Genomic DNA, 112,121 nt, shown 5'->3' on the forward strand with positions numbered 1-112,121 from the left:
GGTGTGCCTTGAGGGCAGCAGGAAGACGGAGACGGACGCAGGCGGGGTTGATGATTTCTTTCGATGGTGTAGGGACCAATGAAGCGTGGAGCGAATTTGCGAGAAGTGGCTTGGATAGGGATGTTCCGGGATGAGAGCCAAACCCTCTGACCAGGCTGGTAGGAGTGTCCCAGCACCCTGTAACGGTTGGCTGTACGGCAGTTGCTCTCCTTGGTGCGGAGGAGAGCAGCCCTGACCATTGCTCCCAAGGCAGAACAGAAGGATTTCTCGACTTGAGAGATGAATTGAGGACCTCGATCAGAAACAATATCGGACGGTATGCCATGATGACGGAAGATGTGGTGAACCAGGATGTCAGCAGTTTCAGTGGCGGTGGGTAGCTGTGGAAGTGGAATAAAGTGAGCAAACTTGGAAAAACAGACAATGACAGTGAGAATGACTGAGTTGCCTTGGGAAGGAGGTAGTCCATTACCAAAAATCGACTGCAATGTGGGACCATGGACGGCTGGGCTTAGGCAGAGGATGAAGATAATCAGATGGGGGTGAGTGAGAGGACTTAGAACAAGCACACGTGAGGCAAGCAGCTACTTACTCCCTAACATCTTTGCTCATGGACCGCCAGAAAAAATGTCTGCGGATGAGGTTCAGAGTTCGGTGGACACCTCCATGGCAAGTGATGCGAGAGCAGTGGGCCCAGGTGATGACGTTGGATCTGAGAGAGTTTGTACCATTAGGAGGAGGCAAATGATTAAGTTCCTCACCTTGAGCTTCGATAACTCTGGTTTCGATGTCCCAGGTTAGATTCCCCGCAATACAGGTAGGAGGAAGTATATTGGTGGTGGCAGATGATTCAGAAGAGCAGAATTCAGGGAGAGTGCGTCAGGCTTTATATTGCGGCTTCAAGGCCTGTAGGTTATGGTAAATTTACAACGGTCAAAAAACAGACACCAACGTGCTTGGCGGGAGTTGAGACATTTAGCAGAGCAAAGATAAGACGGGTTTTTATGGTCAGTCCAGACTATAAAAGGATCAACCGCTCCCTCCAGCCAATGACGCCACTCTTCTAATGCGAGTTTTATAGCGAGTAATTCCCTGTTGCCCACATCCTAGTTGCGTTCAGGGGGAGTTAGTTTCCTGGAGAAGAAAGCGCAGGGCTTCAGCTTGCCAGAGGATTCTTCTCTTTGGGATAGGACGGCTCCAACCCCAGAGTCAGAGGCGTCGACTTCAAAAACGAATTGTCTGGTGGTGTCAGGTTGAATTAGGATGAGAGCCGAAACAAAAAGTCCTTTTAGGGTGTCAAAAGCAGCTTGGGCTGCAGGATTCCATTGACAGGCTTTGGTGGTAGAAGTGAGTTGGGTAAGAGGAGCGGCAATGATAAGATAAGATAAGATTAGATTAGATAAGATAAGATAAGATAAGATAAGATAAGATAAGATAAGATAAGATAAGATAAGATAAGATAAGATAAGATAAGATAAGATAAGATAAGATATTCCTTTATTAGTCCCACGATGGGGAAATTTCCTTATTGCGGCAGCAGTACAGGAACAGAGAGCAGTATATAAAAGGAAAAGACTATGGAGTAAGTATAAACACCTATATACACAATATACACACATACATTCCAAAATATTGCACAGGATGATCATATGATCGGTTATTGCACAGGGTAAGATAAGACAGAGTCGATGATGTTGATTAACGTGGTTCACTGGGAGCAGCTAAGGTTGTAAAGTCTAACGGCAGCAGGAAGAAACGACCTGCGGTGTCGCTCCTTCAGAAACTTAGGATGTCTCAGTCTGACGCTGAAGGAGCTGCACAGTGAGGACACAGACTCATACATGGGGTGGGCGTCGTTCTCCATCAAGGATGATAGCTTAGCTACCATCCTCCTCTCTCCCACCTCCTGTATTGAGTCCAAAGGCAGCCCCAGAACGGAGATGGCCTTCTTCACCAGCTTCTCCAGTCGCTTCCTGTCCGCTGCCGAGATGACGCTGCACCAGCAGACCGCTCCATAAAAGATGGCTGATGCCACCACAGAGTCATAAAAAGTCTTTAGGAGTGATCCTAAAGTTTTTTTTTGTACAGTGCTTCTGTATTGTGTGACCAGTCCAGTTTATTGTTGAGGTGAACACCCAAGTACTTGTATGAATCCACTCTCTCAATGTCCCTTCCTTGGATGTTCACCGGTGCTAATGTAGAGTGAGTGTGCCTGCGAAAGTCCACCACCAGCTCCTTGGTTTTCCCTGTATTAATCTGGAGGTAGTTCCGCTGGCACCAGTCCACAAAGTTCTGAATCAGTTCTCTATACTCTCTGTCATTGTCATCCGTGATTAGTCCGACAACGGCAGAGTCATCCGAGAACTTCTGCAGGTGACAAGATCCTGAGCTGGACATGAAGTCTGCGGTGTAGACAGTGAACAGGAACGGAGCCAGAACTGTTCCCTGCGGTGCTCCTGCGGTGCTCCTGTGTTACAGACGATCACATCTGACTCACAGTGGCGAGACCTCACATACTGCAGTCGGTTTGAGAGATAGTCTAGCATCCATGCAGACAGCTGCTGGTCCACGCCCATGTGCACCAACTTGTCCCTCAGCAGCAGCGGTTGAATGGTGTTGAAAGCGCTGGAGAAGTCGAAAAACATGACTCTCACAGAGCTCCCAGTCTGGTCCAGGTGTGACAGAGCTCTGTCCAGGAGGAAGATGACAGCATCTTCAACTCCGATACCGGGCTGGTAGGTGAACTGCAGCGAGTCCATTGACTGGCTGACCATGGGACGAAGATGTGTGAGCACCCGCCTCTCCATCGTCTTCATCAGATGAGAGGTCAGCGCCACCGGTCTGTAGTCCTTGAAGTCAGTCTTCCGGGATGTCTTCAGAACCGGGACCACGCAGGATGTCTTCCACAGCTGTGGCACCTTCCCCAGCTTCAGGCTCAGACTAAACATGTACAGCATAATGCTGCATAGTTCATCTGCACATGTCCTGAGGAGCCTGGGGCTGATGCCATCCGGGCCAGACGCCTTCCTTGCCTTTGTTTTTCTGAGCTGCCATCTCACCTGGGCTTTAGTGAGTGGCAGTGTGGGGGTTGGTGAGGGGAGGGGGCTGCAGGCTGAGTCGTCAGGGGTGTTGTGATGAAGCACAATGGGTGTAGGGGTCGTTGAATGCAGCAGTGGAGGAGACGACAGGGTGGGGGTGGGCAACTGGTCGAATCTATTGAAAAACAGATTCAGGTCGTTAACCCACATCTGGTCCCCCACAGCCTGAGTGCTGGGCTCATTGTATCCAGTGATAGTCCTCAGCCCTCGCCACACTCCGCTAACGTTGTTCTGCTGCAGCTTCTCCTCCAACTTCCTTTTGTAGCTCATCTTTCCCTGTCTGATGTTGCGTCTCAGCTCCTTTTGTACAGCCCTCAGCTCCTCTTTGTTGCCTGATTTAAAGGCCCTCTTCTTCCCCTTCAGGAGAGCCTTTCTCTCAGGAGTAATCCATGGTTTACTGTTGGAGAAGCAACGTACTTTGCTGGTGGGTACGGTGTTCTCCACACAGAAGTTGATATAGTCCGTTATGCATTCTGTTAGACAGTCAATGTCCTCCCCATGTGGACTACACAGTTCCTCCCACACTGTAGTGTCAAAACAGTCCTTCAGAGCCTCCTCGGTCTCATCAGTCCAAGTCCTCACTGTGCGGTAGACAGCTGGTTGCCTGCATACACAGGGTTTGTACACAGGCAGGAGATGAACCAGGTTGTGGTCAGATCTTCCTAGGGGGGGCAGTGCAGTTGAAGTGTATGCCTCCTTGGAGTTGGCATACAGTAAATCCAATGTTCTGTTGTCTCTGTTGGGACATGAGACATATTGCGTGAGTGTTGGTAGTGTGGATGATGGAGGGGCATGGTTGAAATCTCCAGAGATGAGGAGAAGGGCATTGGGACTCTGGGTTAGAAGTCTATTCACCACAGAGTGCAGGACATCACACGCATCATTAGCAGAGGGGGGGATGTACGTAGCAATCACAATGACATGTGAAAACTCCCTCGGCAGGTAGAATGGCCTCATGCTAACGGGTAGCAGTTCAATGTCCTTGCTACAGATCTGCTCCTTAACAGTGATGTGAGTGGATTTTCACATCTGTTGTTCACAAATACCGCCAGTCCTCCTCCCTTTCTCTTACCGCTCTCCTTTGTCCTGTCCGCTCGCATCAGCTGAAATGATGCTGCAATTTCTGATAAACCGACGGTATAAGTTGGCGAACCCCAAAAATTGTTGTAGTTTTTTACTGGCAGAGGGAGGCTCCCACTGAGAAACAGCTTCAATTTTGGCAGGATCGGGACGAATTTTACCAGGCTCGAAAATATAACGAAGAAACGGAATGGGGGTGGTATAAAATTCGTACTTCTGTGCCTTAACAAAGAGTTGGTTTTCAGATGACCTCTGCAGGACTAAACGGACATGAGTCTCATGTTGAGTGGTGTCTTTGGAGTAAATCAAGATGTCGTCTAGATAGACCAATACGAAGCGGTTTATGAAGTCTCTGAGAACGTCGTTAACTAATCGTTTGAATACAGCAGGAGCATTGGTTAACCCAAAGGGCATGACTAGGTACTCGTAGCGACCCAATGGGGTGTTAAATGCCGTTTTCCATTCATCTCCCTCTTTTATGCGAACGAGATGGTAGGCGTTATGGAGGTCTAATTTAAAGAAGATGCAGGCTTCTTGGATGGAATCAAAAACAGAGCTTGATGAGTGGGAGAGAATATTTATCCTTGATAGTAATTTGAATTAGCTCGCGATAATCAATGCAAGGTCTTAAGGACTTGTCCTTCTTTTCGACAAAGAAGAATCCTGCACTAACAGGTGACGATGAGGGGCGGATGTGTCCCAAAGAAAGTGCCTCCTGGATGTATTTCTCTACAGCTGCTTTCTCTAGACCCGATAGATTAAATAGTCTACCTTTAGGCAGCGTGGCTCCATCCAATAATTTTATGGAGAAATCGTACGGTCTGTGGTCTTACTGAAAACGGTTCTTAAATCATGATAACAGATAGGCACTTTAGAAAGATCAACCTCTTCAACATTGTTAGGGAAAGCAGTGATGACTGAAGGAATGGCGGATTGAAGACAATTTGACATGCAAAATTCACTCCAGTTAGTAATACGATGACGAACCCAATCAAATTGAGGACTATCGATTCTAAGCCAGGAGATGCCTAGAACCACGGGAGTTTGCAGGGTGTGCGTTACTAAAAATGAATGACCTCCCTGTGATTACCAGAGGTGATAAGTAAAACGGGTTTTTGTGTGATGTTGACCCCCTAACCCCGCGGCTTTGACGGGTGAATCAAGTTTTTCTATTGGTAGGGAAAGCTGCAAGACAAGACTATGATCGATTAAACCCTGTTCGGTGCCAGAATCGATAAGGGCTTGGAAACTGGCGACCTTGGACTGTTGACAAAGCTTGACAGAAACAAAAATAAATTCTTTAGAGGAAGTGGTGGCCTGTCTTCTAGCGGGGGGCTCTGCAGTTTAAACGTAATGAACATTGATTTACTTGGTGTCCTTGGTTGCCACAGTAAAAACACGCACCTTTTTCTCAGCGTCTCTGATGTTCTTCTGCAGTTAATTTGGCGTGTCCAATCTGCATCGGTTCCTCCAGGAGACTAAGGGGAACTTCAGAGGGGACAGCAGTGGGTGAGTTAGGAGGAATATTTTGAGTTGGTTTCGAAAGGATCTTACGGGTTTGATGGGTGCGTTTGTTTTGACGCTCTCGTAGGTGGGTATGAGAGCGGAGACAAGATCTTCAAATGTATGAGTCTCGGGTTGTGTGCATAGGTGATCCTTGAAGGAATCGCTTAAGGATTGATAGAATACACCTCGGAGTGCAGGGTCAGACCAACCTGCTTCAACCGCTAAAATCCTGAACTCGATGACATGATCACTGGCCGATCGGTTATGTTGTTTGAGGGCTAGAAGTCTTCTGGTGGCCCTCTCTTGTTTTTGTGGGTTGATCGAACACCAGCCGGAACTCCCTGATAAAACGGTCGAAGGGCAGATGGGAAATGGGATTGGCTGCCAGGAATGCTTGAGCCCATTGCAATGCTCTGTTTCTCAAAGAGTTTATCATTAGAGTGATTTTACTAAGATCAGAGAAGTAGTACCTGGGAGCTTGTTGAAACAATAGTTGACATTGAAGTAGAAAACCACCACACGCTTCAACATCGCCGTGGAAGGGCTTAGGTTGGAGGCGGAAGTTTTCCGGGGTCAAGGCGGAAGCGGAAGTGGTGTTGTTGCCGGAAGGTGGAAGCCTTGCTGATTAACTGCGTGACGGAGACCTTCCGGGTCAGCTGGGTCAGGAGTTTGGCCAGTTCATTCTGTCATGTTCTGAATAGGAGACAGACCCAGATGCCGGACCCCGGAAGGACGACACAGGTAAGTGGAGTGTTAAGTAAGCAGTTTAATTTCCAGTTAATCGTGAAGATGAAGTTGAGAGGCTGGTCCGAACTTGAATTGGGTTAGAAGATCTCGGCTTGGACTGGAACTGCACGGCTGGAGATACTGACGTGGCATGACTGGAGATCTTGACGTGGCGTGGCTGGAGGTAGTAGGGCGGTAGCGCAGCTGGTTTTTCCACAGGAACTCAGGACTGCTCGGGAAGACATCCAACACAGGTGACACTCGTGGGTAATGAATCCTAATCAGGAGAACAAGGTTGGCGAAGCACTAGACAAGATAGCTTTGACTAGAGTAAACTAGACCAGACTTTGTCACCATAAGGGGCAACTAACTGGCATTGAATACTGGAGCTGGGTCTCCTTATGAAGGGCAGAGGCTTGATGATGAGAGTGATCACAGCTGGTGGAGTCAGGAGCAGAGCAGAGGGGGAAGGGGAGGAGACTGACAGAGGCACCATGATAACATGTCCAACACGAGAAGCCTTCAGCTCTCATCTGTTTGCCCAGCTGATGGACAGGACAGTAAAAAATAAAAAAAGAGATTAACTGCTAGCATCAGTAACTTGGTTGTTCTGTGTAGCAGCTTTTGTACAGCTAACATTTGCTGTGTCCAAACGCGAATTTTGACTAACCAGGATACAATAAATGTTGCAGTCTCACCAAAGACCACCAGAGGCAGGTTGCAAAGATGCTATTTCCTCATTGACTCCCATGTAAAAAAATCAGATTTTACACCAACAATAAACACACAAACAGCATAGTCTCCGTTATGTGTTCAATGTGTGGCTTTAATCCTTTATCACAGAAGATATCACCAGTGACACCTATATACCACACACTCTTTGACCTACCCTAACTCTTCTACTGTTTACACGATCACTACGATTATGATGCAGAGACAATTGCCTTTTTATATTGGTTTTGCACCATTATGCAACACATTACTAACACAAAGTGTTGCATAATAGCCCAAAGCTGCTTTTCTCCACAACAGAATCCGCTGATTTAGCACTTAACTACCGTGGAGCGTCGCTGCATATCAGCATGTTGCTGCTTTTTTTCAGCTTCTGGAATTATGTTAATTGTGTAAACTGTTGAAGTACCGTAGTCAAAAGAATGCCAACACTGGAGCTAAAGCTCTGGTGTTAAAGGGTGAAGGGTTAACAAGTTTTTTATAGCATCTGTGTTCATTTGTTTGGAGGGGAGTGTGTTTAATCTTATGGGATGGATTGGGCGGAGTAAACTTTGGTCAAGGTCTCTGTCCCTCTTCTAGCCTTTATTTATACCATGCTAAGGGTGGAAGCAGTAATCATGTGCCCAGTGTCTATCCATCATTGGTTGTACGTGTTCATACATGTCTTTACATGCTGTCAAGAGGTTCTCTGTGCACAAGCTAATTCTTTATAAAGTTCTTCCTACAGGATGCACAAGACTAAAAGGAATCATGTTCTTTGACTCAATAATATGTCTTTTCTATTACAGGAAAACAATTATAAATAACTGATGACGTTCTACTCCTCTTTTGTCATGATGTATTTAAATATTGCACAACAATAAAATATTACAATAGATAGGTGTTATGTGCAGGTTTGCAAAATATGTAAAAGATGAGGATAACTACTTGAGTTTTGTTGTAAAACTGAGTAAAAGTATTGATGTGGATTTTTAGAGCATTTAAGAGTAAATGAGAAAAAGAAACTAACGAGTGTGCAGCACACAAATAAACATGTTAGTGGAAAGCTTTAGCAAAACTTTATAAAAAAGGTACAAGTACAGTAAAATTTCTAAGGAGGAAATAAAAACTAAATCTTTTACCTGTTACAAAAAACTAAAGTAAATCTCTACACCTTTGGTGATTTGGAATTTTTTTATTTTTTCTCTTCTTGTAATTTTTCAAGGTCAAAATGAGTTGCTAAGCTCTTTGGAAGATGGGATAATTTTTAGAAATAGCTAAAGAAAAAAGTTTAAATCCTGCATTTTCATGACAAGGAACGCCTTCAGAAATGTGACGAGGTTGGAAATGGCAAAAAAGACGGATATTCTGCTTCTTATGTCAAGTGTGAATCACCCAACTCAATTAATTTTCAATAAAGCCATGAAAGATGAAAAAGATTCTCAAAACTCAATTTACTGATGATTACTGTATAATACCACTGAATGCTTCAGAAGAATTGAGACATTTACTTTAAATTTTCTGTCACTTTTGTGAGGCTTCTCTAAATGCATAATTTGCAAGTAAAATAAAAATTAGTTTCTAAAATCCCTGCAGAAAACTTCAAAAGCTTTTGGAGAGGAAACTCAGTGAAATGGTGACCTAGAAAAAGGCATCGACTTCTTATTAAAGGAATCGCCGTGTGTGGCTGTGAGTGTGCTGTACGCTCGTGCTGTTCCTTGTTTTGATTTTTTGCCACATCTGTGCACCGTGTCACACTGTCACACTCACAGCAACACTCCTGCAGCTTCTCCAACAATAATAAACACTAAAGCTGCGTAAAACACTGGAGCGATCAGGACGCCTGTGTGCAGAGAACAAGGAAATCCGGTTCTGCTCAAGTCACTGTGAGAACAACACGCTGAGTCTTTCTGATGTTTCCAGCTGCCACCCCTCTCTCAGAGATACGATCAGTTTCAAGACTCAGTCCCTGAACTCCGCCTGTGTCAATATGAGCTATAGGCAAAGCCTTCGGAAGATGGCGTATCGATTTTCTGACAGGGATGGATGCAGCACCCACCGATTGTGGCACAACACTCCGCATTTTAATAAGGTCACCCAACAAAACCAGGCTTTGTGCTCACATTTCCATCTAACTGGTCTGAAAGACACGCAGGATTTTTCTGGAAAACATTGGGCTTTTATTGAGATGAGTGGCCTCGTTAGCATTTCTCTTTTACGTGCGACACAGTCGTGACATTTGGGACCTGTAGTGCCGTGGAGAGGTCCTGCAACAGATTATCCTTGTTTTTACCACAAATAACAAGTAGAATAGAAAAAAAATGAATAACAAGCATTTCATTTCAATGCTGCAGAGCAGATTACTTCCTGACAATCATGTTCGGGTAAAATACTTGTGCAGCTTCTGTGACATCATCACTTTACACCCCTGACATTTAGGGAGACAGAAGTGGTGGTTATGTAAAGTGACAACAGCACACATGGAATTGCAGTCTCTGCACTGTAATAACCATCATTGCCTTGTAACTGTCCTGTGCTGTCCATGTAACCGTAAAATTATGTGGAGCTGCTTGGAGACCATGTGACTGCTAGGAGCTGCCAAGAGCAGAAAAACAAAAGAAAAATGCTAACAGGAAGATGCAGATGTAGCTGTGAATCAGTGAACCTAAATGTACTTATTTTTTAAGTGCCTTCTATTTTCTATAAAACTAAAAATGCACCATGATCTGATATAATCTATTTCTCAAAAAACTGAGTACTTCATAGTGAGTTTAGAAACAAAATAAATAAACAAAAGTCTTTAAAAAAACCAAAATGAGTCAACTCCATTGAATGAGCACTCAGACCATGTTCATGATTTCTGATTTTTAAAAAGACTTTTACATGTATTTCTACAAAACAAAACTACCACTAGAGTTCCTTGAAGTACCTCAGCAGATGAAGATCGACGCTCTAAACCAGTGCTTCTCAATTATTTTTTGCAAGGCCCCCTAAGAAAAAGAAAATGTTTCGCAACCCCCTACCCCCCCCCCCCCCCCACACACACACACAAGTATACCTAAAATTGTATCTTTTAACATTAACAAGAGAAAAAAGCAATATAAATCCACTTTCAACAAATATTAACTTTATTTTGCCACACAGAACCCTGTTCTAGTCTAAAACAGAAAAGAAGCTTAAAGTGCCTGAAATAAAAAAAAAATCTGTCAGTCCTTATTTAAACTAGAAACATTTTGACCAACTGAACCATTTGATGCAGAGAAAAATTATTCAATCAATAAATAATATTAAATGTAAATTGATCTGAAACATTAACACAGCAGCACCAATGTATTTAAAGTTTTTAGTCAGAAGACAAAGGTTAAAAAAACATTGTGCTGATTTTTTTTTCAAAATGATAGATTGTTTATTTATGATCTCATAAAGTGCAGCTGTTTTCCTGCATTAACTGCTGTCTTTCTGTCAAATACTGACACCAACTAAACAACAGTCAGACAAAGAAAACATTGATGGAAAATGAAGACATGTCATCAAGATGTCTACAATAGTTCATAAAGAATGACGTTATTAGCATGAGCTGAGTAAGCTAAAGGCACGTGATGATCCTGGTGTTGCGCAATAGGCAGGCTCCGTGTGCGTTGTTCCACCTCTGAGCCCACTACCCCTCCCCTTTCATTCTCACACATGCAGCCGTGTGTGACAGGAGACAGGAGGAGCTGCAGGGACGGCAGTTCACCGTTTCAGGCTGTTACAAACTCTGTCATATAACAGATAATAGGAAACCAATAGTGAAACAGATTTTTTTCCAGGCACTGAGCCGATGTGACCGCCGCCCCGTAAAACCGCTACTGCGCGCCCCCCCTTACATCGCGTCGTACCCCCCCCCCCCCCCCCCCAGCATCCCTTCGCGCGCCCTCCTATTTGAGAAGCCCTGCTTTAAACTATCCAGTTTACCAATTACAAAGCATGGCATGCTTGATTCTCATGAATCAGATGAAAAAGAGTTTTAACGTGTGTAAAAACAATTCAACAAACAATTTAAAAATTCTTCATGAAAGTAAGTGAGTAATAAAACAAAACAAGAAAAAAAGGGTCCTTTATGAAAGATGCTAAACCCACATCATATTCTACATGAAGGCAAATGAAAATAAATGATGAATATACTGTGCTGTGAAGCAGATCTTTGTCACTGTGCATGCAGGGGGAAACTACCACCAACAATGGAGGTCATCAGGCAGTTCATTTTTTGGTTCTTCGTAGATACAAAGCATTCATTGTTGTTTAAGAGAAGATTGCAGGTGGCGATTACGAATACAGCCGCTTGCTTGGAGATTTCTTTTGTCGCAATGACCTTTACCCAATCAACAGGTTTTAACAGTAGCTCCGCCCCAACCAGACTGTTCCATTTTTCTATGGACCTACAACCAACGGGGCCCCAAAAATGGTGTGGTTTGGTCCAGATTAATGACTACATTCTTTAATGGGAACACTCAAAATATCGGAATGGACTGGACTGGACCGCTCAGTGGAAACAAGGCATATGTCACTCTAGAACCAATCAGCATTCCATAGATTATTAGACAGATCTATTGTCTGAATGATTATTATTTTTTTGGTTATTGATAATGTTTAAGCTTTGTTTTTAAGAGTTTTTCCTCTCATTTTCACTGTTGTTAAGTGCATGAAGAAAAGAATTACTGTCTAACTCCCTCCAATATTCTAAAATTACTCATAAAGTAAAGAGAGCCGACTGCATCTGTCACAAGAACAGGCCGACGGCTGGATCCAAATGCAGCAGGTTTATTAGCTCAGCTAAATGTCCATAAAGCTAAATCAGTCAGGCAGGCAGGGGTCAATGACAGGCATGAAATCATCAGAGGAGAGACAGAGTTGTCAAAATCCAGGCGAGGGTCAGGGCAGGCAGGCAAACGTAGAGAGAGGATGAATGAGAATCAGGTGTGTGGCATCCAGGAAGTGTGCGCTGAGGGTTGCTGGGAGTTGTAGTATGGCTAGATGTCTGGGGACGGCTCTTGCCAGTGACCAGAGGGGGAGACAGTGCTCTCACTTCTGACAGCATCCCTCCTGAATGGAGCAAACACATTTTTTATTTTGGCATTTGAGTTACATCAGTTGGAACCCTAACAAAACAAAAATATGACCCTTTTTGGGCTAAAAGGATCAATGGTTCTCTCAGGAAAGAAGTAATGTATTACGGGAGGTGCTAATCATGAGAACTAAAGTAGGAAAATGGATTTTATAAATGTACATGTGTAGTGGCACACAGTGGTCATGATAGAAGAAAATAAAAATGAGTAATTGTTACAAAAAAAAACAGAAACATAAATATATTATTTATATTGAGTGTCTACATTTATCAACCATTAAAAAAACATACTACTAGTTAATGTAAATAATTATAAAATAATGTTCTAGATAATCTTTTTTTGTAATGATTATTTTTCCTGTAGAGCAAGTTATACAAGTTATAAACTAACCAATCAGATGCCTCAGTAACAGTATGTGGTCTCAAGTTGAATTATGCAAAACATTTGATTGAGAGATTCTACCGAGCTCAGTTTCAAGTGGTGGGGGCGTGGACTTCCAACAAACTGACTCCTGATTGGTGAGAGATATTGACTCAGAGCAATCACTGCTTACTGACAATTTCTGGTTTAAAGATGGCGTGTTAGTATCGCAAAAACATGGTGACTGAATTGACTTAGGGTGTATTCAGACTGGACACATTTGGTTCGCTTAAAGTGAACCATAGTTTACTTCCCCCAATGATCCGAAAGACATTTTCAGTCTGAATACACCCAAGCGGACCCTGGTCCGGGACCAGAAACCGCTCTCGGACCCATCTTTGGAGGTGGTCTCAGATCGTTTCCAATCGGACTGAGCTTCGGCTCGCTGTGAGATTCCTCAGTCTGAATACAATCCATCCTCAGAGCGGATCAACTGGACGAAAACAGCCACCGTAGCCGACGTAAACAGAATAGAAATGAAGCAACAGATTGAGCCGCAGACAAATACAAAGCAACCTTTGTCATGAGCAGAAAAAAGGCTCCAACTGTTTACTTGTTAGACTGTTTATTTTGACATAGCTTAAAATGCTTCTTATATACTTTTCTGTGTCTTGTTACGCGGCAAGCGCTGCGCTGCTGTGACGTCACCGTAGAAGCTACATTGTAGTTTCCTGAACAGAATTCTCTCAAAAACAACGGCATAACACCACAACGATGAGACACAGCAACTCATTGAAATGTGTTCAGATGAATGCAAGTTCAACAAAACAACTTCTGACATGAGACACGTTGCTTTTCACTGTCTTCCTGACGATCTATTTGCCATAAACACTATTCAGCGTAACCGCCTTGCAGTACGCCTCCGCCATACAAAAAAAACAGAAAAGATGTTGATACAGGCATTAAAACTTGGTGAGCAAAACATCAAGTTTCAACAAGTAAACCATCCCAACTGCAAAGGACAGGACTTCCATAACTTCTGCTTCTAGTTGCTTTGCCGTAATTCCTAGCCAATGACTGAAGAGATCTTTAGTTATGTGCTTTTGTGTACAAGCTTTGGTTCAAAACAGAAAAGGCCGCTTGACAGGAGTCTTAATACAGACCAAACACAAGGTTCAGGACTCGATCCAGACCAAATTAAGCGGATAGGGACCAGAAACATTTTTTTCCCTAGTCTGAACACACTCTTCCAGTAGTAAACCAGTCTTTCGGGTGATGTCACACTTACTAAGTTCATTTCCCTTACAGTCAATGATAAAACTTGCAAAAGTCTCAAGAAGAGTTATTACTATTTCTTAATAAAAATTAGAAACTATCTGCAACCATTTTGTTAAATTTAGCTATTTATATGGTTATCAAAAGTGACAAAAACCCATAAGCATTTGTTGTTTTATTTTTGAAATAAAAAGAAAATAAACACACTAATGTTTATAGAAAAAAAAATGCTTTCTGATGAGTCCACATTTATGAGTTTGACTGAAAAAAATCACCGAAAATATAACATTTTAGTTTGATGAGAAAAATCTCTTCTGAAAGTGAGTCTCTTACTTATCGATCAGTGTGATGAAGACACTAATGACTGGAAATTAAGATGCAGCAGGTCACTGTCCATTTTTCTACCGCTTGTATCAATGGATCAACATCTCCATGTATCTTCTAAAGGGATCAGAGGCTTTGGCTTCACGCATGCGTGCCTTGATCCATTAATGATTGAAAGAAATCAAAGAAACTGATTGCAAGACTTCAGCAGGGCGGAAAAGTGTACCAAAAGAAAAATCAGACCAAATAAAATGTTGGTTGAAAAAAGGCGGAGCTTTAATCAGAGGCTTTTGAGGGAGACATGGCCCCACTAATCAGAGCTTCATACCCCAGATTGTATCAGACAATGTCCTAGATGCACAAAACGCCTGGGAAGTGTTCAATCTACGCCGCGGTGGTTATCAGTGTCAGAGGGCTCACAGGATTCTGCGCCGCTTCCACCCCGCTGGAAGTAATCCAGGAAAACACTTGTTTGCTCCTCTGCAACTAACAGTAGATTATCATCTGTAAAGAACACAAGCAGCAGCCTGATGGGCTTTGAGATTTTGTCAAAGGAAAAAACAACTTTGACTTTGTCGACATAATGGGGATAAATGTAGCTGGCAGAGCTGTTGTAAGCCTCTGGAACATTCCTGGGCTGCACACCTGCAGTGGCTCTGATGATTATGGGCTGTTGATCCATTTTTCTTTTTATCTCTGTTGTCTCTTAGCAGCAACAGACAATGTGGATCCTGTTATCTAACAGAGTTTCCTCTCCTAAACCGCCAGGAGGGGAGAGCGCTCCAGCCTCAACATGACAGATGGAGCTAAAACAGAAGTGCTCATTATTTCCCCCTAATAGTTATGTTGAAAATTAGCATTACAGGTAACTACAGGTAAAGAAAGACTGAGTCCTATAATTCCTTAACTTTCACCTCCTAATGAGAAAAAACTGTTCAGTTTGGTTACTTGGATTATAATTTGAAGAAAATGTAAAATTGAAAAAATAAAAAACTCAAATAAAGGGCCCAGGAAATGAACTTCCTGGAAATATAAATGTATATATAGTATAAATTAAAGACAGGAATTTTCTGCCACACTTGTGGGAAAAAAGGAGTCTGAGCAGGTGACCTGAAGGAGCAGCCGCGGCGCAGAGGTAGAGGTCAACCTCTGATCTGAAGGTTCGGCTCCCGCTGCCCACCTATGTGTCATTTTTGTGTAAGACACTAGACCCCACATTGCTCTTGGTGGTCTGCATAAATATGTGACTAGAACTGACTGTAAAGCCCTCAATGAAGTTAGAAAATCCCTACTTAAAAACACACCCTTACTCATTGTATTCATTTGAAGTGGACTGAAACAGCTGAGATTAGTGAGATTAATAGAGAACAAAAAATCTTTTGGGTCTCTGTGTGCCTTTAATGAAAAATATACAAAACAGAAAGCAGCTTTGGTGATTACTAATAAAAAGCTGGTGTGCAAATGATTCAGAGGAGTAGAGAAAAAACCTCAACAATCTAACAAACTAAATATGGTTCAGAATAAAGACCCACTGCGATCATCTTTTGAACTATTTCAAAGGTCAGAATTAAAAAACGTGTCATCTAGGACAGGGGTCTCCAACCGGGCCATGGAGCGGATTGATGTCCAACAATGTTTTCACCGACCGGTACGAGCGGCGTGGATGTGTAATATTTCAAGCTTTCAGTTTCTGAAAAAAATATTTTTTTAATAAAAATGCTACTGCAAAAAAATGTATTTTAAAAAATGTCTTAGGGCGTGTTACAGACCCAGCCTGCTTTATTTGGTTTGGATCGAACTCTGAACTTTGCATTTGGTCTGTCTTCAAGACTGCCGTCAAGCGGCCTTTCATGATTCAAACCAAAGCTAGTCAACAAAACCAAGTGAATAAAAATCTCTTCACTCATTGGTCAGGAATTAAAAGGGCAGGGCAGAACAACTAAAGACTGAAAGGATGGAAGTCCTGTGCTTTACAGGTTACTGGCATGAAGACATCTAAGAAGCTACAGTGAGAAGTGTTTTTGACAGATTGTGGGGAAAACAGTGAGAAACATTAAAAGTTGTTTTGCATTCACCCCACCACATTTTCAGTGAGTTGCTGAGTCTCATTAGTGTGTAGTTATGGCGTTGTTTTGAGTGAATTCTGCTACGGAAACTACAAGGTAGTTTTTCGCTTTTAGGGTGATGTCACAGCAGCGTGTGCCGCATAACAAGACACAGAAAAGCATGAACGAAGCCTTTTCAGCTTTGTTAAAATAAATATTTAAACAAATAATTGGACTCTTTTTTTCCTCTTTGATAACACGACAATCGTTGCTTTACATTTGTCCACAGCTCATCTGTTCATTCATTCTGACCGTGTTTAGATCTCAAGTCCACTGGCTAAAGTGGCCGTTTTGCTCCAGTTGTTCTGCTCCGAGGACGGATCATATTAAGACTGAAAGTTTGTTCCAGATTATTGGGGGAAATAGTCTCTGGTTCACTTTAACCCTTGTGCTATCTTAGATGACCCCACCCTTGCATTTACGTGTTCTCCCTACCATGACAAAGGTGGAAAGATTTCATGTAATCCATGGACACCAGTGAAGATCACAAATCCCTGAAGAAAAAAGGTTCAGCGCACTGTCTAGTGGGTCTAGATGACTCACTGCCAAGGAAAGCACAAGGGTTAAACAAGTCAAATCCGTCCAGCCTGAATACACACTTTGATTTTATTTTACAGATAACAAAGATTAAATGAAATAAAGTTGTTGATTTGCATAAGTTGTTTATGAATTTGCAATATATATATATTAAACAAACGCCCCTCTCACCCTCCGCGGGTGGTTTCTCCTCCAAGCTCGGGTCCTCTAGCAGAGGCCTGGGAGCTTGAGGGTCCTGCAGTATCTTAGCTGTTCCTAGCACTGCGCTTTTCTGGACTGAGAGGTCTGAGGTCTTTCCAGGTATCTGTTGTAGCCACTCCTCCAGCTTGGGGGTTACTGCCCCGAGTGCTCCAATTACCACAGGCACCACTGTCACCTTCACTTTCCATGCTTTCTCTAGTTCTTCTCTGAGTCCGTGGTATTTCTCCAGCTTCTCAGGTTCCTTCTTCCTGATGTTCCCATCGCTTGGCACTGCCACATCCACCACAACGGCTTTCCTCTGTTCTTTATCCACCACTACAATGTCTGGTTGGTTCTCCATTACCATCCTATCAGTCTGGATCTGGAAGTCCCACAGGATCATTCAGAGGTGTTTCTCATTTTGACCTTGGGGTTTCCTGTCCATATTCTGCACACATGTTCCTGTATATTATTCCAGCCACTTGATTGTGGCGCTCCATGTATGCTTTACCTGCCAGCATCTTACACCCTGCAGTTATGTGCTGGATTGTTTCAGGCGCCTCTTTGCACAGCCTACACCTTGGGCCTTGTCTGGTGTGGTAGATCTGAGCCTCTATTGCTCTGGTGCTCAGGGCTTGTTCCTGGGCTGCCAGGATGAGTGCTTCAGTGCTGTCCTGTAGGCCAGCCCTTTCTAGCCATTGGTAGGACTTCTTGATATCAGCCACTTCAGTTATGGTCCGGTGGTACATCCCATGCAGGGGTTTGTCCTCCCATGAGGATCTGTCCTCCAGCACTGTATCCTCTGCTCTCCATTGCCTGAGACATTCACTGAGCACACTGTCAGTTGGGGCCTTGAGCTTGATGTATTCATGCATCTTGGATGTTTCATCCTGGATAGTGGCTTCTACGCTCACTAGTCCTCGGCCTCCTTCCTTGCGGCTAGCATACAGTCTCAGGGTGCTGGATTCGGGATGGAACCCTCCACGTATGGTAAGGAGCTTTCGTGTCTTAACATCCGTGGTCTGTATCTCTTCCTTTGGCCATCTTATTATTCCTGCAGGGTATCTGATAACTGGCAGTGCGTAGCTGTTTATTGCCCGGGTCTTATTTTTGCCACTGAGCTGGCTTCTCAGGACTTGCCTTACTCGTTGGAAGTATTTAGCTGTTGCAGCTTTCCTTGTTGCCTGCTCCATTATTTATTTTGTAAACTAAATAAATAATTGTAAAAAACAGTTCAACCTCAAGTTCAATGTTTATTTAACAAAAAATATTTAGTTACAAAGCTTAAATGTTTAGTTTGGAAAATATCTAAATATTTGTTTTGCAACTTAAAGTTTAATTTAATAAAATAAAATATTTAGTTTATCAACTAAACATTTAGTTTCTAAACTAAATAAATACTTTAAAAATAAAATTTCAACCTTAAATTAAATATTTAGCTTGCTAACTAAATATTTAGTTTATAAACGTAACATTTATAAATACACAAATTCAAAGGTGAAAATATGCATTTGAAAAATGAAACCTGTTTTTTTCTCCTAAAACAGGATAGATAACCAAAACTACTGCTGTTAATATTTAATATTGTCACTTTACAAACGTCACCCCATATACCCTCGCTGAAAGAAAATTCATAAATCAGCTATTTTCATTTTTTGAATCTTCATTTTCTGTAAAATATTTGCAGCTGGTTTAAACTTAGACTTTGTGATGAAGACTTTCCTTTCATCGTCAAAGTCGATGCTAACAACCAGACGCTAACTTCAGCCGCGTCCGACTTTTACTGATGGATGAACAAAGCAAAATAAAATGACAACCGCCAATAAACTGGAATTTTCCAAATGATGCTGCACGGTGGTGTGGTGGTTGGCGCCCCTGCCTCACAGAAAGAAGGCCCCCCCATTCAGATCCCGGCGGGGGGACCTGAATCAGAACATCAATGGGGGACTTTTCTGTGTGGAGCATGCATGTTCTCCCCGTGCACGCGTGGGTTTTCTCCAGGGACTCCCGCTCCCTCCACCGTTCAAAATCATGCTTCATTGGTTATTTGGTTACTCTAAATTCTCCCTAGGTGTGAATGTGATGGTGATTTGTGATTAAAGTAGTAGAATGAAGTTGGTGTTTTAAAGAAAATGAATCATTCAATCACATCACCTACCATGATAAAAAAAAAGACCATGTTACAGAAAACTACAGAATGAGTAGTCTGATTCAGCCTCCTGTCACCACCAAATTAGTCATAGACGTCTCTAATATGTGTGGAGAAATGTCAGTAAATGCCAAGAATGCCATCTCGTGTTGGAATCACAGACAAACTTTAAAGTAAAGCGCTTAACACTTCCAAAAAAGAAGACCGTCTGGATCACTGAGAGATAAAAATGTCACCGTCTCACAGTCGTGCTTCAAGAAAATGAGACGTGCTGCAAGGAAAGCTGGATTCCTGCAGAATTTCAGAGCAGACTAATAGTTTTTGAGAAATTTCATCCGAGCGGAAGCGACAGACTGATGCCCCAGCTGACAGTTCGGATCCTAAAGAAGATAAAGCGCCGCACACGTATGCTGCACGAGAAGGCACATATGCTACCTCCTGAGGACAAGGCTCAATTGGTGGGGAATTGATTATGTCTTGTCAGCAGTTCTGCTGGCTCTGCAGGCCTGTATTTATCATGTGTTCCTGAGGACCTGGCAGAGCTGTAGCAGGTGTGAAGGTCACCAGGAGAGTCATATTTTAATCAAAGACCAGAGAGCTAAAAATAACCCTCTCCCCCAGCAGGCACACCACCGACAGACCCGGTGATATGAAAAGGCTCTGTAGTGTCCGCCATTTAATTATCACGCATCCACAATAGGGTTGTTATTACGCACAAATGTCAGCTGGTCAGGGTTTCTCCAAGATGGTGGGGAAGAGTGTGTCGCAATGCACCTGGAATTTGAACTCGGGCCAAAGGCGACAGCTGGAATCACGTGCGACCAACAGAAAGACAGTGTGGGCGGAAAAAAAAAAAACATGCTGATGTTGGTGATGATGATGATGATGAGAGTGGCTTTGCTTTGTCTTCATCATCAAAAAGTGCCTGCTGTGATATTTAACACATCTGAAAAACTCGGCAAATCTAACTTAAAAGGGGTTCATGTGTGAGTGTGTGTTCATGATTGCCCTGCGACAGACTGGCAACCCGTCCATGGTGTACCCCGCCTTCCACAACCCCATGATTCCAAAAGGGATACAGCGGGTTAAGAAAAGGGAGGACATTTAAAATGTGCCAGATTTAATTACTAAAAACATCAGCATTTTATTTTTCTCCAACAGTATACGGTATATTTATTTGCATTTTTTTAGCTTCAGAATAAGCTTAACCTTTAAAATAGTATATTGTAGCTAAACCTAGATTTAATCAAATCCAAGCTTTATTAATTTGATAGATTATGAATTTTAAACAGAACAAAAATAGGACCATAGCTGCCCTTAAGCTTTACAGGCATGACATTTGTAATGTCAAGAGCATTACACAGATTTAAAAGCCGGTTAAGACTTCCACGCTCCATCCTGGAAGCTGGATAGAGTTGAGAGGCTGCACATCACATCACTCATTAGTGGTCATTTAGCAAAGAGTGAAGAGTGAATAAGTTTATGGACATATTCAGAAACTCAATCCATTTAGTCGTGCTGCTTTGAGCCAGAGTGCAGAAAAAAAGAGTTTAAAAAAACTATGCATTCTCACTTCTTTGATGGTAAATAAAGGGGAAACAGCAGCTAAGGTCTGCTAATCTATGACATCTGGCATCCAGTCATGTCTCTCACAGTTAAAGGAGACATTTCCGCAGCTTTTTTTTGCTCTGTCAGTGCAGGTCCCATCAGGGCTTAGTGGTAAATGTTCAGGTCAGGGATTTCAACCAACAACCCTCAGGGTTTTCACATTTAGCAGGGGTTTTCAAGACTGTATGAGCTCTGATCAGCGTTCCAGGAGATTAGTTTAGATAGTGGCTGCACGGTGGCACAGTGGTTAGCACTTTTGTCTCACAGTGAGAAGAAGGCCCCAGGTTCAAGTCCCAGCTGGGGGACCTGAAACAGAGCACCAGTTTGTATGCTCTCCTGTGCAACCGTGGGTTTCTCCGAGCACTCCGGCTTCTTCCGCCGTCCAAAAACATGCTTCATGGGTTCATTGGTTAATCTAAATAGTCATTGGTGTTTGATTGTGGCCCTGCGACAGACTGGTGACCTGCACAGGATGCACCCTGCTTTTGCCCATGAGTGGCCGGGATGGGCTCCGGTGACCCAGAAAAGGACAAAATGAGTTTAGAAGGTGTCAAATTTCCAAGGTTGGGATCAATAAAGCATTTTTATTTTATCTTATCTATTATAACAAAAAAAAAACATGTCTGCACTGGTTTATAAAGCTCTATGTAAACAAACCTCAGAAATCATGATGTAGTCGAAATTAACTCATTCCAGGTGTTAAGCACGGAAGCGGAAGCGTGATGGTTTGTTGTTTTCTATCTATATAAAACCTTACCTGAGTTCATGGCAATCTTTGCCGTAGAGAATTCTTGAGTCCAGTTTGGCCACCCGTCTGACAGATGAAGCTCTGTGGAAATTGGGTCATACAACAGTTGATGATTCAAAACACAGCAGCTAATCTGCTACAGTACTGAGGTGCTTCAGGGGCCCCGACACCTTATAGAACTGTGCATACAGGAATTCTCATAAACCTCAATGTACTCAAGCAACCAGAAGCAAAGACAAACATGGGCTGGATTTCCTTTAGGAAACACGATTAATAAATCCATGATTCGCATGTTTTGTAATCCTTTGGAAAAAAGATGATCTATTCTTTCATTTGAGTACAGCTTATTTTCAGAAGTGACCTGACATCCACAGTGGTCAGTAGAACTCGCTTTTTTCACCTACGTTGGGATCAAAGGTGCTGATAATAAAGCGCTCCACCTCCTTTGAGCTGATGGCACGTAACACTAATCTCACAAGACATCCGATGCTGATATGATTTTCTCTGGAGTGCTGTGACTGTGACAGAAGTCCTGTTCAGCAGAAAACCTTCTCTCAAGCTCTCCTCCGCCCCCTGCTGGTGGGTTTACACAAAGAATCACAGACAGATTGTGGGATTTATTTTTGACTGATATTTTCATTTTTTAATGAATCTAATGTACGTTTGGGTGCAAAATGAGGCTTCCTGTTTGTCTAAGGGACCTTTTTTATAAAAAGACTGTGTAGTCCCACTATTATCCACTATGTAGAAGTTTAATGTGTTTATTTTCTGCAAGACCTTGTCACCTTCAAGGTTTCCACAACAGTTACTGAGTCATTACAAGAAAATGGGAAAATGTGTGACCCTCTCTTACTTCAAGCTGTATTTAATATAATTGGTCATCAAGCTATATTCTCTTGTGCTATCCTATGGGGTCCAGATTGCCCGATCCTTACATTGACGTGTTCTCCCTACCATGACAAAGGTGGATAAAGTTGAAGAGGATTTCATGTAATCCATGGACACCAGTGAAGATCACAAATCATTGAAGAAAAAAGGTTCAGCGCACTGTCTAGTGCTTTTTTATGTTTTAATATTAATATTAAGTTGTTAATTAAAATAATTGTAGTTTTGTCCCTGAGTAATGCCTCAACCCTGTAACACACAACGATTCCCATCCCTTATATAAAAGCGGTATGATCCATGATTGCATCCACACCAGGAAGTGACAACAGTGAAGTCTTTTGGACCCTGGAGCCCCAGAAGAAGCAGGGATGTTCCAGCCTTTTTGGTATTTTTTGTAATTTATTTGGTGAAGTTGATATGGTCGAGTGCAGCGACTCAACACCATGACATGAAGAAATTATGGAAAGTTACTACTTGCTAAAAAAGTTTTTTGTTATTTAAATAAAAAAATTAATTCTGAACTTTATGGATGATATGTGCCCTCAGTTTCAGGATCTTCTGCAGTTCTGCGATGATCTGAATTCGATACCATCCATCAGATGCATATGGGAACCAGATCTGTCATAGATCAGATGAGATGGCAGAAATAACAAAGAAAAATGTTATATTCATGAGGCCATTTCACCACAGCAGCACTAGATCTGGAATTATTATCCCAAACTTTTTCAGAGAATAAAACTACTTCTCCTATCATTTTTACCACAGCGTTGCTTCCTATATCCTTTAATGAAAATTGTATTGATTCAGTGCTATTTTATTTTTTGTTACTTGACATTCAAGATGTGCCAATGCTTTTACATAATGTAAAAATGATTAAGAAAAAATTTAAATCTACAAAAAATTTGTGGGCTGCACTGTGGCTCAGTGGTTAGCACTGAGGTACCTACCTTCAAATCAAATCAAATTCATCTTTATTTATCACATAGAACATAACACAAAGTGCCTAACACCTGAACAAACACAGAAAACAAGCATAACAATATAAAAATAAAATTCAGTCCACATTCACGTCCCCACCCCCTTAAATAATGGAGATAAACATTTGGGAAAGAGGCTGAGCTTGGAAAAGGTTTGTTGGTGTAATTGCTGATAGTTGGGAGCTTCCTCTCTGTGAAAAACTGCAGAGACGTCCTGAAGCAGCATCACAGGCGGGGACCCAGCGGCACCACAGCAAGGCGGCGAAGCAGGTTCCCATCTAGAGCTGCAGTGGCTGAACCAATGTTTTCAATTTTTGATATTTCATTTTGTTTCCTGGAAAATGACTTTTGTTTTCTTACATTTTTTTTTTGTTTTTTTCACATTTTGGTTCTTGAAATTTGTTTTGTTTTCTAAAATGTAATGCCGCTTTTTAATATGTTTTTTTTTTTTAATTCTCTTTGTAATCTTTAAAATGTTTTGTGTCTACTGATTTGTTGATGTGATTTGCACCTCAGGGTCACCGTACCCAACATATCATGATGTATATAATGCACAAAAACTAAATACAAATATTGAATTTTTTAGCAATTTCTTGATGCAATGGGGTTTACAGGGTTAAAAACATCTTGACTTTGTTTTATTATTTATGACTGAATATACTACTAAACGTTTTTTTAAAATATAATATTAAAACAACATCTGTGACTCTAGATTCCTGGAAAAATCTGAATGTATGTAAAGCATACAGAGACAAACAGCTGGCCGTGTCTCTTCTTCTCTCATATGCAGTGAACCGTGAGGGAAAATTTATCCGCTAAATCTGTCTCCATAGCATTTTGTCACATTATGTTTTTGTCAACTTTTCCACTTCAGCCAAGCATGAATCGTTTCCTGGAGTTTCTGTCCAGCTGTTCGGATCCAGACGAAGGAAGAGGCTGTCAGCTCACTTCATCCTCTTCAGGCTGTCTTCACTATAAACCTCACTTATACTGAAGTTGTTTACATTCACTCTTATTGGTTAAATGAAGCGGTAGGATCGGAAAACTTCCCTCTGCGTGTTTTTTGCGAGTGCTCAGACCCGTCTGGAGCTGTGACAGTTGTTCAGACATATGCTCGCCTACTGATCCCCGAGTCTCAGAGGAAACCTTCTGGCATGAGAGGAGAAGCATGAACGCCAGCCTTTCATGAGCTAGTCTCCATCAAACCCGTGATGGGACTCCTCAGAGGCATGGAGCCAGCAGGCCTGCATGTGGACTTTTACTGGGAATGTAGGAAACAGAAGAAACCAGATTCTTGAACAGATAAATAAAATAAAAATAAAAAACTCAGCCTTCATCTTTTGAATCCAAAATGTCTGATCCTCAGCAGATTTCACAAGCTCTTCTCTCAGAAGATAACTGATTAAACCTGGTAAGTGATGGCAGTGCTGGTTTTCTAGAAAACCAGCAGGTCGCCGGTCCTCGAGGCCCGGAGTTTGAGACCTCTGTCACATTTTAGTCAGCTTTATAAATTAAGTTTCCTTTAACTTGCTGAACTTCTGCTGCATTCAGGTTCTCCACATCACGTCACTGGCAGCCAAATGTACATGATAACTCTGGTTTTCATCCACCCACCCAATTTCTTAACCTGCTATATGCCTTTTGGGGTATTACGATGCTGGAGCCTGTCCCAGCTACTGTTGTGCAAAGCAACGTTTATCTGTCTACATTGTAGATGTTTTGCCGGCCTCCTCCACCACGTTCTCCACCTGGACCAACACTATATCATGGACTGGCCCTCAACCACCATCAGGGTCTAGGCTCTGGGTTTTATCCATCTATGGTCCGAGCATATCCCACCAGAATTAAGACATCATCTGCCCAAAGCGCAACCGCCTAAAGACTATTTCAGGAACATTTTTATATCACACAAAAATCTTTATTATTTACATTCCTTAAATCCCTAATCAAACTTTAGATGTATAGCACTTTTCCATTTGACGTAACTCAAAGTGCCAAACTTAAAAAAACATTTTCCACATTTAAAAAATAAAAGCAAGACATAAAAAGTAAACATCACACTATGCCCTCCTACAATGCCCTCCACCTGCGTGTGTATGTGTTTGGGGGGGGGTGTAATTATAGAGCGTCTTCTTAAGTGTGCAATCATCCATGGCCTAATTGTTTTTCTATTCTAGACATGTATCTTTCTAAATCTGCAGTTTCTTTTTAATAATCAAATATATAAATATATATATTATAGAATCAAATTTTATTTGTATAGCACTTTTCCAACTGAAGCAACTCAAAGTGCTGAACATAAGAAGAGACACATTTTCCAAATTTAAAAATCAATGGCAAGACAAAAAATAAATTACAATACAAAAAAAAGTAGGTAACACTTTGCTGATGCTCAATTTGCAGAACTGACAACTTTGGAAAGCAGTGTTTTTTTCTTTTTCAAATTAGTTAAGTCTTTAAGAGTTGTTGATATCTTTAAGAGTTGTTGATATGTTCATCACTTAGTAAATTCGATTATTTTTGCCTTTTGCTCTAGATTTTTGTGGACTGAATCCCTACCATGATTCAGTTGACTAAAATTAAACTAAAACTGATAGAATAAAAGACAATGACAAAAACAACATTATAATTTTCTGTCTGTGGGGTTTTTTTTGTCTTTCTGATTTCTGGTTTAAAAATGTTTTTGAAGCGCTTCCACAGTGAGAGCTTTTTTGGTTTGGTCTGTTCAGACGGCAAAGCTTCTGTTTCTTCCCTGTCCTGATGTCCTGACTCAATTGCTAGAACGGTGTCTGATGGTGATGCTGGGTTGACTTCTTCCTCAGAAAGCTCTTCAGAAATGTTGAAGTCTTGAGCTTCACCAGTTTCCAGAAAGTCTATGAGGGCGGTATCCGTTTCATCAGCCTCCACCTGTTCTGAGACCACATGGAGTTCTGGTGCTGCATTTTGTGGCTCTTCATTTTCAGTCTGAGGGGCTATGATGGCCTCAGTTCTCTCATTCTCCGTCTGTTCCAAGACCACTTCTGATTTGGAGAGATCGTTTTGTGGCCATCCATTTAAATCCTGAAGTGCTAAGAACACGCCAGTTTCCTCAGCCTCCACCTGGTCATTTACTACGTTTAGTTCTGACACTTTGTTTTGTGTTTCAACTTGTGAAACAAGTCGAGAAGGATCCTCCACCTGAGATATTGTTCCTAAGAGCATGCCTGTGCCGGTGGTTGAGGGTACCTTGAATTCTGTGCTCCTCAATGGGATTTGGATCTCTTCCATCTGCTGTTTAAGATTTTTTGCTGCATCCTCTTCAATTTGTAGTTTTTGTGCCAGTTCCCGATTGTAAAGAATTTTTTCCTGCAGCTCTTTCTTCAGCAGTGCCAATTTGTTCAATGCCCGGATTTGATCCTCTTTCTCTCTCTCTGCACATTCTGGCTACTTTGCTTCAGCAGCTTCATTCAGTTCGTTCAGCTCATCTGTAAGAGTGACAACTTTACGTTCACACTGGATCCTAAACTTGACCTCTTTCTCCAGCTTTGTGTTTTTGACAGTGAGCTTATGAAGCTTATCCCCACGATCACTCCTTGCCTCACGTTTTTTCTCCTTCAATTCAGAAAGATGTGCGTCTTTCTCCATCAGCTGATTTTTCAAGTCGGATATCTCTTGTTTTATGTCCTGAATATTCTCGTTTGATGCAGGGTTTAAGAGTTGACTGTAGTCCTTCTTTTCCAGGGAAGGTGCTGGTGGATCTTGGGGATTTGTTTCCTGGGGTGAAGATGCTGGTTTGGGGGGGACATTTTCGTTTTTGGGTCCCCAATTAAGAATCCAATGAAAGAGAACGTAAAATCCCATCACATGAATTAAAAGTCTACAAAACCCTCAGCCTGCGATGCACCTTGGGGGAAGGAGCTACTTGGCAGTGGTCCCCCTCCCATGGTTGCTGTATGGAATAGGCCCCTCCCTCTCAGTTTTATTTACACCTTAGACATGTAGGGCCCTTGGTAGGGGGGGGGGGGGTGCCTGGACATCACTGTGAGTAATCAGGAGATGTCCCCTCAGTGCCCTACCTGCCAATTTTAACTGCACCCCCGTAGTACACACACCCTTTACCCCTCAAAATATACCTTCCAACATAAACACACACACATACACACCCTCACAAACACACACATGCGCATTTCACAAGGAGTGGGACCTAGGACCATCTGTCCCATACCCCATCCCTGGTAGGAGGCATTGGGCCCTTGACAACGGCGGCCGTGTTCCCTGGGTGCTGGCTCCCTGGGCCCGGCAACCCTCTCTCCACGCAGGGAGAGGGATCCCTGAGCTTTTCGGGCAAGACCAAGAGCCGGGGATCACATCACACCTGAGCCGGGGGGTGTCCGTGTCCCTGTGGTGTGGGTTGTGGTCCTTGCCCCTGAGTGCTGGCCCTCGCCAAATTTCCAACTGTGGCCGTGCCTGGTCATGTTTACAATACTTCTTGTGGACCCCCTCTCTCCTGGGTGCCCTCTTCCTAGGCGGGGGCGTCTGGCCCCTGCCCTGCTCCTTCCTGGACCAACCGTGGGCCTGGTGGGTGGCTGCCTGCTAATTCATATATCATTCATGTGAGAAGTCATTCATAAACATGGATGTGAGCAATACTTGGATTTACAGCAGATCCCGTCACATTGCTGATATTAAACAGGATAACTGGTTTAAAGCCATAATCAAATATATTTTGCCATTGCATCATTGATGTTTCTGTTGACCATAGCGAGGTGATCGCTTCTCCGGGCAGCTGGCTGGCTGGCAGACAGAGGGCCACTGTGATTTGGGGAAGCAGCCAGCTCGGGAATCCTAAATCTTATGAAATTTTTCTTATTTTCATGGAGGCAAATATAAATAGATCCCCTAGTTTGATTCTTGCTCTTATTTTTCCCTCTTGAATTAAGGTGGGTCACAGAAACATAGAAGTAGCGGCGGAAATCAGCTTTTGCTGCAGGACGCAGAGCGTTCCAGGATGTGAATGAACCCAGACATGGAGACGTGATTACCGATGCTTTTGTAGAGCTTTTTAAAATAAATAAATCCCATCTCTAAATCCGACCTCTGCATTGTCATGAAAATTAAACACAGACAGAAATGTGAAGGTATCTGCTGTAAATCCAAGTATTGCTCCCATCCGCGTTTATGAATGATTTATCACGTGAATTATTATTTCGTGGGAAGGAATAAAAACATTTTTTTAATCCATGTCAGGTCACGGGCTCCGTAAGTAGAGACATGTCTGACAGCTTTTTCAAATGATTCTGAAGTCTCGAGGCATGTGTCATCCTCAAAAAGATTTTTTTTCAAACAAGACAAAAAATGAGTTTACACCAGTGAAAGTTCATAATCATCATTGATAAACCCTTTGCCACTTAGAATCGTGTTTTCTGATCGTAAATCACATTGACCTCCATCAGGAGAGCAGCTTTATATTCCATTTCTACGGTGGCCCTTTAGTACAAATCATATCAATAAATCATTCAACATTTTAAAGATCAAAAAGACAATTAAAAAAGCAAAAATAAATTAGAAATCCAAACCAAATTCCAGAAGCTTAAACACAATTCCAAAAAAGTGAACAAAAATAGAGATGAAATGTTTTGGAAAGGAAAATTTCTTTCCAGAAATCCAGAAATAGTATTTTAAAACCACACTGGGTGGGTGTCTGTTGGCATTCTGGGTACACGTCTAGCGTAAAGATCTATAACCATATTAATCAGAGGGATACACACTTCTGGATGGGCCATCACAGGTAAGAACCTGTCTGCAATATCCGCACTCAGAAATCAAGGCTAAGCGCCATGAGCTCCTGAGAGCGCAAAAAAACAGATGTATGAAAGCCACATTGGTTATGTCAGGCGGTTTAAAGGGAAAAAATATCAAATACGCAGCAGTAATGACAACTATGAGACCACTGCTGTATGTCAGAGGCCAATGAGACAAAAGAGAAAAAATATGTTCACATTTAAAATGCCACAAAAATATAATAAAAACAAAACCCCGCTCATAAAAGTATATCCTTTATGATTTTACGAACTTTCATGGCAAATGTTGAAATAATCACTTTTAAACAAACAAATGTTTCCCGAACTCGAATAAATAAAGAATAAAAAATAAATAAAAACTCGACAGTTGTGCATCACTTCTCCTAAAAGCAAAAGGAGGGTTTTCGTGCTCAGACATGGACAAACCATTCGTAGTCTGCTCTAAATGAAAAAAAACCTACAATACACACTGAAATAAATAGAAGTATCATAATTATAAAAATAATTTAGCCTTAAATCAAGCACTGATCAAATCCTGCTTTGGTATTGTTCAGCATACAAATTTTAGAAAAAAAAAGGACAAAAGGACAGCAGTGGTTTTAAAATCTGTACTGTTCGCCATCCTTTTAGTCATTTCTAGAAAGTAGTTTTCTGACACATCTCCATACCAAAGTTTGATTTGATTTGATTATTTTGCACAATTAATTAAAAGGGAAAAAATTATAGAAAAAAGAAAATTGAGTACATTTCAGGGAGGGGCAAAAAAATCCCATAGAGTTTATTAAAGCCTCTGCCTAACACATTCACACAAAGATTCAAGATACTTTTTCTTTTATTTAAAAAAACATTAAACCATGTGAATGTAAATGTATTTTATATAGCTCCTTTTGCTGAACTGCTTTGGATGGAGCAGCTCCTTTTGCCAAAGGTGAAGCTCAAACGTTCCCCCTCATCCTCATCATCTCTCATGATGTCATGCTGTTTTTGGATCTGTTTTACACACAAGGAGGTTAATAATATCAATATCACAAACAAAAATGTTCCATTTTATTTAAATATCTGCTCTATTCCTTAAAACTTGTTGGTGTTTTGAGCTGAACTTTTTCATCTTTGAAGAAAAAACACTAGAATTTAAAAGAAAAACTTGATTTTTTTTTTTTTAAGGGGACTACATTTTAAAAAAAAAGTGTTAAAAGAAGATGAAAATTTGCACTACCTACATTCTGCAGTGTTTTCTTTTTATCAAGAAGGCTTTTGTTCAAATCAGACCCAAAAACCAAAAATATATAATTCTTCTTGTATTCTGGAAATAATGAAACCTAAACTGCAATACAAACGTTCCTTTTAATGATACTTCTGAAAGACATGCGTGTGGCATAAATTAACCATGACAAACATGAAATCGGGACACAAAGCTGCAGTGCAAAACAGTGTTTTGGTTCAAACCCGTCTGAAGAGTCCGTTCTCAAAGGAGGTTCTTCTGTGGTCTCCATGAAACAGGACGCTCTCCCAGAGGAGACGCTTCCCAACCCAGAGCGAAAAAGTGCAACAGGAGCAAAAACAAACCCAGCTTTTGGGAAGCACAGAAACACAAAAGACAGACAGACGTGTTGTCAGACACCTGGAGTCCATCTCAGGGTCCCAAATGAACAACTTTTTTTAGTCCTCGTTCCCTTTAAATCACCTGAGATTTGGCTTAGCAAATATAAACGTAGAGATGCCGCTTCGTCTTCAATTCTGAGGGAAACACAGTGAAAAAAAGTCTTTGGGTTTCATAAAATATTTGTCTTTAAAAAATCTGTTATAAGCAAAAAATAAATATTCTACACAGTGAGTTCAGTAGTTAAAAAATGCTCTAATAGACACCTCAGTAATAATAATCATGGTGGTGATGTGGTCTGGAATCAGTGTGGAGAACACACTTTTATAAAAACTGCTGCGTCAGATTCATCAATGCTGCTTTACAAACTAATAGCAAAACATGTACGGACAGAAAAATGCTTCTGTACAGGTCCTCACTCTGCTCTGTTCAAACAACAAAGTAGATGTATTGTCAGTCTGCTCATAGCTCTACACAAACACACACACGTAACACAACTGTTCCCTTTAACGCAGCAGGAGTTCATCCAGATGCAGTCCCAGCATCTGGAGCGCTCACGTTCCTAAAATCCACACTCTGAGGAGACGACGTCCTGTCACTCCAGCATGGCGTCCAGCTGGTCGGCCAAGTCGTCAAACATGCTCCCGATGTCGTCCAGAATGTTCCCTGCAGCCTTTACTGAGCCGGGGCTAAAGGAAAAGAAAACTGAGGTCAACTCTGACCCTCAACACACAAAGAGAGCAGACGATCGTGGAAACTGAGATTTGCTGCATCTGAATGTGTCAGGAGCCACATGAAGGGGGGGGGGGTCTCAGGCTCTGCACAGATGTTGTGACGTCCATGCATAGCCCAATGCACACACAGGCATACATTTCTGCTAGACTGTTTCTGTGCAGGCTTCTCAAGCTGTTTTTCTTTCAGATCTGCTGCATTAAAGCGCTCCTACAAAGCCTTAGCTGTCGCCGGCCACATCTAAATGATACACGCTCTTTGACATGGCGTACCTCATGAACTGTTTTTGTGATCAATGTGAATCAGCTGATTCTGACGCAGAGAAAGGCGGCTTTTCATATCGGCCTTCTGCTCGACAGAATCCTTCTGCTGGAATGCTGTTAATTAGATCAACGGTTAAAGAGTTACGGGAATTCAAAGACCTAAGGCGCAGGTGTTAAAAGGTTCAATAAATCATTTTACATCTGAGCTTTAGCTCCAGTGTTGACATTATTTTTGACTTCCACATATCTTCCAATAGTGACCGGTCTCTACCACCCCCCACCCCACAAACGTATCAGAGAATGGCGCAAGCAGATGAGTGATATTATCAAAACGCCTGCGGGAAAAGGAGCAACAAGCAAACGGTGGCGAGCGACAAGTTAAAAGAACTGGTTTGTACTGGATTATTGAGCAAAGACGGAAACGTGTCTATAGGAAAATGATCCACTTGAAAGTGAAAAAGATTTTTGATACAGAGATTGATGCTTCAAAGAGAAAAGAAACGTTTACAGCCAGAGTTAATCAGAACATAATACAATGTTCTCATCATTTCAATGAATCCTGAAACATTCATCTGGTTGTTTTCTGTATTTTGTGACTATATTTAACCGCACAGGGAATTAGCCGTCAGCGTTCTGTCTGTGATGGAATAAACACCGGTTTCCAATAGATGTCCATCTCTAATAAACGCTGGACTGGCTGCCAAATGTTTGGAATAAACACCGGGGCTCCTACTGGAAGATGTACGGTGTTCTTCAACTGTTTACGCCCAGTATATTCTGTTGCAGGGAAAAGCAGTTTTGTGTCGTTTTGCAACACTTTAGGTTAGTAAAGTGTTGCATATAGTTGCAAAGCCAACATGCAAAGCCAGGTTTATACAGCTTCAATTCACGCTGATCGCGTAAACGGCCAAAGATGTCTGGTAGGTCAAAGAGCACATGTTAGTAAGGCGTCGCCGCTGACATGTCCTTTAAAGCAGAAATGGCCAAAGTCCAGCATGTGGGCCAAATGTGGTTCGCCCTGCGGTTACATTTCTACCGGGTCCCAGGCTCCTGTCATCGGATCAATCATATACGGCCCCCAGCTTTTTCTAAGGAAAACAACTTCTTGTTTGTGATTGGCTGCATTGTGTTAGAAGCCGTTGTAAACGTGTGGCTAACTGTCCTTCGCAGCCCAGAAAACCACACTGGTTCTCACTTCTGAATGAGAAAACTAATGGTGTTACTTTCGCATTCACATGATTTAAATGTAGACGTTTAGGGTGTGCATTTCATTGTGAATAACATTCAGATTTAATGTTGATAACGTTTTATTTTCCAAACAGACTTTTTCTTTAATTTATTTCTGGTCCTGAAATATGAAATTCCTAGTAATTTGGGTAAAAATGTATTTACATTTAATTTTGTTCGTTACGAACAAAATTAAAATCTATCCCATTTCAATAAATATTTTTATTAAATAGTTAATTTGCATTTAAAATGATTAAATATTATAATACAGGCCAGTTGGCTGCGCCTCAAACATTTAAAAATCTAGGAAATTCTGTCTTGAAACGTTGCTCTTCAGAAAGCAGCTTAAGAAGCTGCCTGATTTTCTGACTATGTCATCATCCCAGATTAACTATCAGACCCAAGAAGTTGGAAAGGTTTTCTGTGAAAGGATGGAGTGATGGTGATGGATGCAGGAGACCCGTACCCGTCCACACAGCTCCCCTGGGCCAGCTTGTTCTCCACCACTTTGAGAGCAGCCTCCAGTGACGTGCTGGTCTGCTCAAGCCTCTTCTGAGCCAGAACCTCCAGACCGGCCACACCGTCCAGAGCGGCTGCAGCTTTTCCTGCCTGCGCAGACGGCGCCGGCGGCAGAGAGCATGGCGGCAGCGACGGGGACGGTGGAGCCGTTAAAGACAGAGTGTGAGCTGTACTGAGCTTTGGTCCTGAGAACAAAAAAAGGGCCTGTGTGGGTTATTTTATGAATGAACTCACTCAGTTTAAATAATTTTACAGGACATAGATGAAAAGCTATGAGAAGCCCAAACCATGCCCCTCTACCACCATGCTTGGTGCAACATACAGAAACGTCGGTCATGTCTTCAACATTTCAGGCGCTCACTGAATCTTAACGTTTACCTCTTCGTGGCGTCGGTGGCGTGCAGGGCTGAAGCAGCCTCGATGTGGTCTGCGGGCTCTCCGGTTTGGGCGTGACCATCGGCGGGTGTCTGACGGGTTTAGGGCTGGGGAGGTGAATATTCCCCCCATGATGTGAGGACACAGTGTGAATCTGTGCACTGGTGAGTTTTGGAATGGTCATCTGTGGCCCCGCTCGCACTGAGGGGGCAGCATTTTGGGGGCTGGTTGGTCCTGTGTTGGGGCTTTGTCTTAAAGGACTGGAGGGCTTTGAGGACACAGGAGGCTTTGGGCCTTTGCCTATGGAACCAAACCTCAGGAAAACTTTTTCTGGCCGGTGATCCTCTTCTCCGTTGGCGGCCCTGGCCCCATGATGCGTGTAGCTGCAGTTATTTTGGGGGTGGATGTCGTCCCTGGTGCAGGTCTCTGGGGGGGTCGAGGCATCTTTGGGTTTGTGTCGTCTTTTGACCGTGTCAGACTCCTTCAGGTTAAACTCCGGAAGCTCCAGGCTGTTGGGGGTCTGCGCTGCGCCCTCTGATGGGCTGCTGATGTCAGGGGGGGCCTGGCTGGTGGAAGCCATTCTGGGTCGCTGTTTGATGGTGAGGTTGCCCTCCTCAGCGAACGGCAGATGCTCTCCGGACACCTGCCTCTGCGGTGCAGAAGAAGCAGAAGGAGTCCTGGATTCCTTCTGGTTCTTCCTGACCCGTTCCTCCTCAGATGTCACTTCCTGTCTGTCAGCGCCTCCATCATTTCTCCTCAAACTCAGAGCAGGAGGAGGCTGGAAGTGCGGGACGCCGTTGGGGGGGAATCCATGTGAGAAACCAGATGAAACAGGGCTGAAAACAGGTGAGCCAGGCATATGGGGGGGTGGAATATCAATCCTCCTGGAGGGGCTGCTGCCCTCTAACTTGGCGGCGATGCTCCTCACACTGCCGGTGCTCTCCACCTCCCCCACGCTGGTGTTTCTCTGTTGGTGTGAGGGACTGCTGCAGACGGAGCTCATCCTCTTGGGAGGGGGTGGAGGTGGACCTTTGTGTCGAGAGCGCACAGCAAAGGAGTGGCTGCGATTGATGTGGCGCTGGGTTGCGGGGGCGCGCGGCGTTCTGCGGGACAGGGTGGCGTAGGACGGCATGGCACTGGGGGAGGCAGAGGAGCGGGAAAGAGCGGGGTCCTCATCTTCATCGGGCTCTCCGTCGGACAGAGCATAGCGAGTCAGGCTCTGGGTGCGCTTCTTCTGTGACTCCAGCTCTACTGGGGGCTGTGCGGGGGGGGCAGAACCTGCTCCGGGCAGAGGCATAAAAAGTGCTCTCTGGCTGCTGCCGTTTAGTCCTGTCTGAACCTGCTGGACTGCTGGGGCCTTCTTGGTGGGGGAGCGCTGAGGGGATGGCGATGAGGGGGGAGCGGGGGCCAGGCGGTTTGGGGACTGCAGCTGGTTGGTTTTGCTAGGAACAGCCGGGTAGGCAAAGCGGGGCATCTTGCTCGGGGTGAGGGGAGGTGTCGCCGTGGAGAAAGGCAGCTTGTTCGAGACAGCAGACCAACATTGGTGCTCAGGCATCTCAGTGGGCATAAGCCGATTCCCCCCTCCGGGACTTCCTTTTTTTATACGCCCGGCCTCTTCACCCTCACATCTGCCGCTGCCCTCCTCGCACCGGCGGGATGAACCTGACGAATGGTCTTGACAATGTCCAGAGTTTCCAGAATTCCCGGAGCCCCGTGAGCGCTTGCTGATGCTCTCCTGGCTGACTGACATGGCAGCCAAAATTGCAGCAGAGGCCACACCCCTGATGCCAAAAGCCTCAGAGGCCACACCCCCCATCCTGCCCATCATGGCACTCTGCAGCTCAGTGCTCAGCTCGCTGTCCTGGAAGGACAGGAGGGCTCTGGGTGTGCGTGGAGAGGAGCAGCAGTTGTTGGCCGGACCATCCGTCTGCATGTGAGGGTTGTGGGGGTTCGCCACATTGTGTTCGATGGCCACCAGCTCCAGAGGGGCGGAGGGCTTTCGCCTGCCACCTCTGCCTGCAGCGATGTCACTGATGTTACGGGAGCGCTGCAGGTCGCTCAGCCGCTTCACGGCTACCATCAGCTTCTTCTGATGGCCTGAAACACAAAAGAGCTTCAGCGTTACAGGATCAAACTGTTTACACCTGTATGGAGGCCTAGTGGTGACATCAGGTATTACAACTCAGATCAAATCATCAGAGCTTTTTTCAGTGGACTCTTAAAGCACTCCAATCCAGGAAATTACAAAAGAAATGGTCCCCAATGATATAAAATACAATCCACTATAATTTGCTGCAACAATCGTAAAACAATGCACTAACTGATTGTTTGAATTGCTGTAAATGTTTTGAGGGTCACAGGGTAAATGTAGAACATTAATGCAAAGTAGGTGCCAAAACAGAATGCAGTCAGCTCGCCACATTTACTTAAATCTTCTATCTCAAGTTAGATCTTTGTCTTCATTCCATAATTCTGGGTGTATTTTTCTTTTTAAAGTTTGAACTTTGAGAGTTTAAAGAAGTCAGAAAAGTGTGAAAATGTTCACGTCTGTCTGAGAAATTTCCAGCCTCAAAACGTCTAGAATCTTCTCAGATTTCCCCTGTTGCAGGTTATTTTTAGAATGTACCCCCTGTGATGAAGGAGGGAACACTGAATCCTTCTTTTGTGTGGTTGGAAATGTAAACAGAGTTTGAGTTTTAAGAGTTATAATTATTTTCTGTAGGATCATTTTGGTTCTTTTATAGCTGCTTCTGACCACATGGTGGTAGTGTTGCTCAGATAAGGTTAAGTAAAAAAAAAAAGGATCAAGAATTAGATTCTGTTATAGAAAAGAATAGTGTTGGTCGTGTTTTTAACAACCTGTGATGTCTATGAAAAAAGTAACAGTGGAAGGATGTTCTGTCGTTTTTCTCATTAGAGACCTCAGCCATTTCTGTGTATCTTTATCTTCTCTCTTTTAAGTTGTGATGTTTTACAACACACCAACTTTTTGACAGAAATTCTTCCCTTTATAGATATGTTTTAACAGGGATGTCTGGACCTCATAATATACCACCCTGCTTCTTCTCTATCTGCCTCTGCCCCATTTGATACTAATTCACTGAATAAACCGCTTGCAGATTTGCCCCACGCAATTTGCCCCAAAGAACAAGAATTAAGGTAAATTAGGAAATCTATAATCAAAGATTAACAAACCAAGTGAACCTTTTTTACGCTTAAACTGATGATTCATATCTCCTGGTTTTTCAAGTTGGAACCTGACTGAGACGGATTTCAAAGCAGATTGTTGTTTTTAGTTAAGGAACAGATGTCAAACTAGAGACAGAATAGCAACATGTTTATGTTTGACAGCATTTTATGCACATGAACAAGTTTTGCTAAACCTTAAACCAAACAAAAAATCTTAACATGATACGTCCACCCCCGTGTTTCACCATGGAACTGTTCTTATATGTTGCTGTCTGACTATCTTTTTCATTAAAGAACAGAGTTCTTCTTGTCTCAAGTCTTAAGCTGTCCTTGCTATATTCTACAGTGAACCTCAGCCATGATGTCATCGCCTATTACCAACTATTTAAATGTAATCTTTCATGGTCATGTGACATGTGTCACCAAAAATACTGTAGTCTTCACAGAATCCTGATCCAACTTCTCACCCAGTTTAGTGATTCCTATCTCCTGCAGGTCCTCCCAGGTGATGTCCTTGACTATTGCGATGGCGTCATAGCCGTTTTCACACAATCTTTTTTGGTACTGAGGTAGTCCAATCACATTAAGCCACTCCCCCAAGTCCGACTGAAACAGCAAACAGACAGAAGGTTTCAGCTCCCCTAAACTCTGACAAGGAGAGCAGCAGAATGGGATGCAGGACTTTTTACAGGAATGTAATCTGGAAGCCACTCTGGAATGCTCAGTTTGCTGATCTCCATGGAGATCTTCTTCCTGTGGCCCGGCTTGGTCACACCGATGGCTGTGAGATCCTGAGTAACCAGTCAAAAAGAAAAGAAATAAATACATACAGAGATAAAACTTGTATTTCTCAAAATGTAACTAAACTAAAAAAAAATTGATGAGCACAGTTCTCTTTGTGTTGCATTTTAAGAAACACAAAACAACTTAAAACCATTCAGATAGAGATCCAAACCTATACTAACTTCTGTTTATGTGTCTGTGGAGATTCTCAAACGCTTTACTACAAACGAAACTGCAGATGTTGTGATGTCATAAGAGAAAAACCCCAACTTTGTGTTGGGTTTTTTGCAAAATTCTCATTTACAACTGAAGCAGAAAAAGGATCTTTCACAAATTGTGTGTATTCAGAGGATTGTGTGTGCATCCCAAACACAAGATCCCTTTAGCATGGATCCCTTTCCTCTGTAAACTCTGTGACACACTTGTACAATTATGTTGCCCTTTTGCAAACCTTTTTGCAATTCGAATAGACATTTGTGAATGTACACATTAACAACATGCCAAAGGGTTTGATTTCCAAACATTAACGACATTCATGTTCTTTAAATCAGTGGTTCTCAACTGTTTTCAGGTCACTTTTCATGAACCGGTGTGGACGAGGCTGAAGTGGGCTCCATTGTTTTTGCTTTTAGCTTCCAGTTTCTCTTAACTCTTAAGGGTAAAGTTTATCTTCATCCTCTGGAAAACATACTCAGCTGCTTTTAACTTTATTTGTACTCTAGATTTTATGTATGACCATTTAAATATGATATAGATTATTCCTGAACACCAGCCTTGTCTGACTTTAAAGGTGTGATGGATAAATACAAAAAAAAATGGTCACTAAAACAGGCATTTTCTAAATCTAAACAGAAATCCACAGAAATCGTGAATCCACCTTTTGAAAAACCTTATTAGCAGAATCCTCAAAACATTATGCATGATTATTATGGTGTGGGGGACCAAATGTTGCAAAAAAAAAATCCAATAAATCCACATTTGGAGTAAAGAATCCCGGTTTTTATCTCTTAAATGCAGCTTTCTTTTATTATAAGGTGGACGGCCCTTCTTTTGCTTGATCTCTGCCAAAAGAAACTTTCCAAATATGTTTGTTTTTGGTACCTTTGCTTGCTTAGGGATTTCCTAACCCAGCCGCTTTGAGAAAGTAGTGGATGTATTTTTGATATGCATCAAGAATGAGTTGGATGTGATGGGGAAAACCAAGCAGTTTTCCTTCAGAATCAGGTTATAAATAAACTGGAAAAATGTAGGTCGGCTCTTTTTTCTCTGTAACCCAGTAACAACTTTCCCACAGCCTGGTACCGGTCTGCTTTCGAAGAGCAGTTTGTTTGGAATAAAATAAGACTGAAGTAGGGCTTAGATATAGTGCTGATCACTATCTAAAGCAGTGTTTTATCAGAATCAGAAGAACTTTAATGATCCCACATCTGGGAAATGTGTGCGTTTCCATAGCAGTAAACATAAGAGAATATAGAATAATGTAAAAAACAAAAATGTAGCACAAATGTCAACAAATAAGGCGGTATAATTTAAAGACTATTTACAAACAGGTAAACAAGTAACAATGTGCAAAATGTCCAAAAATGTGCAAAAGTTATCTGCTACACTGTGAGTTATTGTGTTGAATTGTATTTGGTATGAAGGATTTCCGGTATCGGACAGTTTTGGAGTGGAGCTGTCTGAGCCTCCTAGAGAAGGAGCTCCTGTCCAGAACAGGGTGGAGAGGATGGTCTGGGTTGTCCATGATGGATAAGATCTTGTTCAGTGACCTTATCCATTTCCAGTTTGCAGCCAATGACAGAACCGGCCTTCCTGATCAGCGTCGTCAGTCTGTTGGTGTCACTGACTGCAATGCTGCTTTCCCAGCAGACCACAGAGGAGAACAAGGTGCTGACCACCACAGGCTGGTAGAAGATCTCCAGCATCTTGCTGCACACAATAAAGGACCTCAGCTTCCTTAGGAAGTAGTCTTTCTGTATACAGCAGTACTGTGGCTCCTCCAGCTCAGTCTGTTGTCGATAGTCACTCTCAGGTATTTGTACTCCCCCACCACTTCCACATCCCTGCCCAGGATGCAGAGAGGCTGCCACTTACACTTACACTTAACAACTAGTTTTCCTCTTTTTTAAAGCTTTAAACCAACATTTCTGACAAAATGTTTCTGCTTTTTGTGGCATTTCTTTGAAGAAAATAGCTTCTGTGGTACTTGGAACAATAGATAATAAATCTATTTATCCTTTCATGTGTTGCTTGGTGTCCTTTTTTTAAGGAAATAACAGATGTATCTGGAGGGGAAACCCACCTCAGGGGTCATCCTGCTGATGGTGGGCACATCGTAGCCGGCTTTGATAAAGTTGGAGGTGTACTGCTCCAACTGGAACTCAGACAACCACTGGTAGATGGCTTCAGAGTCCTAATGAAACAACAGGAACGAACAGAATGCTGAAACTTGGTAACAAACACTCAAACTTGCATAACGCTTTTGTTTTGCGCTCACCTTGCCCTCAAACAGCTGCTCTGGTCTGACAAAGCCTTTATGGGCAGAGCTGTTGACCGGGCGGCGGGAACCACCTGAAAAACACACATCATCAGTCCTGAAAGACGGCCGCCTCCGCTTGTGAAACTCTGGAGCCTGGAACACGACGTTTGAGCAACAAGCGCTTGTGCGTTCGCATCCGTCTAATCCCTGCAGCTCTCCCAGCTCTCTCCCTGATCTGACTCAACTCCTGGCTCATCTCTCACTTATTGCCACAGATCTCAGAGGAATGTGCCTCCCCCCTGCCAACACCCCCCCCCCCCCCCCTTTGACTCTTTGCATGTAGTGGGAAATGTTAAGCTTTGTTTTCTTCAGTTTCCACATGAATCTCTCACAAACCGCATGTTTAGCTATCAAAACGTATTAACAAAAAGTTCCTTTTTGTCTGAATCATCTGAAGACAAACCTGTTTGACCTCTTTTTCCTCTTTGTAACTGAGTTCAGGGGAGTAAAAACAGCACCTGGAGGACAGGTATTTGACTTGGGACTTTACTCATAATCTTATCACCTGATCTTCGGAAAAAAGATCAAAGTGTGTTCTTTTTTAAATTCTATGAAAAGATGGCAAATATTGGGTTTTTTTTCTGAATGAAACAAGCTCTAAAGCAATACATTTTGAGAAAATTAGAGCAAGCGTCTTACCTTCCTGAAGGAAGGAATGCTGCAAAGCTCCTGACGCCCGGCATGTCATCCTCTCTTCTGTCTGACCTCCATGCAGACAAATCTGCTCTACTGCCTTCTCAAACTACGGCTCTCCTCCTCTTTTCTCAAACTGATATGTTTTTCTTTTCCCTCCACCCCTTCATCCCTCCTCTCCCTCCTTCTTTATCAGCCTCAGGTCGGTCTTCTCCTTTAGACATTTAGACTCCTAACATGCAACCGACAGCACATTTTTTGTGAGTCTGTGCCAAAAAGTTTTTTTTAGGTTTAGGTGCATAGATGGGGAAAAATCCGTTATTGCCCCTCTCATTTCCTGTCAGACTAAAGGCAATAAAAACAAACTGAAGCAGAAGCAAATCAACCAACTCCATCATTTTACTCTCATTCCTGCAATACAGGAAATCATTTCATCAGCAGAATGGAGAAACAGTGTAACAATTACTCTGTTTTTGTTCTTTGTTTGTTAACGTCTCAGTGTCACATCTTGACTCAAAATGTATCTATTGTTCACATTTACTTTCAGAATTTTAAGTAACAATTGTTGAAACATATCTGAGAAAAAGCTAACATATAATCTTGGAAGAAACTACCTAAAATAAACAAAGTCACATTCAAATAAATAAATAAAAAAACGTCACTTTCCACATAGAGTCTTCAGGCTCATCTTCTGACCATAGCTCTGTGTTGTGTTAATAAAAGGCAAAAAAATATTATAAAACCTATTCTTATCAAGAGCTGTAGACAGTCAGGACGGTACGGTGGCCCTGAAGGTCAAACCATGTCAACAAACCACTCGACGTAAAAAAGAAAAAAACATTTTGGAAAGCAAAAGTAATTTATGGAAATCAAAATGTTTAATTTTACAGGAAAACTACCACTATGATCAGTAAAGAGGGAAGTGTTTCCCAGAGGGGACTTATACAGTTTAAATAATAACAAATAATCAGACGTTGAAAAAACCTAGGTACCACAGAGACAGAGGTGTTCTGTGACTAACCTGTCGACCCATCTGCATGCTTGCTCTGGTCTGCTACAGTGATGCAGATGCGTTCTCCTTTTTCTCCAGCAGAGGGAGACAACTACAAACAAAAAACAAACAATCAATTTTCCTGTTTTCTCTCAGAACAGTGACACATAGATCTGCAGCAATTTGACAGACAACAACACTTTTACTTATTGCTACATTACACTACATCCCGTAAAAAACCTGTTCTTCATCATTTCTCGTGAAATTAAGTTGTTCTAATTGCTCCCACACCTTGCCAGAGTCGTCGTTTGGGCGACTGTGGGTCCCGTTTTGCTTGTGGCCGCTCTCTGAGCTCTGTCCACTGCCAGCGCTGCGGCTGCTGCCCACACTGCCGGTGCTGCCGACACTGTTTCTGTCACCTGACGAGGGGAAAAATTCATTCTTCTGTGTTTGAGAGAGATTTTTAAGCGAGAAATAATCCGGTTTCAGCCTGAGCAGATCTGCTTTTCAGATTTAGCTTTAGCATTGGAATCATTTGTTTCAGCTTAGCATGAAAGCTCAGATTGTGCCCGAAAAAATGAATGCTTATTGCATTTCCTGTCCTTATAAACTATAGTAGCTTTGTGTTTTTCTTAACAGTAAAAAAAGTCCATTTAAATCCTGAAATCAGAACTTGTTCTTACAGATTTCAGTGTTTTTTTCTATTCTGTTACCAAAAACAGCAGTGAGCTTTAATGCTGCGCTGAAACCGTCAGAACCCGGCTCTGGTTCTTGGGAGCACATTAACTGATGTTAGTTTTTTGGTTTGCAGAAAAGATTCCTGTTAAAATGAGCCTCATTGCTAAAGCTGGTTTTTGTGGATGATTGGTTTTGTTGTGGTTTTGTGCAGAGAAACAAGACTGTGGAGGGTCAGAGAAGTCACTCCAGTCATGCTGCTCACTCGCCTTCACGTCCTGCTGCAAGAAAACAATGGTTATGTCTGCTGGATTAGTGAGGGTGGGGGGACGGAGGGATATTCTGGGTGGAGGTAAGGTCAGGGCTTTGGGATAGAGAAGGATAAAGTTGGGGGGATAAAAAAGCTTCCCTTAAAAGGTCTGCTGCAGCAGAACAACAGGGTTCACTCAGGATGGGGGGCGGTTAGGTGTCAGGGCCACACACTCTTACCAGTGGGAGAGCTCCTGAGGACCCAAATGTCCTGAGGGGGGCTAGTGGGGGCTGAGAGCTGACTGCCAGGTGGAACACCTAACAAACACACACACTTTAGACACATCCTCCCTGGACCACACACCAAACCGCTGGGCTCTGCTACCACACTGTCAGTGGCCAAGGGGGGGCTTCAGGGTGTTGTTTGGGGGGAAATACAGGAAAAGATCTTAACAAACACATGCAAAGAATCAATTGAGTTAAATCTGTTATTAATGTGCATCACTTTTAGTGTTTTAGTAGGGTAAACTTTCTTTTCCGCAGCTGTTTTCTACCTCTGTGATCATTTCAAACACCCACGCTGATAAAAATGGGGTTTTGAGTGTTTTGAACATGTTCTTATAGCATTTTACTGACCTAAAATTGCATTTCTGAGTATTTCTTTATTCAAATCAGTGTAAATCAGGAGCAGATAAAGACAATGCTGTTTAATATATATACACCGTATGTTGCATACAAAATATGTTGGCCTCAAGCTTCCTGCTCTGCTCCATTCTGATGCATCCACTTACAGACAAATAGATCCATGAACGTCTTTGTTTTCCTCGTCTGAGCTGGAATCTGGATCTAAATTCTACGGCTGGATGGCTCCAATACTGTTCGCCATTTTTGTTGAACCCGTAATGTTAGGTTAGGGGTGTGAGGGGCTGTAAGCTACCAGGGGAGCGCGTAAACAGATGGGTGACTGGAAGTGGAAGAAGGGTCACTCCGCCCCAGCAGTCCCACACACAACTCAGAGGTGAATTGCTAATGAAGCTCTGCCGTATGTCCCAGAAAACGACAAACGTTTTTAGATTTTGTCTAAAAACGGCAAAATCCTCATAAAAAGAACACCAGGAATGTTTTTTTAAACCGTTTAAAAGATGATTGGAGTAGGACTTTAAACATTTGTCAAGCCTCTTCTTTCTGCACAAGTCATTTCTGAATGCATGGAAGGCTTCGAGTTTATTTTGAAAAAATTGTTACAACACCAACAGGGTGGTGCTGCACCCTGCAAACAAGTAGTGGAGTGCAGCAATGCAAATTTACTGTGGGCCACAAATTTACTGCAAAAAAAATAGGAAACAGAGATTTGCCACACTTCACACTTGTATTGATTCACCTCTTTCTTGTAATTTTGCACTTTTTTGTCTTTTTCTGCTTTGTTTTGATCAGTTCAGAGCTTTTTATGCTGATAGCTTCTCTTTGTGGTATTTTTCCAATAAAAAAAGTCAGTTTTATTGGTCATGTGGTTATTTTCTATCCATTTGTTGTGTTTTTTCCCCACATATTTGCAGTTGATTTATCTCTTTGTACATATTTCTTACTGCACATATTTGTAATTCCTTTCCATCTGTTGGTAAGTGACCACTGGCGTCTTTGAAGTATTCTGTTAGTGGATGTTCATCCATTTTCTTTTTTGTGTTGTTTTATATGTACGCAGAAAAGGTGTACTGTTGTTGAGTGCATGTGTGTGTCTACCTGTGCTGTGATAACCAAGGATGTGCAAGTCCTCAGTCTGAGGGGCGGGACCAGAGGGAGGAGCTCTGGCAGGTAAGTGCTGCCTCTGCAAAGGCAGTGAAGCTTGGCGATAGAGAGCGCCCCCTGGTGTCAGGCAAACGTGGTTTGGGTGAGTTGGGGGGGAAGGTGGGTGGGGGGGACACATGCAAAGAAAAAAGATCAGGCACATGCATGGATGCTGTTGATGAGCATCCAAATGAGGAGTGAAAACAATGGTTACTGTTGAATGCTGTGACTTTTTAGTGATTCCACTAGTGAGGACGGTCCAAGCAATCTTATATGTGTGTGTGGAAAAAACACCAGATTATAGTGGATTTGTGTTCAAAAAGTACAACATAGGAGGACAAACATTAGTGTGACATCACATAGCAAAACATGAAAAAACAAAATGTGAGCGATAACACAGATCACCAAGATTCAGTAGCTCATGGCTTTATCTCTAGTAGCAACAGGGTCAGGTTCCAGGACAGTTTCCTGCGAGCGGTGACTGTACATGAGAACTGGACCAAGTGAGTGTGATGTCATCAGTAGAAAATGATTTACTTCCGGCTCCAACCAAATGAAGTCAGATCAGACGCCATCATCCGAGTCAGCCTGAGTCAGCATTTTCATTGCAACCACTCGCACCAATCAAGAGTGAGCTTGTTGGAAGTCCACACCCCTACCACTTGAAATCTGTCAATCAAACCTTTTGAACGTTGGACGAGAGACCATCTACTTTTATTGAAGCATCTGATTGGCCAGTTTATAGCTTATATAACTAAAAATAAATAAATAAATGAAGCAAGAACATGTTAAAAATTAGCAAGAATGGTTATTCTGACTAATAGAATGACTAAATAATTGCTGTTTATTTCTCTATAAAGGTCTATGGGATTTTTGGTACTTGGAACCAGCGGGTACTTCCTGTTTGGAATGCCGGGGAGGAGGGGAGCTCAGTCCAGTTTTCTTATACAGTCAGTGTGTGAGAGATTTACTTCAACATGTTATAACAATCTAATAACTGATATAATGCCAATTTTGGGAGTTTGATCAGCTCTTTTAGGCCCAGCAGTGGTTCAGTCGGACTTGGGTCTGGACTAAAAGTCCAAACTGGGATAATTTTTCTTGTAGGTTTGATAATGTGTCTCAGATAATTGTCTTGACTGTTTCAGCTGAGCTTTAGCGCGCAATCAGATGATCTCACATTGACTCTAGAAAGCTCCTGCTAAGAGATATCCTTACATTCATTCATTCATTCATTCATTCATTCATTCATTCATTCATTCATTCATTCATTCATTCATTTATTCATTTATTCATTTATTCATTCTTTCAGGGTCACAGGACTGCCAGAGCCTATCCTGGCCACTTATCCATTTAATTTTAATTTTAATTTTTGCACACTGTCTGGTCACTTTTGGGAACTTTTTAAAATAACTTTCACTCATTTATAAACTCTCTCCCTTTGAAAGTTAAGAAAATGCATTAGAAGCAGCAAGTTTTTAAAGATGTATTTGCTAAACACTGTGGACCAATATTGTCGTTTTATTTTGTTTTTGATCAAAACAAAGGTCAGATTTAACTTCCATGAAGTCTATTTCTTCAAGTCTTTTAGCACTTTTTCATCCTATTTTTTACAGAACATATTCAACACGACCCAAGTGAGAAAAAAATGTAAATCTGTTTTGCAGTTATAGAAGAAGCTGCTGCTGAATGGGACTTTAGGATCACAGTGACGCTGAGAGGGCTTACAGTTCCTTTGTGCCGCTGGTCCACAGTTGCTGACACTGACACACAGCTCACACACACATATACAGTACCGAAGATTACGCAGAGCTGAGTTCGCTTCATGGCCTGTCAGACTTGGAGTCAAACTCTCTCGCATGTCATCACTGAGCTCAAACGCGCACACACACACATACCCCCCCCCCTCCCCCACACACACACACACATGAAGTCCCAGCAGCAGCTGTGAGGGCTTCAGAGCTGAGCTGACACTTCACAATCTGCCCATGGTAATCCTATTAATGCTTATCTCTGTCTGTAACTGTGTTTGTGTGTCTGTGTAATGAGGCTTGTCGGAAGCCTTAAGAAGACTCAAGTTCATGCATCTAGATCTGTCCGGTCAAGGGACTCTTTACCACACTTGCTGCTGTCGGAATCAAAATTACAGCTGCATAAAACGCATCTGCGGTACATATAAGACCCTAACAATACCCTCTGATGCCACCTTATGGGCTCTGCATGGTAGATATGAAGCCTGAAGTGGGGAACATTGACACCATTGGGTGGCCCAAAATGAAGTTTGAGTCAAAAAGACACACCCCTTAGCATGCATAGTTTTGAGCTGTAATACAATAAATAATATTAAAAAATGACCCATCACAGTTGTCATGGATAGGAAATCAAACTTTTAACACAGATGACATTTAAATGCTTTTTAACATACTGTAACAATTTACAGGATCAGCTGATTGTGACGAGGAGAAAAGCGGCTATGCACCGATACGCAAAGCTGCTTTTCTCCACGACAGATCAGCTGATTTCTGTTGATCGCCTGCTGTAAAGTGTTGCATATCAATACAAAGCTGCTTTTCTCCGCTGCAGAATCCGCTGGATTTACATTTATTGCGTAGCCATTTGAAGAGTTACGGTAGTGAAAGAACTTCAACAGTGAAGCTGGTGGAGAGGTAAGCAAAAATCACCCAGACGATCTTTGAAACCAGACTGTAAATGTGCTTATTTTTCATGTAAAATCTGATTTTTTAACATAAAATAGCTTTTGCAATTGGAATCTGCTCCCTTCTGTCTCCAGTGGTTTGTTGGGGAACTGAAACATTTGATACGTCCTGGTTTGGCTTGTCATGGCTAGGAATGGACAGGCTTTAAACAGCATGTCATGGCCTTTTTTTGGACAGTATTTTTGTAAATATGCCCAAAAGTAACTTATCTCTGTGTGTTCAAGCTGACATGTTTACCTGCTCTTCTGCTAAGAACCTCCACCACTGAGGGAGGGAAGAAGCCCACCCGATCCGTCCCCCTCTGGGTGTCATGGACGTGGCCTTTCCAACGGCCGTCTGGATGCTGCTCAAGGACCTGATTTAAAATTTAAAGAAGGCAAGAGATTCATTCATTAAAGAACAGTAACTGTTCCTGAACACAACAGACACACAAAAACTACAAAATTAAGGGTGATGCTGGTTAACTAAAGCGAAAGTATAATCCCAAATCCCAACAGTGATGCTTTCTGCTTTTCTTGGAATGAGTCGAATGCGAATTTGAACAGGAAAACGTGATCTGTCTTCTTGAGAAGAGTAAAGAAAACCTTGATGTAAAAAGTTCTAAAAAGGATCTAGAACACAATAATTATACAGCTAAAGATATCAGAATACACGGCAGAAGGAACATCAACACAAGCAAATGCACACTGCTTAGATTGCGCTTACAGTGTGTGTCAGAAGCAAGTTTGTGCCTGTTTCTCTGATGTTCTGGGTACAAAAAATTACCCCAAAACATCCTGCACAAATCCTAACAACAGGCCTGCTCTCGCACAAGTCTGAGTCACATCATCCTCATGCTGGATTTTATAGTACTGCTTTCTCAGAGGAGCCCCCCCCCCTCGCAACTACCATAACAAGGTCTCCAGCCCGCAGGTTGAGAGCAGTAGGGTCATGGAGGTTCCAGTAGTCCTTCACTGCTCTGACTTGGAGAGAACTTGATGCTTCTGCAAGAAGGAAGACCAAAGAACATCAGAACAGATCACATTCTGCTTCTCCTCTAAGGGATCTACCCACCTCTCAGCAGCTGCTTGATCTCCCTGCTGGCTGTGGAGGTGGTGAACTGGTTGACGATATCCAGAGCTGTCTGGTTGTATGTGTTGCGCACGTTCACGTTGATGCCCGCCTGGGTCCACAAACCAAAAAAGGACAGAGTGAGACTTTGCAAAACACTCTTACAGTGTCTCCCATTAATTAAAAATAGACTTTTTAAATGTTTCTTCTCATGCAAAAACATGTTTTCCAAAAGCAGCAGAAACAATGTCATCTGTAATTACATCAAGCAGCAGCCGCACTACTTCTGTCTTGCCATAGAGGGCAGCCTCGTGCAGAGAAGTCCCTGCTTTGGTGGCTCTGTTCATGTCGATGCCGGCTTTGAGCAGCAACCTACGAAAATAAAATCAGAAACACTCACTGAAGACCGCAGGCATGGCTCATAAACAGATCCATCTATTTAACCGCTGCAGACATCTGCAGCTTCTCATCAAGTCCAGCACCACCCATTCATCCCTCCCACACATGACAACAAACGCATAAACATTCCTGATGCAGGAATGTGGATGGAACAGCATCCATGCAGGAGAAGGAGGAGCAGATGCTCCGTTCACAGGAGGAGATGGGCACACATTTTAATTTGTTTTTCCCATTTTATGCCATGCTCCAGAACAACAACACAATCAAAAATTAACAAACGACAACTTCTCTTTCGTTTTATCACCTGCTTCTGTTACTAGCTACTTCCAGTGGAGCACAGCACACCTAAAGCACCTGCAACAGGTGAGACAGCTGAACCATAAAGCATCTCTTTCCAACTGCTACTGCAGAAATAAGTCTAATCTGTTGTTCTCTAGTCAGATAGCCCAACCTCTACCGTTTTGATCTATATGTTTTTAAGCTCAAGTTAATCTGTTTGCCTCTCTTTCCCCTTTTTTATTATTTAAGGATGGAAGTGCGTCAACGAGACTTCCTGCAGACAGTGAGAGGCTATCAATTGGTCGGGCTGAAATCCACAGAAATGGAGGCAGAGTCTGCTTGATACAATTGTGTAAAGTGAGAGGTTCCCACTGTGCTGCCTCAGCGATGATACAAGCCGCTCAGTTTGATGTCAGGAAATTTAGGCAACTGTAAAAATTCTCCCTTTATGATTTAAATCAGGGCTGGCCAATCCTGGTCCTCAAGATCTACCAGCCCTTAAGGACCATCCTACACTGCCCTCCTTCCTCTCCCCATTGCTAAAAGCTTTCTGTTAACATGCCCTCCTGCTAGCTTACATTACCTTACAACCCAAACCTAACATTGCAGCTGCAACCAAAATGCCGAACAATATTGGAGCTATCCAGCCGTACAGTTCTGATGCAGATCCCAGCTCCAGTAAGGAGAACAAAGACGTTCATGGATCTATTTGTCTGCAAGTGGATGCATCAGAATGGAGCAGAGCAGGGAGCTTGTGGCCAACGCATTTTTAAATTGCATTTTTTCATCTGCTCCTGAATTAAAAACAATTTAATTATATATAGAAATACTCAGAAATGCGATTTTAAGCTGTCCTTCATCATTGGAAAAAAAATGAACATGTTAAAAACACGCAAAACACAATTTTCACGGCAATGCCTCTTTAAGTGCTTATGGTTTCCGTTTTCTTTACATTTTTTTCAATACATGTCTAATATTTAGATTCTTCAAGAATCTCAGAGTTTTTGTCTGGTCTGTGTGACTTTCCAGCAAAAATGAGCCAACACAGGACAAAAATGTTAGAAAACACAGACAAGCTGTAGGTAAAAAGCTGCCAGGTGTCAGGATAAGCACAAATAGTGCTACAAACCCAACTGCAGACAGTTCAAACCATGCAGCAGCACAGAAAACGGAGCCTGAAGCGTCAAGATTGCAACTTGAAACCTCTGCCTTCACTCAGCAGTGATGGTTTTAATTGCGCCGGTATGAAATCTTGAGACGGCTCAGTGTCTTCATGCTGTCAGAGCTTAGGCTTAGACTCCATTCCTGTTCTGCAGGGCTGTTTTTAAACTACTCTGCACATACAGTTTGCATGCATTTTGTATGGAACATGTTGACAAAAACTTTGGGTGCTCCAACGTCGAATCTTCTTCATCTTTTCTGGCACAAGTTTTCATCTGCTGGATGTCAACAGTGTTTGCTGCTTCAATGCTGAGCAGATTCACACAAAAACCACACGCTGTGCTGTTCCTCTGCTGAAGGAACATGGACACCAGTGCTGCCTTGCTATTTCTGTTTTTGTTTTGAGCTTAGTAGCATTCTTCTATAAAGTTTTCCAGCCCCAGAGGAGCAGGGTGGAGATAAAACTCGTAAATCAGAGAGCATGACAGTCATTAGCTGCACGGCTCAAAGACAGGGTGGGGTTTCTTCTCAGCACAGAACCTGTTTATTTACACAGACATGCTCACCACAAAAAAAGCCGTGCGAAATCAGTGGATTAAGTATCAAGGGTGTGGATGATGAAAGTAACTGAGACAGGAAGAATTGTCCTTGGTGATTACAGCACTTTGTGTGCACTTTAAATCCACAACAGCTCAAAAAGCTCTTAAATATATTGCAGTAATCAAGATTTTCAATTATTCTACTATTCATTAAATCAGAGCTTTCACTCTTTGATTGTTCAATCTAAACCAGACCCTGGGGCACATGAATCACACCAATCAGAAGATGAGATCTAGATCTCATACTGAGGTCTAGATCTCACTGCCAAAGACATTTCTTATGTAATAATAAATGATAAAGTCAAAGGTCACACGGTAAGAAATCCAGAGCTCAACTCCTTTAAATCAAAGTCTAAAGCAAACACTTCTATGTGAGCAAAAGAACGGAGGGTTTACCTGCCATCACCCTCATTCTGAGCGCTTAAAGTCACGTTATTGTGGTTTATACCATGGTTCAGGTGAATTCTCGATTCTGATTGGCTGCTGGTTGTGGATTCAAAAGTGATAATGTACAGAGATAATGCACGCCTAAAAAGAAGTTCTGGTCACATAGCTTAAATGTTTTGTATCACTGCGCTGGCTTCTCTAAAACAAAATGTAGCTTCATCATCTGGACAAAAACAAGCGCTAAGAGGAGAACTTTCTCTCTGAGCTCATACTTTATTTAATCCATCGTGACGATCAGCGTATATATTGCTTTACTTTGCTGCTGCAGTCGAGGTTGGTGCCGGCTCAGCCGGCTAAGCGGCATACTGTCACGGTAACATGACAACGCGTAGCACCACATATCAAATAGTCTGCTTATCGAGTCGGAAGGTTCAGGCTTCCACGGCGTGCGTTGATTTCTGATAATGCATACTTCGTCAGCCATTAACCCTTACTAGATCACTGACAGAATTAGGGCTGCACGATATGAAGAAAACTCGCAATATTAGTGAATTATATTCCAATGACGATGTAATTTGCGATAAATGAACAACTAGCAAAAAAAAAAAAACATTTCCATTTCACTGCAAAAGTTTAACTTAAATAAGAGTTGATTCATTAAACATTCATTAAATAGTTCAAGTTGCCATAGAGATTGTTATAGCACATTTGAGGTTTACCATTTATTGCGATTTTTGCTATATGGATATTGCACAGCTTGAAATCGCGATAACGATAAATTTGCGATTGATTGTGCAGGCCTAGACAGAAATGAGTGATTCCTGCAATCTTACTCTGTTTACTGATACTATGGGCCACTGGTCCCCAACCTCTTCTAGGCCAAGATTAAGTTGAATGTCAGACATTATTTTCAAGGACCGGTCTGTACGAGGCTGAGTGGGCGTCTTATTATTTTTATTTTTTAGCTTGTAGCTTCCCTTAACTGTTGAGGATAAAGTTTATCTTCATGCTCTGTAAAATATCTGTAGCTAGTTTAAATATTTGTACACTAGATTTTATTTAGGAACCAATGAAATGTGACATAGCAGCCTTCAGTATTGCCTGATTTATAAGTTGTCACTGGTCACTAAACCTGATAACATCTAAATACAATAATAAACATGAATTTGCCGTTTTAACAACTTTATTACCAGCATCCTCATAACATTAGACAGCTGGTTGGTAAATATTATGCATTTTTATTATGGTCTGAACAACTGTCGCAATAAATCCTTATTGGAGAATAATCCTGACACGAGCCTGTCTTTTATCCGGGCTGGGGACCGGCACACGGAGACCCTGACTTGAGCCTCCTCGTGGCTACATAGTTAGGCGTCCTCAAGTTGCTTTTAAATCTCAGAGATTTCCATAGCCATATATAAATATAAAACAGGAAAATCTGTAGAATATAGAGACATCTCACTGACAGACTTCATCTTCTTATGTAAACCTATTAGCATACTTGAGTAAAGTCTTCTGTGACCAAAATGGTCAGAAAAAGTCAGGACCAGGACAACTGAAAGAGAGTAAATAGAAGGTTGCTAAGACATAGGGTATAATTTTCTATATGAGTCATGCATTATACCTCCCCACAAAAGTCCTTTTAAAGATAGCAACGCAAATGTGACTTAACCCCTTGACGCCTATTGACGTAAATATGCATCAAACAACTTAAGCTCCAAAATTACCGACATTTAGCATCTATTTGAAAGTAAAACCATAGATGGATTTTTTTTTCATAGCTGGAAATAAATTCAGGCATCAAGGGGTTACAGCTACTGTTGGGTGACGGTGGGGAATTACCTGGACAGCTCGGCAGTCTGTTGTAGGGCCACACAACCACACACAAACCCACACATTGGGACAATTTCAGTCAGCAATTAACCTATGAAGTATGTTTTTGGACTGTAGGAGGAAGCTGGAGTTCCCGGAGAAAAGGCACACATGAACATGGAGAACATGTAAACACACGGAGAGGACCCCAGCTGGGATTCGAACCAGAGCCATCTTTCTGAGAGGCGGCAGTGCTGACCGCTGCATCGCTGTGCAACTTCAAAATGTGAAAATAACAAAAACTAAAACATTACATTGCTTTTAGGCTAAACAACACAACCATGAAGATAGAAAAATACTTAAATGAGCATAATTTATTAATTACAATAAAATAATAAAGAATGTTTTACTTCAATTGAACTGAAAGAGAAGCTAAAAAAGTACTTATTTATTATATTTGTATTTAGCATAAATATCTGTAAACTTAATGTAAAGTGTGTGCTGTTTATTGAAGACTAACATTTTTGGCAAAAAAGTACCTTTTTTTTAATTTAGTATATATTTGTTACATATTTGGTTTAATGAAGCAACTCAGCCACAACTCTTCAAAAAAAGTAGAACTGGGCCAGAATATGCTGCGGTGAGAAGCTGCTTCATGGTGGGAATGCTACGACCGATAAATAGTTCTTCTTACAGCAGTCTGATTTAATGGATTTAGAGGTAAAGCAGGAAGATTATCTGAGGAAGCTAACTCTGCTGTAGATCAAACAGCTAAATGCATTTCGCAGACTTTTAATTCACATTTTGAAAGCCTGTTTGGGATTTAGGAGGTTTCAGGATTTTATTCCTAAATAATGTAGACATTTTAGAAAACATAATGAAGTTACTGGTTTGATACAAAACTATCAAACTGTTCATAATTAAATAAATAATTATGACCTTGTGCAAATACACAATGAACCAATAAATCTCTCATAAATATATAAAAAGATCACGAAATTGTGAAAAACCTACACACAGATTTTAAAGTAGCCATTATATTATTCAATATATTTCATTTTGCTTTAAAAACCTGTTCCTTATTTTAAAACAGCATTTTACAATATTCATTTTAATCATGTGGAATATTATTATAATTCTACGTCTTTTTTCAGAACCTTGGATTTCAAAATCAATATTTTCCAAAGTAGCTTTGCTTTTATTTCACATTGCTTTTTTTCAGAATGACTTGTTTATGAGTCTGTCTGTCAATCAAACCAGACAAGGCGGAGACACTTTTGTGATTGGCTACTCCTTTACTCAGACATAAGCAGCAGCAGCATAACTACATCGATCGAAGATGCTTCAGCGAACGTGACGGACAAATGCACACCTCTCAACACTAGGGAGAGTATGCACCTCAACACATGCACAGTGTTACCAGATCTGGGGGTTTTGGTTCGAAATTTGCGGATAAAAATGGCCTTGGACAGTTTTAGGGTCGGTTCTGCGTTTTTTATTTTATCATGAAAATATAGTAGCGGACTGAGTTAGGCTGGGTGGCTGTTGGAGTGCCGCTAATCTTACATGTACTGGAGCTCCGTGAACGCACCAGGCCGCGTGTGGGAGGAGCTACCAGCTAATGTTTTTAGCCTGGTCGCTACATGGAGCGATGTTTGTGTTTATCTCATTTACAATGTATGGAAGAATGCGCAGAGAATGTTCAGAGATAAGGTTTTAATTTTGAAAAGTTCTACATGGCAAGCCTGTTTTCATGTTTGAGTTCATGAGATCATCCCAGCTTCAGCTCCTTTGATGTCTGCCGCTTCAGCGGTTTTTCCATCTCTCTCTGACCGAGTTTGAAACCTTCCTCTCCCGCGTTTCCCCGAGATGGAAAAATAAAACCAGAGGGCGTGATTTATAAATATTGTCTCCATGAAAATGAAAAAATATCATAAGGTTCAGGAGTCCGGAGCAGGCTGGCTCTGCTTTCGGGTCTCTGCCTGGCCGCCAGCTCGCCTCCCAGGAGCCGCCACAGTGATCGTGCGTGAGGGAAACCTTGATGGACAGGATTCTGGGAGAATTGCGTTAGGATTTTCGAATAAAACCCATGCATTTTCCAATGTAAAAAAAAATTTGCATTTTCATTTATGACCCCCATGGTCCGCGGTCATAGAAGGATCGGATGGTTTTCTTGTTGGGTCTGACAGTTTTCAGGTGACTTTTGGGCTGGAAAACTAGGACACTATCTAGCAATCGTGCACAGAGAACAAGACTCGGGAGTATTTCAACGGGAACTTCAGGTTGTGGCTCGCTTAAAGAAAGCTCCTCTGTGGTGTGGTCAACACGAACTCTCAAACTAGAAAAACAGAGTGGTTGCTGTTAGTATTTTCTGCAGCAGACAGACGGTTTGCCTCTATTGGATCCTCTAATGTCAGCAAAGCCGTGCAGATGTCGCCGAAATATGTCTCTGACTGGCACACCGCAGAGCGGGTATCTAGGAATACGAGTCGATTTCCAGGGATCAACCAATGTGCATTTAGATCCCACCCACTTTCACTGATTGAATGACAGACTCATTCTGCTGAAAAAGCTGTTCATGAAATTAAAAATATTTTAAAATGCTGTTTTAAAATAATGAACAGATTTTTAAAAGAAAAATGAAATATATTGAATAATATAATGGCTAATTTAAAATCTGTATGTAGGTTTTTCACAATTTCATGATCTTTTTATATATTTATGAGAGATTTATTGGTTCATTGTGTATTTGCATGAGGTCATATTTATTTATTTAAATAAATATTTACTTATTTAATTATGAACAGTATACGACTCCATAGTGGTAAAGAACTGATGTAATAAACAGTAATTAGGGCTAATGTCAAATTTAAAAATTACATAAAACCTTGTAGCAAAGAAACTGTCAGCATTTGCAGGAGTCAATGTAATTCTAATATTTGCAAAAAAACTTTTTTTTCCTGTCCATACCTGATATAATTTATGGTGAATAAAGGAAAAAAAACTTTTTTTAAATCAAGTAATTGACGGTAATTGTAGTATCACTGTGCCAAATTTGGGTTTTTGTTTTTTTCTGTGCTCTTTGGCCAACAGGAAAAGGTCTTGAGTGTGTTTATCCATCTGTGTTTGCTTAGCACACAAAGAGCTTTTAACAGTGCTTTGCTGCTTTGCTCATAATGAGACGACAAGAGAATAGCTCGGCTTTGGGTTAGGTGCCTTTCAGTTTGAATCGCTCACAGCTCAACTCGACAAACACTGAAACAAAAACTCTATGAGACAAAGTTGAAGCTGATGAACTCTGGAAGACCTTTAGGAAGGCCAAAAGGAAATGTAATAAATAAATCAAGATTTATCCCTAAACTCTGTCTCATTCTTTTTTATTTAAAAAACTTTGTCACCCCAAAAAAGGCTGCAAAACAGTCATAAAGCACTGTCAGACATTTTGGTTGGAATTTAACTGCTACTTCTGTGTATTTTAAATTATCATTTAAAGTAGAATCATTTGTCATGGTTTTAGCCCAAAGTAACAAAAAACATGAGTCATGGGTCATATTTTAATGCTGCTGGTTTGTGCCGACTTACTTGATGATGTCTTTGTGTCCATTCCTGGCTGCCAGGTGGAGCGGGGTGGTGGAGGGCCAGTCTGAGCTGTCACCCCCTCCGTCTCCCTCTAACAGGGTGGTCACCATGTTACTGCTTAGCAGCAACTGAGCAACCTAAAGATGTACAAACCGGAAAATGAAGAAGCAGGGTCATTTCCGGCACGGTAACGTTGGGAGTTGGGTCATCTGGACCCCACAAGATAGCACATGGGTTAATTCAAGATTAATGTTCCAGCTACAAACAAAACAAGCTTTAAAGGGTCACGTTTCATGTCTGACATTAGGTTGGCACATCGACTGAGTGAGGTAAAATGTTTGCAGTCAGATCATCAGGTTGTGCGACTAAACTTATGAATAAAGTAAATCTCACAGGCACTTAATGGAAAGAGACAATGCATCTACAAAGGCCACAAAAAATGCCACTCCAACATCAGCTTTGCCATACCTTCAGTCTGCCAAACTCACAGGCCAGGTCTAGAGGAGTCTTCTTGGCCTTGTTCATGAGGCAGGGGTTAGACTGGTGCTGCAGAAGCATCTCAGACTGAACGTAAAAAAGGTGAGAGTTACACAACAAAGGGCTGCTTCACATCAGGCATCATTCATCAACTCACATGCCAGTCATCACCAACATTTGTTCCGATGTTTTGTTTGTCCATACTATGATTGAGGTGCTACTTGTCTTGGTTTTAGTTCCTACTGTAGGTGTGCGTGTGTGTGAAAGTGCATATTTGTGTGTGTGTGTGTGAAAGTGTTTTAGTGAGTGAGACAGTGGGTATTAGTGAGTGCGCATATGTGTGTAGGGGTGTGCTTGGGGTGAGTGAGAGTGTGTAAAAGGGTTCATTTGTGTTTTTATGTAAAAGTGTGCATTTGTGTGTGAGTGAAGTAGTGTATTGGTCAGAGAATGTGTGTAGGTGCATCAGTAAGTAAGTCTGCATTAGTGTGTCAGAGCATGTAAAAGTGTGTGTGTGTGTTTAAAGCTTACATCTGTGCGTGAAAGTTTCCATTACTGACACGAGAGTGTGTGTAAAAGTGTGCATAAGCAAGTGAGGGGATGCATTACTGTGTGGAAGCATGAGTAAAAGTGTGTTTTTGTGTGTAAGAGCGTGTGTAAAAATAAGTATTAGTGAATGAGTGTAGGGGGGGAGAGGTTTGCATTTGTGAGTGAGAGTGTGTGAGTGTGACACTGTGTAGTAGTAAGTGAAAGTGTGAATTGGTGAGTACAAGTGTTTAAATTGTTCATTCGTGTGTAAGTGTGTGTGATTGTGTGTGAAAGAAAAGTCTCATGTTTATTACTTTGCAGGGCCCAATCCCAAGGAGCCCACCAAATGAGCTCCACTAGTGATGAAAAAACTAAAGTGAAAAATGAAACACTTTTTGGTTTTGGGTTTGTGTGTGTGTGTGTGGGTGTAGGTGTGTGTGTGTGTGCTTTCTGATTTTCCCTCTGGAAAATGGTGGACCCCACAAAAACTGGCGGGCTCCCCAAAAGAGGTTTGCAACTACACATGTGTTAGTTAGTGTGGGAGTGTGTAAGAGACTGTAATTATGCACGAGAGTGTACAAAAGTCAGTCTGTGAAAGTGTAAATGAGTGTGTGAATCTACAAGAGAGTGCACAGAGTATATGTGTGAGTTTGCGTGCAAGTATGCGTGAGAGTGTGCATGTATGAGTGTGTGAAAGAGCGTGTTCCTATTTGTGCAGCCAAATAGAGCTGCAGGACAGGAATGTGTGTGGTCTGGGACTGCCTTAATGGTATTACTGGTATTGTTAGTGGACAATAGTCGCTGGTACACAAAAGGAGTTAGGTGACGGTGAAACAGGAGACTGCCTCGTGCCTTTTAAGATGGCCTTTTGGCAGCTCTCTGAGTCTCAGCGTGTGGCAGAACTTACCACCTCATAGTGTCCATACTGCGCAGACAGGTGTAAGGGTATCTGTCCGTCACAGGAAAGTGAGTTGACAGAGGCACCAGCTCTCAGCAAAAGCAAAACAGAGTCACTTTTCCCCTGCCATGCTGCGTAGTGGAGCGGACGCATGCCTGGAGAAAGAGTCCAGGGATGTTACAGCTGTCAACATTTACTGCATAACTGAGTACAGTGCACTTTAAGGACCACAACATGCTATACAATTACAACATTCATCAAACAAATCATGAGCTCATTTAAAATAAACAAAACTGTTTGTCAGCAGGGCCATGAATTAGGATATCTTAATGAATGAACTGTTGGGTAATCCGTGATGAAAAAAGGCAGATCGTAGGCAGATTTAGGGGATATTTTTCAAGAAACTAGTTTGAAACGTTTTCGCCTCTAAATTGTGGACGGGAATGCTGACGCTGAGGAAAACCACCTTCCTGCCCCTCCTCACTGCTAATAAATGTCTGTTTATACCCTCTCCTGCTAGCTTACAGCCCCTCACACCCCCAAGCTAACATCAGCAGTGTAGCAAAAATAGTGAGCGATATTGGAGCTATCCAGCCGTACAGTTTTGAGTCAGATGCCAGCTGAATGGGGCGGAGCAGGGAGCTTGTGGCCCGCCCAGGGTATCTTCTTTGTCACAAATACAATGTTTTTCTTTTCTTTTTTTCTCTTTGCTCCTGATTCACAGCGATTTGAATAAAGACATAACCAGAAATGCAATTTTTAAGCCCATTTTCTTAATAAAAGTCCTCCGTCATCAGAAAAGTTTCACAAGAACATGTTAAAAAACACCATTTTTATTGGAATGAGTCTTTATAATATCTAAAAGTTGTGAAACAAGATCACTAGCAGCCATGTTTCCAATATTATGCCTGAAAAACACTAAAAACTTGGCATGAGCTAGACAGAACGGCACATCAGTAATGACGGTCCAAATCCTGCTTAGATTCAATTTTTAATCAAACAGGTGGAAATATTACATCCCTTAAAAGTAACTTCAAGATAAAGAAACAGATGAACATGCAACCACTGACAAGAGAACAAAAGTTGTTCAGACTGAGCGGACCTAACCGACATGCTTGAGCCACAGCGCATGGCTTCAAATGTTGTTTTGTTCATTTTCATAAACTCTAATTATAAAAATAATGACAAAAATATAGAAATAAATGGGACATTTTGAGCCACATGCTTGAAGTTGTCAAATAGTTGATGCTGTCAGAGGTATGAGTTACCAGTTGATGGACATGAGAGAGAGCTTGGGTTCCATAAATTTAGGAGCAGGCAGCAAGTGGTAAATTTGAAATTGAACATTTCTCACAGTCCTTCAATGATCTACACTCGACCTCAGAAGAGTTGGGAGCACTTTGCTTCTCTGGTTTCAGCAGCCGAGCGTCAGCTCTAATTTCCACAGCATCTGCTCCACACTCCGCAGTGGACAAACTTCAAAGCGAAATCATATTCAGAGTCCAACTTATTTTGTCTGAAAGCTTTTGGGGAAGTTTCGAATTCAGAGTGGATTTCACCCCTGCTGACAACATACGTAGTAGAAACTTTTACAAGAGAACTTTTTCTCCGTCTTGAAGTTTGTTTGAACTAGTGAAACTGTTCTGCCATCAGAATACCATTGACGTCCTTGATATCCACAGTGGCCTGGGCCTCCAGCAGCAGAGACAGCAGTTCTGTTGGGCCCGTCAGAGCGGCGTGGTGCAGCGCAGAAAAGCTGAAGGCAAAAAAATATATATAAAGGAGGGGAGAGGGGTTATAAATCTGCTTTTCAGCAGGTGAAAACTTGGAGCAGCCCTGGAGAAGAATTTAGGTTTAACCTTTAACAGATATCAACACTGGTACTCGTGAATTATGGGACAAAAGTGCATCAACATGTACATCTGTGCAGCTATAAACTTCAAAACATTACATATGGATCTTTTTGATGTGAAAATAAAACCATGTTCTGCCAACAAGCCTGGAATTCCCTTGAGGTGATACAGAGATTATAACCCGGAGCAGGAGTCAGTGAGGAAACACACTGCCGGAGCTGGAGTTAAGCATTATCTCTGTGTAAGAAGACAGACACTTGGGTGATTTCACACAGCCTCAGGCGCTCACTGAAGCCCTTCACTGCACTCTGTACACCAGCACTCTGCATAAAAGCTCTGCCTAGCTCTTCTTCATCTGTTGCTCCACACATACCAGTAAAGAACAGTGTGAATGGGCATGCTGGAGAATTATTATAAACTGAGATACTATCACTCAGGAAGATCCCCAAATCAGTCACCAGGGTAATGTCAGAGTAAGGGTGCAACGATTAATCAACTTAAGTGATGTATCGATTGATATTCTTACGTTCCAACCAGGTCGATCCAACTGAGACAAGTTGTTAATCGAATTGGCATATACCAATATAAAATCATTTTAAAATGAAATAAATCGGTTTTACTCTCATGTAAAAATGACCTGACAACACAAATGTCATGTTAGTAAAAACTTATGAGTCCATGAGTCCGGTCCCAACACTTTGAATGTAGCAGATACAGTATGTGACCATACAGTGTGCTATAATATTCCAATAATGTTCTTTTTGGAATATTTTCATGTGGAAAAACAACAGTGGGCTGAACTTTAGGAAACAAAAATGTGAAAGGATTTAGCATTAATTCTTGTTTACTTGTTTGTCTGTACACATAACGTATTTAACTAGCACTTGATTATCTTGCAAGAAATAAAATGAATCTGGAAAACGTCACCTGTTCTGTTCAGTACCAGGAATTTATCTCTGAGTCACACTGGTTGGATTTTGCGCTAAAGATGCTGGATGTATTTTAGGTCAGTGAATTGGACCCAATCGGAATAAAAATAAACCAATATACACCCCTAGTCTAAAGCCTTAGTCACATGTACCCGTACGGGTGCTGCAGGTTTTCGGGTTGTCTGGGCTGATGGAGGGTCTTAGAGAGGAGCAGCCGCGTCCTAAAGAGAGCGCAGGTGTGTCTTGCAGTTCCCTTGAAGCTCATCCGGCCACCTCAAAGGGGCGTCATGAAAGTGCAATGTACCATTATTGTGCGTGTTGTGAGTGCAGCTTGGAGTATTTGTGAGGATTGTGTAAGTAACACGCACTTATGATGTACGGGTGATGCTTTTTATCGTCACACTTTAGCCGTTGGTAAGGTGAGAGTACTGGACCCTCACTGATCCTGCGTGGGGTTTGCAGGCGATGCGGAAGTGTCCATAAGACATCCATAGGATGTCGATACAAACTACGCTCTGATTGTCTAATTTTATTATTTCTAAATGTAAGGCTGAACACAGTGAGACTGTAGGGGAGCACACTTATTACTTGAACAGCAACATCAAGCTCCTTACACAGTTACACAATCCGGGACTGTTGGTAAGTGAAACATCCATGTGACACGAATGCGTCTATCTATTAGTGCCCCTTGAATGTGATATAAGTGTTCACTACGACCTGGTGGTGGCAGCATCGCCTGAGAAGATCATGTGGATGAATAATTTCCAACTACGGGTTCACCAAGCGATCTACAACCGGGATATTTTGTGTGGATCACATGTGCCCTGTACAGGTTTGGCCACTTTTGGACTTGCAGACAACCTTTCACTGCAAGGGCAGTTATAACTTTAGGTTAAGAACTTAACCCCGGTTCTCTGAAACATGAGTCAGGTATCTCACTATGGGACACGCCCCCTGCGCTGTCCCCCAGAAGCTCTTTTTCATTACGCCAGTCTTGACTGGCAGACAGAAGGTGACGTCTGCTCTCAGGAGGCGGGACTTCCTCCTGCTATAAGAGCCGGACGCCATCTTCTCTCCTCAGTCTAAGTAAGCACACCTCTTCTCGCTCCAGGCAAGGAGGGTGATCTGGTGAGATACCTCACTCATGTTTCAGAGAACCGGGGTTAAGTTCTTAACCTAAAGTTCTCTTTCAACATTCGTTTCGGTATCTCACTATGGGATGTAGAGACTCCCGTATTGCCAGACAAGCTTACTCCGAAGACCAACAGAGAACAACCAGGCTGATCATACAGGTGTAGGTGTGGACCCCACACCTAGCACCGCGTGAGGCAGCCCTGGTCTAGTGACATCCAATCTATAAAATCTGATGAAAGTGTGAGGTGTTGCCCAACTGGCAGCCGTGCACACATCATCCAGAGAGATGCCCTGAAAAACTGCCCATGATGGTGCCATGCCGCGAGTGGAATGAGCGCGCAGGCCCGCCGGGGGTGTTAACCCCTTGCTGTTATAAGCCATGGTTATAGCGCCCACAACCCAGTGTGACAGGCGTTGTTTGGTTATAGGCTTTCCTGTGTGAGGAGAAGCCCACGACACAAACAGCTGCTCAGATTTTCTGAAACCAGCCGTCCTCTCCACATACATGCGCAGCGCCCGCACAGGGCACAATGTGTGAAGCCGCTCCGTAGAGGAAAAAGGAGGCGGATTGAATTCCAAAAACTCAATGGGGTGGCAAGGTATGGTAGGGTTGAAAACCTTGGGCATAAATGCCGGATTCGGTTTCAACAAAACCTTAGAATCCCCTCTGGAGAACTGCAAACAGGACGGGTGAACTGACAACGCATGGATGTCGCTCACTCGTTTAGCAGAAGCTAGTGCAATAAGCAGAGCTGTTTTAAAAGAGAGCGCTTTGAGGCTGACTTGCCTCAGTGGCTCAAACGGTGCGCACGACAGTGCGTCCAGCACCACCGGTAAATCCCAAGGAGCAAGAAGGCTTTTCGACACCGGTCGGAGCCGACGTGCGCCCCTCATAAACTGACAAACAAGCGGATGCTGGCCCACTGTTTTGTCATTAACACCTATGTGACAGGCGGATATGGCCGCCAGATACACTTTAATGGTGGAAAAGGACAAACCTTTTTCAATCAGTTCCTGAAGGAACGATAGAATGACTGGGACTGGGCTCTGGAAAGGCATTACGGCCATTTTTACGCACCAGTCCTCAAAAACGCACCATTTGGCGCCGTAGGCGGAGCGGGTGGACCGCGCTCTGGCACTCTGGATCGTGTCCACGACGTTCTGCGGGAGTCCCACTGCCATGAGATTCAGCCTCTCACGGGCCAGGCCCACAGAGCCAGGCGTTCCGGATGAGGATGAAAAATTTCCCCGCGGGCCTGCGACAGGAGGTCCCTGCGTAAAGGCAGGGGCCACGGTTGGCTGTGCAGCATCTGAATGATGTCCACTAGCCAGTGTTTCCCGGGCCACCGAGGGGCTACGAGGATGAGAGAGTGTTTCCCCATCCGAACCCTGGTGAGGGTAGGGGCAATCAACTCCAACGGTGGGAACGCATACAGAAGTTGGCACGGCCACTTGTGCGCTAGAGCGTCCACCCCCAGGGGGGCGCTCTGGTCCGTCAGAGAGTAGAACATTTGACACTGGGCGTTCTCCGCTGACGCAAAGAGATCGACCTATGCTTGACCGTTAATGCTCCACATCTGGGCTACCACCTGGCTGTGGAGCTTCCATTCCCTGTAACGCGGGTTCCCTCTGGAGAGCAGGTCGGCTCCCCGGTTCATTATCCCCGGTACATGGATGGCCCGCAGCGACAGAAGACGGGAACTGCTCCACATAATCAGTCTGTGTGCTAGCGTGTGCAACTGAAATGAGCGCAGCCCTCCTTGTCTGTTGATATACGCCACCACTGTGGTATTGTCGGTCCTGACTAAAACATGGCGCCCTTTCAGGAAGGGTAAGAAATGTTTCAGTGCAAGAGACACCGCCAGGAGTTCCAAGCAGTTTATGTGAACTGATCGCATGTGGGAGCCCCACAGACCGTTCACTGTCCTGCCCTCGTGAGTGGCTCCCCAGCCTGTCAGCGAGGCGTCTGTGGTGATCACCTGTCTTGTTTGCACGGTTCCCATGACAACACCCGTGGTGAGGAAGGAGATATCCCTCCACTTGTGTAGGGCGAGAATGCACGTAACCGAAGCAAGCACTCGCCGGTGACCATGGCGGGCGGGGCTTAGATTGAGCGACGCCACCCACCGCTGAAAAGGACGCATGTGTAAGCGGCCAAAAGGGATGACGGACAGCGCCAATGCCATCAGCCCGAGGAGTTTGAGGCACAGTCTGAATGTTATCCACGCCCCCCTGCGGAACTGTGACAGACACGCCCGGAAGGCTGTCACTCTCTCCGCTGAGAGTCGCGCTCTGAACTCGACCGAGTTCAGGGATAAGCCGATGAAAGTGATCGTTTGAACTGGTGTCAATAAGCACTTTCCCCAGTTTACTGTGAAGCCCAGTGCAGTTAGGTGCGATGTGAGCAACCCGGCCTGCCTCCTGAGTTCTTCGGGAGACTGCGCTGCGAGCAGCCAGTCGTCTATATACATGGCCAGCCCAACGCCCATCTGTCTCATGGGTGCGACGGCGGCCTCCGTGCATTTCACAAACACCCGTGGACTCAGTGAGAGGCCGAAGGGGAGCACTAGAAACTCGTAAACCTTCCCTCAAAAGGAAAATCTGAGATCCTTTCTGTGAGGGGGGTATATTGGGACGTGAAAATATGCGTCTTTCAAATCTATGGAGACGAACCAGTCTCCTGGACGCACAAACCGTACCAGACCTGCGTGTGTTAGCATTCTGAATTTGTACTTCCTCAAGTATTTGTTCAGTGCTCGCAGGTCTAGAATCGGACGCAGGCCTCCACCCCGTTTTGGGACCAGGAAGTATCTGGAGTAGAAACCGCTGTGAGCCTGCTCCGGTGGCACTAGCTGAATGGCTCTTTTGCCTTGCAGTGTTTTGATCTCTTCCTGCAAAATTCGTGCATTTTGCCCCCTGGCCTGCGACTGCAGTATACCATTGAAAAGGGGAGGGGTGGATGCAAACTGGAGTCTGTAACCCTTGGTAACAGTACTTATAACCCAGTCTGGCGCCCCGCAGTGCCGCCATTGCTGTGATTTGTCCGAGAGCGGGCCGAGCGGCTTCCGCGCTGAGACACTGGTGGGCGTGGCCAACACGAGCTGCGCTGACGCAGGGCTCGCTGCTACCACGGGGCTGGGCTGCTGTGCCACTGGTGGAGCAACAGCTCCCTCCTGTGGCCTCATGTGCAGCTGCGCAGCTCCCACTCGGCTTCCCGTCATTTGTATGTTTTTTGTTTTTTGTTTTGTCTTTTTGTGTTGAGGCTGCGCCCTTGGCTCGGGGCCTGGTTGCGCGCCTCTGGGATTTTTTATTTGTGTTGGTTTTAAAAACCTTTTCAAACACTTTCTGGGACACAACTGTGGCTCCACTGAGCTCTCTGTGGGTCCCTCTTTTCTCCTTTTCAACTGGCTGTGAACGGTGAGGGCCACCTGTGCCTCTGCACGCCTTTTGGTCGGGCTGGAACATGCCATGGAGAAAAACGACAGGAACGGAACGTGTCGTGGAAGGGGGGAAGCAGGCTTCTGGTTGTGCCCGCTCTCCATCCCTGTTGGTTGCGCCCTAGGTGGCACGCCTCTTTTTCTTTGCGCTCTGAGCGACAGGAGGCGCTGGCTGGGCTGACGTCACGTTGGGAGCAGACGGTTTCTTGGCCCAGGCCCCTCTGGCCTCAGCAGGCTTTCCGTGGCTCCGGTCACCTGGCTGGGGCTGGCGTTTCGGAGTGCGGTAAGCTGGTCTAGCTACCGCTTGAGCGAAGGAAAGACGCAGTGCAGCTGGGGAAGGAGGGGGTACCTTCCTGGGCAGACACAGCTGCAGCGCTTCACCTTCCCGTTTCTTCTCCTCACAGCGCCTTTGCATTGTGGCCATTGCTGGCCCAAATAGGCTCTTTGGGTCCACCGGCACATCGAGGAGTTGACTCTTCTCCTTCTGAGAGAGACTGGATAAGTTCAGCCACCGGGCTCTTTCCTGGACAACCATGAGGGCCATGGCTCGCCCAGAGGCTTGGACTGCGGACCTTTGGAGACGCAGACAAAGGTCTATGACCACGCATAGCTCGTTCCACAGGTCTGGGGTTGGTGTGCTTGACATCTGTTCCTGCAGCTCTGCCTGGTAGGCTAGGAGCAGAGAAGATGCATTCAGGGCTTTCAACGATGTGGCAACTGCCTTGTAGCCCTTTTCGGTGAGAGTTGACTGGAAGCAGTCAGCTTTCGAGGGCAGGGCGGGGCCCGCGGAAGTCATGGTGGACTTCTGTGTCGGGTGCAGGTAGGATGCCAGCAGCGGTTCGACTGTAGGGATCTGCGAGAATCCGTTGTCCTCCATGGTGGCCCAGTCCAAAGCCGAGCCTCCCAGGACGGGGCTTTTGGCTGAAAAGGGGGTGCTCCAGGTCCTGGTCGCTTCCTCCAAGCACTCAGGGAACACTGGCAGCAGCTGTTTGCTGGAAGACTTGGCTTTAGGCAGTCTTTTTCCCTCATAGCGAGACGTGGTGGCCTCGGTGAGGGCTTCAGGCCACTTAATGCCCAGCTTTTCAGCTGCTCTTCTGCAGACATCATGCAGGTCCATCGCGGCGGTCGGGTTTGGGAAGCCGCCGCACGCGTTGCCCGCAGCCAGCGGCTTTGCAGCCGATGGCAGAAGGAAAGGCTCGCTGTCCTCCTCAGAGCCGAGGCTGATGGACTCGTCTCCGGAGTCGGGCACAGTGTCCTGAAACTCCGGGGGCGCGGCCTCCTGCTCATCCATGCCCTCGAGTGGTGCGACCGTATCCAGTTGGTCGCCCCAGCTCATGCCTGCCACCTCCCCCTGCGTAGACTCCTCTGGTAGTGGGGGGCTGGTTACCCCCAAGACCGGGTCCGCCTTGGACAGGCTAGCTTGGCGCGCTAGTCTGCGTCTCAGGGTCTTGAGGGAGAGGCGCGCACAATGCTCGCAGCTAGCCGGAGATGCTAACGCGTCCTGGGCATGTTGCAGCCCCAGACATGCAGAACAGGCAGAATGGGTGTCTGCCCCGGCGATTTTGCTGCCGCATGAGCAGGCTCTAGGCAGAGGTCTGACCGTTTCCATGGCGAGGAAAAGGTTCAGGCTCCATGACGACTTCGTCGACTCCAGTTGAGAGCGAAGCGCGAAAATTACTAGTATGGTGACTAGTTCTAACGGGTGCTGTTTGGAGACAGACCAACCGCGTGACCCAGACAAGCTATGTAACACCGACTAGCGTTCAGCGACCGAGTTGTTAGCTCGCTCTAGGAACAGTTAAGCTAGCTTTGGATACTACACCTGCCGTCTGAGGATGCTTCTGGGAGCGAGAAGAGGTGTTAGACTGAGGAGAGAAGATGGCGTCTGGCTCTTATAGCAGGAGGAAGTCCCGCCTCCTGAGAGCAGACGTCACCTTCTGTCTGCCAGCCAAGACTGGCGTAATGAAAAAGAGCTTCTGGGGGACAGCGCAGGGGGCGTGTCCCATAGTGAGATACCGAAACGAATGTTGAAAGAGAACTAAGGTTTAAGCAACAGTTTCTTTGCATCTACAAATTAAGAATTTAATCTCAAAGAATTTATTTCATATTTCATCAAATGCTACCAAAACAATAAAAAAATTAAACCAGAGCAACATTTACATAATTAATGTAAATGGAAAAGATATTTCTAATTGTATTAAGAGTTTAAAGGGTATTTTGTTAACATTTGTTAACCTTTTTTGTGTACTCTGTGAGCAGCTGTGGAACAAAGGTAGAGTGGTCAACCTCTGATCGGGAGGTCGCAGGTTTGGTTACAGCCTTGCTTGTCAATGTATTGTGTATTGAAGGGTTCTCGGGGAAAACAATGAACACCAAATTGCTACTGGTGGTTACAGGTTGGTGATATGTATGGCAGCAGAGCTGTGTGTGCGCAGGTCTGCATGTGTGCACATGGGCAAATGAAACTTGTGACTGTAAAGTACGTTGGACCTTAATTAAGGTAGAAAAGCATAATTGAGTATAAATAATTTGCTTCTATATTATTTGTATGTAGTTTTCTGTTTTCATTTAAAAATAACTCCTTTCTTTGTCCCTGTTATAATGGCAAACAGCATCCATCAAAAACTGCACAAATTCAGGTCATTAGTGACCTAATATCATTTATTTTAAATCTTCTTTTCTTTGTGTGTATTTACATGAATCTGCTTTGGTTTCACTTTGGAGCTTTTGCTTCTGATCTAACATCGTTGATTTATGATTGTGATCATTCATGTGACACTGCCAACATCTGGAAAAGGTAATTCACTGCTATATGTTGAAAAGTTTGGCTGCAATTGCTGAATTGCCAAGGTGTTAGCTAAAACATCTGCAGATACTGAAAAATCAGCAAGAAAGAAAAAAGCTATACAAGCCTCCTGCACCGCTTTCCGGCAATAGAGTGTACTCTACGGTTCTGTCTTTGGGTGGCTGGTATCAGGTTGTTTATGGGTTTGACATTCTATGAGCTATATTTCTGTGGGTGTCAGGGAGACCCTGGCGACCTTTGCTGCCCACCGTGGGCTCATCTGAAGTATGTATAGTTTTATGTGTGTATATATGGATAACTATGTATGTGCAGGCTTGTGCAGACGATGGTTTTATCTACACTTATTTGCGTTTTTGTGATATTTGAGTGTGTAGATGTGTTGGGCAAGAATAAGCTGAGCTTATTAATAAGGTGAGGTGCCAAATTAGCTTTAAATGCATGGGAAATACTCAACATTACCTAAAAAGATATAAACAAATACATTTTTACTGGATAAACTGTAAAAACTGCATCAAAGATGTGCCAAGTAACCCTTTACTTTATAAAAATTGCTTATTATATCTAAACTCAATGAAATTTGAAGAAATGTCTCAGTCTAAAACAGCTTATGGTGTCAGACTGAGCTCAGGAGTGTAAGAACTGCACCAGAATTCACTTCTAAGTAGTTCAGTATATACAGGGCATGTAGAAGCTCAAAAAAGACCAGAATTAAAAAAGCAACAGATCAAAAATTGTAACCATTATTATTGGGAGAAATGCTGCAATTTTGCTTCTTAAAACTAGCAGTCACTGAAAAGAGAAATGATAACCTTAACTGTGAAATTCAATGGCCAAAAATTGGTCGTTAGGTTTGCTGAAGATATGAATTGACTAAAATTATAAGGTACAAAAAAAGAGAGAATAGATCAAAAGAAAATTTATTTTAGAATAGAATGAAATGAAATGGAATATAATAAATGGAATTTACCGTAATAGAATAGAATAGACTAGTAATTTATTGATTGTGAGGGAAATTAAATGCAGTCAAACTAACAATGCAAAACAAGTTGTAGCAAGTTTTGACATATTCCAAAGTTATCACAGAGCTACTTGGGATGTTTAGAAATAAGTATTTTGCCTTCAGGTCTGGAGGATGTGCAGACTTTCTGCTCATGTCTTGTCACCTCACTGTGGGATGATGTTGATTCAATGACGCATGTTTGCTCACCTTTCCCGGTCACCATCCTCCCCTCAGCTCATCAGATAAGTACTTCCTCTAAAGCGCACACAACCGTGGCCATGGACAACCTCCCCCATGTCCCTGAGATGGACATGCTTGATTCCCAACCCACCGCCTTCCATCAGCCCTGTCTCTGCATCACACACAGCTTCTGCACGTGTGCAAAAAGGCTTTCAGTTTGAAAGTAAATCTCTCAGCTATTTTTTAAAGAATGAAAAACAAAATATGCATGGTGCTGTTTCAAAATGAAAGTATGTTGGGGGTTTTTACGAGCTGCAGACAAGGTTGGGTGTTCTTTTGAACATGCTAAAACAGCTAGCATGCAGGTGTGTCAGACTGAGTTTTTTTTTCTACATGTTACTAAAAGGTTGGGAGTACCGTTCTGCGCAGAGGCGGTCCTGGCTAGTTTGGCGCCCAGGGCGAAACACTGGACGGTGTGCCCCCCCCCCCCCCCCATTGACATTATTGCAGTAAGTTGACACGATAGTAGGAGCGTCCTAGCGCAAATTTTATTAACTTTATGTGGAAATGGGCAGTTTAGTGTAGAAAATCTGCAGGGGGGAAAAAAACGCCACTGGTTCTGCATGTCAACCAAATGACGTACATCACGGTGAGGATGATTGTTCACTGACACATTTTTTAAGTATATTTTACTTTTTTTGTTTATTTATCTTTGATGGTAGTCTACCCACATGTCCGTCATGATCGGGGTAGTGAGCACCCCTGTTCTAGAGTTATTGTGAATACAGTTAATAAAGTCTGACTCGACTGACTCTTCTGTCTCATTTAATGTGCCTTATAGTTCAGTTAAGTTTGAAAATTAATCATTCTTTGGTGGTGCAGCTTATAATCTGGTGCGCCCTATACTGCAAAAATATAGTACTTCTAAATATTGAGTACTTATATCTTAAAAGTGGTTCTTTATTTTTAATTAAATTATTTTTTATAAACTTGAAACCACAAGCAAAAGTTCAAGAAGCTTTTAATAAAGTATATGAATTAAAATGTAGCAAAAGCATAAAAAAAAACTTTTCACTGTTGATTTTCAGATCAGGATTTTTACAAATTTGAGCCTATTTAGACCAATAGAAACTTCAACAGCACTAAAATTCACAGTTACCTGGGTCTGCTCATTAGAAAACATAGTTTAGCAGCAATATATTAAAAGAAGATGATTTGTTCTTGTTCTTTTGTAGAATTTACAGAAAGGGTAGCGGATGTGTGTTTTTGGTAAATACCTCTGCTAACTCCTTTAACAAAGTAACAAAGTCAAAGAACTCTAGAAAGTCACTATCCTGTAATTGCAGTCAAAAGTTAAGTTCATAACAACATGCATGAGTGAGCTCAGACTGGATCGTTGCCCAAACCTGTGCGTCCATCAAGACTAAGTGACTCATTGATGACTCCTCTAATCTCTGCTCCATCATTTCTTCAAACACACAAACCAAAGCCTGTTCATGCACGTTCTTCCTACCCGTCTGAGTCTTGATAGTTGACGTTGAGCTTCTTGGTAGAGCCAAGCAACTCTGGAAAAGAGAAAGACAAAGACATTTAGTGTTCAGTTACCTGTAGAAAAGTCCAGAGTTTTTAGCTATGTTTCATACATTAAAACCACCTTTTTTCCACATTATTGAGCATAGCTCACCAGACTTAGTTTCTTTAAACTTGTTTTCAATCAGATTCTTTGGCCTTCCCTTTGTTAGAGGAGTATGCTTTCTGTCTGTTAAGTCAGCGAACAAAAAGGAATATAAAAGGGAGGACAGGAAGAAATTCTCCATCCAGTCTGAGCTGTCCGAGCAAACACAAACAGGATTTAAAGGAATAAAAAGGAAGAGCATCGGAAGCTGGAAAATGCATTAAACACAAAAAATCTGTCAGTTTCTTTACAAAGAAAGGAACTCTTCATTAGGGGGTAGAGTGGGGGCTGCATTTGCTAGTCTGTTTTTCAACATGACATTGATTGATCTGTGAGTCACCCAAGCACAAAAAGAGACTAAAGCAGGCAGAACTCTTCTGCTACGTTCACACAGCCCTCGGTAATGTGAGTTCAAGCGGCCACTATCAATGAAAAGTCCATTGGACGCAATTCAGGCTTCCGTGTTCAAAACTCTCGAGTTGTGTCAGGTGTCGCCGCCACATGACCACTGAAACCAAGTCAAACTTTGACTAATCAGGGACTTGAATTTGGTAGAGACGAATAGATTTTTAAACAAGTGTTCAAGAACGCCCGTTTCGGTGTTCGTAGAGTTTCAAGTGTTCAACAGCAGCAGTTTCGTCAACTTTGGAAAATAAATAAATAAATTATACAGTTTCCAGCGAGCTCTTTAGCAATGAACTTATGATTGCAAAATTATTTTTTATTCTCAAATCATTCCATGTCACTGTTTTTGTCGATGTAACTTAAACATATTTTCATGTAAGAAGCACCTTCTCACAATGAGCATTGGCTTCCTCACTTATAAGAAACAAACTGGAACTGTCTGTATTTTATGATACATCAACCTCCCATCCACCCACTCATTTCTAAAGTTAAATGTTTCAGTGGGTTTTTGTCTATTACACACAAAAAGGATTCATGAAAAATTGAAGTTTTCAAGTGGTTTCACATGTGCAGTTTTATTGACTTTTAACTTTATGTAAACAGTGTTTTTAATTGACAGTTTTATAACAATAGTACATTTATAGCAGATGACTCTTTCCCTGTTCTTTAAGGCTGAGAGAAAGTCTGAGGGATGAGGGTAAAATACTGCAGCTTTACAAAGGAAGCAAAAATATCAGGGAATGTCAGGATCTGTGTTTCTATCTTCATCAATGTCTTCATTCCTGTAACACAGGCAGAGAGCACTCTTAACCCTTGTGCTATCCTTGACCCCACCCTTACATTGACGTGTTCTCCCTACCATGACAAAGGTGGAAAGATTTCATGTAATCCATGGACACCAGTGAAGATCACAAATCAAACTCCCAAACTCCCAATGTTAAAGTGCCTAGGATAGCACAAGGGTTACAGGCATGGTGTTCTCTTGTCATTCATTACAGCACAGCTGGATCGTCTCCTGTGACCTCATGTATTTTCATCCAGGATTGTTCCATTCAGGAAAGCAGGTCAGGGAGACCCATTGTTACTTTGCGCAGAGTCAACATTTGATTATTGGACCACAATGGTTTAGTAATAATCAGGCCAAAATACACTTATCAGTTTTTTTTTTCGGGAGGTGTTTCTTTATGGGTTTAAAGCAGTGTTGCCTCATTTCTTTATTTATTTAAGAATTAGTGATGAAACTCAGAATATAATAGCTATAACCATGAAAGTTTGTATTTCCAGAAGACAGTGGACTTATAAATAATCATCACAAAACGCTTATATCAATTAGATATTCACTTTGTGAAATCGATGATGTCATATATCCGCCATTTGAAAAGAAAAAAAAGTAATGAGCATGGTGTCCGGATTGCTTTTAAAATTCAGGGAACTACAAAGTGCAGCACTATATAGTCTTTTAGTAGTTAGGGGTTAGGGTTGGAATTCGGACAGAGCCTTAAACTCCTACCACACTAAACCCACTTGAAATTCTTGGATCCCTGAGTGTTTTTTTTCTTTTTCTTAGTGTTTTTTTCCATGCCTACATGACATATCCCCCTATTGTCACTGATCACACTAACACTAACAGGATGAAGAGCTTTCCTCACCTTCAGCCGCCTCACCCCTCCGTCTTTCAGCACATCTGCCAGCCTCATGACAGCCAAAGGATTCATAAACAAATGACTTCCCTCACAGTGATGTGCCATTCCACCTCGTTTACAGTGGAATCCTTTCCAAGCTGTTTGAAGCTGAGACCCGTGACTATAATTTACAGGAATGTCCCAAGAAAACATGCTTTTCCTTCACACAGCACATGTCAGCCTGCATGCATGGACCAGTTTTCCTGAAAGCAAAACATTGCCATTTGTCCTGTGTTTTTGTTCCGTCGCCGTGCATCTGCACAGCAACCAGCAACTACCACCTCAAACAAAACATACACCTTCTGATTAGTTGCCTCGTGCATTAAACACCATTTCCAAAATGTTGACAGAAAAAACTGCATCTCACAGCACAAAAACAGGCCTTCTAGAAATGAATCAAGACTTCTTACAATTGTAAACATCTTTCTTTAAATGAGCAAAAGAAAATCTGCCAATGGGGTAAGAAAAAGGATCTTACCAAAAATGTTTATTGCAAGGAATAATTCTAGTAGCTAAGACGCGTTTTCTCAAACTATGTGTTGCTAAAACATTTAAATTTCATGAAATAATAAAAATTTGCCAAAAAAGAACTGTACACTGTTCTCTTACTTTTTCAACAATAATGCTAATTTAAACAATATTTTCTACAATTTCTTTCTAGAGAACTAGCCTCAAATGATTATGAAGGTTTGTCCATCCACTCAACATCGAGCCTCCTCTTCCTCATGGATTCTTTTACAGTTTTTGACACTGAACCCCTCCTGACCTCCTTCAGTTCATATTTGCTAGAATGGTCTACATGGCACCAGACTGCTAAACTTTCTAACTACAGAGGGCTTCATGACTTCCACTGTTTTGTCTTACCTAACTGTGAAATATCACAACAGTGTCAATCTGTGTGTGTGTGTTTGGACTGAGTTGAACTCCACAAGAACAGAAAGATTGAGTTTTACATCAAAGGTTCCACAAAATCAGAGAATCCGTATTTATCCCAACATTTTCCCACATCATCTAACCGCCAAGCTTCTTTTAAACCCAACCATGGCTTTGCAGCTTCTGATTGGCTGTACACCATAGAGGGGATCAACAGGGCAAATATCTGGAAAAATTAGAATGGTGGCCTTTAAATTCTTTTTTTCTGTCATATTTGGATTTGTTTAGCCACACATTTTCTCTATGGTCTGTTTCCTCCAGCAACCCTTATCAGTGTCCTTATGTTTCTCCAGATGTTTTTCTTTGGTGACACTTTCTTTCCAGTTTCCTGTTTCCCAAGTCTCTGGCCACTTAGAAATGAACTCATTATTTTCCACTTATGGTGTGAAGACATCAACACGGGATGTATGTATTTAGGGTGATAGACATTTTTCAATTCATCATTTTGTTCACTAAGTTTAACCCCGCTAAATTTCGTTGCAATCATTAGATAGACATTTCATTTTATGGATTCTAGAAGAAATCCCAATTATTGCTGTTCTTAAGTGGAAAGTAGCTTGATTTTGTGGTTCTGTGGGGGAAAGCAGCTTCAGAAAATATTTATTTTCAGATAAACAGGATATTCTGTGATCTATAGATTACAGGATCAAATTGAAGAAGTTACTGAGGCTGATTCAACTCCAGATCGAGCTGTAAAGTCAGATTATTCCAGAATAAGAGGCCATATTTGGTGCATCACCTGGGTGTGATATTTTCACCCCCACAGTCTGAAGCTGGAGTCTACAAATACTGGACCTTCGTCATCACAGGAGGCTTTCCCACCAACCCACTTTCCTTTTGTTGGTCTACATGATTTAAGGTTAGATTTATCGCAACTTTATTGACAGTTAACATTCTGACATTGACTATAGATTAGGACTGGGCAATTAATTGATTGATTTCAATTTGATGTTTTAAAAAGATCTATTTTTGGGGAAAATCGAGATTTTATTTTCCCAACTCGCTGCTCTCTTGTGCTTCCGTTGTTTGGAGTAAAGTTCAGTCTGCTGTTCTCTCGCAAAGTGCAGATCTACTTCCACGAGGCTGAAAAACAAAACAAAAAACAAGCGCAGGCGCCACGAGAAGTGCCTTCAACCCCAGTTACTTCTGTTAGTTGCCTCCGTGTAGCTTTTAGTTCAGGATAGGGGTGCCCAAATCCAGGCCTCCAGGGCCGGCCTCCTGCTGGTTTTCCAGAAACCCTGCCTTTTCTGCTATTGACTACCTGGATCAGGTGTGTTTAGCCAGTAAGGAGCTTCAATGGCAGGAGGGTTGGAAAACATGTAGGACACCGGTCCTTGAGGCCTGGATTTGGACTCCCCTGGTTTAAGCTGATGAAGCAGCTGAACATGTGATGATTATCAAAGGATCCAGAAAGAACTGGAGGACAAACCTAACAGCAGCAACATAAAAGTTTGATTAAAAAGTATTCATTTGGAGACAGCGGTGTCTTTAGACACTGATGTCACGATGCTATGATACTATGATGCTACGATGCCATCAAAAACAAAAAAAACAGTTGTTTTTATCTGATGTCTTTATTATGTTATGACTTCCTCTCTGATTGCATTTAAAGTAATGTCATTTTTTAAAACAATACCTATAGTTTTTCTTTGTAAAATAATGGAATAACTGGGTTGGTAGATTTTTTTTAAATCTACAGGTAAACGTGTCTAGTATTTCTCTCTCTGAGATGCTCAAGCTAACGTTAGCTCACTAAACATCTGCTGCACTAAACATTTTTACAGCTTGTATTTAGTTGAACTTTGTGTTAGAGCCAATTTCCAAAGTAGATGTTAAAATATAATCGTTTTTGTTCAATATGCCATCATTTGTAATTTTTGTTAAAGAAAGTAAAAGCAGGGAGGAAAAAATCGAAAATAGAAAGTGGAATAAAAAAATTAGAGATTTTATTTTTTGGCCATATCGCCCCGCTCTACTATAGACAATAGTAGTAGTATTTAAATATGGGTGATATTTTTACCTCATCATATGAATTTCTTAACTGCTCTGCAAATGTTATTTGATTTATGCAAATATCTTGTATAAAGGTTGCATAATATTGTCATCTGCCTTTGTGCAGTTGGATTATTATTACAGTAAAGTCAAATATATCAACATTTTGAAAGAATGAAACATGAAAAAGAATGAAAATAAAAAACACAACCTGGATTGCCTTCTGGAGCGCGCAGAAGAAGACCCAGCGGAAATCTTTTACTTGAAGAAATTCTGAGACTAAGATTACAGACCTTAATTGAGTTTGCCTTTCCAGAAAATTCTGCCAAACAAATGTGTTTTATTCACCAGCAGCAAAAACCAATAAGTGAAGATAATGAACAGAAAAACAGGAATATGAGCTGCATCAGGAAGACTGGAGGCGGGTCGTGCTGGTTCTGCCAAGAACAGTCTGCTTTGAACAGAATCCGTTTGTGAAGTTTGATTTTGAACGGTATTACTTAATAAGTCTATTTTCTGTCTTGATAAAACATTATAATTACCAAAACAACAGCAACCTTTTTCATGAATCTGAGGCAAAACCTTACTTATATAGTCAACAACGCATTTAGAAGACTGGACTTTAGCTTCTCTAGACTACAGCATTTCTAATAACAGACGTTTATGTATCTGCATCAGTCCCAAAGCCAATTGATCTAAAGCTAAAAAACTAAACTTTTATCTGTAACAGAGAATGAAAGATTAAAAAAGAGTGTGAATGGCACTGAAGCTAAAAGACGAATACAACTCATGGGAGAAAAAAAAAATGGATTACATCATACTTGATAAAAAAGTCAGGCAGTAACAACGCTTTGTAGAAAGCACCAGAATAAATAATAGATATATGGAAAAAGAAAATGGAGAAACTTGTGAATATGCAGCAGAGAGCTGGGCTCCCTCCTGCAGAGGTCATCAAATATTCTGTTCTGTCTTCCTTCCTGATTTATTCATCTGATTTTCAGCTTTGAAAAGTCAGAAACGAATTAGCGATTGATTTCACACGCAGCTGAGTTTTTTTGAGTACAAGAGCTAAAAATTGAAAAGCTGTTTATTCAAGTCAACAGGTAAAGGGTTTTAAAACTGTTTTCAGAAACTAAAAGTCCAATGTTTCCTGTGTGGAGGGGAAAATGCTTTACCAAAACCAAATCAATTAATGCGTGAACATTTTCTAAAGTTAAAGGAGACACAGGTCAAAGGGTAAAATGAGTCCTTTACTGTGGGGCAGATAGAGGGTCTGCGGATGGGGCTCTCTGCCAGTCTGAGCTGTCGCAGCAACATGGAAGAACACGGCCATTGAGCAGTTCCAGTTCCAACATGAGCCGGCATTCCTCACATAGCACGCCCACCATGCTGCCCTCCACTGTCCATGTAAGCACCCCCCCTCTGCGTGCTAACTCTGACGTCTGGGGCAAAAACAATAAAAGAGGCTTTAGAGCAATAACGTAGGTGTAGAGCAAGTCCTTGTCTTCTTTTTTTTTTATTGAGAAAAGGCAAGCTCAATGCAGAAATGAAAACACCAGGCGCTAGAGTCTGTCTGTTGTTCTGTCTGGTTGCAGCAAACAAAGCAGGAGAAGCAAAGCATTCTGGGCTTTGATAATCTCATCAGAACTCTGGGCGCTCCCCTGAACTACTATTGTTCTGCTTACGCTATATCTTTCTGCTTTCAGCTGAAGCATGGGGGAAGAAAGCCGCTTTGATGTTCAAAACGGAGCTGAATCTGTTCGTTTAGGTGAGATGAAGGGAGAAGGGGCTTTTGTACTCGTCAAAACAAGTCCTGGTTAAGTTCAGCTGAAAGTGCAAAAGACTCTGAAGTACCTCAGAGTACAAACACAAACTACAACGTCAATAAAAAGCCAACACATAAAACTGGATTACTTGCTTTTGTCTCATTCAACAGCTGACAGACGTGTCTGATGGTTTGGTTTACCACAGAACATTTTCTTAAACTTTTCCAAGTTCTGCACGCGTTAGAAAGCATTAATTCTAGCTGTGAATGTGTGAGCATCTGTCAAATTACACTGACTGAAGTCTGAGTGCTAGCATGTGCACAAAAATAGTGAAAATTGCGTTTTTAACATGTTCTTGTGGCATTTTTCTAATGGTGGAGAACATTTATGACAGAATTTCAGATTAAAACTGCATTTCTGAGTCTTTTATTCAAATCGGGATGAATCAGGAGCAGAAAAAAAATGCAGTTTGAAAAAGTGACATACTCGGGGCCAAAGTCTCACTGCTCCGCTTTGTACATCCATGTACATCTTTCTTTTCCTCATCTGAGCTGAAACTGTACGTCTGCATATCACTCGCCATTTTTGTTGCACCGCTAATGTTAGCTTGGGGTTGTGAGGGGTTGTTAGATAGCGGGAGAGTGTGTAAACAAAGGGATGATGGGATAACAGCGGAGGCTTACCTACGCACAAAAACAGCATAATCATGGCTAAAGGACTGGTGTGATGTAATAAAATAAATATATTTCATTTAGCACATCATGTGCCTAGCCTATCAACGTGAACACATTCAAACGTAAAGTAGGGACGCCACGATTGGCTTTCCCCATAATATGGTTCAACAGTGTAACATAGTTTGGGTTTAAACCGAGAATTGTGGCATCTCTAGTTTACGGTCAAAGAGTTATGGTATGTTACCCCCATTCCCATTTCTTTAGATACCTTCAACTTCGAAGCTTTATTTCAGCTTATTCCCTCATTTCCCATCTTGCCCACCTGTCTCACTTCTAGACTCCATTTGAAACTTAAAATTTGCGTCAGGGGAAGAATTGGGAAAATGTACTATTTGCTAAACAAATACAATACAAAACAAAAACCACCCCTAATATTGCTAAAAACCCAATGGGAAGAGGATTTGGGCTTAAATGTCACTGAGAAGATGTGGGAAAAAGCTCTACATAGAATATATTCTTCCTCAATTGGCTCACGTTACACAATTACTCAATTTTAAATTGTACACAGACTCCACTGGTCTAAAGCAAAATTTACAGTTAAACTTACAGTTCATTCTGTCACGGCGTGGGGGTGGCTCGAGAGCCGGTAGGACCCAGATGCAGAGACGGGAGGCCAACGGGTTCAGGACTAAAGGGTTTAATAACAGAACAAAAGGCGCTGCAGAGCCAAAAGCAAAAACCAAAAACAAAAACTCACTGTGGCGTGGCATGAAACAAGGAACGAGGAACGAGGACGCTAAGACATGAAGACGTGAACACCATGACACAAGCTAATGGACCAGCCCAGGAGGAAGGCAGAGACAAGACTTAAATACAGACAGGGCAGACAAGACACAGGTGAAAACGATCAGGGCAGATGGGGACCAAAGGAAGTAAAACTCAAAAACGTGACAAGACAGGAAACCTTCCAAAATAAAACAGGAAACAGAACCAAACAAGACAGAACAAGAACTAAAACAAAAACCAAGACAAAACAAACTCAAACCATGACACATTCCAAATATTGATCCCATTTGCAATTGATGTAAACAATCAACAGCCACCATCTCACATCTGTTTTGGTCCTGTGTAAAATTAAGTTGCTTTTGGCAGTTCCTTCTGTAATTGCTTCAGTATTTGGTGTAATCCCACAGGATCTTAATCTCAACCACAAAGCACAAAATATAATTATCTTTGGGACCTTGATTGCTAGGAGACTTCTTCTTCTCAAATGGAGTGATCAATTTCCTCCAACTTTTAAGATGTAGATTAATGACCTCCTACATTATTGGTTTTGGAGAAAATTAGTTTTTCTGCAAGAGGTTGCACACAAGATTTTTATACCGTTTGGCATCCCTTCTAAAGTTATATGAAGAATTTAGATGTCACCGCTGTTAGAATATTTGACTATTGACTCTGAATTAAATTTGCAAGTAAAAGGTTTATTTTCTTTTGAAAATTGATATTTTACAAAATATTTGCAGTTTGAAAGAGTGGTACAGTTATGGGAGATGAAAGGGAGGGTGTGTGGAGGTATGTTATCCTTTTTGTACACTGTGTCAAACTTGTATCTTTGTACCTTCTGTTTAAATGTGAGATAGCATCATTCCAGCAGAGAAAGGTCTTACGCTAATATGCAAAAACTTCATTAATGAAGAAGTGATTATGCAATCAACATCAAGTCAGTCATGCAAAGAAATCAGGTTTGCGCAGTTGTGGAACACTTTACATTGGTAATGTGTTGCATATCAGTGCAAAAAGACGTTTTCTCCGTGTCCGAAGTATCTGATTTACTCTGATCCCGTAAACAGCCGAAGAGTTACAGTAAGTCGAAGAGCGTGTGTTATTTAGGTGTCGGCGGCGACATCTCTGTGTTAAAGGGTTAAAAGCAAACCCAACATTTACGGGCAGAATGGTTTTTTTTCATAGCAGAACTGTTATGTCTGACACCCACTTAAGACCATAACAGCAACACTTGAATCCCAGAAACGTCAACGATCATCCCAATAAACACTGAAGCAGAGCAGATGTGGAGCATAAACTGAGTGTAGTTTCCCTGGAGGTCTCTGAAGACTGAAAAAAACAGTGAAGCACAACTTAACCTAATTTATTGATATGAAAATTCCACTAAATTTAATGCAAACATTAGAAAGGAGCAAAATGTATTTTTATAGTAGTCCATTAAATATTTGTCTTTTTTTTACAAAACTATTTCTGTTCTAAATAACTTTTTAAATTAGTTTTTAAAGTAGGATTAAATACATTCATGAATAAAATGATTGTATTATTAATAAAACTAAGACAATTGTCTTATAATATTAATAATAATTATAATATCAATACTACCTAAATGCTGCATCTATTAATACAGCAAATAGTCTAAATCAGGGGTGTCAAACTTGCAGCCAGCGTTAGTCCGGCCCACACATAAAGAGTGAAAATTATATGGATGTTTTATTTAAAAAAGCATGCTTGTAGTCCATTCCTGTGGCGAGTAATGATTTTTTTTTAAGAAATAACCGAAATGTGCAATTCGGCCACTAGGGGGAGCAAAGGAAAAGCAAAACAGGTGAAACAGCAAATCTCTGCATGAGCCAAAAGCGAAACCTAACAGCTGTGTCTGAGTTAGATGTAGTTTGATTCCTCGTGAGTCTCCCCACTGTTGCTATGAGAATGATCAGTGGTGACACAATAATGACCAAAATGTTGTCAAAAAGAAAAAAAGGTTGAAGTGGAAAGCCAAACTTTCCAGGAAAAATGGACAGAGTTTAATTTGTTCACAGAGCTGAATGCAAAACCTGCATGCTTTGTCTCTTATCAACAGGTGACAGTGCTGAAAGAATATAACATTCAGCACCAGAGTCAACATAAAGAAAAGTTTCACCACTTGTAGTTAAGAAAAGAAAAGATTTATCAACAATTAGCTGAACTGAAAAAAACAACCGTCTGCATTTACTGCAGCCGTGACGTCAGGGATGGAGCAGTGATAGCTGCGTTATGCAAACAAGTTGGTGCAAACATCCAAACAATTTTCAGATGGAGAACTTATGGAAAAATGCTGAAGGCTGCGGAAGTGTTGTGTCACATTAAGCAGTTGACCTTTGCTAGCATTAGTCTGTCAAAGATTACAATCAGATCTAAAATCTCTGAGGAGACTTGGATGCCAAATAAAGGAATCCAGTTTTTATTGCATTTTCGGTCACTATTGATAAAAGCACCAACATCACAGATATTTACAGCTATGCATATTTATTAGAGGTGTTGAAGAGACAGTCACAGCAGAGTTTCTTGAGTTGATGGACACAACAACAGCTGATGACATAATCAGCTCTCTAATTACTGAGCTGGACGATGTTGGAGTGAACTGGTCACTCATATCAGTCTTGTCACTGATGGCATCCTATCAAAGGTCAGGAAGAAGGCAGGTGTTCAAAAATTCAAAATTCAGGCAGCAACCAGGAAAAGACTCTTGGACATTTCATTGTGTTTTATACACTTGAAAGACTGTTAATGTGTAGCTGCACAGAATCTGAATCCTCATATTGATGGACGGGTGAAGCTTCAGGAGAGAAAGGGAGGTTAACTCCAAATTCTTCTGTTGACTGATTTTTCATTGATTTGCACATTTACATTTTAGGCAGGTGTTTCATTTTTTCCATAGCCCCTCTTGAGTTTATTATCGGAATTGCTCCAGTGTCGAATGTAAAATATTCAGCCCGTATAAAATTGAATTGACCTTTTTTTTTAAGTAAAATTAATTTTATTTAAGATCCATTGGCCTCTGTGAATGAATGTGTAATAATAAGTGATTAGGTACATGTTGGTTGAGGCATTTTTCCAATTGAGTAAAAAAACAAAAACAAAGCTGTTATTTTGCCTTTATGTTACTGGTCCGCCCCACTTGAGATCAGACGGGTTGAATGTGGCACCCAAACCTAAATGAGTTTGACCCCCCTGGTCTAAATAAATGAACTACTGCTTCAAATCCCACATTCTACTAGTATTTGAACAGTAACTTGCAGAAATTTCCATAAAGCAAACATCTACAGTATATAGGAGTCTACAACCAGATGCAGGGGCAACCTGACGAGCTACTTAAAGGCTTTTCTGCTGCTTTGACATGAACCACTTCCACTCTTGAATTTGCTGTGAGGCTGACCTGTAATCTAAAACATTTCCTTTGAGTTTTGCTGTAGGGAACACAAACCCACCTACACCCACTCTGGCTTCAAATTACCCAACGGTAAAAAAACCAATCTGTTAACAGACGAACCCCTTGACTGGGATGAGGAGAGGGTAAAGACCACACAAAGTAACAGACTGCAGCTGAGATCCTAAAATACAGGGAGGTGAGGATAGGGGCCGTTTAAAGCTGTCATCTGTTTCAGACAATAAAAGGTTTGCGCTTCATTAGACACTAAAACGCTCTTCTGTCCATCTGGACACACTACTAAGAGACAGAACGGCTTCCTTTAATTGAGCCACAAGTTTAGATGCATCCAGTTGGGCAAAAAGTATTTAGTCAGCCACCAATTGTGCAAGTTCTCCTACTTAAAAAGATTAGAGAGAGCTGTAATTTTCATCGTAAGTTTACCTCAGCTATGAGAGACAAAATAAGAAAAACAAATCCAGAAAATTACATTGTCTGATTTTTAAAGAATTCATTTTCATATTTTGGTGGAAAATAAGTATTTGGTCACCTACAAACTAGCATTTCAGTCAGACAACTCTTGCAGAAGAATATTTATTTCACAACATCTTTAGGTTTTCACAACATCTTTAGGTTGGCATTCACAATTTGATTCACAACTTCGTTTTGGCATAAGGCTCCGTTCAATTCCTTGAGACAATTATTTTTTCCATACACTTTCGGGTAACAAAACCCCCGTAACAGAGCCCACAGGTGGAAGCCGGGGAGGAGGGAGGGGCAAAGAATGAGCGCTGAAGGTAAGAGAGAATGAACAATTGTACACCTGACTTAAATAGGACGCTAAGCAGGTGAGTTAATTGACTGACCCGCCCTAGGGGAGTAACCTGTAATTCTGCAGAGTGTCTGCCCGAAATGCGACGAGTCGCTATATTTCTGGCTCTCATAGACCTGTAACTTCTTCTGTAATAGGATCTCCTGTATTTCCTGCGTTAACGGCACCTGTTTGAATTGGTTATCTATATAAAAGACACCTGTCCATAACCTCAAACAGTCACACTCAAAACTCCACTATTGCCAAGACCAAAGAGCTGTCTAAGGACACCAGAAACCAAATTGTTGATCTGCACCAGGCTGGGAAGACTGAATCTGCAATAGGTAAACAGCTTGGTGTGAAGAAATAAACTGTGGGAGCAAATATTAGGAAATGGAAGACATACAAGACCACTGATTATCTCCCTCCATGTGGGGCTACACACAAAATCTCACCCCGTGGGGTCAAAATGATCACAAGAATGGTGAGCAAAAATCCCAGAACCACACGGGGGACCTAGTGAATGACCTGCAGAGAGCTGGGACCAAAGTAACAAAGGCTACCATCAGTGACACACTATGCTGCCAGGGACTCAAACCCTGCAGTGCCAGAAGTGTCCCCCCTGGTAAAGCCAGTCCATGTGATGGCCAGTCTACAGTCTGCTAGAGAGCATTTGGATGATCCAGAAGAGGATTGGGAGAATGTCCTATGGTCAGATGAAACCGAAATAGAACCTTTTGGTAAGAAATCTACTCGTCGTGTTTGGAGGAGAAAGAATGCTGAGTTTTCAAAGAACACCATACCTACTGTAAAGCATGGGGTGGACACATCATGCTTTTGGGCTGTTTTTCAGCAAAGGGACCAGGATGACTGATCCATTTAAGGGAAGACTGAATGGGACCATGTATGGTCAGATTTTGAGTGAAAACCTCCATCCATCGACAAGGGCATTGAAGATGAAACATGGCTGGGTCTTTCAGCATGACAACGATCCCAAACACGTTGCCCAGGTAACGAAGGAGTGGCTTTGTAAGAAGCATTGCAAGGTCAGCCATATCAAGGTCAGCTAGCCAGTCTCCAGGTCTCAACCCCAAAGAAAATCTTAGGGGCAGTTGAAGGTCTGTGTTGCCCAAGGACAGCCCCAAAACATCACTGCTCTAGAGGTGATCTGCATGGAGGAACGGGCCAAAATACCAGCAACAGTTTGTGAAAACCTTGTGAAGACTTCCAGAAAAGGTTTGACTGCTGTCATTGCGAACAAAGTATTGAGTTGAACATTTGATATTGATCAAATTCTTATTTTTCCCCGTTATTTACAAATGAATTCTTTAAAAAATTAGACAATGTGATTTTCTGGATTTTTTTTCTCATTTTGTCTATTATTGTTGAGGTATTGTTGAGGTTGAGAAAAATTACAGGCCTCCCTCTAATCTTTTTAAGTAGGAGAACTTGCACAATTGATGACTGATTAAATTTTTTTTTTGCCCCACTCTATTTAACTAGCAATTTAACATTCATTCTGCAAAATATACATTAAAAATTCAACCCTTTAGTCTTCAGAAAAGATTCTTAAATTGTATTGTAAAGAGGTAACTATTTGTTTGAATAGTGGATTTAAATGGTTTCTGTAGGTTTTACTTGTGTTTTATATGTTTTTAGTTTAAGTGTCTTAGAAGGTTGTTTGGATTTCTCTCTGTCTTCCTCCCATAATCCCAGCAGCTTCCAGTTATTGCCTCAGCTGTTAAAAATGACCCCATGTTGGTATTACATCTGCGTTCAAGCTGAATGCAATTTGTGCCTCAGATTTGTGTCTGCCGTCTTTATTTTGATGTGAATCAAATTGTCCAAAAGCATGTTTATAAACCTGAAGCTCCAGACGTGCGTGGGAGGAGCTACAGCTGACCTTTATTTTATAGGCTGAAAGCGCTGTGCAGGACCTTTCACTGCGTCTGTACTTTGACTTAACGTTGAATTGCCTTGGAGGTTAACACAGCTTTAAAGTCTGCGTTTTCAGTGGTTTCCTGTCAGAAACCATTGTTTTCTGTTTAGTTGTGTCATGAATGACTGGAATCCTGCTTAAGTCTGTCAAGTTATGCATGTTTTCAATTTTAGATTATTGTTTTTGATTGAATTTGTTAAAAAAAAAAGGAAGTTTGGTTTAATCCGCTTTGGTACTCCTGTATTTAGGTGGTTCGTTGATTGGCACCATCCCAGACCTAAGATTTCATTAAACTACAGCAGCTTTCTGCAATGAAAGTCACACTTGTATTTATATACCTGAAAACTCATCCAGGAGCATTTATTGTTTGACTGAAAAGACAGGTTATTGCTTTCCCTCCTCTGGTAGAAGTCTGCATTTGGGAATGTGCTGCTGAATTCACCTTTTGTCTTTGGTAAACTGGTGCTGGTGCCTTTCTTTAGTTAGTTTTGATTATAGTTAACCATCAAGGATGTTAACAGAACAAAAAAAACTACTGAAAATGAAAGGAACTCATGTTTTTATTAAAATGACAAAAAAAAAATGTAATGTGATATATTTCAGCTTCATGAAATCAAATGTTAAGACATTTGCCAGTTATAAGATGGTTGTTTAAATTGCAAAAGCAAACTAATTGGTTTGCCATTTGGAATTAAAATCTTCCACAACCACTTGCTTCAACATCAGATTTTTTTTCTGTGTATTTCTGGTGTAATAATTGTTTTTTTGTGGGCTTAATTGGATATTTGAGCCTCAAAAAAATGGAAATGTGTTTATGAAGCAGGGTATTTTCGGATGTGGCCAAATGTGCTGCTGGGTAATGTATTTTAATGCACTTAAAGCAAAATAAGATGAGTTTTCCTGCTTTTCCAGCTCCAGGTTTTACAGGAAGACGATACATGAAAACACTAATCAAAATCAAAACACTTGATTTGTGTCTCAGTTTATCAAAATAAAAACCAACAGAACTGTTTCCTTGTTTCCTAAAGAAGGACGTGGCACACCCAAAGGCATACAGGCAACTTTCTAAGTGACACACTTTCCTTCATTAATTCACCATCGTGGAGCCTCTGCTGGAAGTGGGTCTCGGAAAAAAAATCCTCAACATCAAAATAGTTCCAGGCAGCATTATCTAAATATTTTCACCATTGTTGAAAATAAAGAGAGCAATCTCCCAGGGTGCAACTGGCAACTAGGTCAGACTCACTCAGTACAAGCTGACAATAAGCCAATGTGGAAATGAAAGACATGATGGGTTGTGCTGCATCGATGTTCACATGGGAACCAGCCAGGCTGCATCAGTTTACTTGCCTCCACCAAACACGGCGATTAGAGCGGCGTAAACACACCTGCAGGTTCTGGATTATGTAACATGTTCTCCAGTCTGCACCCCAAGGACCAAACACTTTGCATTCCATTCAAATCATCTGTTTACTCTGTGCAGCCCCTCCTCTCATCTGAGCATGCTCCTGCTTTAACTATGAGACCTGACGCTCTACCATTTCAAAACTACAAGTACCAAATACTAAATGGACAACACAGAGTGTATGTCGTTTTTACAAAACATTTTGGTGTCATCAGCTGTGCGTTCTATCCTGAAAATGTGTTTCCTGTTATCCTACTGGCAAAATAGCCGCTCTTCTACCATCGCATACAATCAGAAACTTCATCAGCAGCGGCTGTGACAAAGAAGGCGTGTCCAAGTAAAGGGTCATATTTGTACACACTGCAGGACATGGAAACGTTTAACGAAATATGCTGCTTATAAAAGCTAATTGCATGTTTAAAGTGGGGCTATCTGAAAACATGGACATATTCAAACATGACATTTTATTTCTGTTGTCATGAATTGTAGATTCATCTGAACGACCAAAATGAAGCGTTGAAGTTTTTTGATTTATTTTATTTATTGATTGATTTATGTCAAGCATTGTAATCAAAGCAATAAAGAATTTACACACAATTGTCAAACTTATTACAGAAATGATAAAATGCATAGATTAAAAAAACAGAAAATAAAAAAAAATTTCATTTAAGTCACATTTGCTTAATTAAACCAGTGATCATTAACTAAAGTCAAGTGGAGCTTGATTTATTGCTTGAAAAGGAGTGGGAAAAGCGTTCTTATATAATCCCACCCCTACTGAGTTCATTCATTTGATAGTTTTACAGTTTTTGTAATCCAGTTCTGATCAGATAGATTCTTTTCAAGTAACAAAATCCTGTGCTTAGTAATGATTGATTATTGATTTTTAGCTGGTGATTACTGTTTCATATCAGTGTAAAGCTGCTCTTCCCTGCTTTAGAATCTGCTGGAATCACATTAATTGCATAAATGGTTGTGTTACTGTAGAATGTCAAATGGCTGCCAAAATAAAATGAATCTCCTTAATAACAAAAAGAGGAACAGATTCACAAACCCACCGCCATAGTTGCAAAAAATGGAAGTTAAATAAATTTCATCATAAATATAACACTTGACTATGAATCTGATTTTTTGGGGGGGAATACCAGACTTTTTAAAATGGGAGTCAATGGTAAATCGCCCCCATCAGCAACCTGCCTCTAGTGGTCATTTGATTGGCGTGTAAGCTGGAGGATCAGAAAGAATATACAAATGTGTTTATAATTCATAGCTTTTATAATTTTAGCTCTTTACACCAGCTAAAAAGCTACACTTACAGAATGTGAAACATCTCTGCAAAAACGGACTTAACCAGATGTTTACAAAGCAGTTTTACACACTCAGATGATAGTATTGCTGTGCAACAGTTTGGTTTTAGTTATTTTTACCATCAGTATTTATAGGCATGATATTAAATATGAAGAAACATTGGAATGACGGTAAAACCAGAAAAATAAAAGAACAATTTTACACAGTGGAAGAGGGACATGAATAAAACCGTACGCCCATCTTATGTCTTGTGATAAAAGAAAATAAAGAAACCATGGACCTTCCCCCCGAAGACACACACAGATTAAAACCAAATCTCCTAAATCCTTTCACAAACACTAAGATGAATTGTAGATTCAATAACATTTCCAAAATACAAGTAATCGTCTATGCTTTCTATGAAAATGTTTATGCAATGATGCTTAATGTGTTCTCTGAACGCTAGGAACATGTTGGCATAGCTCCCATATACTTCAAGGTGAAATTTACTAAATGAAACTTAAGAACACTATTGTTTTAGTGACAAATTGTGCCCTCAAATTTCATCCTAATTTCCTCTCCTTAGTATTAACTTGTTAATCTACCAAATAAGTAATCAGAGTTTGGATTAAAAAGCATGTAGATTTGAGTTTGGACTATTAGTGTGATAACTTCATCCTTCATGACTGATAAACAGATTGAAATGAATGGCTTTGTAAGCTGGACTTGAAAAGCGATAAGGACTGTGTTTCAGATGAGGGGATGAAGAGCGTTCCAGAGTCTGGCAGCAGGGCAGATGAAGCTGCCCACCCCCACCTCATTAATGGTGAAGAGACGAACCTTACACTGTAAAAACCAAGTACAACTCAACCCCTCCACTCTCGTCTTCCCAAATAGAAAGCAGCCAAAATCCCATAACCTTCTATTCAGAATTCTTAGTCATTTTATTTGTCAGAATGAGCATTCTTGCTTTGATGCCTCCTTGCTAATATCTTCTTTTTTATATTATTTTTTTAAAGATAATTTTTCTTTATCACAAGTTTTTTAAGTTATTAACTGACCAAGCACGTGGGTCTGACGTCTAACATCTGAGGCGTTAGATTGACAGATTTTGGGCAGCCAATGGCAGTGGGCTTCATCCACGCCGTCTGTGAAGGCCTTTACCTTCTTATTTTGAAATTCTTTGAAAAGCATTTTTAAGAAAAACAACAAAGATTTTCCCGTGCCTCTCTGACTCAGCGCGGATGAACAAGGAGTGAAAAACTCCAAAAATAAGAATAAAGGTTAACAAATGCAAAATTACCGTTAGTGTTCAAATGTTGGAATGTTTCGCCCTCAACGGCTCGTACAATTCTCCCAAGCCTGCGTTATTGACTGTATAAAGGGAAAGCTGAATACTGTCTGTGTTTCCATCACACAAATGCACAAAAACAATTCTAGAAATGTTGAAAATACTTAATTTAGCTGTTTCCATTCAATCATAACTATGCAAATATACCAAATCATGTGATAAGTCATTCAAAAACACGGCTGTGAACAATACTTTGATTTACAGCAAAAACATTCAAATTTCTGTCTACGTATATCTCATAAGCAGCTAGGGATGGAAGATATAATGACTAAAGGAGATTTTTAATATAGCAGGGAAATGATAGAGAGCTGTCAAATGATCACATCTGGACTCTTTGCCTGGGAGGAGGGAATAACATAAAGTGTTTGTCTATGGGGAAAGAAAAACGATCCATTTTTGATAGGATGGACCATTTGCCCATGACAAGAATTTCTGTTTTGTTGATGTTTAAGGAAATTTGAGGTGAACCAGTATTTGATTTTGAAAAAGTAAAAGAAGGCAAGATAAATGAATTGGCTTCTCTGGATAAGTAGAGATGGGTGTCATCTGCAAAGCAATAGAATATTATATTTTATTTAGGGAAAATATTGCAGAGGAGGTATGTAACAAAAAGCTAAGGCCCTAGGACAAAACTCTTGTGTACACCAGAAACATCCCGGGAGGGTTTGGATAGGAAGGCTTGAATAAACTGACTTTGGCCAAAAAGTTGATATTTAAACAGATTTAGGAATTTAGGGGGAGAGCATGAAAGGCCAGTGGAAGAAAGTTTATGGAGAAGAAAGAAATGTTGTTTTATATTTAAACATTTCAATCCAGTAGGATGAGGATAGTTAATAAACCAAAGTCATCTGTCATGAGGTGGACATTGATTTGTTTGTTTTTTATGATTGTAGTTTTAAGGCTGCGGTGGGGACAAAAACAAACTGTAAAGGTTCCCAGAAGCTATTGTCTGTTAGGTAGGACTAGAGAAGTTAGAGGGTTTTTTTAAAAACATTTTTGCAATAAACGTTACAGTAAAATGAGGGGGAGATTAATTATAGGGGGAGAGAATAATTATTGTTTGAATTTGGGATATTTCTAACACATTTGGGAAACATCTTTTTAAATCAAATAAAAAGGGTTGGCTTTCAACTTTTGTTGAATATCTGTAGTCTTTAAAGATAAAAGATAAGAAGTTTTATGTTTTTGCTCAATTTTGAATAGGTTCTTGTTTGGAAAAATACTCAAAAATGTGGAAGTTAGAAGATAGGGCAATATGTTGACCCCAAATCTAGAAAAGCCAACGGTAGACTGCCCTCAGACTGCAGCGTGTAATGCAATGAAAAGAATTTACAACTAATTTTGTGTGCAACAGTCATTTAAAGAAGCTTTAAATGACAAAATTTAAAGCTTCAAATGTCAAATTCTGCAAATATTCCCAGACAGAGGAGAACAACGGAGCACTAACGCTTTTGCCCTCCATTAAACCAATGTGCAGCCCTGCCCACCAACAGTTTTAGATTTAATAGAGATTTGAGGACAAAAAAACAGAAGCAAAGCTGCTTCCTGTCTCGGGTTGGCCCAGCAGCACCTGGCTGCCTGTGCTTCAACTACCAACTCTAGTCTGATCATTGTCACAATGGCAGAGCCTTCAGGCCATTTTCCACTGATGCTGATAAAGTCTAATAGCCAAATTGATTGAAACATCAGCTGCTTTGGACACTGACCTCTTTCAGCTAATGAACTGCTGTGTGGTGATTTAACCAACGCCACAAAGAAAGACATCTAAACCTTCCTCCATGAGTTAAGCAATGATGTCACTTCATACTAAGCTGTTATCACATATTAAACTAAGGTTGTAGCCGAAAACTTTCACTCCTTAGTGCACCATTTAGTAGTGCTGCCGTAATCTACAATTCCAAAATCGAGTGCCCTCGAAATTTCCCACAAGTCTCAGTGAAAAACCAGCGTGCATCAATGCTCAGTGGATTGGTGAATATAGACCACAAAGCATTGTAAATAGTCTTAGTCAAATGTGCATCTTCATTAGGTTTTTAATTCTTAAAATCACAGATTGGTTCCAATTCATAATTTGTCATACATTTATAAGCACACTGGTATCGAAAAGGAATTGGTTTTGACAGATAGTATTGTTTAAAAAGCAGATAAAATAAACATAGCATTAGATAACTCTTTTCCAGACATCAGAGAACGTTTTAAATGAAATAAAAAGCGTTTGGCTGTTTAGAACAAGCTAATGCCAATTATGAAATACTGAAATGTCTCACCTCATTACAGAACTGCAGTGATTTCTGTTTTTTTCACTTGACACCTCATCCTAAGCCTTTCAGAACCACTGTAGTGTTTACACACCAAAGTCAAGACCTCATATTCAAAACAGCAAAGAGATGAAATGTAAATAAATGCATAAAAACAGAAATTACACAACAGCAGCTTCCCCTGCTGATTCTAATTATTGCTAAATTCCTCATTTAGGTTTCAGAGCAAACTTGTTTACTTTTCTTCGGTTTAATCATGTGCAGAGATCCAAAAACAAGAGGACGTGTGCTGGGCATGCAGGGGCAGGACGAACCGCAATCATGCATCCAACTGACTTCTGCTGCTTCAAAAACAAAAAGAAGAGAGCTGCCAAAAGAACTTTAATGAAGATGAGTTTGCCACCCAACTATGTGCAGCCTAAAGCCAGAAATAAAAGGTTGGTCATGCTGGATTAAACTGTGCAGTCAGTCGCAAAAAAACAAACACACACAGTCAGTAATTCCTTTGGTAAATTCCTTAGCAATCTTAGACAGGCTAACCCATCTGTCATGGGAGGAGAAGGTTCAGGATTAGTGTCTGTGTGTGCATGTGTGTGTGTTCGTGTACATGTGTGGCACAGAGCAGGTGAACACCAAAGCCGTTCAGAGTCGACCAGTCTTCCACCCAGCTGTCTCATAAATGAAGTGGAAGACTGATTAGCCCAGATAGTCCTTCAGCTAATAGGCCAAATACAACACTCTGCAACAACATACAAACAGTTCTACGGGTGATTAAACTGAAATGATGCCTTATGTTTCATAGAGATACCACACATAGAGATAGCAGACTTCTACTCTTGAAATTAGACCAGATGGGCTGTCCTTTGTTAGTGTGAGGATGGGGGTGGGGGGTTCTGGAAAAGAGCAGAGCAGGAAGCTGTGTGCGGTTAGCCTAGTGCCACTAATTTAATGCGGCATTAAGCAGCTAGCTTGGCTCTATGCAAAGTTCAATTCGGCATCTAATCCTGAAAGTATAAACAAACAAATTGTAAGAATGTGTAGCTATTTCCAGTTTAGCATTCTACTCCACATATGTGCAATGCCTTAAGCAATAATTACGGTTTACCAAGAAACTGCACTCATGATAAAAAACCCAGTGTGCTGCTTTACTTTATTCCAGATATTACAGATATGTGATAAACTTTATAATTTATGCAGCAGTAACAATACAAAACAATGGATAACAATGGATGGATGAATGGCTCCATGGATGGATGGATGGATGGATGGATGGATGGATGGATGGATGGATGGATGGATGGATGGATGGACGCATAGATGGATGGATGGATGGATGGATGGATGGATGGATGGATGGATGGAAAACGGTAGTTATCTAAGAATTTAATGAACATGAGTTAATTTCTCCCCCCAAAAAGCCTCTATTACCCATCATAAATACATATTTATGTGATTGATATTTTACCTGTTCACATATGTAAAAAAACTTAGATAAACAAAATCTGGGTTGAACAGTGTGGCCATGGGTAGTGTAGTGTTTCTAAGCAACTACATTATGCTTTTGACACTGAAAGGGGTTTAACGTAGTAAAAAAGTAAACCTCCAACAGGATGGACGGTGTCCTTTGTGACTGGTTCTAAAACATTTGGAGTTGAAACACTGAGAATGCTCAGTGCATCCACAAAAAACGTTTCATCCTGCAATACATGCACTGCAGCCCCCTCTCCCTTTTAGCGACAGACAGCAGCAAATAGACAGGAATTTAAGAAAAAAAAGTGACCCAGTAAAACTGCTGTTCAAATACAATAGGGGAAAGAATCAGAGCCATGCTGTTGGAAGTATGGATCTAGTCAATTGCAGAAAGACTTTTATGTATAGTTAGTTGTACATTATACCCTATTGTCTATCTATTGTCTTCACACATTGGCAAACCTTTCACCATCAAGATTTAAACTATAACCAGATAGAGATCCAATTTAAATAGCCACTGGAATAAGACTTCCAAAAAAATTGCACATGTCCACCATTGTCTGGTCTAAAGAGGTGATACTATCTAACCAGAAGACAGTGAGGATAATCCATGCTCTGCTTGTAATCAGATACTTTTTTAAAATTTAGATTAAATGTAAAAGTCCCAAAAACTAAGGTGGAATGTTTTACATGCTGCATCTTCGACAAAGGTCTGAACTGATGATCAAACTAAAAAGATTGTGTCATTACAACAAGTATTAACAAACATATTCCACACTTCTGTTCTTTAATATCTAGATTTTTCCAACAGGTTTAGCCCAAACTGTCATAGTCAGTGTCTTTAGGCAAAAAGACAAAAGTTTTTTCAACGCTGCTAATAATTAATGTATGGACTGAAGCCCTGACACAGTCAAATGTGACTGTGAGACCCAGTTTTCATTCAGAGGAGAGGGTGGAGCTGCATGCTCAAAAAAATCCAGCATTTTTTCAAACAGAGAAGCCAAAATGTCACTTTGAAGAAGCTGTAGTGTGATCAGTGACCACAAGTGATTGTGTGAGACCACTGTGGACATCTGTGTGTCCGACCCACGCGATGCATGCACCAGCTGAGCAAAAGGCATCTGTAGGTCCACTCATTTGGAGTGAGCAGCGCACCTTATGTCAGCAGAGACCGGATAGAGGCTGATTAAAGAAGAAACCGCCCATCTCAGCTTCTTGTCCATCAAAGTCAGACTCAGAGCTGCAGAAAATCCCGTTGGGACGCTGCATGTCTGTTTTTGCACCTCCCAGCAAGCTTTGTTGTTAGATGTTCACATTCAGCTTCACCAGAACTGAAAATGGCAAATGTGGTATTAAAAAAATGTATACCCAGTTATTTAAAATATAGGACTATATGCTATGGATTAACATTAAGCTATAGCAAAAAATGCAAAGCTAATGGATCAGAACCAGGAAGGTGCTGATTCACTAACCATCCAAAAAAGGCACCAGACTGAAATTAGTCAAATGGGGAAAAGTCTCCTATTGGATAATAACTGCAGAGATGACTATGATGCAACTGGAAACATAGTTTTTAACCTGAACGGATGCAGGTTACAGCAGCACAGTCCTTGAACAAACATGTCAGAAATAAATCAGATCAAAGAACGTTGTTTGCAACAACAGAAAAAAGCAAATGACTCCAGTAGTGGATTTTTTCTAATATAAAAGCTCAAAAAAATGAAATGGTTTTTCAAACATGCCATTCCATTCTCTTCGCTCCAAAAGTCCAAAAGATAGATAGTCTGAAGGTAGTCTAAGATCCTTTCATTCAAATCAAAATACAAATTCATTTCCAATGTAAATGTTTGCAAACATTATTCAGAGTCATTGGGTTGCGTAACTCATTTTTGTTGGGGAGTTCAAATTTAAAATTCTGAAATCCAGTGCCAAAAGTTTCTGCCAGAAACCAGTCTCCATTGATGCTCACTAGACTGGTGAATATAGACCACAATGCATTGCGTTTGAAAAAATTGTCATTTGAAAATGTATATGTAAACAGCTGCAACCTCCTGCTTTTTCTGCCTCGATTATTACAAAAAATGCAGGTAAGATCTTGGAGGGACTGTAGATCAATACAGACTGTGGAGTCTCCTTTTTTTCCATTTTTGGATGCTGTTGTGCCGCAGGATTTTAGTCAAGGAAAAAGTGTGCATTGGCTGAAAAAAGGTTGAAAAACACTGCTTTTGAGGTTTAATCATTTCTCTAGCTGCGTTTACACGGGTAATCAGTATGAACGCCTGATCAAAATAAAAATGCGTCATGTAAATACGCCGTTCAGAATACTCTGCCCCCATCAGACTCTTTTGGATCAAAGTATCCTTCCGATCCAGATAGGTGGGTTAGGCCAATAGTTGATTTGATTGTTGTGCATGTAAACGATTCATTCCGATTGTGGGTCACACTGGTCTGGCTTTTAAGTCATGCAGATGGTGTGGCCCTCCAGAGGAGGCTCTGAGGCGCAAACAGGATTGGCCGACTGAGTCTCTGAGCAGAGGAGCCGGACTCGTAGCTTTGTGTTTGCGGGCAGGGGAAGGTCATTTGTTACGGTGAGGCTTCAGACTGCAGTCTGTACGGCTGCTCTGCGTGAGCGAGCTGCCGGACTCAAGAGAACAGTGTCTTCCGGGAGAACGGTGTCTCCAAGTAGCGGCTTTGGCACGGTCTATGCACTGGCGGAGGCGGCTTTAGAATGCAGAAATGCTGATCCGCACAGTCCTAAAAAACCAAGTAAACAATCACGCAAATTTGTGTTACTAATCGTGTCCAGACAAAATAAAGGCTGTTATTCAGTCACGGATTTTAAGTGCATCCAAGGCAAAATGTTGTTGTTTGCACTTACTCATCCAGGAAAGCATTTTCTTTACAAAGGAAAATATTTACAACAAAGTAAAGCCTCCAAATGCAGATTTCTGTAGTTAAAAGTTCCTCTCCGATCATCTTTCATCTATGTTTAAAGCACACCTGGCGTATTTTCTATGTTACAAATAAGCTCCTTCTACAACTGTATTTTTAGTCTGTTCCTAATTCATAATGATTTGAATAAAGAAAGACTCAGGAATGCAGTTTGGAGCTGAATTTCTTTATTAATGTCATCCATCATGAGAAAACCATTCAAAAACGGCAAAAACATTTTCACGTCTTTAAGTAGAGTAGCATTTCTTGACTGTAAAGCTTTGGTGCGTAAAAAGGTTTTTATGTACAAGCAAAACTTGTTTTAGGATAGAAATTTAAAAAGTGAATTAATATTGATTTGAATAACATTAAGTCTAAACCCAATCGCTCAGTCCACTATCAGAGTGAACTGCAACCATTTGATTCTCTGGTCATGTTTCAACTCCAAAGTGTTGTTTTTTTACAGAAAACTGAAAAAACATCAATAAAACGGACTGAACTGTGATCACGAGGTTCAACAACGTTTCCTCAAAGATCACCAACATAAATTCCAACTACTCTGACTGGAACACACAATGAAAATCTAAATGAAAGACAATGGAGTCCAGCTTATGTTTGGGCTGGCTGGTTCTTTAACTCATCAAAGGAGGTCGGTGCAAAGCCATCGATCGATCGATCGGGCTTCACTGCTGAGCTTCAGTAAGCAGAAGGCGGCCAGACACAGCCGGTGATCTACAGAGCTAGACTGCGAGCTGCAGCATCAACATGACAAACGACCACATCACTCTGCACAGGTCATGATGCGACCGTACTATCACACCTTTACCAACCACTTTCACAGATTATTAAGAAATGTACAAACTTCAGGCTAAATCTAATGTGGACACAGGGGTGTTTTAGATGTATTCAGCCTGGACATATTTGATTTGCTGAAACTCATTGAAATGTGGTTGAATAAATGCAGGCTTATTAAAACAATTTATAACATGATACACAATGCTTCTCACTGTTTTTCTGACAATCTATATCTCATAAACACTTCTTAGCTGTCTTCTCGCCAGTACCCTCCCTACAGCATACCTCAACTGGACTAAAAAAGCGAGTTTTGAGTAAAGAGATCTTTAGAAAACCACATTTAAAAACCACCAAAGTTTTATTTAAAAAAAAAGCTTAGTCCGGAACAGGAAAGTCTACTTGACGGCAGTCTGAATACAGACCAAACCAGACTTAATTCAGACCAAATTAAGCTGAGTGGGACCAACCGATTTTCCAGTCTAGATACTACTTTAGTAAAACGTTCACCTGAAGCACACAAGACCATGAATGCATCTAATACTGTCAGGACCAATTCAAATGAAAGCCAACTGGAAAACCCAGCAGCTTTGACATCATTTTTGACTTCATCAGCCTGAGAATTTTTTTGATACACAGCTGAAGGTCATCTAATGTAAAACAGATAAAAAAAACTGAACATCTTATTCTTTTTGGCATTGATGTTGAAGGTAAAATTCTGAAATGTATAGTACTCTGATTAAATCTGAAGCAAATCAGGAAATACTAAAGGTTCCAATTCTTCATTTGACCACCGAAGGCTGGTTTCACAAAGGAGCAATAAAAAGATAGTCAGTCCAGTCTGCCAGAGGATAGACTTTAAAGTTCTGTTCCTGGTTTATGAAGCTGATTTAGCACCAAAATACATGATTGACCTCCTGACCCAGTATGTACCGGTCAGACCTCTCTGCTCGTCTGGATCCAGTCTTTTGTCAGTTCCTTGAGTTAAAACCAAACATGAAGAAGCTGCATTCGGCTTCTATACTTCATAGATCTGGAACAGACTTCCAGGTAGGGATGGGTACCGATCCCTGGAATTGAACGAACCCCAGGGCAATATTCTTCAAGACCGCAGTATCGTTACGATCTCACCTCAACGGTTCTGCTATCGCTACTGCCGGAGAAGTCGCTTTTTTTGTGTGTGTCCCACAAGATATAAACTTTATCTGCCATATGTAACTGTACAAGTCAGTCAATTTTCCTTTAATTAATAATTATAGTAATTTTGCTATTCTCGCTGAAGACGAGAGGGTCTGTCTGACTATTTGTGTGCATGGGGGGCGGGGCTGTTGTTCAGACAGTACGCGGCGCGCGCGCACACAAGACAAGACAAGGAAGCGCACACAGGAACGATACCAAAGTTATACGATGGTGGAAAGAGCTAAACGGTCCAAAATGCTGCTGCTCTGTGTTTTTGTAAAATAACTATCATGTTCAACACCATCAGCATCAGGTGATCTCGTAGGGACACGTGAGCCAAAAAATCCCCCTAGACTAAAACCACCAATTTCCACATAAAATGAATTAAATTTACGTCAGGGCGCCCCCACTATCCTGTCACCTTGCTGCTATGATGACCATGTGATGCGGGAGAGAGGCGGGGGCGGGGCTTAGACTCACCGCTTTTGATTCCAGACCCGGAACAAACTAACAGCTGCTTCCTCATAAAAACTAGTTGTCATCCATAAAATCAATATAATTTATTGGGTTTACTGGATTTAAAGAAAAACAAATAAAGAGAAAGGAGTCTGCATCAAAGTGAATTTGTTTTCATCAACTCATTCATCTGAACTCTGGGTGTTTGACAGATGGAAAAGTAAGGTTGTGGAAAATGGAAAAAAGATCAAAGGAAACATCACTCTCATAAAGAATACAAATAATTAAATTAATATCCTGACAGCATTTTGAATTAATACAAGTATTGCCAAATGAACTATCACGATGTATCTGCAAAAACATTTTTTCTGACACCCCTAGTGTTGCGGCTCCCTGTGCTTTCATCTCAGTGGGAAACTGATCCAAATAGCTCTTTGAGAGGTTCAGGTTGCCGACCCCTGGTCTAGCACATCCACGTGCATTCCAGGTTTGTATTGGAACATTATCATGTATAAAGTCAAATGTTTTGTTAAAAAAGCAATGCTGTTGCATAATGAGGACATAAGACACTTTATGCTCTTAATTTGTTATTTATTTATTTGTTTATTTTTCGTCCTCAAAAAGTATCGATAAGAGTATCGTTAAAATACCGGATTGATAAGCAGTATCATTAAGAGTAGTAGTACTGTTAAAACCTTAACGATACCCATCCCTACTTCCAGGATGCCTTAGATCAGCAGAAGATCAGTTTACTTAAAGACCCACCTGTTCTCAGCTACACTTGATTCATTTTTATTCAAAGGTTTACATCCACACTCTTACTTTAAATTTAATTTAGATGAATTAGATTTGAACTTTTATAGATTTTTATTTTATTTTAATGATCACTCCTTTAATTTCTTTTGAAAGTTTCTTTTAATTCATTCATCCTCTAAATCCTATTTGTCCCTTTTGGAGTCACGGGGCTGCTGGAGCCTATCCCAACCACTCGTGGACGAAGGCTGGGCACACCCTGGACAGGTCGCCAGTCTGACACAGATGTTTCTCTTGATATTTTATGTAAATCTCTTTGAATTGTCTTTGTACACAATGTGCCCTGCCTTGCCTTATGAGTCTATAGTGAGGATTAACCTTCAAACTCTAACCTTTTAAGCTCTAAGAGCTTGAGTAATGTGCCTAAAGGAGAATGTGTTTTATGGAGCAAGGTTTATTCTATAGTTCTCAGAACCTACACGTCAATAACATGCATGTTTGACGCTCTTACTGTATGCAAGTTATTGTTTACTTTGGTACTGTCTTTTGTAGGTTGTTACCCTAAGATTTAAATGAGTTTAGGCCAGTCCTGCTAACTTTCTTCCACAAAAACCATTTCAAAACATTTATGAATAAAACCCCCAGGATTATCACAGTAATCCCTAGCCCCCAGTTCTTTTGATCAAGAACTAATATTTCTTTTTTCTTTTGAACCCTTAAATCTAGGTCCACAACAACAGAAGGAAATTTTTACTCGTCCGTCCTTTAAAGTTTACCACCAAACTTTTCCCTGAGTTGCTTTCGTTTTAAGGTGGTTTTTGAAAATTCACACCCCCTCCATCACTTCTGAATTTGATGCAAACCAAAAGGGAACCATTTACTGCAGTTCCTCCAAAAACCTTTGGAGGCAGAAATTTCCATTTAACTCACAAGTTAACCCTTAAACGCTGGGCCTTTAGCACCAGTGTTGACATTCTTTCAACTACTATAAGTGAATGCATCAGAGTTAGGGCTATATATGTATTTATATACTTATATAGTATATATATAGTTATATAGCACTTTTCTACCTTCCTTGAAGGTCCAAGGCGCTTTACAGTCGCAGTCCCATTCACCCATCCACACACACATTCACGGCGGCTCAACTAGGGTTGGGCGATGTCCCTTAAATTGGAGGTGACGTTGTTTGCACATTGTTTGCGATTTGCATCGGCACAACCACCAAACACTCGCGCCAACCTTCCAGACCGGAAAGGTGGGGTTCAGTGTCTTGACACATGGGCGGGCAAGGTGGGAATTGAACCCGCAATATTACGATTGGAGATGGACTGCCCTACCACTGCACTCCACGGCCGCCCCCTGTCACTTGCCACGGTTCGGCACGCAAATGTACTGTGGATCACCCCACCCACCCCCTGCAGTATATGCATTATTTAAAACAATTGTCTGTTCACATGTCAAATTCACGTACAACGTCTTGGTCATAACATGTGTCAAAGTTGCTGTATGAGACGTGTCCAACAAACCTGACAGTCCCGCCGCATGTGGGAGGAGCTACTGTCAAAACTTTTTCTTGATATTATGGAAGACACGAATGTTCAGAGATCCTTATTTTAAGAATTCAACAGCAGCAGGAGAAAGCTGCTGCTTTGTTTGTCTCCAGTGGGAGGGGCTTAATAGAAGAGGTGACAGTAAAAGAATTTAAAGTTGTAGATTCTGACATCCCCTTTTCTCTTACTTTTTTCTTTAAATACACTTTGTTTTTTCCAAAGATGCAATACACAGTCATGCACTTTGTACATACAGGTGTCTTGGATGGATGGATGGATGGATGGATGGATGGATGGATGGATGGATGGATGGATGGATGGATGGATGGATGGATGGATGGACGGATAAAAATAGGTGGATGGATGGATGGATGGATGGATGGATGGATGGATGGATGGATGGATGGATGGATGGATGGATGGATGGATGGATGGATGGATGGATGGATGGATTCAATTCAATTTTATTTATATAGCCAAAATTCCCAACAACAGTCATCTCAATGGATGGATGGACGGACGGACGGACAGACAGACAGACAGATAGATTCTCTATTTATTTTTTTTTTATGTTTTGAAGCTTTTTAAAGAATGAATTGTAGTTTTATCTTGTTAAAACAAAGATCCGAACAGTCAGTTTTCTGATCCCTTGCACCCCTAATCAGAATGTCAGAATGGAGCAGAGCAGGGAGTTGTTGTCCGCCCAGCGTATTTTCTATGTCACACATAAGATCTTTGTCTAACGTCATTTTTTCATCTGCTCCTGATTCATAACTATTTGAATCAAGAAATACACATAAATGTAATTTTGACCTTAGTTTTCTTTATTTATGTCCTCCGTCTTTAGAAAAATTCCACAATATCACAATTTTCCTCAGAGGGGGTCTTTAGGAATTCAAAAGGGGGCATCACAGATGATTTACCCAGTGTGTGTGCCTCTGAGCCATACACACAACACTCAATGTTTCTCTTTATAACCCTGACCTGAGAACAAACCAGGACTTCCTACACCGACCTCCAGCTCGGCTTTAGTCACAGAATGAACCAGCAGAATTTGTTTTTAATATCCTCTGCTCCTGCATAGTGTATAACAGGCTTCTTTTTTTTTTTTACGGCTGCAGCTTTGTTCCACCTTGATGAAAGCACACAGCAGATAACGGCACACAGTGAGGCAACGTCGAGGCCTCAACTTTCTCCAAGTCTGGATAAAAGCCTACTATCGTCTGCAACAATGGTTCTGTACAGAGAGCGCGCTCGTGGCCTGGCGTGGAATCTATGCAGATATGGAGCTCGGAAAGAATGTTCCCTAAAACCCACAGGGCGACACGCGAGGGCTGCACAGGGGGCTGCGCTCAGGAGATTAGCTGCTGTTGTGATGCAGTTCGAATCCACTTAGCTTATATCTAAGCAGGAGTTTGTGTGTGTGTGTGTGTGCGTGGGTGTGGGGGTGTGTGTGCGTGTGTGTGTGTGTGTGTGTGTAGTGGTTCTTCGAAGACTTCAAGTTCACATTGCTGTTCAGGATGTCAAACTCAAGAAAACAGCACAAATTTTCAGAAAAAACGGGAAAATATTCCAATTTCTTTCCAATAAAGGGTCTCCAAGCATAAAGATGAACACAGACATGAGGAGTCTGATGAAAACTGTCTAACAAAGAACTACAAAAGTGTCGGCTTTGTACTCACTGGTTTTGTTGCACTTGACTTTAGAGAGCAGCTTGTGAGCCAGTAGCAGATCTCCATTCTTCACTGCCACCAGCAGGTCCTGCTCCTTCCCCATCACTGCAGGACCACAGACCTACAGGAGGTGAGGCTCCTCGTTCCAGCCCCTTCAGAGTCTCAGAAAGCTTTTGGGACAAACGGGCTGCTGCTGAACCCCTGCCATGAGTGATGCTGTGAACGAGCCCCCGGCCCCGGCTGCGGCTACAGGAGCAGAGACAAAGACGTTCTCTGGTTGGTGGAGCTCAGGTCCATTCTCCTTGACAGCTAGGTCTGTTTGATGAAGGGAGCTCACTTTCTGGCAGGACTCACGGCGCGCTCTTAGTGTGATGCAAACCACACTCGTGTTAAGGAGAGCTGCAGTCCATCTTTCTGAAAGAAAGACATGCAAGATTCAGTTTGAGTCAATCTTCTGACTAAAAACACTCATAAGTTGCTTAGATTTTCTGTCAAACTTTTTCATTTTTAATAAGGAGAATATTTTAAGGCACTCAGAGTCCAATCCGATCATCGTTTGATCTTTTTTTCAAAGCATTCCCACCGGCCTTTTAATTATGATTACGCCGTTTTTAGCCAAAATCAAAATACCCGAGATATTTTCTAGGATATCGTTTGTGCAGAGCGGCAGGAGTTCATTTGAAATTCACCACTTAGTTGCGGCTCAGTCCGTTGGTAAAAAGCAGCCCCGCCCCCCTTTCCCTTCCCCTTTACTGAAAGCTCGGAGCAGGGAGCTTGTGGAACGCCCAGCATATTTTCTACGTCACAAATAGGCTATTTTTCAAACAACATGCTGTCATCTGCTGCTGATTCACAAGGATTTGAATGAAGATACACGTTTAAGGTTAATCTTTTAGTACAAGTCCTCCATCATCAGAAAAATGCCACGAGAAGATGTTAAAAACAGCAAAAACGCCGTTTTCAGTGAGTGGCTCTGTAAGTCCACGCTCATCAATGGTGCAACAGGTGGTCTGCACATAAGAGAAGAAACACGAGCATGAAGGAGTCTCCTTCCTGACTTCATCTCCAGGTTTCTGCGTGGTCTTAAGCTTGGCTTAAGGAGTTGAATTTAAAAAAATCTACTTTTTTTCAAACCAAAATTCAGTTCCAAAACGTATAATATCTACCACCTGATATTCCAACAAAGCTTTTTCCTGTATTTTTGAGGCAGAATCCCCTTTTCTAATAACTTGTTCAAAATGCAAATTCCATCTTTGTTAAACCAACTTAATCTGTTTATTTTGGTGATGGGAAGTGGAGGGGGCTTGCTCCGCGCCAGCCCAGAGAGAGTATGCAACCGCAATTTCTAATGAGCTGCTGCCGCTCTGCAGAAACTATGAACTAAGACTAAGACTAAGAAAAAAACACAGATATTTAATTTTGGCTCAAAACAACATAATCATAATTAAAAGTCCACTAGGAACTATTTTACAATAGATCAAACTACAATCGGAGTGGGGACTTTATTATGACTTCATTTATACCGGGTCCAGGCATTTAGCTGTTATAACAAACTGCTGAGCTCTTTACACTAAAGTTATACTTTTACCCATTTTTTTAGATAATATTTATTGCCCATTTTGGAGATCCAAAGCAAAATGAAGCCAAATGTTTTTTGTTCTTTGTTCCCTTCCACTTTTTGAATTCTTTTTTTGTATCTATTTCTATTTTTCTGTATTTTCCAATTCTGTGTCTTTCTAAGAATCAGCAGTTTGTAGCCACTGGAAAGACTGAGAACATTTTAAATAGTCTGACTTTAATGCAGACAGGCAGGTTTAAGCACCACTTTTACTGGTTTTTTTCTTCCTCTGAACTGTTTTTTTTTCCTGGTCAGGAAGTCTGCTCCCTCAGGAGCCTGGACCTAATCTGTTATTTTTCCCATTCTAGGAATGACGTTCCAGTTGGTTGATAAGGACTTTAGGGAAGCTTCCACTCAAGCAGGGGCTGCTGTTGGAGAAATCTTCACAAAGCCTTGTGTTTTTGTAGCAACTTCAGATTTGACATAAGTCCCAGCAGAAGATGAGTTCCTGTTCTCCTGTTGACTGTGACTCCTCCACCCCCAGGAGCAGCTCCTCCTCCCCACCTGTGGGGTTCTGATCGGGTCCTCAGGACCTGGACTGGTGGGGGGGGGGGGGGGGGGGGGTTGGGCAGCACATGCCAGTGAGCCTCTCTGCGCTGACAGATGATCTAAAACGAGCAGGGCGGGCAGCCTGCCAGCCAATAAACAAGGCCCGCGCGCCCCTGCAGCTCGTGCCACAATGTAAACCAGGACTCCACATTTGGTTGTGAGGCCCCCACCCCACGAGCCCCCCACCCCCATGGAGACGTCAGAAACAGAACTCCGCGGTTACACAACACTATCAACTTCACTTAAAGACTGAAAATACTTCAAATAAAGAGTCAACTCATTCAAAACCAACTTATCAATAAAATGATATCAATAAAAATAATCGAAATATTTAAAAAATAACTAAATAAAAAAGTGACACCAAAGCACCAAATAATACTTTTAGCAGCTATAAATTAGGACTGTACTTGTTTTAATTGTAAATGTTTTAATTTATTGCTTGATTAATTTGTTTCTTCATAATTTATTTTTTATTATTTATTATTATTTTATTCAGGCTTTCGCCAATAATTTTTCTTTTAAATATATTTGACTTTTTAAAAATCTGAAATATTAAGATGAACTATTTGTCAAAATAAGCTTCTAAACTTATTATGGGATAGTGTCTTGTCCAAAACTTTGTCCTACAGTGACCTGCGTGAAGAGATCTCTAAATAAAATTTGCTTTGATCTTTTTCGGGCACATCTATTTTAAAAACGCAGGACAGACTTATTAATAGTATCATTTATGGAAATTAAAGCGTTCAAGTTGCATTCATCTGTGAGGCTTTGTCATTTTTCGGTGGATTTTAAGTCGTTTTGAGTTCAACCTTCGGCTCTACAGATATTTGGATTCTTCTGTTCTGCGTAAAAAAAAACCCTGCGCTTAAACTCGTCACTTTCTACTGTTTGTAATCAAATTTTTATAAAATAAAAATTAAACAGAAATAAACCCGAAATCGTAATAAAACGGTTTTCGGGAAAACACACTCACCTGATGTAGAGGACGAGCGCGAGCGTTTATTCTAACTACAGAGGTACGAGCGCCGCACGAGACCAGAGATCCCGACAACCACAGAACGTTTGTAACTTCCGGTTTCAGTTTTACAAAATAAAACACCTCAATCTAACTAGAATTTACATTTCCGTCATTAATTCTACCTATAATGCACAAAACTAATCTTTTATCGAAGGAATACAGTTTGGTTTGGAACATCTGAATTAATAGATTATATTTCACCCTTTAAATATTCGTATTAATTTATTCAAAACAACAAAGAAGTCTGTTTTCTTCCAAAATTGTAGATAAATGAGTGCTTTTCTCAAACCTATTAAATATGTTAGTCAAACAAAGATCAAGTCTGTGTGATTCTTTAATGATATTGTCTAAATGAAAGTGGACGTTAGTTATTCTAATATATTTAGAATTGGCTGAATTGTCAAAAATAATTTAAATTCTTGCTTGGTGTTTGTGTTGCTTGTATTTGTGTGGTGCATTCACACAATCTGAATTGTGAATGTGAAGCTGTTTATCCTTTGTGCTATCCTATGATCCCACCCTTACATTGACGCGTTCTCCCTACCATGACAAAGGTGGATAAAGGTGGAAAGATTTCATGTAATCCATGGACACCAGTGAAAATCACAATTTATTGAAGAAAAAAGGTTCAGAGCACTGGCTAGTGGGTCTAGATGACCCAACTCCCAATGTTAAAGTGCCTAGGATAGCACAAGGGGTAAATTCTGTACACTGAGAGGATGTTATTTACTAAAACAGTCACATGTTCAAACTGCTTGAACATGTGGTTGTTGTTGCTGGTAACTGGCCTTTTGGTTTTCATCGTTTTATACATTTTGATAGAATTACGTTTACTGTAATTTTTGCTTAAACTATGACTGAACAAAGTGAGTTTACCTTAAAAAAAACATGGGAAAAGTTAGTCTTATCTGTGTACAGTTTAAATTGATAAAAGTGTGCCCTTTTGTCAGAGTAGTGCTACAGATAAAATAGATTTTAGGTATTTAAGCAGATTTTGAAGCAAATTATGAGAATAAGAACAAAAATACAAAAATTATGTTTGTAACAGAGAAACCTCTGAAGCAGTTGTGGTGTTGCAGCGACACCTGCTGGTTTGGCTGGGTTGTAACATCGCTTTCCAAAGAAGTTCTAAGAAATGTTGAGGCGAAAAAACATTAAGCTAATTATAGTTAATGAATATGTGTTATTAACTAGACTTGAAGTGCATCTTTTACCATGTAAGAGTAAATTTGGTTTTAAAATAAAGCCTTGGCACTGATATGTGTATTTGGGCATTACAGGAAATAGTTGGGAAATACCTGAATCTGAATATATCCATATTTTTGTGATTTCTTAATGCCACTAGTGCCTTCGACAGGGTGAACTACCACAAACTATTTCAGAAGCTAATATATCAAGGTGTGCCGAAATATCTGGTACGATTCCTGGCTTCCTGGTATGCTAATCAAATAATGCTTGTCAAATGCGGCAATGTTTTATCAGAGACTTTTTATGTAAGCAATGGTGTTCAACAGGGAGGGATTCTTTCTCCGTTTTTATTCAATGTATATATTAATGATCTTTCTACTGAGTTAAATCTGTGCGAAACTGGGTGTGTTGTTAGATGTCAGATTTTGAACCATCTTATACGCTGATGACCTTGTCATTTTTGGCCTGTACAGTGCTGGGATACAAAAACTTTTAAAAGTTTGCTCTGACTATGGCAGAGACTTTGATATTAATTATAATCCTTCTAAAAGCAAAACGATGATTGTTAGGACCAAAGATGACAAAAATGTAAACTTTCCTGTTTTTAAGCTTGAGGAAAGCCATTACTGATGATTGCCGGGATGACAGAGGCATTCAGAGACAATACTGTAAACTGTATGCTCAGGCAAACACGCTGATGAGAAAATTCAGTATGTGTTCCCTCCAAGTGACGTGTTCGTTGTTCAGACCTGACTGCACTCCACTGTGGTGGAATTATGGAGGTGGGACACTCCATAAATTCACAGTGGCCTATAACGATGCCTTTAGGCTTCTGCTACAGGTGCCCAGGTGGTACAGAGCCAGTCAGCTATTGTGGACCCTCACATCCCCACCTGTGAGGCACTACTGCGTCAGCTCACCTACAGCCTCATGGAGCGCCTGGGAGAGGCTAAAAACGCAATTATAAAGTCTCTGACTGATCCCCGGAGAAGCTCATGCTGCTACACCTCCACCTTGAGGAAGCCCCGGGCACAGAGATTATACTCTGTTTAAATGGTTGTAAATTGTAGTTCATTTTAGTATGTTCAGTCTGTCTTCTTTTATGGACCGCATCTGAGTCTCAAATAAAGTGAATTATTGTATTTCTTTGATGTTTAAATTATCTTCTAATAATTTTTCCCCCAAAATGAAAAAAACCTGACATAAAAACAAAAAAAAATAGTAATACAAATAAATACTATTATTTTATTAGCTACTTTTTCATTGCAAAAGCAAAAAAAAAAAGTTTTTTAAAACTAACTGCCAAAAATTATATCACAATATTAAACATTTCTCAAAAGATAAGAACTAGAAGAGTGAAGGCCGAGTTTGTTATTTCCCTTTCTATGGAATATTACATTTTCCTTCTAATAGTGAGACAAAAATAAATAAATAAAAACATTACCTAAAGTGTCAGAAATCCATTTGCAATCAAACGTAACCACGCATTTCTTTTCTCTCCTCTTAGAACCGGGTTTAAATGCAGACCGGTTAAAGTTTTTACTGTTTTTCATTGAATCCCTTTGGGGGGGGTCATGGGGTTGCTGGAGCCTATCCCAGCTGCTGTTGGGTGAAGGTGTGGGACGCGTGGACAGGTCACCAGTCCGTTACAGGTCCACACACACACCAAGGGACAATTTTAGATATACCAATTAACCTTTGAAGCATGTCTTTGGACTGGGAGAGGAAACCCATCCTCACGGAGAACATGCAAACCCCACGCTGAAAGGATTTGAACTAGGGCCTTCTTGCTGTGAGGACGGACTGCTATGTCACCGTGCAGCCCCCAATTTCAACACAAAACCAACTTTGTGGAGCTGTTCTAACCCCTTAGCTGATTCAGCTCAACTAATAAATGAACTAAACCCTGTTAATATTTAAAAATAAAAAATGTGTTTAAACCAAAAACTCTTTAAAAACAAAATAAATGAGTTGAACTGTGAGGATCACCTCTTTGAGTTTAGTTTTCTTATGCTTACATCTTCAGCTGTGCTTCCGTTTTAAGGCCTCGGCCTTCTTTAAGTTTATGGTTTTTGGATGGTCAATGCTGGATTATCCTCCCTCTAGCTAGCCCTTCCTTTTTGCAGCTTGAACAATTTGGAAACACTAAAAAGCAATAAAAATGAATAACAACAGAATAAATGACTTTTGATATTAAAGTTATTACTTTTTTAAAGTGAATATGATCCCAAAGGGATCTTGGCATGTTTACCAGTGTGCAGTGATCCTTTCAAATAATCTCACAGCCATTTTTACGTATTATACATTTTAGAATGAAGAAAAAAAACGGTTCCTTATAAAAATAAAAATAAAACGCAGCAATGGGTTTACACTTAAGATATCTATTTTGAGAATTAAAAAAAATGAAAGCTTGCAATTTGTGAAGATGCAAACATAACTAATTCTTTGTTGAATAAGCTTTGAATAATTGGGTTTTAAATGTTAGATTCTTAAAAAAAAAATCCAAATTTATTTAGCACAAGTATTGGAAAATACAAACAATGTCTGGAAAATATTAAACAATTTACCAACAACCTTAAAAGAAACATATAGAGAAACTGTTGTCAAAATATATGATGGATGAACAAAAAAAATGAAATAATTATTGAGAATTGGCTTCTCTTTTCCCTTTTCAAACATATATTATTATTATTAGTAGTAGTAGTAGTAGTAGTAGTATTGATAATGATAATAATTATTGTGGTATATTGTGATAGACAGTAATAACCACCGCCACCAATAGATGGTGCTGTCGGCCTGTATATGCCATGAGGGGTTTCAGAGTAAAGTACATGTAAAAGCTCTTGCACCGAAAGCTGTGTCCCTGTCGTCGGTCCTAATTAAGAGACCCGCTGATAGCACCCACGCTAAGGTAACTCGGAGCAACATCATATAAAGTCACAACATGGTGTCAGAAGTGCTAGCTGTCGTGTGAGAGGGAGACTGCAGCCGAGTCACGCAAGTGAGCTAGCTTAAATTAGCATAGTTCACCGTTGCTGAAAACATGGAGCAGTTCAAACCGCCATCGCCGCTGCTGCTCACCGGCAATCTGTCAGAAACTTGGCGCAGGTGGGAACAAAGATTCCAGTTGTACATGACTGCAACAGGTGCGTTGGAAAAAGATGAAAAGGTTAAAATAGCCATTCTTCTTCACACCATCGGCGAGGAAGCTTTAGAAGTGTACAACACACTTGCTATTACCCCAGCCGGAGACGCACTTACGATGGAGGACATTCTGAAAGCATTCAAAGACTACTGTAGCCCACAAAAGAATGTTGTATTTGAGCGCCATCAGTTCTGGTCACACCCAATGATGTCAGGAATATCAGTGGACAGATATGTCACAGAGCTCCGTCAAAAAAGCAAAAATTGTGAGTTTGGAGCTGATGAGGAAGGCATGATCAGGGATAAATTGGTGTTCAGCATAAATGACACAAGACTGAAAGAGAGACTGCTTCGGGAGAATGACCTCACTCTTCGTAAAGCATTAGAAATATGCAGATCAGCAGAGGTGGCCAAAGCACAGATCCAGGTCATGCAGTCAACACCTGTCACCCACGACACAGCAGTGGATACGTTGAAGAAAGCTCAAGGACACAATAAATCAGTACATGGCAAACACAGAACGAGCAGCAACAAGCAAGTGGTTTGCACCAAATGTGGTAATAAGCACGAGCCTCGACAGTGTCCAGCTTATGGAGCAACGTGTCACAAGTGTGGAAAAAATAATCACTTTTCCAAGGTATGCAGAACAAATGCAGAGAAAAAAGGCTACTTCAAGAAAAACATGAACAACATTGAGACTGAAGTTGACTCATTGTACATAGGCATGGTGCGGAGTGATGATGGTGACATAGATGGTAGTTGGAATGAAACTGTGAACATTGAAGGCATGCAAGTTACTTTCAAACTTGACACAGGTGCGGATGCAAATGTACTGCCCAAGTCAGTTTATGCAAAGCTACCTGGTGCTCCTCAATTACAGCCCACAAAGACTGTCCTCATAGCTTTTGGTGGAACCCGCATACACCCAGATGGTGTAGTTTCTCTTGAATGTGAAACAAGGAAGTGTAAAGCTGTGTGTGACTTTCTGGTGTCCAGCCATGCAGATAAGTCGATCCTAGGTGGAAAAGCTTGTGAACAGCTGCACCTGGTGAAACGAATTGGGACAATCGCAGCAGCAAAGTCTCCACAGCCAACCAAACCACCAGCAACCAAGGAAGAGCTCATTGAGAAGTACGCAGAGGTCTTCACAGGCTTGGGTGAGTTTCCTGGAGTTCACCACATACACATAGACCCAAACGTCACACCTGTGATTCATGCATGCAGAAATGTTCCACTGTCCATAATGGAGCCACTGAAAAAGACACTGAAAGACTTACAAGACAGAAATGTTATAAAGCCAGTCAAGGAGCCCACAGATTGGGTAAATAGTCTGGTTGCAACACAGAAAAAGAATGGAACACTAAGGGTGTGTTTGGACCCTTGTGACCTTAACCAAGCAGTAAAACGCCAGCACTATTCTATCCCCACACATGAGGATGTTCGTAGTAAACTGGCAGGAAAATCAATCTTCACCATTCTGGATGAAAAAGATGGTTA

General features: G+C 41.5%; 1 protein-coding gene across 8 annotated transcripts; it reads right to left on the reverse strand.

Moving 5' to 3' along the window:
* Positions 1-29,396: 29,396 nt before the first annotated feature.
* LOC101167247 (caskin-2) lies at positions 29,397-106,335 on the reverse strand. Of its 8 annotated transcripts, none has more exons than XM_023949354.1 (24): positions 106,248-106,335; positions 103,445-105,263; positions 103,117-103,353; positions 71,621-71,695; positions 71,450-71,501; positions 60,256-60,353; positions 58,607-58,752; positions 57,166-57,261; positions 56,701-56,834; positions 48,745-48,853; positions 48,485-48,593; positions 48,320-48,414; positions 47,669-47,786; positions 44,670-44,792; positions 43,170-43,247; positions 42,297-42,424; positions 42,036-42,117; positions 40,340-40,413; positions 40,145-40,255; positions 37,749-37,850; positions 37,527-37,665; positions 33,874-35,967; positions 33,443-33,680; positions 29,397-31,443 (listed from the first exon to the last, which is right to left on the reverse strand). In XM_023949354.1, exons 3-24 carry the CDS (start codon positions 103,208-103,210, stop codon positions 31,350-31,352), a joined length of 4,389 nt encoding a protein of 1,462 aa, XP_023805122.1. In that variant the 5' UTR covers positions 103,211-103,353; positions 103,445-105,263; positions 106,248-106,335; the 3' UTR covers positions 29,397-31,349. The 8 variants fall into 8 exon arrangements, with proteins under 8 accessions (XP_023805122.1, XP_020567646.1, XP_023805121.1 ...); XM_020711987.2 differs by having other exon boundaries at positions 103,445-103,521; positions 106,248-106,323; XM_023949353.1 differs by having other exon boundaries at positions 103,117-105,263.
* Positions 106,336-112,121: the final 5,786 nt, after the last annotated feature.

Source organism: Oryzias latipes, chromosome 19, assembly GCF_002234675.1.
Source record: "Oryzias latipes chromosome 19, ASM223467v1".
Taxonomy (NCBI): domain Eukaryota; kingdom Metazoa; phylum Chordata; class Actinopteri; order Beloniformes; family Adrianichthyidae; genus Oryzias; species Oryzias latipes.

Excerpts from the sequence above, each read along its gene's own strand:
- LOC101167247 (XM_023949354.1), bottom strand. The coding sequence starts at position 103,210 with ATGGGGAAGGAGCAGGACCTGCTGGTGGCAGTGAAGAATGGAGATCTG. Across the intron at positions 47,787-48,319 it reads GGGCTGGAGACCTTGTTATG|GTCCTTGAGCAGCATCCAGA; the intron begins GTAGTTGCGAGG and ends ATTTTAAATCAG. Across the intron at positions 37,851-40,144 it reads TCAGCAGGATGACCCCTGAG|GATCTCACAGCCATCGGTGT; the intron begins GTGGGTTTCCCC and ends CTGGTTACTCAG.